The sequence below is a fragment of the Anoplopoma fimbria genome, chromosome 7 (genome assembly GCF_027596085.1).
Source record: "Anoplopoma fimbria isolate UVic2021 breed Golden Eagle Sablefish chromosome 7, Afim_UVic_2022, whole genome shotgun sequence".
Lineage (NCBI taxonomy): Eukaryota > Metazoa > Chordata > Actinopteri > Perciformes > Anoplopomatidae > Anoplopoma > Anoplopoma fimbria.
The window spans coordinates 6535562-6671980 of record NC_072455.1 but is presented as its reverse complement, the minus strand read 5'-3'; the positions used below and the strand labels follow the sequence as shown (position 1 = coordinate 6671980).

The following is a 136419-nucleotide window of genomic DNA, read 5'->3' as shown; positions in this document are numbered from 1 at the left end:
CTACTTATTTTTCCATCGGCCAGCCGCTTTCTAAATCCCCTCTGATGGGCATCTTTGTTACATTGTTTGAGAGAACTTTAACGTAAGGTAACTTAACTGGACACAACCAGTGGATGCTATAGTCTCCAAGAGTTGTAGCCAGAGCAGTCATCTACCCAGCTCCTCTTCTGTGAAACCTACTTCCAGTTTCAGTCAGATTAACCTACTGGTAAATTAGTTTAATTTAACTTGAACATTAAAGTTTATCTTAAATTCTCAAAGATTCAACCTTTGTTGTGATAAACACGGATTTTGGCTTAATAATAAAAAAATATTTGAGCTAGTTTAAGACAAAATCTGTCCACAGACAGACAGACAGATATATAAACACCAAAGCCTCTCTATGCTAGTTCCTGCTACAGTAGACCCTCATGAGGTCCACATTTTTCCACGATGACGCTCACACAGATTAACAAGGTGAAAACAACCCGGGCGCTGTCGCAGCTGGTAACATCAACATACAAAAGGTTAAATCTCCACGTCTTTAAAGAAGATAACACTGTGCTTGTGGTTTCTCAGCAGTGACACTAGAGGGCACTGTGGTTTACCTTTCATCGGCAAGGAAATGGGCATTTCAATGTAATACTCCCATTAGTATAATCACACAGGGGCTGAAGTACTACTGAACATGAAGCATTTATACTGACTCATTTCCCTTTGTAGGTTCAATTTAGTCCTTTTATTTTTTTCTAAGACAAAAAACTCAAGACCATCTAGTATGCACCAGAAGTTGACAATTTGCATGAAAAACTTGACTAATCTTTTGATTGGATAAACAGCATGTATGAATTATTATTTACATGTCACAATCTATTCAACATATCAAAATTCAATTCAATTCAATTCAGTTTATTTTGTATAGCCCAGAATCACAAATTACAAATTTGCCTCAGAGGGCTTTACAATCTGTGCACATGCGACATCCTCTGTCCTTCCCTCACTTCGGCACAGGAAAAACTCCCCTAAAAAACCCCTTTAACAGGGAGAAAAAAAGGAAGAAACCTATGGGAGAACGACAGAGGAGGGATCCTTCTCCCAGGATGGACAGAATGCAATAGATGTCATGTGTACAGAATGAGCAGCATAACAGTTCTTAGATACAACACATTCAATGTATATGACATAAATTATTCATATAATAAGACTACTTATAATAACAGCAGCAATTATTACAGTAGAATTATAGCCATGAAAATAGGGATAGTAATGTGACTAATAATAATAATCGAAGTAGCAGTGGGTGTCAGTCGGCTCACAGCAGGAGGCACGACTACGGTCCAGGTACCACAACGATTCATGGAAACCTGCAGAACGAGGAAGCAAAAGGGCTTCAAGGTGGAAGTAAAGCTAAAATGCTTAATGGTACAGGTAATAGTAATAGTAATGTGACTAGTAATAATAATAATGGTGGTAGCAGTCGGTGTCAGCAGGGCCGTAGCAGGATGCACATCCACGGTCCAGGTACAGCCACGATTTATAGAAGCCTGCGAAGCGAGAAAGCACAAAGACTCCAGGGTAGAAGCAAGTCAATAAGCGTAATAGTACAGGCAATAATAATAGTAATGTGACTAATAATGATAGTGGTAGTAGTAGTGGGTGTCAGCAGGGCCTCAGTAGGTGGCACGATGACAGTCCAAATATAACCCCGATTCCTGGGAACCTGCGAGGCGAGAAAGCACAAGAACTCCGGGGAAGAAGCAAAATCAGTAATGTGCATAAATAGGAGATTAATACATAAAGAAGGAGGGAGAGAAGAGGAGAGAGGAGCTCAGCGTATCCTAGGTAGTCCCCGGCTGTCTAGGCATATAGCAGCATATTTAGGGGCTGGACCAAGGCGAACCTGAACCAGCCCTAACTATAAGCGCTATCAAAAAGGAAGGTCTTAAGCCTGCTCTTGAAAGTGGTGAGTGTGTCTGCCCCCGGACTGAAACTGGAACCTGGTTCCACAGAAGAGGAGCCTGATAACTGAAGGCTCTGGCTCCCATCCTACTTTTATATACTCTAGGAACCACAAGTAACCCTGCATTGATTGAGCGCAGCTCTCTAGTTGGGTAATATGGAACTATAAGTTCCTTAAGATAAGACGGTGCCTGACCAGTTAGAGCTTTGTAGGTAAGTAAAAGAATTTTAAATTCTATTCTTGATTTAACAGGGAGCCAGTGCAGAGAAGCTAATACTGGAGTAATATGATCTCATTTCTTAGTTTTTGTTAGAACACGTGCTGCAGCATTCTGGATCAACTGTAAAGATCTAAGAGACCTATTAGAGCAGCCTGATAATAAGGAGTTACAGTAATCTAGTCTAGAGGTAACAAATGCATGAACTAGTTTTTCTGCATCGCTTTGAGACAGGATTTGCCTGATTTTCGCAATGTTACGTAAATGAAAAAAGGCTGTCCTTGAGATCTGTTTTATATAAGAGTTAAAAGACAGATCCTGGTCAAAGATAACTCCAAGGTTCTTAACGGTAGTGCTGGATGCTAGAGCAATGCCATCTAGAGAAACTATATCGTTAGATAATTGAATTCGAAGGTGATCTGGACCTAGTAGGATAACTTCTGTTTTTTCAGAGTTTAACATTAAAAAGTTACAGGTCATCCAGGTTTTTATGTCCGTAAGACATGCTTGAAGTCTAGAGAACTGGTTAGTTTCGTCTGGCTTAATTGATAGATACAACTGGGTATCATCTGCATAACAATGAAAGTTTACTGAGTGTTTTCTGATAATATTCCCCAAGGGAAGCATATATAAAGTAAATAAAATAGGTCCAAGAACAGACCCCTGTGGAACTCCGTGACTAACCCTGGTTTTCATCGAGCTTTCATTGTTTACATATACAAACTGAGATCGGTCTGATAAATACGTTCAGACCAACTGCTAAAGCAACCATCTTGTCCTCTGCTGAGGTGGTGAAGGGTCGGCTGCTTATTGTCAGGGCAGAAATAGAGAGCTCTATCTTCTGCTTTGTGAATATATATGCCCCAAACCAGGGAACAGGCAGAGTGGCTTTTTTCACCACGCTAGACAACGAGCTTAGGAATTACCAGCAAGATCAGCTAGTTCTTGGTGGTGATTTTAACTGCACTTTAGATTTTACCGTAGACAGGACCAGTCAGGAACCCCATCCGCAATCATCACAGAGCCTCAACAGGGTCATCACACACCTGGACCTGTTAGACGCATGGAGAATAAAACACCCACAATCCAGACAGTACACATGGGTGAGGGTCAGCAACAACAGGGTTAATGCAGCCAGACTAGACATGATCTACATTTCACACAGTCTCAGCTCCAGATTACTCCACAGCAGTATAACTCCAGTTGGCTTCACTGACCACCACCTCATCACTGTTGATCTGATCATTACACCAGGTCAAAGGGTCAAATCCTACTGGCTTTTCAACAACAAGCTGCTGCAAGACAGTGTTTTCTGCCAGAGTTTTGAGAACTTTTGGCAGCAGTGGAAAAACAGGAAAACTGACTTTAGTTCTCTGAAGCTGTGGTGGGAGGTTGGAAAAGCACAAGTTCGTGTTTTTTGCCAACAGTACACCTCCCACTCCACTTCCAAGATTAAGGCAGCAGTTCAAAAGCTTGAGGCCAACATCAGGGACATAGAGGAGGGACTACGCAGGGACTCAGATCCTGCTGCTGGTCAACTGCTGCAGGAGAAGAGGTTGGAGCTGAGCTCCTTCCTGCAGGAGAGGGTGAAGGGAGCACTTGTCAGGGCTCGCTTCCTCCAGCTGAAGGACATGGACGCCCCGAGCTCGTTCTTTTTCAACCTGGAGAGATCGGTGGCACAGAGGAAGCAGATGACCTGCCTAAGGCTTCCTGGAGGCAGGGTGACCACCAGTCCGGGCGAGATGAGGAACCATGCCATGGAGTTCTACGCTGATCTCTTTGGGGCGGAGCAGTGCAGCATGGAGTGTCGGCAGGAGCTCTTGGAAGGGCTTCCTCAGCTCAGCCCAGAGGAGAGAGCTGCTCTGGATTGTGAGCTGACTCTGGAGGATCTGACAGCTGCTGTCAACCAGATGGCATCGGGAAGGGCACCAGGGATTGATGGCCTATCCGCTGACTTCTTCAAACGTTTCTGGAGTACCCTTGGACCTGATTTGTATTGTGTTTTAACAGAGTGTTTCAGAGCAGGCTCTCTTCCTGTCTCCTGTCAGCGAGCAGTTCTTTCCCTGTTGCCAAAGAAAGGAGACTTGGCTTTACTTAAGAACTGGAGGCCAGTAGCCCTCCTCTGTACAGACTATAAGGTGCTTTCCAGAGCCTTATCAAATAGACTGAAGGACATCCTGGACTTGGTTGTAAATCCAGACCAGACTTATTGTGTACCCGGCAGGACAATTATGGACAACATTTTCCTCATGAGAGACACTTTGGACTTGTGTGTGAATGATAGTGTAAATTTTGGGATTGTGTCTCTGGATCAAGAGAAAGCTTTTGATAGGGTGGATCACTCTTATTTGTTTTCTGCACTTAGGGCTTTTGGTTTTGGTGATGGTTTTATGGCTTGGGTTGCCTTATTGTACAGTGGTGCTCAGTGTTTGGTGAAGACAGGGGCAGGGCTGAGTCGGCCAATCCCTGTACAGCGAGGGATAAGACAGGGTTGTCCTATTTCAGGTCAACTCTATAGCTTAGCCATTGAGCCCTTGCTGTGCAGGTTGAGAGGTCGGCTCAGTGGTCTCTCACTGCCGGGGTCCTCCAGTCATGACCGTCCTCCTACTGTATCTGCTTATGCAGACGATGTTTGTGTTTTTGTCTCCAGTCAGGAGGACATTCATTGTTTACAGGACACCTTGTCCTCTTACGAGAAGGCCTCATCAGCACGGGTGAACTGGGCTAAGAGTGAGGCTTTGTTGGTAGGACGGTGGAGGGAACAGGCAGTGCCCAGTCTGCCTGGAGGACTTGAGTGGGGAAAAGAGGGATTGAAAGTGCTGGGAGTGTTTTTAGGCACTGAGGGCTTCCAAGCTAAGAACTGGGAGGGAGTGAAGGAGAAAGTGTGCGCTCGGTTGTCTAAATGGAAATGGTTGCTACCCCAGTTGTCGTATAGGGGAAGGGTTCTGGTTGCCAATAACTTAGTCGCCTCGACTCTTTGGCACAGACTTATTGCTCTGATGCCACCAAGGGGCCTGATGGAAGACATACAAAGAGCCATCGTGGACTTTTTCTAGTCTGGCCGGCACTGGGTCCGAGCAGCAGCTCTGTACCTGCCGGTTGATGAAGGCGGCCAAGGGCTGATTGACATCCAGTCAAAAATTGCCTCTTTCAGACTCCGGACAGCTCAAAGAATCCTGTACAACTGTGGCCCAAGCTGGCTCGACACAGCTCGACTGCTGCTGAGGAGAGCCGGGCGGTTGGGCTACGACAAGCAGCTGTTCCTCCTGCAACTGGAGAACCTGGACCCCACTGGACTTACACCTTTTTACAGCTCCGTACTGCAGGCATGGCAGATATTCAAAACCAAACGCGCCACCATTGAGGTTCCTGGAATGTGGTTGTTTGAGGAGCCTTTGTTCTTTAACACCTTTCTAAAGGCCAGAACACTGCAATCTGCCAGCCTGCGAGCCGGTCTCAGAGAGGCTGGCTGCACCAAACTGGGCCATCTGTTAAAGATGACAGCGACATCGGTGGACAACCTGAGAGGAAGCAGCAACATCACCTCAGTCAGGCTGATCAACAGAGTGGTGGAGGAAGTCTGTGCCGCCCTGTCGGTAGCCCAGAGAGTGTTTGTCGTGAACCGGACTCTGTGTGATCAGTGGTATGACGGTTTTGAGTACTGTTTCCCCTCTCTGACAATCACCCCCTCTGTGGAGGAGTGGCAGGAAGGAGAAAATCAGTTGCTCACTTTCGCAACCCCACACCTGGACAAATTTCAGGACTTGGGAAAAAAAGCCGTCTACCAGACCTGCGTCAAGGTTCGGAACTTGCGCTCTTTGGCAGGGATGAAGGAGTCGAGGTGGACTGAGTTTTTTGGTCCAGATGTTTCCCCGAAAGACAGCTGGCGGTCTCTTTACAAGCTGCCCGTTGAGAAGCGGACAGCAGACCTCCAGTGGAGGGTTGTACACGGAGCGATAGCTACGAACAGATACAGAGCGCACCTTGATCCTGAGCTGGGGGAGGGGTGTTTGTTCTGCTCTCAGAGCGAAAATCTTGTACATTTATTTGTTCAGTGTCCTCGATTGTCAGCTATGTTTGAACTTTTAAAAAGGTGGTTCCAGGGTCTCGGGGAGATGTTTTCTGTTTGTTTGTTCATTTTTGGTCCGCAGTATTCTGTAAAGAGGAAACACACACATACTTTGGTGAACTTTTTATCTGGTGCCTCTAAGTTGGCCATCTGGCTGACACGGAGGAACCGGGCTCAGAGTGTTGGCAGTGTGGAGCTGGTTCCGGTTCTGAAGGGGCTGCTGAAGGCCCGACTCAGGGTGGAACATACGTACTACCACATGATGGACAATGTGACGGCCTTCTGCTGCATTTGGGCTGTTGGGGGGGTTTTATGCTCCGTGGGGGAGGAGGGAGAGCTGATCATTAATTTGTGATCAGTTTAACCTTTTTCTATTTCCTGTACTTTATGAGTTGTTTAATTTATTTTATTTTGTCCAATGCAGTGATATAGTGTTTCCCTGCAATAAAACAATAAAGGGACTTTAAAAACCAAAACCTCTCCTCTCCTCTCCTGTACTCTCCTCTTGTGTCCTCTCGTGTCCTCTCCTCTCCTGTCCTCTCCTGTCCTCTCGTGTCATCTTGTGTCCTCTCGTCTCGTCTTCTCTCCTCTCCTGTCCTCTCCTGTCCTCTCCTGTCTCAGGCTGCTGAATCCTAGTAGTCCTTGCAGCGATGACACAAAAGACATCCTCTAAGTTCTTATTACCAGTAGAGACTCCCCAGAGTGGTGTTGCTGTGAGATGTTAGCAGAATAAAGTGGTTTGAAGCATTAGCTTTGTCTCTGATATTGTTTTCTTTCATTAGATATACTGAACAGTCAGACATGTTTCTGAGTATCAACACAATGAATGGATGCTGAGTATTTATCATATTTCTTGATGTATTAACAGATTAGTAGCACTGGAGTGCTAATGAGCCAGTCAGAGTAGCAGATAATCAGTTTGGTAGAAGGAGAGTTAGTCCCTCTGTGTGGTCAGTTTGATTTGAGCATCTGTTAACAGAGATCAGGGCAGATCCAGCGGAATGCCTGCTGACATTTACATTCTGAGTTCAAATAGCAATCCTCTTCAATGTAACTCAGATACACGCAATACCTAATGCTAGCATGACAGCAGTGAATTATCCAGGATTAGACCAATAATCACAAAACTCTATAGAGCAATCAGAATGGCTGCATAGACTCATTTAAGATGAAGCATTTATTTAGCTCTGTCACGCCATCCTGTTTGTTTAGCACACAAGACGGAGGGATTCTTTACTCTTTTGTTTCTCTGTCTGTATCTTAAAGCCCTCATCATTATAGGAATTTAATTTGTCTTAGACCGAGGTTAAACGGTTGACGCATGACATGGAATACTCATCAGCATGTCGTTCCAACTTATATATATATATATATATATAAACATTAAACACAAAAAAGGCAATGAAATGGAGATAATAGTGCAATGACGCATAGTGCAAGGATGCTTGAATAAATATGGAAAGGTTATCGAAAGGTTCCGGGTGTGAGGGGTTTGCAGTGATGTTTCCTGGCTTGTGAGATGTACAAGTCCTGTGTGGAGGGCAGGCTGGCACCAATGAGTCTCTCTGCAGACCTGACAGCCTGTTGTAGTCTCTTCCTGTCCTGTTTGGTGGCCGATCCAAACCAGACAGTGATGGAAGTGCAGAGAACAGACGGATGATAGCGGAGTAGAACTCAATCAGCAGCTCCTGAGGCAGGTTGTGACTCCTGACAAGAACAGAACCCTTGTGTATTTCCGTGGGGAGTCAAGGTGTTGCAGCATGTGGTGCAGTGCCATGTTGACTGCATCATAGACCGGCCTGTTTGTCCAGTAGGCAAACTGCAGTGGGTCCTGCAGTGGGCCTGTGATGTCCTTCAGATGGGTCACCACCAGTCTCTCGTACGATTTCATGACCACAGACGTCAGGGCGAGGGCCTGTAGTCATTTAATCCTGTGATTTAGTACTCAAGGCTTCAATAATCACTAACCACTAAATGGATGAATAAATAAGCTAATAGCTTATAGCATACGTAAAAAAGCTTCTTTGCTTGTACAAACCTCCGTCCACCCCTCAGCCTAGCTGACCATTGTGTGGAAACATCCTCTAAAGTCAATGATCATGTCTTTGGTTTTAGACATGTTTAGTAGAAGACATGACTCCTCAGGTCGATGAGCTGGCCATGGCTGCTCTCATTGTCCTGGAGTCTACTAGCAATAACACACTCATCAGCTTACTTTATAAGTGAAAGCACACACCGTTGTGAGGAGCCAGTGGAGGAGCAGAATTTAATTTAACCCTACTTTTTCTATCCTATTAGTTAAATAGTCCAGCCCAGATGGTTACTTGAGTCAAATTGTTCTAAAAGCCTACTGATTCAAATATTTAGTTGAATTGTGTGTACACAGAGGAAACATCAACAAATTCAAGTCTAGCATGAAACCCGTCTCTGAGTGATAAAACAGGGACTGAGGCTCAGAACCATTTGTACCTAGAAGAAGAAGAAACTGTTGTGTCCTGATTACTGTGTCTAAGACTTTATATTCTTTAACAACCTATGGAAGAGTGTACAATTTACAGTCTGAGGAACGTCAGATTATAAAATAACTTATAATGTTTTTACAAATCAACATAGAGAAATTAATCAAGCACCTACACTAGTTGACCACACCTACAAAGAGCCTCTGATTAAATTAAATTATCATGTTGATTGTTGATGGACACCTGTGTATGTTTAATATCTACTTTGGGCTGTAGAGCTAATGCATATGTCCTGTCATATTTTGTACATCTGTAATCATCAGGTGACTCTTATTAAGACTATAACATGAATCCATTCAATTCAGACCACATATTTCTCACATCTCTATCATTCTCACTGTGCTTTAGTTCACCCAGTGGTCTGGTATCATCAGTAAAACTAAAACAGCAGCTAGGGGGCTCCCCCGGACAAGAGAAGAAGCAGGGAGCGTGACAGAGCCAAAAGGGTTCAGCTTGTTCTAAGGATTTCATCCCACGCCTGGAAAATGCTTTTCTTGTATCATTTGTTTCAGGGGGAAATTTGATTTGTGTTCTGTATATCTTTTGAAGGCAAAGTCTGACTCATTTTAACAAAGAATCTTTATGGTCCTACCTCTGAAAATGCACTGATGACACCAGACTTTATTGGAGTAATTTGGGATGAATACAGATCAGGGCTAGATTAGCTCACTAGGAAGCACCAGGGCCAAAATTTGCAAAGGACAAATCACTTTCCCAAAACACCCTTTATTGCCTGTTTTATACTGCCATTAAGGCTCAGACTTCGAGCTGACTACCTGCATACATCTCTCCTTTTTATTGAGTTTTAGTGAAGTGTGTTTTACGACGCCTTACAGCTCATTGGTGTCTAGACGGGTGATAGCCAGTTGTAGGTTGTATTCTTTCAATCACACAATACAGCAGTGGTCCTTGCAGACACAGCTGGAATAGAGTTGATATGGCTTACATGCTAGCAAACATTTTCTTACTATATTTACACATCCAGCAGACACAGAGCAACATTAGCATTTGTTTGTTGTGTGTTCGCCTGCTGAAGAGCTATTTAGCTGCTAAATGCTCCACCAAGTTCAGAAGCTGGGTGCTTTCTTTGTCAGTCTGCTGTTTGGTGCCAAGCAACTAGTGTACAGAGGGTTGTTCATATAGTGTTTGCTGAAAACAGCTGCCTGATGGTGAAACAAGAGTCATGAGAGCTGTGAGACTGAACCCCAACAGTAAAGTGAAGAGGCTGAAATGCTCTGTAGAGCTGAAGGGACCTCAAATAGTCTGTTAAAGTTATTATATAATGTCGGTCCATCACTACAAGCAGCACCTTTTATATTATACATACTCATTTGATACAATGTTAATATCAACATACTGATTAAAACAACTTACATTTTTTAAGTAAATAAAGTGTATACAATTCCATATGTAAACAATGAATTTACAAAAGACAATAATGTTCATCATACTTAGTATAATTAATGAAATAAGCATACATTTTTGTATTATTGATAAAATACTGCAGAGAGGGCAGTCTACTCCTTGGTGGACACACGTATCATCTTTCTCCACATCCAACTGAAGAAGACACGCACTCCACGCTTTCCCTCTTTGTCTTTCTTTTCATCTAGAATAAGCAAAAATACTAAAATATTCGCAGTATCATGTTAGCATATAAAAATTGAGTTTTGGAAAGTTTTATAAATATGGAACTTCCTCACAACTCACCAGTCACCACACAGTACACCTCCAGAGTCTGAAAAAAAGAAAGGATCTAGGATTACCATGGGGTCCTTCTCAGTAAAGAGCTGATGAAGAGCCCAGTTATATACAGCACACTGTACTCTGTGGTCCATGTCCTGGACGGCACAGACCATGCTCTTTCTAGCTGTGACCAAGCTTTCATCAAAGTCCATGAGGTGGAAGCTTTTGGAGCAGACAACAAATCTTTTGTAAACGTCCCGGGCTACTGATGTGCACATCCACAGGAGGCGAGCTCTAGTTAACGATGTATTCAGACAGAAGCAAGTGGCTGCTGTGTCAGCCAGCTGTTTTCCAGTCTGTTTGCTGGCAGCCTCAGCCCCATCTTTGGAGTCCCAGCTCACGGCGGCAGCCCAAGTCTGGGAACTCCTGACCTCAACAAGGGGCTCTGGATCATGCAGGAGGAACCTCAAAGCCGTTTCCACCACCTGTGGCACTCAAGGTGCAGATGTCCTCTGAAGCGCTGTAAGCAGTGCTAGTTTGGAGCGCTTGCTGGTGTGAAAGCCAGTGAAAGAGGTGAGCAGCTTGTTGGACAGGTGGCAGAAGAAGGTTAGAACATCCCGCTCTGCTTTTGAGCGGATGACTGAGAGAAACATCTGAGGTCCAGGCCTGCACACATCACTGTACAGTTAACCTGTTGCAAGGCCCCTGTTTTTAATATCAATTACTCCCAGCATGTTAAGATTTACTATTAACGCACAGTGGCGCTTGTTCAGGGGTTGGACCAGTTACAGAGTGGCTTTAAATGCACTTTAATATGCTCTATCTCTCCATCAGTATGTTGTATTTACCAGTTCAGCCATAAGGAGCTTTTTTGCCCCCTTTGCTACTTTCTGGAACCTTAAAGAAGAAGAAGATTTTTTCATCTGTGGCGTTGATGCTCTGTTGCTGAGAAAGAGGGCGGTCTCATGTGTAGAACTTGCTTGAGAATTAAGTCAGTGTCCATGTTGAACAGAGGTCAAACTCCTAAAAAAACAGGAAACACTGTTTAAGATATTCAAGTAAAAGAGGAAAAGTATGATGACTATTGACTATGTTACTGTTTTAAAGAGGGGCTTGTAGATAACAGGAGCTGCCTTGGCTCAGGGAGGATGTTGCCGTTAGCGCCAATGTGATGATATTGCATCATTTGAACAAACCTTTCTGAACTGCTCCTCAGAGTGTGGCAGGGCCAGTAATGTCAGTAAGATCTGGGTGTGGAGCACTCGACCAAATAGATTTTGGTCAAACTGAATAACATTTAGCAGAAAATAAAGTCACAGCCCATTTGTCAAATAACCCCATTTAAAGGAATTACCGGTTGTCTTTCCTGATGAAGAAAACCTAAAAATAATCAATAATGATAACGACTTTACATACCTGGTACAAAAAGAAAGTTGACACGGTTTGAGTGGGGAAGATGTGCTTTCAGATGGTTTGAAAGATGATTGCTTAGATTACAGAGAATTTAAGACCTCACTGTGTACAGTAGACCATCATCTGCATCACTCTGATGCTTCTTGTCAACAAAATGTCACCATTTCAAATGTCACTATTCAATTCAATTCAATTCAGTTTATTTTGTATAGCCCAGAATCACAAATTACAAATTTGCCTCAGAGGGCTTTACAATCATTGTGTTTTGTTTCCAGTGTAAGCCCTACACTCAAAACAAAACACAATGATAGTTATTATTATTCATCTTAGATTTTCTGTTATTTTAGTGTTCCACAAAAACTATTTCAAAGAAATTTGAGAGATCACTGAATCCAAATCATTCATGCAGACAAATTGTATTACTATGGCCCTATATGATACTATGAATTTAAATCCCTTAATATTCAAGAAGCTTGTTGAAGTATACGCCAGAGACTCAGGTTAAAATAAATAAATATTTTAGAAGAATTACATTGTAAAAACTTCATTCTTGACATTGGTAGAAAAAAAGACTTTGAGTTGTAGGTGAAAGCTCTAGGAAAAACATTAATTAATAATAATTTACCTTTAGCTCTCAAGTTGGCTAATCCTCCTGAGATCTACCTAATACCTTGATGTTTTTAGGAATGATAGATGTGATGAATCAAAATTCATTATCAAAACAAAATGTAATGTCTTTATGTATTTGTTACATGTAATTACATTACATTACATTACAGTCATTTAGCAGACGCTTTTATCCAAAGCGACTTACAGGAAGTGTATTCAACATAGGTATTCAAGAGAACTACTAGTCACCAGAAGTCATAAGTGCATCTCCTTTCTTAAACAAGCATCTTAAAGCATAAACCAGAGCAAAAGTATAGTGCAGAGGCAAATTACTACGAAAACAATAATTGCAACAGACTAATACGAATATAATAAGTGCTACAAACTACTACGAATAGGATAAGTGCAGTAAACGAATACGAATACAGTGAGTGCAACAACTAATACGAATACAATAAGTGCTACGAGGAAGGCTCAGGGTAGTACTTCTTGAAGAGGTGAGTTTTCAGCCTGCGCCGAAAGATGGGCAGCGACTCTGCTGTCCTGACGTCAGTGGGGAGTTCATTCCACCACTGAGGGGCCAGGACAGAAAAAAGCTGTGACCGGGTGGATCGGCCGCAGGGACCTCTGAGCGACGGGGCAACCAATCGTCCCGAGGCAGCAGAGCGAAGTGGTCGGGCGGGGGTGTAGGGCTTGACCAGGGCCTGGAGATAGGAAGGAGCTGTTCCTTTCACTGCCCTGTAGGCTAGCACCAGAGTCTTAAACTGGATGCGAGCTCTTACAGGGAGCCAGTGTAGAGAACGGAGAAGGGAAGTTGTGTGGGAGAACTTGGGGCGATTGAACACCAGACGTGCTGCAGCTTTCTGGACAAGCTCCAGAGGTCTGATGGCCGACGCCGGGGCTCCGGCAAGTAGTGAGTTGCAGTAGTCCAGGCAGGAGATGACCAGAGCCTGGATGAGCACCTGCACCGTCTCCTCAGTGAGGAAGGGGCGAATCCTCCTGATGTTGTAGAGGAGGAATCTGCAGGAGCGTGTGACCGATGCAATGTTTGCTGATAATTGTGGTTTTCATATTAATAAAACACAACAACATTATAAATGTATACAGTGTATACTCGTTTCTCTTTTTCTACACTCAAATAAGTGAGCTGGCATTTCTGCTAAGGGCCCTTCAGTGTTGGTAATGAGCAATGAGATTTTATCCTGTTGCTCCAGGGGATTCTACCAAAGACATTTTACTTTTCAGTCTTTGATTGTTGTATACATTTTTTGTAAAGAGACCTTACATTGACTTCATACATCAAGATCAGATTACTCATTATAAAATCAGGGAGGGTCAAGAAGGATTGTGGGAAATGTATATTTTTTAACTCTTGTGGGCCTCAAAGTCAGGTTATCTCTACAGCTGCTGCTTTGCTTTTCAACATTCTTTTTAACTACTACACTTTTGGCCACTGATGCCTCACTATATTGTTGACCTGTTCATGCTCTGTGCATGTGACTCCTGTTTGTAGTGCAATAATTTTCTGTTTGGTGTCTTGTGAAGAGTCTGTTTCCATGTCAAAAATAATGTTTCTCATCTGGGAGAAGAATTGGTCATTGAAAATAAATTGTGATGTGTCATAATACCAAGCAACAGGGCTAATGAGGAACTCTTTCGCCTTTGTGTGTTTTTGGCAAAATCCATGATGCAGTTCAAGTCAACTTTGGTTAAATGCTGGTCACTTGAAATATATGTTTGAATAAGATGACAAAATAAAATTCCATCAAAAAGTCTTCACTTGGAAAATAGCACGAAAACAAGGGCTTTAAAGAGAAAAGTGTGTGATTATTTCACTCTTACTTTATTCTGTCAAGTATTTTGTTTGACAAACTAGATTATATTATCATCATCATCATCATCATCATCATCATTTGTCTTATATCCCATATGCAGTAAAACAAGAAAGTCACAAAGGCCCTCATAAAGGATTAAAAAAATATATAAAAACAACACAAAATGAATAAATAAACCAAAGATTAAATAAACAGCATAATCACTTGTACTAATTTAATGAGGCCTAGAGACCAGTTATATAATGGACAGCTGTTTCGACATTAAATCACCACATCATCATCATCATCATCATCATCATCATCATTATATAAAAAATGAGTGTATGATAAAGTAAAGAAGAAGAACTTGAAGTTAGCTGCTGATTCCGACAGTTGCGATTTAAGTCCTCTATATTAACAGACAGAACTTCCGGTAGAATCTTACATACTAAAATTGGTAAAGCGCAGTTGCATAAAAAAGTGACGAGAAAAAATAAAGATAAATCATTAGTAATATTTCTCAAATAGGATATAGGATGGAAGCTGTCTGTTCTGCTTTATGATATTTATGATACTCTATATAAATTCATAGTTAGTATAAATGTATACAGCACAATTAACACACTGGTAGGCAGTTTGTAACTGTGTGACACACTCACAGTTATGAAAAATTAACAAACACATTGCTATGTGCTAAAATTACTGCCAATACTACATGCTCATCTTTATTGTTGCTTAGTAGGCTGCTACTAGAAGCATAGTAATATCTAGTAGTAGTAGTAATAGTAGTAGTAGGAGCTGGTAGTAGCCCACTGAAAAGACCTTTAAATGTTGACGTAAAAGTTCATTCATGTCACTGAAAAGTTAATTGGCTAAATGAAAAAAAGCTTATTATCTAAGGTTCGCTCACAATTTGTTTCAAGCTCTCAACCGCATCTCCTCAGCAGATGGAGTTTGCTCGTTTGTCATTGGGATAGCGTTTCCCAACTTCAAAACAGGTTGTGCTTTTATTTTGAAGTGAGGTTTATTAGACATCCGTCTGCCACCCCTCTCGCTACGCGCGGCTTGACGGTGCTCTTGTAGCGGACAGACGGAGCGTGCTGCTGGCAGACAGGCTGGAGGAGCAGAGCGCTGGGGAGGAGAACCTGTTCACCGGCTTCACACAAGTTTCACTCCGCTTCGCTGCTCTACGAGCTGAGCCAGCACCGGACACAAACCAGGACACAACGTTTCACGAAGCGGAGTGTGTCTTCATCACTGCGCGCGTGAGAGAGAGAAGTCGTGCTGGCGATGTCTGGATCGTACTGCAAAAGTTTGTACCCGTTCAGCGGGGAGCAGCACCAGCAGGGACTGAGCTTCGAGGCCGGGGACATTATTAAGGTGGTCCAGGCTCTGCCCGGGGGCTGGTGGGAGGGAGAGCTGGACGGAGCCAGAGGATGGTTCCCCTCGAGCTATGTCCAGGTCCTGGAGGTAAGAAAAGAAAATCCTCTTATTACTTGTTTGTAATACACGCAAGTCTTGATTTAACCTTAAGATTAAGTTTACTTGTTTTATATTTTATTAATTTGTTCTTTAAAAAAGTAAAAAATATATATTTTCTATTCTCTCTCACTCTTACACACACACACACACACACACACACACACACACACACACACACACACACTTGAAGATAAAGAGCGCATTGACAGATGCACTAATAAATGGTGTTCCCGTGCTGTGCTGATCAGATTAACCCGAACCTTCCCAGCAGTCAGCGCTTGGGCTGACTGAGCGGCCCAGTGGCTGCACACTTCCTCATTCCACACACATTCCAGTGAAATCCTCAGGCCCCCCCCCCAGCGAGCTAAGACTCTCTACTGTTGATACTCAGAAAAGGTTTCATCAAGCATCCACCCTGCTGAAGAGTTAGAAGTTGAACTTTCAGAGGACATCTGTACTGCAGCTGGAACTCTGACCTGTCTGCTAAAAGAGAACGGGTTCCAGTCTTCCTCAGTCAAATTAAAGAAATTGTATATACTGAATATAAAGCGTTTATGTATGATAAAATATATAATATTTTTAAGTCAAAACATCAATATTGGATGCTTGTTACTTACAAATATTAATATTATTATCACCATTAAAAACCCAGTACTGGTCAGCCTCTAATGGAAAGCTAAAAAGATTTGCAGTTTACTCACCGACAGAAAGAAGAACAACGACAATTTTGATAATCAACTTCCCAACAAAAATTTGAAACATGTGCTGCCTCCATCATGTCAATTGTGTAGATTTGCAGCTTTTCTCTGATTTATGAGCTGTGAATTAAATATCTGCTCGCCAAAAAGAGAAAATACCTCAAAATCATGTCAGCTTGAGCTCTGGTATATGCAATCAACATTCACACTGCATTCACAGACTACTGTTTCAAAGGTCCAACGGCACGCTCATATGAATAGTTAATAAAAACTGTGTCCGTTGCAGCCCTATTGGGGAGGACACGCATGAGATGACAGTTTAGATGAATAGAGGTCTGGTTTTGATCTCCATGTATGCATGGACACTTCTTTCTAAAACTGATGCTAAGCTAGATAAAGGCTCAGCCCTTAAGCTAGGCTGAACAAAGCAGCAGCAACATGCTTATCTGATGCTGGGTGACTTATCACACAGATTCTTCTCACTTTCACGGGAAACTGCAGACCGTGTCGGATGTTTGTGGTGCTGTGGGTTCAGGCCAAGGCTCTCACCACTAAGCAGCTATCCTGTCACTCTCAAAGGTTCTCTGCTCTAAAGTGGAACCACCTGAAAGTAAGCAGTACTGTTGAGAGACAGAGTGGTGGAGGAGGTGGGGAGAGGATTGTTGCAGCTCATTGGTATGTTTGGTTGGGACAGTTTTGCACCATCGCCTACCTGTTTCACCAGGCAGACAGCATGCATGGCAGCTGCATCTCTATTGGTATGTTAAAGTTCCACCTCATACTCATCAGAAATTGGTCTGAGGAGGTTACAGCTTAGATTGAAGTCCTGGACAGATTGTACTGTAGGCTAGCTGGTTCTCCTATATTTGGATTCGTACAGATTGAACAGTAATGGATCTGTACAGATAGAACATTAATGGATCCGTACAGATAGAACAGTGATGGATCTGTACAGATAGAACAGTGATGGGTCGGTACAGATAGAACAGTGATGGGTCGATACAGATAGAACAGTGTTGGATCCGTCCAGATAGAACAGTGATGGGTCGGTACAGATAGAACAGTAATGGATCTGTACAGATAGAACAGTGATGGGTTATTATTATGCTATCAGTAAATATTACAGTGGTTATTCTGGAACACTGAGATTCACCTCCTACTTCACTTAGGCTCAATCACACATAATGAAACCAGAGGTTTCCCCAGTTCTCCTTGAGTGTGTCATGGGTAAGTTGATGAGGCGTTGGGTGTAGGATGGCACAATGAAATGACTGATGGTGAAACAAAGAAACACTTCTCTATTTCCTCATTTTGTTACTTTGTTGAAGTCCAGAGGGGCGCTTTAAGGAAATCATAACCACTGCTTCACACTCCTAATCGTAAATGGTCATAAATGGAGGCTGATGCTTTAACCACTCAGACAGGGATTGTATAACTGGCCCAGTGAACAATGCAGCTCTGATCTGTTACTGTTGTCCTCCTCAGTACTGTGGCTATGTTCTACAAACAGCTCCATTCTTCAGAGCAGAATGAATCATTCACAACCTGTTGCTGCCTGGTGCATCACACTACACTTTGACACTTACTAACTTTATTTTGCATGAAGAACGATATTATACATAGTTCCTCTTCAATACCAAAAGGTGAATTCAAAGGTCTTACTTAATCTGTATGACTGTTATTTTGTGATGTGTAATGTTAGCAAACTTTATTAGTTAATTTTCCAACTTTAGAACTCTCTGTTACACTGTTGTAGCATTTACCATTATGTAATACTTTTCATGGTCATACAAGTTACATAAGCCAATGTTTTTTAAGCATGAATATCTTTTTATCACTTAAGGCAACATTTTACTCCCCAGAGTAATTAGCACTCAGACAGCTTGTTAACAAACTAACAGTCTTAAACTGTGTTGGTAATAATCCTTTATTGCACAGGAACTCTGTGTGTCCGTTAACAGACACACAGACTTCCTCACCTTCACTTTATCTCTGAAGTTTTGCTAACCTGTGGGTTTTAACCAGTCAAACTTAATTTCAACATCAACAATTAACTTAATGAGTACAAGCTCATCAATACATTTATGATGGCCAAAAGTACAAAAATAAATGAAGACCCAAATGGTAATGAGCCTTTATAAGAATAGTTCAATTTAATTTTGAGAGATATGTTTAGCCTATCTTAGCATACAGACTTGGAGTAGCAGGACTCACTGCACCTGTCTGTTGTTTGTCTAAAATAGTTGATGAAGGTCAAACCACAACTCGTCCTTTTTAAACTTCAGTTTGTGTTCACGTTAAGCAAACAAGGCACAAGGTGACATTAGTGAGCTTTGGCAGTGTTAATAGATGTATGTTTCAACCTACTTCCAGTCTTTACGCTAAGCTAGGCTAACCTCTTTCAGCCTCCAGGTCCGTATTGAGCGGAGAGACACGTGAGATCGATCTTCTCATCTAAATCTCGCAATGAAAGCTAAATGGAATATTTTTAAAAACACAATGAACTATTCATAAGTTTCAGGAAAGCTCAGTAGATGATGGTTTTTGCACAGTTGCTGGCAAATATGAACTGGTGATTGTTCATATATACGCAGAGGTGTGTAGCAACGAGTAACATTTACTCCGTTAAATGTTCTCAAGTAACTTTTTTTTGTAAATTGTATTTGTCAGTGTAGTTTTAATGCAGCATACTTTTTACTCTCACCAGTGTAGTTTATGTAAGAGAAAAATGAAAAATACCATTACTACTGCTTTCTGTTGTACTGTAAACATTCAAGCTAATGGTATAAATTTAACTAGTCATGCATTATGGAGCCTTAAGAGAGACAGAAAAGTAGAGAGGAAAAAAAAAGACCAACTGCTTTTATTACCTGTGGACATGGCTGAAGTCATGTTTCAACCACAGATGTTCTTCCTCAGGACAAAGTAAAGGAGTCAACAGATCTGTATTTGACAGGTAATCAATAATAAAACATTACAATATTATCTCCTTTTTGGCCTGAATGATTCATCTGATTTGAGAGATTTTCAGAAAGACAAGAGACAGATTAGTCCACTTCTCTAATCGTATTGTCTTCATGTGATTGGAGAGACCTGGATTTGATCTGTGTCTGTCTGTGATGGGAACCAGGATTTAGGACATCTATACTGGAATGATCCAAGTTTAAGGACACTGTAACATGTTGACACTCTTTATAATTACTTTCTGACACTCCAGAAGAACATTTTGTACATTTTAATCTCAGAGGGGAATATTGTACTTATACCTTCACTACATTTATTTGACAAAATTAGCTACTAGTTAGGCTACTTCAAAGATTTAGATTCTTAATACAAACTATAAATCAACTAATAAACTATGATGTATTATTAAGCAGTATACAGCCTAATTATTAAATATATAAAATAATCAAAATGAGCTTCACCTTTAATAGCTACAACATTAAAGTAGTCAACACAGTGCATTAATAATTATAATCTAATGATAGTAAAATATATTAAAATATAATTATATTATTTAAAATGGGCCATTCTGCATAATGAGTATACTTTACTGATACTTTAACAATGTTTTGATGCTAATACTTTTGTACTTTTACTTGAGTATCATTTTGAAAGCAGGACTACTTGTAACACTACTATTTCGAGGTGAGAAAGCAAAAGGGCTTCAGGGTAGAAGCAAAGCCAATAAGTGTAATGGTACAGGGAATAGTAATAGTAATGTGACTAATAATAATAAGGATAGTAGCAGTAGGTGTCATCAGGGCCACAGCAGGAGGCACGACCACAGTCCAGGTACAGCCACGATTTATGGAAACCTGCGAGGCGAGAAAGCACAAAGACTCCATGGTAGAAGCAAAGCCAATAAGCGTAATAGTATGCAGTCTAGGCCTATAGCAGCATATCTAGGGGCTGAACCAAGGCAAACCTGAGCCAGCCCTAACTATAAGCGCTATCAAAAAGGAAAGTCTTAAGCCTGCTCTTGAAAGTGGTGAGTGTGTCTGCCCCCCGGACTGAAACTGGAACCTGGTTCCACAGAAGAGGAGCCTGATAACTGAAGGCTCTGGCTCCCATCCTACTTTTATATACTCTAGGAAGCACAAGTAACCCTGCATTGAGGGAGCACAGCTCTCTAGTTGGGTAATATGGAACTATAAGTTCATTTAGATAAGATGGTGCCTGGCCAGTTTGTAGGTGAGTAGAATAATTTAAAATTATATTCTTGATTTAACAGGGAGCCAGTGCAGAGAAGCTAATACTGGAGTAATATGATCTCTTTTCTTAGTTTTTGTTAGAACACGTGCTGCAGCATTCTGGATCAACTGGAGAGATTTAAGAGACCTATTAGAGCAGCCTGATAATAACGAATGCAGTAATCTAGTCTAGAGGTAACAAATGCATGAACTCATTTTTCTGCATCGCTTTGAGACAGGATTTGCCTGATTTTTGAAATATTACGTAAATGAAAATAGGCTGTCCTTGAAATTTGTTTTATATAAGAGTTAAAAGACAGATCCTGATCAAAGATGACTCTGAGGTTCTTTACGGTAGTGCTGGATGCCAGAGCAATGCCACTTAGACAAACTATATCGTTAGATAATTGATTTCGAAGGTGATCTGGTAATAACTTCAGTTTTGTCAGAGTTTAACATCAAGAAGTTTCAGGTCATCCAGGTTTTTATGTCCTTAAGACATGCTTGAAGTTTAGAGAACTAGTTAGTTTTGTCTGGCTCAATCGATAGATATAATTGGGTACCATCTGCATAACAATGAAAGTTTATTGTGTTTTCTGATAATATTCCCTAAAGGAAGCATATATAAGGTGAATAAAATTGGTCCAAGAACAGACCCTTGTGGAACCCTGTGACTGAGTTTGGTTTTCATCGAGGTTTCATTGTTTACATATACAAACTGAGATCGGTCTGATAAATACGACTTAAACCAGCTAAGTGCGGTTCCTTTAATGCCTATTAGATGCTCCAGTCTCTCTAATAAGATTTGATGGTCAATGGTGTCGAACTCAGCACTAAGGTCTAACAATACACGTACAGAGACAAGTCCTTTGTCTGATGCAATTAGAAGGTCATTGGTCATTTTCAGCAATGCTGTCACTGTGCTATGATTCATTCTAAATCCTGACTGAAAATGTAGAAAGTCACACAGCTGCTTTTCTACTGCTTTCTCGAGGATCTTAGAGAGGAAGGGAAGGTTAGATATAGGTCTACAGTTAGCCAACGACTCTGGATCAAGAGTGGGTTTCTTAAGAAGAGGTTTAATTACAGCTAGTTTGAAGGCCTGTGGTACATGGCCTGTTAGTGGCAGGTCATGTCATCAGGAGATCATGACTTGTCAAGTCATCACAAATAAATACAAGTGAATGCATGTGATTACTTGTTTAACTTTATCTGAGGAAATGATTCCAGTCATATCCTCATCTAATTTAAGACTTGTTTTTCTTAAGCTAATCGCTACTCAAGTCATTTTATCTGAAAATACTTTTGTACTCTATCTCAAATAGTTTTTTGATGACTACTTTTACTTGTACTTGACTACTTGTTTTTTAAAAAGTAACAGCAATTGAGTACAGTTGATTAATCTCCCCACCTCTATGTATGTATGTATGAGAACATGGCTCTCATTGTTCCCTTCCAGGTAATGTGTTGTGACAACTTCTCTCAGTGGACATCATATATTAAATGAGAGTGAGGAGTGGGAACTGTACTGTATGAAAAGGTTCTCTCCTCCACTCCAGTAAGTATGACCACCATGCACCAGAGCATCATGATTCATAATGACAGTGAGTCATATCAGTGTTGGGCATACTGGTGCTCACTGTTCACCTAATGACGAGGAAATTAAAAGAAAGCACGAGAAACAAAAAGGGAGTCAACGCAGCAGCTGAGAGTCATCAGTGACTTTCTGCCTGGTTACTACTTCTAAAGAACATATTGTCCAAAACAGACACCAATGATTTAATGTCTGTGAGCTTTTATCAGCAAATGGATGGACTCATTCAGTCAATCAACCTGCTAGCAGTGTTTGGAGCTGTCTTCACTGTCTCCAGGCAGATGTTTCAATGCTTTTAAGCTCTTCGTGACCGAGTCTGGCTCGGTGTTATTGCTCTTGTTACTCCATCATTTCATGGAGTAATGTCTTATTACTGCGCTCCATCTTTTTTATGCATGGTATTCAGGCACACTTCAGCATGTCGAAGATGGGATTATTAAACCCCTCAAGCTTGTTTTTGGACACTTTTCAATATTGTCATATTGTCAATAAGACAAAAAAATAACACAAATGAATATCACGATTGCCTGTAATGTAAATGCAAGGCTCCATCGTAAGGCTAGTTTTTACAGAGCAGGCACAACAGACTGAGGAAAGTGAACATGTGAAAACATATTGTAGTATATATTAAATCACTCTCACCATATCATTTAGTTCAGTATGGTCTATATCTATACATAGACAATACAGGATTAAATCATACGGTCGGAGTGCACATATACGCAGCAACAAAAACTCTAACAGTAGTTATTGCTGTGACAGGAACTGAATGTACAGTGGAAGGCTGGCTGAACGCTGTGGGGAGAAGGACTCTTCTGTTTTTGTCTAAATCCTCTCATATTGTCATATTTAGGCGATGCTGAGGATTTCCTGACACGTACACCAAATGATTAATTTGAAGATGACTGCAGCCCTGGTTGCCATATAAACAGGGACTGTAGAGATTCTCATTAGACATTGAATCAGCTGCTGGTGCCATGTTTAATTCATTTGTGACACACACTGGGTTATAGCCTTTAACGACTGATCAGAGGGCAGTTACACTCTATTGTTCAATTCAATTCAATTCAGTTTATTTTGTATAGCCCAGAATCACAAATTACAAATTTGCCTCAGAGGGCTTTACAATCTGTGCACATGCGACATCCTCTGTCCTTCCCTCACATCGGCACAGGAAAAACTCCCCTAAAAAACCCCTTTAACAGGGAGAAAAAAGGAAGAAACCTATGGGAGAACGACAGAGGAGGGATCCTTCTCCCAGGATGGACAGAATGCAATAGATGTCATGTGTACAGAATGAACAGCATAACAGAAGAATGAACAGCATAACAGAGTATTGTTGATCTGAGGCTAAGGATGACATTCCCATAACAAATTAGAACTCTGCTACAAGTGTTGAAATAACAACCAGGGCAGTTAACGAGTAATAGAAGCCCTGCAGCTGGGGCCCATCTGCAGGGAGACCCCCTGACTCCTTCATGTGGATGAAATATATTAAGTGCAGGTTGCCACATACTGTACAGTCAAGTGGGACTTTCTTCTTCCACTTGAAAATGTCACTCATTTGAAGTCAATTCCCCTCATTTTAATGGTGGGTTCACATTATTACGATTCTTATAACATCATGTATTGTTTCTTAGGTGTGAATTGCCATGTTCCATTATGTCTCCCTGTAGCCAGGGTGACTACTGTAAGCATTACAGGACTATTGGCTGTAAATTACAGAGAACCACTATGTCTCCTGTATGCTTCTCCTGGTGGAGTGTCAGCTGTGTGTATTAAACTGTAGAGCTGAGAGCGAGTGTGTGTGTGCGTGTGTGCGTGTGTGTGTGTGTGTGTGTGCGTGTGCGTGTGTTGGGGGTGTGTGTGGTGGTGTGCGTGTGTTGGGGGCGCTGGGTGGGTGCTGTAGAGCCTCCAGCTCTCACCCAGGTGCTTCCCCTGCCCGCTGGAAAACGAACACCACCTCCTGTGCTGACGTCATACCAGAATACAGTCATTTCTTCTCATGGAACGTAAGCGTGCAGAGCTTTGAAATATCAGCTGAATGGCTGTGGAGCACTGTTAAACACAATCGGTTGTTTGATTAGACACTGATGAATAGTAGAGCTGTCATAGAGCGGCTTAGGAAAAACGGCTGTGTAGAAATAATGCCTCAGCACAGGGCAACGGGCAAAGGAAAGGAGAAATGCTTTAAAAACACTGTTGTTTTGTGGCAGCAAGACCTTAGGAACCTTTAAAGTCTGCATGGTTAATATAATAAGGTCGATTTGTCACCAAATTTAGGTTATGGTAGCAAAGAGAACTATTTCAAGCCTCAATCTCTTTGGTCCTGGTCTATAACAGTGTTGATATTTTGAGTTATAGCTTGAGAAACATTAGCTCACTTTAAGAGTAATTACTGTTATTTTCGACTTGGGCCTCATTTCTCCTTTCTTTTTCTTCATACAATTGGACTTTGGCCAAAGTCTAGTGAAATACTCCTCCGAAGGGCTCTGTGAATTTTATCTTACAGGGATCACTGGACTGAATATAGTGTGAATCACCCATATACACTGAAGACTGCCAGTGAATTTGGGAAAACAGCCACATGGTTGAGGTGATATTGAGGGTATTAAGTGTGTGTCTAACATTTTTGACGTGTGGTTTGATGTTTAGTTTAAAGGGCACTTTTACAAATCAGGTGATCATGTTAAAATAGTTAGTTGGGAACTTTATTTTTCACAATTTGGAAAATTGTCTTTAGATTCACCACAATCAGCATGAGTTCCAAAGAATACAGTATTAAGAATTAGTAAAAACATTGGGAGAACTTGGAGTTCAATCATTTGCAATCAAATACAGTTCAGTAGCCTTATTTCAAAAAGTACAATGAGCAAATTCAATGAGGGTGGTGTGAGGATGACCCTGTACCATTAATTGTGTATTTCATAACTTAACTGTGGTTGGGAAAATCATTTCTTGTAGACATTTTTGGTGGCTGTTGACATTCATAAGCACCTTCTAGAGGGAAGCAATTCACACTGTGGGTGTAATGGATGGGATGAGTCGCTTGTTATGCCAAGAGATTTTGTTTGGTATTCAGTGGTTTCTCTTTAGTTTTACTGGCCTTGTTAATCACCCATAACTTTACTTAAAGTCTCTGTACCAAGAAACCATGATAACATTTTAGTTCACCATTTCAGGAATATATTTTGATTCTTGAAATATATACTTTATATATCTATAAAACTAAAGTGTATATCATTAAAAGATAAAGATCAGTAAAAATACAATCTTTTATATCCTAATCATAAAATTTTAGTCTGACTTCAGAGTGGTTGAATCATTTTTTTGATGGTGCAAAAAAAATGGTCTGGAGTCTTGAAGACCAGCTGCTATAAGTAAACAAATCAACAAAAATCTATCTGTATCTGCCAATATGGATCTACAACGATCGGCGACAAGTATCGGAGGCAATACAGCGTGATCAGGATCTTTAAGTTATTTTTGCTCCCTTTTTTAATTTGTTCTGATCCTATCCGTGATCCGTGAACCTTGAGTTTTATGATCCCTTGCACCATCACTGGATATGACCATTCATTGGTTCTACTAGTGTTTATCTCAAGAGGACTCGACTTACACCAGTTCCTGAGGGATGTTATATAATTAAAATACAGACTTCCCCCTGCAGTGTTCCCCTCATGTAGGAGGCTGAAGAGAGTCATATCATCAGCGTATTTATAGAAGGTAAAATCTGAATCTTGGATTCTAAAATACTTGGTATACAGTGAAACTAATAAAGGGTGTTCTAATACAGGTGCTTGAGTGCTTGATCACTGGTGTTTAGGAGGCAGATTTAAGTAATGTTTTGCTAAAGATCAGCCCTTCCTAAAAGTTTAGATATTCCATCAGATGATAAACCAAGCCCTTGGATTTAGACATTGGGGCAGTCATAGAGGGTCTTTTGCAATTTGTGATTCAAACTGGTAAGATACACAGAAATCTTGCTGCCAAGCGCGTGTTACTAAAATGGTCCATTTGAAAACACGAAGGTCCTAATCTAGAGCCAGGGTTTGGTTTGTCCATTCTTGGCTAATGTAGAAACATGGTGGCCAGTACCTGCTTTATATGTAGATATAAATTGTGATATACACTAAAGAAAACATACTTATTTATTCCATTTGTGCCAATAGATCCCACTAAAGACTACACACTTAAATCCCATTTTGTTTCTTGTGTCAATGATTTTATTATTTCACTCATGACCACAGTTGAGGGTTTTAGTGTATAACAACTGAAACATGAAGTACTCTGCCTGCATGGTTAGCTCCCTCTTTCACCAGACCGTTTGGTGCCACTCCTACATTAATACGGACCTCATTGAAACCATCTGCCTTTTGACATGATGCTACATTTTACCCTAACTGGAACAACACTGAGATATTTATAGTCCTTCACTTTTGGCGACTACCCGGTCCCAAATCCACCATTTCCTGGCAGAGCGCCATGGTCTCAGACCGGGAGTTCTTACTCTCATTCTAGCTTCTTCACACTCAGCTGTGAACCACTCCAGTGCGTCTTGGAGGTGATCTGAATAATTATGTGTGAGATCTTAATGGACAGTAAACATAAACCAGAAGAATCCATACATTAAAAAATGTGATTCATAACTTACATTAAGACTGCGCTTACAGAAGAATAGGTTTCCACCAGGGACGTTTGGAGGGGAAATCCAGATCAGGTGGAACAAAAACAGATCAATGTAACCACATAAGTCTACCCAGTCTATATTTCCCAACAGTGTAAATACACTCAAGAATTAGACTGCATCTGTTTAAAAGAGGGGGGACATGTTTTGGGAGAGGACAGACATTTAGCTGACTCCGGGGTCCAACCAGGACAAATAGAGCAGCAAAACTTTGCTTTACCAACTGAGTGAAGCAGTCAGGATTTTTGTTGTCCTGCAGTGGCTATTGACTTAGCATTAATTACTTTTACGGATGCACCGATTTCAATAGCAGGCCGATAGTGACTCTATGTGTCTATATACTCTATACATTGTATACAGGAATTTAAATTTCTGTTAAGTTTTGACCAATTTGTTGCTTCATTAGAAAGATTTACACTTGAACTGTAATTCGCATTATTTTTGAAGATTTTTTACCAACGTGTTGGTGTACCATTCATTGTTTTAATACTAAATAACAATTCAAACTTATATCTTACAATATTTAAGTCAAGCCTGATGTTGCCTTACACACAAATGAGTATAACCAGTCTCTTCCACACAGTGAGGCATACAGATTATTAAACAGCGGTATCAGATAGGTACTGGGTCTTGGCTGATACCCAAAGCCAAGGTACCAGTATTGGGACTGACAAAGTCAGATAGGTGCATCCCTAGTTACTGCAGAGTGGAGTTTAGTACTGGAGTGGAAAATAAAACAGAGGACTGACATTCTGCCATATCTGATCCTGAAAACATAAGCAGGCCTGTAAAATAATCCTTTATTAGTCCCGCAGCGGGGAAATTTGCAGACTGTACAGATTATTTGTGCACACTGGAGAGCATGCTCCTTTATACCATTGCTCAGTGTGTGTCATAGTGGTCCTGTCTGAGTCACGTCATGTGCTCGGCTAGAGTAGAGGCTTAGAGGAGCGGCAGTGAGACGAACGAGGCTTGAGATATTCACATAAAGGAGGGGGCGGGGCGTGACAGAACAGGCTTTGTTAGCTGTGCTGGACACACACTCACACAAACACACATGAGCAGACATTACGTGTGTGAGCGTATGAACACATCACAGACACATTACGTGTGTGAGCGTATGAACAGAATATGTGTGTGACTGAGTGCATGCTTTAACATGCATGTGCATCCACCCTCCTCTCTGAGTGTCTGAAGTGTCTCTACATCAGAGTATGTGGCTTCGCTTCAGGCTCCCACATCTGCCCAAACCAAAACAATGTTTCCCAAATAAAGACACGGTCCACAGCCCCCATCGCTTTTTTTCCCCGTCTCACTGTCTCCCTCCAGGGACTGTTTCATTCTTTCTCTCCTCCTCCTCCATTCACTCAGTCTAGCCATATCATGACACATTCTTCTCTCTTGGTCTAGTGAGAAACTTCTCCCTGGCTGAATTTCTCACATGAGGCCTAAACGCCCCCAGAGTTGGGAACTCTGGCGACTCAGCCTCAGACCTCCAGGGAAAGAGGTTAGAGGTCTCCACTGGGGCCTATCGATAACTGTAGTGATGAAAGGTAGATATGCTGCTCTCAGAAGTTTCTAGTTTAGTAAGCATCTTTTTTTGAGTGGGTCATTGGAGTCTATTAACTATAGATGCCCATCAAAAAGCCCAAAGTGACTCTATTGAACGTCTCAGAAACCAACATATTCAGTTCACTATCAAATATGACAAAGAAAAGCAGCAATTTCTTGCAATTAAGTAGCTTTAATTTAAAACTGTTGAAAAGAGTGGCTTAAATATTATTATGTTATTAGAATAGTTTCTGCTCAACTGACTAATTAATCAACTTATTTTTTCAGCTCTTATGTTAATAGAGATGCACACTTTATCAGTATCTAAAGCTCTAGTAAAAGATTGGTCAAACTCCGGGCTTAAAGAGAGCCTATGTCACTATGCTGAATATAATATATAAGTAGCACAAGTAGTAAAGAGTCATAAAGGCAGTGAACTGACTCAGGTAAACATAAGAAATAATGTTAGCAAACATTCTTGTTCGTCTGTAGATTAGTACAGTCTCAAACTGCTCTACATGAAAGTACATCATGAGTTGACTTCTAAATTTGAATTTAATTGAATGAAATGAGCTAACAATAGCCTCTGTAAACTAGTGAGGCCTAGACTGGTACCATGTAAGACTGTAGCAGCAAAACCCCTGAGTTTGAGCCAGTATTCTTAGTTTTTATTTAAGTGGGTATTAGTATGCCATGCCATAAGGGGACAGAAAACCATGTGGGTTAAGGGCCCCGCATCACAATCATGTGACAAGTACCTGTACACACAGGTGGTAGTCTCAGTGTGTTTGGGCCGCTGAAGATGGAATGATTCTTACAGCAAAGACTAACACAATGAAACTGCAGAAAACAATAAGCTAGATTCTCAATATCACACAAGTACTAATACAGCAACCAAACTACAGTCTGCAATCTACAACTACAGCATCATAGAAGAAGAAAGCTGAGATTAACCAACGGTTTGTGGGTCAAGAACACATTGTAGTGCTCCATTCAACACCAAGGCTATCAGTATGGGCCAATTAGTGTACTGAATTGAAAAAGAATACGTATTATTTTTTATGAATTCAACTTTTCATTAATGATAAAATTGATATGCTATTTAATTTCTTCGAAATTATTCATAGTGTCACTTTAATAACGCTTTCCAGCTTGGAACTATATCCAAAGTGGAGTGTGGGAAACCTGGTCAAGGCCACCAATGGGGTTGCTGAACATATAGATATGATATGATCTTTCATATATTTCAAATAAAATGTATAGTTTTGAAATTTCATAACTATAAAAAAACATAATTTCAGGTAAACCACGTGGAGCTTTAAGCTTACCTGATAATTTGACAGCTCCATAATAGCTGAAGACTCAGCAGGCCTCAGATGTCTATCGGCTGTAATAAAGATGATTAAATGTATTAGACAGTGCTGATTGAGCAGCCGTGTCTCTTTTACCACAGGCAGCAGCATCAGCATGTGTGTGAACTTCCCAGTAACCAGCAGTGCAGATACAACGGTGGTGTCCCACAAAAGGAAGTTGGAGGTATTTAGGAGGGAATAATAGGAAACAGACACTTCCCCTGCCAGTCTGTCTGTCTGTCAGACCTCTGTTCCCCTGCTCCTCTGACATGACGAGGTAGAGGAGGCAGCAAGCGGGGAATAAAACATCAGAGTGCAGACATCCACTGTGTACCTCACTGCTATTCTAGGAGAAACTCCAGGCTGGAGGAGGCCCACGCTCCCTGTCCGCATCTCATCATCACAAAGACTGTGTGCTTGTTTGTGGCTGCTTACAGCTCTGCTGCAGTATATATACAGCTGGAGTTTGTTTACAAGACGTGCATGTCTACAGCATGGAATGTCTTAACAGTGAAGTAGACGAGCATACTGTATTTGTTCAGGAAGGGATAAATGCAATGAAGCGAAGACATGATTGGGTTTGCACTAAGAACATCTTGCAGTTATCACTGGGGCCTCATTTGAAAATGTGGTTGTTAATAAATGGAGCAACGGCAGTATTATTGGACCTATTATTAGGTAAAACTGCTGATAATAAAAAAGCAAAATATAATCTTACTGAAAGATCTCTTCAATCATTTCATGTCAACATAATACTGCCTCATGTTTTTGTCTTTGGAGATTTATGATTTATAAGAATACCGCTCAAACAGGATTATATTAGAAATCACCTGTTCAAATGAAAAGTTCTGACTTTATAAGCACCAAACCACCTGAAAAGTAATTTGTGGAGGCCTTTTGGATTCAAAGCCATATATGTTTAATGAAGTTTAGGCGGTTTACATCTTTGTGAGTTGTGTTCAAATTGATTTTAATAAATGACATGTAAGTCAGAATTTGTTCAAACTTGAGAAAGTGACAGCCCTAAGGGAATAAACAAGCAACCATCATACCCAGCACTCAAGACCAGCCATTATGTTGTTATATAGGGTAGTCTGGTTCCTCTCTCTCCATGTGATGGCAAAATAAACTTCATAGAAGATTCAAACCTCACAGCTGCTAAGGAAACAATTATGCCTCTTAAACCGAGGTCATACAAAGAGATGAATACTCGTAAAAATCTGTCTTTTGTTTATCAAAAACTAAGTGAATTTTGGGCGGAAAGGTAATGAAGGTAACAAAGTTTGCAGCTTGAAACATAGCTAGCTTTGTAAAGAAAAGACGCTGTAGTCTGCTTGTCCTCACAATCCCATAACAGTGGATACTAAGGGACAAAGTTTGTCAGAATACCAATACGAACTTCTCAAACCAACTCAACTTAATCCACTTTTTTGCTTTGAGGTGGTGACTCAGAAGAAATGTATTTAAAGTTTCTTCAGATGTTGATGGGAGGCGAGTATTTGATAGATTGTACCTTGATTACCTCTAGCTACAATAAATTGAAAGTTACATATGTAACTACGGTTCTATGAATCCTGGATGACTGCCAGATTCAGCTTAACACCGAATATCTTCTGTCTCGCACACACGCAGGTCTTTATATCAACAAACTCATGTGTGACCTCGGATGACCCGAACCGAGTATAAGTTCCGGTGTCATCCCTGAGATCAGTCCTACGGAATCTTCTTGCGAGTTCACGAAATTCCGAGTGACCAAGAACTCTGGCGGTCATCCAGAATTATAGAACCGTAGTTACATCTGTAACTTTCGTTCTATTCTATCCTTACTGCCAGAGGTAGTGCTTAACACTTGATGACTTATATCAACAGAGTCGTGAGGAATCCCAAGTACATACCTCATATAGCTGAGGCAGAGGAACTTGGCAGTAGAACCACACCCATTGGATGGGGTGTTGCGACGTTCACTCTGTAGTATCTGATAAATGTGCTGGGCGATGCCCATGAGGCCGCAGCACATATATCCTCCACGGGCACACCTTTCAGGGTCGCCCACGACGTGGAGACACTAGTAGAATGGCACTTCACTCCGGATGGCAGAGCACGGCCGTTCGCCCTGTATGCATGGGCATTGTTCTCCACTATCCAGTGAGACAGGCGCTGTTTCGAGAGAGCACACCCCCTCTTAGGACGCCACAGCAGACAAAGAGCTGCTCCGACTGCCGTATGCAGGAGGTGGCTTCCAAATAAGCTCTGAGGGCCCGCACCGGGCACAGCAGCCTTGACCTCTCCTTTCCTAACGGGGGGTCAAACTGCACAAGCTGGATAGGCTGATTGACATACGAGCGAGCAGCACCTTTGGGAGAAACGCTGTATTAGTCCACAAAGTGACACCCGAACCATCTGAGTTCCACCTCAGACATGGTTCAATCACCGACAGGGCATGTAGCTCACCCGCCTACAGACGTGAACCACTCTCCTCTGGAAAAAGCATGACGCATTTCTGCTGTGCTCAAAATGTGGAATAGCAACACCTTCAGGAACTTGTTGAGTCCCCTCAGATCCAGGACTGGGCGCAGTCCGCTGCCTCTCTTTTTTACAAGAAAGTAGGTTGAGTAGAACCCCCCGAGCTGATGTTATAGAGAACAATGCAAATTGATCTCACGGATTGATGTTCACAAATGAAGATTGTCAATATCACACTGGTGATGACCGGGGCTCAATGGTCCGAACGGCGAACACACCGTTACCTCCTAAGAGGGACAATTTGTCGCAGCCTTAGGAGGGCGAGAGATCCACAACTCCGACCAGTGGTCACAAGGCTACAAGCGACGAGCTCAAGAAATCTTAATTGAAGACAATCTTAGCTTAAACTGATGCTACCATGGTAGTTTGCCTGCGTAAGCGAGAAGATAAAAAAGAACTGATCTCAGGGATGACACCGGAATTTATACCCGGTTGGGGTCACCCGAGGTCACACGTGACTTTGTTGATGTAAAGATTCGACCTGGGTGTGCGCGAGACAGAAGATATTCAGTGTTAAGCACTGCCTCTGTCGGTCAAAGGATGAAATAGAACTATACTGTATGTTTGTACATGGACTCTGGTGCTGTAGTCTAGGGTCATTTCCACATCCTCAAGGTCATGTTCAGGAACATCTCTGCACAGCTGCTCTGACAGACCTTGACCCCCACGGTCCCTCCTCTTCCCAAATCCAGATGTTTCCGCGGGGGCCACAAGAGGTCAGCTTCAGCAGACACAGATGGCAAGATACAGTCCTACAAAAGCTATTTCATACACACTTGCAACTACACTAGGCATGTACACACAAAGACACACACCGACGGACTCTGTCACAAGACAGCGGGGGCTGAGTCACTCAGGCATGTGTGAGGACGGTTAGCAAACTCTGGACCACTGAGGCTGCAGGTTGGTCCTCCTCCACACAGACAGTGAGTGGGTGACCAGCATTTCAAAAAGCATGTGATCTCAGATAGCAACGGTTCATCTGGTGACTCACCTTTTCAACACAATCGATGTCTGTAACGCTGCTAACCTGCTGAAAACTCTGACTCAGTATTTAGTTGTTGCTCAATGCTGGAAACAGCTCAGAATCTTTAGGGCTAAAAGTCATTGTTTCTTGACGTCAGGGGAGGAGTAAACCTAATAAGGTTATTCTGTGTTACAGTGAGCCAAGGTTGTGGTTGATTCTATTATTCCATATTTTCAATAATATGCTAGTTACTCACAATTTATGTTTGTTTTTGGACTCATTTAACTCGTTTCAGGATCCAGTTATTGGCTTTAAAGAAAAGAAAAAATCCCTTTCCTGACCTTTAACTCCCATAAGTTTTTCAAAGTGAGCTTCTCTGCTCTGTCCCCTATTGTAAAGTAAATTACTTAAATCCAGAAGTTGGATGATGCCCTGGGTTTGAACTTCCTTTAAAGTCTGTAAAGGGGGAAATAGCAGAATCCTTCCTGCAGGTTTAAGCTGAGGCGGGTAAAATCCCTGTTATTCTCTTTTCTTGAGGGAATTTAACGAATGTTTCTCGGTTTCCTAAGCAGCGAGCATGTGTCACTGAAATAGAGAGAACATGAGGTATTTTGTTTTCCATGATAAGAGAGGCTGCCTGTGTTGAGGGTGTGTGGTAAATGTCTTTAATCTGAGAGAGAGATAATACCATCATACACATTTGACATATTGTTCAGTTCCTCTCCAGCTGCAACAACAAGGCCAGGCCAATGCTGACATAGAGTGACCAGCTGGGACTAATCTACACTATGAAATTTATATAAAAAATTAACTTTAATCAGTCACTGAGCAACTTCATCTTCCTCATCCCCCCTCTCAGCCTCTGCCCTTTTTAAATAAAACGTTTTCACACTTTTGCAGTTGGTGGAATTAGGCTCAGACTGGGGGTTGAAGTTAAACTTTAAACCAGATTGTCTTTTTCCACTTGGGGGCAGTGCAACAAGCCGTAAACACCACATTGACAGATTATTACCTTATAAAGGCTAAACCTAGTTAGAAAACAGTTGCTTATTTATACATCTTGCAGTGCAGAGTCAGACATTAGCCATACTTCTGACTCTTGTTTCTAGTCCCTTGATCTAAGTCCAGTTCAGTCTCCTTTTAGCGCTGCTAAACAACCTCCACTATGTCCACTATAAGTCGCTAACTTTGCTAGTTGCTAACTAGTTAACCCTGTCTGTCTGCTGTTTGGTGCTGGGAACGTCATGCACAGTGAGTTTATTGGAGTTTCCTTGTTTTCCAATTTACTTTTTTAAATACCGAATCAAATTGGAAATGTGCGCACGTTGATCAGTCTCATATTGAACTCTCTACACGCCCACATTTAACCATAACTGGTCAATGCAAAGCACCTCATGAATGATGATGTACAGAAACAAGCCTGCTGATCAACTTTTCTTCACGGTTAATTAATCAACCACTGAGAGGGGTGTCACCTCCGCGAAAGGTTTACAGCAATCACTCTGACTGCTTCCAAAAAGATTGTGTCAATCAGTGTGTGTCCGTCCTCCGATATCATTTGAAAATGGAAGTTTGATAGGTGAACACATTTTATTAATTTACAAGTTTTGTTATGGTGAACTATGGTGATGGTGTGAGGGTTGTCTCTGGCTTTGTTTCCAAACTTTACACAATCCTTCTGTGCAGGTGGTGAAAATGAGATGGTGAGGTGACTGGAGGCAGAGTGTGTGACAGTCACCGCCCTGTCTCCAGGGCTCTGATACTCGCATCAGATATCTGTGTGCAGCTTGTCAGGGTACAGTATTTTGTATCTGTCACTATTGAATAAAACATATATGAATCCATAAAGTCATGTTTACTCACAAAAACAAATCATACTTGGTGATTATTATTAAAAACTAACGACACTGTTCTGCTACTCTTTGTTATCATGGATATGTACAACCAGGCGGCATCTGGTTCTGCCGTGTGAAGTGTCGTATAACTTGCATTCTCTCTAATGTCCATCAGGGGCGACTCCTCTGGTTGTATAGAAGTCTATGAGAAAATGACTCTACTTCTCTCTTGATATATTCCCTAAATAAACATTGTAAACATGAGTTTATGGTCTCATTCTGTGGTTTCAAGTCTTCTTCAATACAGCATGATGTTCATTTTGTAAATGATGGTCCATTTAAGTCAAAGCAGGGTATGCTTTAGGGCAGGCTTACTGTGATTGACAGGTCGCTGCCGTATATGCTTTCTCTACGTCACTCCTCCGGATTCCAAATATGGTCACTTCTGTTCATTGGTTGCAAAAAACAACAACATGGCGACTGTCTTTATTCAAGATGGCGACTGCTGTCATAGCTTAAGGCTTCAAAATGACAGTCCACAAACTGATGGGTTACGTCACAATTACTACGTCAACTCCTAATACACAGTTTATGTGTCCAACCAATGATAGTGATTTTATCAACTGCACAGCAGAAATGTGGTTCAGCCTTCTCCCCTGAACACCTCTGACAGTGTAGATGAACTATTGAGCTGAATTTCATTTGAGGTTTGAATGGTTTGGTTTATATCTTTTATAAATCAAAGGTGCTTGTGAAATAGGTATGGTTCACTACCAAAAATAACACTGCTGGTAATGTGGATCTATAAATAGTTTATTTTTATGAAGTTAAATTAACTGTGGGAGAGGAGTCATTTTGTGTATAATGATGCCTCTCACATGTCATTTCTTCTGGCTTTTATTCACCACCTCACCTTCTGCATCTCCCTAACGTGCGTACGCATGGGTCAGAGTTTGCGCACACTCTCCCATCAGGCCCCGTTTTGTTGGTATATTATAAATGAAACTCCTGGGGCTGTAAAACAAACTGCAGAGGTCAGTGATAATTCTCTGTGGGTTTCTCACGCTCACATTTCACATAATCAGTTGCTTCCATGATTACAACTTTAACATTGTCAAGTGCAAAAAAGCTCTATTACTTGTTTCTTGTTCAGTATTGAACAAAATAATGATGAATCACTAAAGTCACACTCAGGACAGGCTTGGGGGGATTCTTCCTGTCTCCTCTTGTTTTCTCCAGGATGGTGTTGATGTGTCTGTCACTCTTAAGGTGATAACTATAAAACATAATTTATATCAACGGTATACACCAAATTCATCTCATCTCAGTTACATAGTTCCATAGCTCAGCATGTAAGCACAATAACATTCATTTTCAGTTTGGGATGCAGTTACAATGATAGGTGCTTCACTATTGCAAAGAGTAGTTTTGCACTGACAGTCCTGTTCAATTATGGTGAAAATGAAAAGAATACTAACTTAAAAAAAGGTTTGGTCAAACTGGACATAATCAAAGAAAAAACATATTGATCATATGTAGTATCTGATGGTGACACATTCCAACAGCTCACAATCTGCTGATTAAAACAGTCTTATCTTCATGGTCTCAGTGGACTGCTCTAATGACTAATACAGGTTCATCTCTCAGACTGTTGAGAGCACCGTAGAGCTCACATTCAGCAGCAGTGATGGTTGTGGCGTCTCTTCCTTCATCGACAAGTCCCTCTGTTCTCTGCCAGGGGCTTCTCTGGCGTGCTTTTAATGTGGAGCCAAAGGCAGTCTGGGGTTTAGAAGGTTAACCAGCTGGAATGGTGCATTATTTAATGTTGCATATGGCGAGAGCTGGCTCCGGGTTTTGTCATACTTCCCACCACCAAGGTGCTCCCATTCTCTCACTGATGTCTGTTCAGTTTTGTGTGTGTGTATTTTGTAAAGAAGCTAATTAAAGAGTGTATAGTCTAACTGATGGTAGAGGGGAACATGGAGCGTCCTAGTTTAGAGCTAAGGCAACTGACCAAGTGTTAGGAATGAGAATGTGTTGACATGTGACCAAACTACACCAATGCTTTCTTGGATTCATCAACAACAGTTGTTCCTCCAGCACATCATCATCATCTTATGATTCACAGTGTACACAGAGAGGAGGGACTGTTCATAGATGGGTCCGATGTACAATATATAGCTCTTAATACTGTAGTTGGCTGCCACAAATAAATTAGTACCTTAAATTGCCAGTTATTGTTTTGATGGATAAGCTTAGAACAGACAGTCAGGTTGTCAGGTTATTTTAATTATCAACAGTTTCTCAATTGATTTTGCAGCTAAATTTACTGGGGTTAAAGTAACAGAAATGGACAGAGGTGTCTTTATTTAAAAGCAGTGCAAACCATGTAAAACCCCTGGTGGCAATAAAATCTGTTACAAACTGAGTCAGAGAGCAATGAAACATTTTCGTAAAAGAAAGAACGTGCTATATATGAGATTAGGAGCATTTTAATTGCCTCTTAACGTCTCTCAACATGGTGACGCCCGAGCAGGCAGCTCATAGCTAACAGTGCTAACAGCTCTTAAAGTATAAATTACAGATGGAGTTGAAGCGGTTTTCTTAAGGAGAAACCGCCTCCTTGAGGAGACATCGGTCGGGGCGGCTCTATTGGCTGTAACCGCGGCATTAGAGCAGTGCAGAGCGGCGGCCGTGAGGTCTAACAAAAGCAAAACTATATGCACACATCCATTTACAATGCATAACACAACTCGTAGTATAATCCAGGTCGTAGGCTCACTAATTACCAAAATGAGGAAGTTAATTTTGCAGTTTTCATACAGCTATTCTAATGCTTCAAAATGTACAAGAAATCCGTTCATGGAGATATGGCTATTGTGTACTCTGTGCTTTTTTCACCCAGCTATACACTAAAACAGTGAAAATAAATGCGTAATAATGTTGTTGGACTTGACAAAATGTGTGCAACAACTGAAGGGCGCCTGGCCTCTGCATTCATACATGGCCTGTAACACTTAGCTATATCTGTGGTTTGGCATTCATATTGACGTTTTCCCTCTCCATTTCCTTTCCTTACATTAACATAAGATCCTGTGTCACTGACATGATTGGAAATAGCTCGTATTTCTTTAATGCCATGTTGGATTTTAGCAATTGTTAGATCCATTACTACTTTTCACTGACTGGCTATTCAAGCAAATTGGTTACCTCAAAGCACACGAACGACAAGTACATCAGTGACTACGAAACCATCAAAGGGATAACATGGCGGCAGTGCTGTCAGTGACCGTGTAATTACATGCAGTCATAAGTCACCCGGACTGACATGGATGCATACTCTCCAGTCCTGTGGGACCTGGGAGCTCTGGCTTCGTCGAGCTAGAGTGGACAATAACTTTCTTCTGAGGGGATGCAGCTGAACAGTTTGTGCCTAAATCATTCCTCATTGCTACTTGATTACCAGTACAAGGTGATGATATAGAATATACCAATGAAGAAAGGTTTGCTTAGAACTGATCTGTCCTCTCCCTGGTGTATGACAGTGTGTAGTGATGATGAATAGCATTTCTGTTTCCCATCACGCGCCCTGATCCAAAAACATCTCCCAAAGTGTGGCCTCCCAAAACCTCTCAGTCAGAGCAGAGACATTAGGAACATCTTGCACTCTGAACTTGCACTGGTTTATAACTTACTTCAGGTTCCAATGCATCAACACCTGACTGTTTGTTGAACCTTAGCTACTTTTGCTTCATCTGTCACACTTTCCGTTCTCGCATGGCGTAAGTCGAGTTTACCTGGGAGCCACTTCGCCACTTGTAATTTTTTAAACAATGGGTACTTCATTTTACTCAGAGGAAGAAGGAAGCAGGCATCTCATCTCGAGTTTTACGGCCGGAATGAAAACTGTCACCGGCAGATTGTATCAGCTATAGCTAACAAACTAATTAAGCTAAATTTCATAAACCCATGAATTATTATTTATTTTATTTATTTTTTTTATTTCAGTTTATTTGTATAGCCCAGAATCACAAATTACAAATTTGCCTCAGAGGGCTTTACAATCTGTGCACATGCGACATCCTCTGTCCTTCCCTCACATCGGCACAGGAAAAACTCCCCTAAAAAAAAACCTAAAAAAATTAGTTAATAACGCTATGCCAGACTGACTTTTAATTCTTCCAATAGATATTTTACTTCATTTTAGATATACAATTGATGGCTAAACACACATACCTTGCTAACAAACTGTAGCTAAAACTCATGGATGTATCATACAAAGTGAATACAGGGTTCCAAAATGAGGCCTAAGTTTTGACTTTGCAGTAGAGATGCACCGATATTGATACAGATATCAGATAAGGATTTTGGACCCAAAAAAGCATTGTCCCATAGACTTACATTGGGAAAAGAGGTCTGTAAATCAGCTCATAATTTTTTATGAGATGAATCAACGTCCCAGTATGAACACTTAGATATCCCTTTATTAAATTATTGGGTCCTTAAAGTTGTAAAACGCACTAATAGCTGAATCCAGAGTTATTTTTCTTCCTCGGTTCATGGTTATGAGAACCAGGCTGGACCGAGGGCTGGAAGGCGGAAAGGAAACGTTGCTGCGCTTGTTCAATGAGCCCATAGATGCATAACATTTCCGGAAGTCAAAAATGTTTTGGTTCATGCACAACTGAGCAACTTTCATAGGAATGAAGGGGATGCAGCCTCCAACACTGCATCCAGTTCTCTTTATACATCCATGGAGCTATCTCAGTCAGCCAGACATGATGTAACTCCAGCAGCAGCTTCAGCACTGGGACCTCATAGAAACTGAAATTAGAAGTTCTAAATTTTCTGTAAAGTGTGACTGTACAGAAGTTAGCTAAGTATGTGCACTACAAATAGAAACCAATGTACTGCCAACAATTATAAATCAAGCGAGTATGACATATGAATCAAAGCTATGTGTCATCATTTAAATGGTCTGGTCTGGTTGTTTTTATTTGGTCAAAAGGTCAGCAAAGACATTAGGAGAAAAATAACTATTAAGTGTATAGCTGTGTACCAGCAGGTGCATCCAACACAGTGATCTCTGGGGAAAAATATTTTTTAGGCCACAGGAGATTTGTTTTGCATGCGGAGTGGTGGTATGTATCCAGCTCTTTTAACACATCCATGCTAAAGGTACAGTACATGTCCCAGAAAAAAAGTTGGCATCCTCACCACTCAATGATCCAAGTTGAATAGACTTGTAAAAGAAAGGAGCTGCTTTGTTTTAGTATTGGTCAGGAAAAATGTAAGATAAGACTCTTATTTCCTCCTTCTGTTTGGCTGCTTAGTTCACGTAGATGGACAATCAAGACCCAAGTTACTTTTCTTTTTTTTATTGAGGACACAATTGCTTACAATAACCTACTCTTATATAAACCAGGACCAGCTTCCACAGTGTGGGGAAATACTACACTGCTAGTAGACAACTTGGCCTTTATTTATTGTAACCTGTAACCTCCGAAAAAGAATATATAGTATGAAATGCCTTTTGGAAGTAATGTTACTACTGCGAAACATGCTTAAGTTTGCAGTTCACATTAGAGCAGACAAACAAACAGTCCAATCCATTTCTTACACTTTTATTGCTTGTGTTTTTGGTTTGGGAAAAGTTTTTGGCAGGCCTTTCTAAGCTTAGTTATGGCTGTAAAGCTATGATTGGACAATGGCTGTTCAGAGATGGGGTTTAGCGAATGGTCATTTATGTCCATGATGGCTGCAAAGCCCCCTCTCTTCCCACTCTATTCTGTTAAATTCATATCCAGCCTGCAGAGACTGGACTGATTTGCAGTTACACTAACCTCTTCTAGATGCTTTAGTGACTTGGCATTGACCACGATAACCAAACTGTAGCTGATATGGAATTTCATTTGACTTTCCCAAGTCTCCAAACAGCGCCTCCACAATGTGTTGCAGTGGTCTCAGCTTGTTGTTTTCCTGCTAATCAGTAGCAGATGTGTGCCGTTTGCCTATTCGCTCTCCTGTGTTCTTCGGCTGCATGTTGTGTGCACATAGCGCAGACTCTGGAGCTCAGGGTCTCTGAGGCACTTTGTTGTTCTTTGTGTGGCAGCAGTGGTAGCGCAGCCTGCTCCTCTATGATGTCATTGGTTGCTGGTTGTGAAATACTTGAGGAAATGAGAACCTCATTGAACCCAAGCTGAGCACTGCACATTTTGTCTTCAACTTTTGTTTAGCCAATCTTCCTTGGTTTTCTTTCATCTTCTTTAATCTGTTTAGATATAGATAGATTGCAGTTACTCCAATGACAGAGCCTTGAGAAATAAATCTCTGTCTTCTGATCGAACATTCAATTCACCTCCAATGTGCTGATGAGCTTGTTTGTGGTTACTGACACAAACTTGCTTTGTCTGTTTTGACAGAGGACAGCCTCTCTGAGTCAGCTCCCTGTTGAGGACCTCAAAGACCCTCTGCCTCCTCAGTGGAGATGCTACATGTCTCCACAAGGGCGGCGATACTACGTCAACACCACAAGCAACGGTAAGAGCCAATTACATTACATTTACATTACATTACAGTCATTTAGCAGACGCTTTTATCCAAAGCGACTTACAATCAGTAGTATATTACATATCATTCACCCATTCACACACTGATGACAGGCTACCATGCAAGGTGCCACCATCAGACTCTAACTAACATTCATGCAACATCCAGTCCACACCGATGGCAAGCCTTCGGGAGCAACTTGGGGTTAAGTGTCTTGCCCAAGGACACATCGACTGCCGAAGCTGGGTATCGAACCACCGATCCTCTGATTGGAGAACTACCTTGCTCTCCACGCCGCCCCAATGAAATGTAACACTCCAGGATACTTTCTCCCTAAAACCACAGTCTTCAGTTTTTACATTCTGCTAATGTATGGGTTAGGTAGACAAGATACATGTGGATTACTTGCTAACTGATGCTTCCAGCCTTTATGCTAAGCCAGGCTAATCAATCCCTGTCTCCAGCTCTGTACTTAAAGCTCAATGGTCAAAGGTTAATCTTTTCATCTTGCTCTCAGAAAGAAGGCCAATGAGTGCATTTCCAGTAATGTTGAGCTGCTCCTTTTAATGTGTGTTATAATTTCACTGTGTATAATATCAGGCCAAAACATAACAACACTGTACACAACACATATTGTAGTGACCCTGTTGCCTATCAAAAAAGGCCACCACGGTTGCTGATTGATTTGTTTAGACGCATGCCAAAAACTGACGAAATGTTCAGCTTGCAACATAAATCCAATTTATTATTTACAAACACAAACACACTTCTCCCATTAAGCAGTACCTGCATCAGGTAACCCTCACTGATTATATTGACATCTTGCCTAATTGAAAGCGGCACTACACCCCTAAGTGGTGGGAGGTTTTACAAAACAAAACAATGACAAAATGGCTCTTACTCATATCAACATTTGATTTTGGACCAGTCAGAATTCCAAACCAACATATCCATAATGTATTTGTGACTAGTAGCAATTCCTATTAAATATATCTACTATTCATTTCTCAGTAGTCAAAATGTTAATAATAACATAATCAACAACTAGTGGAAAAGTTCATTGTAGATATCTCAAACTTAATGGACCATTGACTTCTATTCAAACTCAATAACAGATAAGTATTAATCAGTTATGATGTGTTAAAATTCCATGTTGATAATTCTGAAGATATTTACACCTACATTCTCACTAGTCAAAATGTTAATTATTAATATCAACAATTCAGTTCTCACTAGTGGCATTGTATGTCAAGCTGTTTTAACATTTATCTGGAATTAACAAGCAAGAGGGGCCCGGGTTCAATTCCCGGGCTGGACAACCTTCTGTGTGGAGTTTGCATGTTCTCCCTGTGTCAGCGTGGGTTCTCTCCGGGTTCTCCGGCTTCCTCCCACAGTCCAAAGACATGCAGCTTAGGTGCATTGAAGACTCTAAATTGCCCGTAGGTGTGAATGTGAGTGTGAATGGTTGTTTGTCTCTATATGTCAGCCCTGCGACAGACTGGCAACCTGTCCAGGGTGTACCCTGCCTTCGCCCATTGACAGCTGAGATCGGCTCCAGCACCCCTGCGACCCTTAACTGGATAAGCAGGTTACGGAAGATTGATAATTTTGACTAGTTGTATTTACATTATGGCTTGTCCGAATTTTTATTCAAGATATCTAGGGCTTCAGATATTACAGATATAACTGAGTTACGTTTTAGTGGTCATTTGGCATTTTTGTACTTCACTTCAGTGCTGTGATCTGGTAGGACGGCTCTGTGATTCATTCTTATCAAAGTGACTGAGGGGCATCAAGCAGGAGAATAAGTGAAAACATGTTTCTGTGAGGTGACTCATTACCATTCATTTTACCTCTTTTAGTCTGTCACTTTACCTAAGAACATTTCTTGCCTTGCTCCCCTACTACATTTTAGATTGAAAATAAAGCAATATCTTTCATGAAGAATTTTACACCAAGGAGCTTGTACTCATCATAAGAATGATATGTGAGCGATTTCATCCGTCAGTAATGGAGGTAACATACAGCAGGATGGTACCAGTAAGAGACAGAGGGCCTAGAAGAACTGATACTGCTGATAAGGCCTTGTTTCTGCCAACACAATCACCGCTTAGTGTCTCCCTGAACACACACATTCAAACACACACACAGTGGCACAGAGACCGCTTAATACCCTCCTCTGTTCCGCGGACACAGCAACATAGCCTGCTTTTACTATCCCTGAGTGAACTCACTGCAGACCTGACTGATGATACTAATATCTTGTCCTGCCTTTGACAGTGTACATTGCTTGGAGTGGTCGGAAGACTAGAAGAGCGCTTTATAAATTCAAGTCCAATTTACCATGAGCCGCAGTGTTTACCAGTCACACAGAGTGACAAGAGGCTCCATGTAGGAACATTTTGGTATCCCTAAGGCTAGGTCACACCACAACGTGGCACATCAAAACATTTGATGGTAGAAGTCTGGAGACATAGTGTCCTCCTGCAGCGCTAGGTGATCAGCTAACTGCCAACAGGCTAGCCAGAAGGGACACAATGGCTCCCCATGCTTCTTTCGGTTTTCCCTGTATTGTGCCGTTTACTTCTACCTTGCATTTTGTTCTCAGGTTTCTACATAATTTATTCAATAAAGCTTTTATTGAAGAGCTAGATTGCTCACCAAGTTTTTTCAAAAGATGTATAGTCTCAAAACTGTCTGCTAACTATCCTCCATTGTGGGAGATAGATTGTTGACTAAATTTAATTTTTAGACTAGTTTAGAATTAAACTGGAAAGTGGATAATGCAACACAGCTAATAAGCTACAAGAGCTTCCTCAATTTTGGACCCTTCATCTCTCTGTTCCCGAAAGGTCAGTATTGTCTAGGTGGGTTGTTTTTGGCAAAATGTTTTGACCCTGCTAGCTAATACCTAGCCATACTTGTTTGAGTGATACGAGTGGAATATAATAGACAGTGTAAAAATAACAGAAAGCACATGGAATTTGACAGAACAGGATTGTGGCTAACTAGGAGTGTAACCAGCTTCACGTCAGTGATGTACATCTCTGATTGTGGTTGCGTTGGTCAAACTGTGGCCATGAGAGGAAAACTAGAATGAGCCGAGGGCTCCACCCAGTCACGAGACCAGGGGAGTCGCTGTTCCTCTTCCTCCCCTTTTTCTCAAGAGATGCTCAATGTGCTAATGTCAAAAAACACTCTTTGGGCTCTTTTGACCATCTTGAATGATACTCAGAGCGTCTGACTTCTGTGATTCATTCATCTGTATCTTGGCTCATAAAGATGTTCTTTATGTTGTGGTGAAACTGGTCTCTGAAGGCACACAAAACCTTCCATGTTAGTCCTGTGGGGATTCAATAGATCTGTTTTGTCTTCATGTGACAGGGTTTGGAGCCTTATGTAACAGTAAAACGGATCATATGCCAGAGGGACAGAATCAGAAATGACAGGAGTAGCATGCTGGAACAAAGGAGTCTACGTATTCACTGAGAGAGAAAATTATTAATTTAACTTTCTGCGTGTTAAAAAAACACATCTGTATCTTGGCTCATAAAGATGTTCTTTATGTTGTGGTGAAACTGGTCTCTGAAGGCACACAAAACCTCTCGGACTTCTTTTTAATGTTTTCGCTGCAACATGATTAAATGAAAACTAATTAAGAATGCTCAGCTAACACACTCACTGTATTCCTGTGGTCCTGTCCATTCAGCTCCCCAGCAACTGTCTCCAAACAAACCCATCTGACAATAGTTTTGCTCAAACTATTGGTATTTATAGCATCTTTGCTATTTTTGCTGAAGCCTTTTGTTGTTGTAAAGTTCAGCCAGATTAGATACGGTCCTTCGTGTGTGTTTGTGATTCTGCATTGCTATAGTAACAGAGCAGTGTGCGTGGGTGAGGGCTGCAAGTCCTTGCGTCAGGGCGTGTTTTTTTCTAGGTTCTGTGTTGCTTGGTGCAGCGGTACAGGCTGCTGTGGTCTGTATACCAGACTCTCCACTTATCCCAGCTGACCAGTGGGCTGCTTTATAAACACACTAGTCCAAATACTCAACAGTCCCAGCACACATATTGTAGACGTACAGCACACAGACCATCCCTTCAGTTTCCATTATTCTTAAATAAATGCTCATACTAAACTATAAAAAAAATTCCTCGTTTGATTTGTAAATTAAATCAAATCTATCTTCTGTTAAATGGCATGATGTTCTCATACAGGTATGTCCTGTAAATAACTTTTTTGGACACAAAATCAGTACTTTTAGAGGAGACATTTATATTGAAGTTCTCTGGTTTAATTAGTTATTTTACATCGAGCAAATCAAATCATTTAATTTGAACCTATAGTTGCATAAACAATACAGTCACCCTCCTATCAAAGCTGAAGAGCAGCCTGTCCCTCAAACCAAAGAGAGCCAGGCTTTAGCTGATATGTGTTTGTAGCTAGAAAGCGATGTCTTTTGCTCAGTTTGGTCACATGTCTTCTTCTCTACAGTATTTAGTAAAAGACATGTCCCAAACACGACTGGGCCAAATGTACAGGAGGCTACTAGCGTAAGCTAAATACGTTAGCTAATCAGCACGATTTGCCGCTATTCCACGAGTTTCTGTTCCTGTAAATGTTTTTCTACATGTTGTTGAGGTTTACTTTCCAAATTTTGTTGGAACACAATGAAACAATCATTAATTTGTAAGCATTAAAAAAAAACAGCGTGGCAGTGCGCATACTGATGTCTGTCACACTTCTGACCTTTAACCCATGCTGCTCTGCATTCTGATTCAGATTTTTAGTCATTTGCAGCACCGATTTAAATTAACAAATGTGGTTCTTTTTTTAACGTCGTTCGGTGTTTCACTATGGAAATCGCCTTAAAGAAAAAAAAGGAGATGGAGGTGGGACAGAACCCCAGAGTTCATGTTTCAGAGTCCCTGGTGATTTCCAGTTCCACGTTCAAGGGGAGGAGTGTCAGGAGCAGCAGGTAATAGAGTGTCACCAAGCACTTCTACCCAGTTCAGAGAATGGAGAAATAAATTGAGCATTTCCCGACCCAGGCCAAGGGCCAAGGGCAAAATGCTCCCCACAAAACAAAATAAAAATAAAACAATGATATGCCCCCATAACCCCCGCAGGGGGAGCTCATGCTCCTCCGAGGGAAGGCAGCTCCTTCCAGGTAAGGGAAATGACGTCACTGCAGTACGTCACTTTCTGCCCCGGCAGACCAGTGGCACGCATGCGCAGTGCACCCATGGGCTTTGTCCACTATTTCTCAGGGGTACAGACTACAGTTCGCTATGAATCCACCCAAATTCGTTTGTTAGTTTCAGTGGCCAAGGGGGATTCAGCAAAAGTCCCTCTGTACAGAAAGTGGACTCTCTACCTGCAGGTGGTGGAGCAAGTTTGGCAGAAATACGGCCAGGCAGACATAGATCTCTTCGCCTCGCAATAAAACTCACTGTTCGCTGTTTTTGGCCCTGTCGGACGTAAATGCCCCCCTGGGGGTGAATGCGCTGGCGCACTCCTGGCCAAAAGTGCTGCTCAATGTATTCTCACCTCTTAGCCTGATCTCCCCGACTCTAGCCAGGGAGAGAGAACAGGGCTTGTCCCTAGTCCTGATAGCGCCGCGGTGGCCGTCCAAGCATTGGGTAGCAGAAATAATAAAGCTTTTAGCGGGCGAACCGTGGCCTCTCACTATACGCAGGGACCTTCTTTCCCAGGCGTGCGGGGAGATCTACCACCCTCACCCAGACTGGATAGCGCTATGAGGTGGAACCTGAAGTGAAGTATATTTCACTTAAAACTGTGTTGCTCTTAGTAAAGCGTGTGAGTGACTTACAGGCCTTATCCATTCGCCCTTCCTGCTTGCAGTTTGCGCCCAACCTGGCCTTTGTGCGTCATGGAGTCAGCCTACAGATGTCCCACAGTGGAGATTCCAGCTTTCCACCTGCCTCCATTCTCCTCCTCAGAGGAGCAAAGGCTTAACACATTATGCCCGGTGCAAGCACTGCATGTGTATGTGAGTAGATCGGCAGGTTTCAGGAAAGGGGATCAGCTGTTTGTGTCCTGGGCCACTCCACCCAAAGGCAAACCATTATCCCGCCAGAGGCTGTCCCACTGGATTGTAAAGGCCAAATCTCTGGCCTATAGATGTTGCAGCCCCCCCAGGGTTTGAGGACTCAGTCAACAAGGAGTATGGACACTTCATGGGCCTTTTTCAAGGGTGTTTCAGTGCAGGATATTTGTGCTGCAGCAGGCTGGGCTACGCCTCACACTTTTGTAAGGTTTTACAGGCTCGATGTCTCGGGGTCATCCTTGGTACATGCTGTGCTAGAGGCAAACGTCCCTCTGATAATCTCTGCCGGGCTTAACAATATTTGGCTTCGGGAGATTTCATGCAATACGGAGGTGGTCTATATCTCCCATAGTGAAACACCAAACGACATTAGAAAAATAACTTTGGGTTACTTAACGTTATCCCTTGTCTTTGATAACAGAGTGAGACCATCAAATCCCTCCTTGCACAGGAATAAATCGGTCTAAAATGATTTGTGAGGGGACGGTCGACTGTGGTAATATGAGGGGGCGTGGCCCTAGCACAGTTTGACCTGTCTGTCAGTGACATCCATGGTGTTATTGGAGCTTCCATTGTTGGTCACGCCGAGGCGATTACCATAGTGAAACACCTCACTCTGTTATCAAAGAACCTGGGATTACGTTAAGTAACCCAAAGTTTTCTTTCTTGCCGTCTGTCTTTGAATGGTAAGCCAGTGACCAGCAGAAGTTTGTTGACAGTGACTACGTTGAGGCGCACCAACTATTCCGGCTTTTCCCTTATTCCAAAAAAGAAAATATTCCTAATAAGCTGTTTACATGTCTAATGTAAATGAATATTTCAGTAATGTTCCTGTTTACATGCAGCAGTGCATATTACGATTAATGTAAAACGCCCCTGTGCTGCATCCTCATCACCGGCCAGTGAATCGCACTTCTACTCCATTCTCTTCTGTGTTTGATGGGTCGATGCCCTAACATGTTATTTCACACATCAAAATATGGAATAGTGGAACGGCAGGAGCAGCTTGTGTCATTTGTATCTTTGCGTCAAATGTGTTTTTTTCAAAGGTTCCACTGGTTGAGGACTTTTTTTTTTTTTGACTCTGCAAACACATCTTCCCTCTTTCATTCATTTCTTTAATCACCTTCTACCATTTCCATTCGGAATAAGGCCTAATTCAGAATATCCAAACGGAATATGATGTTTACTAGAACCTTATCAATTTCAGAATATAATAGTGGAATCTGAGTGCGCATGTAAACTTAGTCTTGTGTCTCAATGCCACTGTCTGCTCCGCTGTCACTGAAATGCGTACACCAGCCTGTCTTCCTCTTTGGGATGATACAGAGTTGGAATGAGTCATAATCAGAGACAGGAGGTAGCTAATGCATCAAGGCCAAGTGTCATATGGTTATGAATAAAATATAGCTGTGTCAAAGCTATAACTAGGCCACTCTCTGCATCTCCCCGTTCAGAATCGGGGATGTCTAGCATCACTTGTGGCGTGGCTGGCGGGCAGTAAGCTGATGCCAGGGTTTAGTTTTTAGACCTGTTATTGACTGTTTTCATTCATACATTCAGTCATACACATCTGCTACAACGCAGCTACTGTCTTCAGTTGTCAGCCGCTGAGGCGCCGCTACTCTCTGCCGACTGAACCAGAGATGCATGTGAATGAAATGTGACTGACTTTGGAGAATGAGAGAAGCATGAACTGATGTGTTTTTAAGTTCCATAAAAGACTTGAATTGATATCATGATTTAATATCCATGTCAGGTCTGAAAAGGGCAGATGAGCTTTTCCACAAAGGGGCAAAGTGACTTTATTGAGCTGAGTAATTGGCAACTTTTAAGACTTCAGCTCGTCTGTGACGAGGCGGCTGATGAGAATCACTCCTGCTGCTGCTGCATATGTATCACTGTATCTGGAGCTATGACTCTGGCAGGTGCCAAGTCGGATCTATCACATGTATGAATGCCTGTTTGACAGACATGATCAACAATCTGCATTTCAGGAGCCAGTTGCCTAGAAACTCAACCTGTTCTACTCAGGTATCTGACATGGTGGTAAACATGTGGGATTTCACACCTCACACCTACAGTTACATGAACGAAACCTATAAAAGGATATTTCATTTGTGTGATAAATATTAAAAGGGCATGTTAAATTAGATTTGATATCAATAAGGTCAACTGAGTGTCTTAGCTTTCAATCTGGCAAACGTGGTATCATCCACGTGTTAAATGTAACATAAATCTTATTAAATGAGAGTTTCCCTGCTATCCATTTTGCAATGCAGACAGTCATATTAGACAATTTCACTGAGCTAAGTAGATTATGCTGTATTTTCTGCATTTACATACCATATTTCTTCCAGTATCGATTTGTTTATGACAAGCTAACAGAGAGAAATTGAGGCATTTTGGGGCAGTGAGTAAAGGCTGAGGCTGGTGTTTTACATCAAACGTGAAGGCAGAGTGGATCTCCATAAGCCTGCTGCCAGTTATCCCCTCCATGCGTGTCATTTGAGCTGATGGGCTTGGCTCAGTTGTCTCCCCTGCTAAGCAGCGCCAAATAGAGCAGGGCCGGTCAGACAGACCCAAATGAAATAGAAGCTCTTTACATGTCCGTACCTCTTCTTTCTATGCCGGCAGTAAAAGGCTCATTAAGCTCAGCGCTGTGGTGAGAATGGACACAGGGGAGTATAAATTAAAGAGAGCCCCCATATATAAGGGTCTTTGTCAGTCATGCTTCTTGTGTCCCCATTCTGCAGAATCTTCACCTGCAGAAGTCAAACGGGGACAGATGATGGAGAGCCACTATGGAGCGCAGTTAAACTTTACAAAACTACAAAATGAACATCTTTCCCTTTATTTGTTAAAAAGTTTGTACCTGTTGTGTTCAGTTGGTGTTACACTAAAAGATAGCAGCTGATTGATAAAGAAACCTGATTTTATCCAGAGTCACTTTACTGAGTTGACGGGGGCATGTGGCTGCTGAACGAGGCTCTTTAAGTAAGTTCAACACAGGGTTGTTGTTGATTCTGGTCATAATGTGATAAAAGTATTCTTGGTAGATACTGTAGCAGAAAATACATATATGAGCACATTGGACATGCGACAACCCCCACATTGGGACTGCCATGGGCTGAGACACCTGTCAATCAAGTTAACATATCCCAAAATACATTTCTATTAAAGAAACAGTGCAATGAGTACAGTTTCCAAATTCTAATCCTTTATCCTTCTGTTAATTAGACCTTGCTACATGCTAAATATGTGTCATAAATATAGAAATTCTCTTCTCTTCTTGTAAAATTTTAAAATATTTTGGATGACTCATCTTGAAAAAACCCTCATAAAATTGGGACTTGGAAACAGTCAGAGACTATTTTAACCAGCTTTTAGTCATGATGGTTGCCAGCTGTTTTCACATTGTAATGCAAGTGGGATTGTTGAGCTATAATTCATTCTTTTTTAGGAATCTAATAACAGAAATATAATTACTTTATACTTAGCTGTGTTTATATATTAATTTGTTCATTTGTAAGGTACAAGAACAGAGAAACATTGACAGTTGCTGGAGAAGTGTCTGATGTACTGAACACCTGTATATAAACTCATTCCCTTGATAGTTCAGTAATCATTAATTACATGGTACAGTTTCAAATCTTAAAATCAGTGCAAATAATAATGATAAAGATAAACAGCCATCCATGACAACACACAAACAAACTTTCAAACAGACAAATGAAACATACAAAATGTTTATAGCAAAAAATAGTTGGTGTCATGATTACAGTTTAAACCAGAACTTGACTGTTGTAGAAATGTTGAATGTTAGCCAGATAGTGTGAGCCTGTTTAAGAAAAGTTGAGGAATTACGGAGCCAGAGATTGATAACAAGGCACACATGTAATCTTGCCTGGTTCCAGATCTCTCTCAGATTTGTTCTTGTACTGTCCTCTTGGCGGCTCTATTCATGGGTTGAAACAGCTTTTAAGACTGGATTAAAAATCTTCTTCCTCCAAAGCTAGCTACATATCTAGCTTCACCGGAAAAATAACCACAAAAGAAAAAAGGTAACAAGCATTGATGAGAGTAACCCAGCTGCACAGGTTGATGTTAGTTGACTTGAAGAAATAGCAACTCTATTACTGACATATTTTTCTGATTCTTGTGGCAAAAGTTAAATAAACTGCTCCTAGAAAATGCTGCCTCTTCTGTGTCGACAGAAACTTAAGGCTGTGGACTCGCAGCTGAGTAGTTAATGTGTACAGCAACAAAACCAAACGTGAGAGCAATGTCTTAAAGGAATAAAGAAACAAAATTTCAGTCTAATTGCAATGCAACTCATCACAACAACTAGACTGTAAGACCTGTGACCTTTTTTCTAGATTAACTATGACTGAATCAAGGGCCATGTTTCCACCCACTGATGGGATCACTTCTTATTGTTGCCCAAAGGGAACAATAGTTCCAAAATTGGTGAGAAAATGACAAAAATACGAGAACCGGTTCTGCTCTCCTAATGTCTCCTCCTTTCTCCTTAACACTCCATCAGAGACGACATGGGAGAGACCGTCCAGTGCACCTGGGACCCCTAGGACCTCCCTCCGACGTAAGAACTACCTGCCGACAGGTACTCCTATTCTATCTCTCTACATCTCAACTCTCTGTCACTTTACCTTCCTCAAGATTGAGTAACCTTGGGTTGTGATTTCCCCTGTGTTTTCCTATAAAGCAAACACTCATGCACACAAAACACACTTCCTGTGGCTAATTTTATCTGGAACCTCAAATGCAGCACTAAAGCCTGTCTGTCTTTCTTTTTCGGACCCAGTTCTAGAGGCAAATAAAAAGACAGAGACAGTAAGGATGTCTTAGGTTTCCCACTAGAGGAAGTGCTCAAGGCTGGTAGCAGTCCTCATTCATTTGTATCACTTCCAAACCAAACAGCACAGTGTCCCATACACACTGAGATAATCTGAATTTGAACATCAAACCAGTTCTTATGGAGAGATTGGTTGTCAATAATACTTCTAGTTGCTGAGTAAAAGAGGTAGCTTATATGGAAGGGTTGAAATATCTGACTTGACACACGTTAAATGGCATTTAATAATGATGCCATATGGGAAGATTTTAAATGCTTGTGATGCTACTGCAACGTCCTGTTTGCGTAGTATAGTCTTTAGTAGCTGAGAAATAAATTAGTTAATGGTGAAACACAATTTTGTAAGTTTGAAAATAGCTAGCATTTAACTTAGGAAGGATAAACTGATGATTTATGTATAGCTAGCCTAAACAGTTGAGCACTGGCTTGTTTTAATATAGATAAGTACATAAAGATACAGCGGGTAAAATAAGTATTGAACACGTCACCATTTTTCTCAGTAAATATATTTCTAAAGGTGCTATTGACATGACATTTTCACCAGATGTCGGTAACAACCCAAGCAATCCATACATACAAAGAAAACCAAACAAATAAATTCAGAAATTAAGTTTTGTGTAATAAAATGGAATGACACAGGGAAAAAGTATTGAACACATGAAGAAAGGGAGGTGCAAAAAGGCATTTGAAAGCCAAGACACCAGCTGAAATCTATCAGTAATTAGAAAGCAATCCTGCCCCTTGTCAGTGCAAATTAATATCAGCTGGTTCAGTCCCAACTGATGGCCTATAAAAAGGTGTCTCATTACCAAGGTGTCACACAAGAAACATCTCATGATGGGTAAAAGCAAAGAGCTCTCTCAAGACCTTCGCAACTTTATTGTTGCAAAACATACTGATGGCATTGGTTACAGAAGGATTTCTAAACTTCTGAATGTTCCAGTGAGCACTGTTGGGGCCATAATCCGGAAGTGGAAAGAACATCATTTCACCATAAACCGGCCACGACCAGGTGCTCCTCGCAAGATTTCTGACAGAGGAGTGAAAAGAATTATCAGAAGAGTTGTCCAAGAGCCAAGGACCACTTGTGATCAGAAAGACCTGGAATTAGCAAATACAATTGTTTCAAAGAAAACAATAAGTAATGCACTCAACCGCTGTGGCCTGTATGCACGCTCACCACGCAAGACTCCATTGCTGAAGAAAAAGCATGTTGAAGCTCGTTTAAAGTTTGCTGCACAACATTTAGACAAGCCTGTGAAATACTGGGAGAATATAGTCTGGTCAGATGAGACCGAAATTGAACTCTTTGGATGCCATAATACACACCATGTTTGGAGGTCAAATGGCACTGCACATCACCCCAAAAACACCATACCAACAGTGAAGTTTGGAGGTGGGAACATCATGGTGTGGGGCTGTTTTTCAGCATACGGCAATGGCAAACTTCATATAATTGAAGGAAGGATGAATGGAAAAATGTACCGAGACATTCTTGATAAAAATCTGCTGCCATCTACCAGGATGATGAAGATGAAACAAGGGTGGACATTTCAGCAAGACAATGATCCCAAACACACAGCCAAGGAAACCCTCAATTGGTTTCAGAGAAAGAAAATAAAGCTGCTAGAATGGCCCAGCCAATCACCTGACTTGAATCCAATAGAAAATCTATTGAAAGAACTAAAGATCAGAGTTCATAGAAGAGGCCCACGGAACCTTCAAGATTTGAAGACTGTTTGTGTGGAAGAATGGGCCAAAATCACACCTGAGCAATGCATGCGATTAGTTTCTCCATACAGGAGGCGTCTTGAGGCTGTCATTACCAACAAAGGCTTTTGTACGAAGTATTAAATACATTTCAGTAAGCGTGTTCAATACTTTTTCCCTGTGTCATTCCATTTTATTACACATAACTTAATTTCTGAATTTATTTGTTTTGTTTTCTTTGTATGTATGGATTACTTGGGTTGTTACCGACATCTGGTGAACATTTCATGTCAATAGCACCTTTAGAAATATATTTACTGAGAAAAATGGTGACTTTACCCGCTGTAAGTACAGCGGGTACTTACAGCTGTAAGTACCCGCTGTAAGTGTATTCTCCCCCGGATCAGCACACGTTTACAGCCCATCTGCAGACACCAAAGAATTAATGAAATATATCTCTCTCTCTGTCCTGATCTCTTCCTTTTTCTCCTATTTCCCTCCAGTGAATGGATTTCACTCAGGTGGTAGTCCCTTGCATCATGTGGAACATTCACACAACAGTCTGGTTAGGAAGAGCAGCACAGAGCCACAGGTAAAGCTGTCTGTCTATTGTTATTCCTATTCCTTTCCAGCATGTTATACATCCACCGCAGTCTAAACATTTGTGGAGTAAGCATAAACTTTGGCCATGTCAGCGACATTCTACTTCCGTTTTTTAAACCAACCCCATTTTTCATGCACAGAGTACGTCATTTGCATATGAACAAACGGAGATAAGAGAGAGAGAGAGAGAGAGAGAGAGAGAGAGAGAGAGAGAGAGAGAGAGAGAGAGAGAGAGAGCTGAGAAGAGCTTGATTGACTGAAGGAAATCTAATCAGGCAAATTAAAACACCTGTGAGGGTGGACCGTGTCAGGTTTGCAGTCTGTTTTGGTACGTTATATATTTAGTGATTTTTTTCTGAACCATAAAGTTTTAAAGCTGCTTTATTCTGTTTTTGGGCTTCATTTAATAAGTTAGCTGGAAATGACATAATCCACACATTGGGAACTTCTAAAGTTTAATGTGGTTTATATGTGAGCAAATAGTTTACTCTCTCACACACACACACACACACACACACACACACACACACACACACACACACACACACACACACACACACACACACACACACAGCAAGTCATTTCCAGTTGTGTTTCTGGCCACCTGGTCAAATAGTCATTCTTCTCTTAGCTCAGTTTTGGTTTCCCCCAACTCTCTCAAATAATCTGTCCCTTGAGCTGCTAATGCTAAATCTAAGTCTAACAGTCATGCAAAATCAATTTAACCTTTTTTCTCTTAACATACTGCATTCTGCTCCAAGACAGATGTGATTGTAGCCGTGTGCGTAAATCATTGGTTTATGTAGAACAGTAAAGGACCAGTTTCTTTTCGGCCTAGAACTTCAATGTCCTGTTTGTGTCAGTCAAATCAGTGGCTATGCATTCGGTTCTAAGTACGATTTTATTAAATTTTTGTTAAATTCATAAATTATTTTACCGTAATGTGTCTTTGATGAACACGGGGGGCAAACTAAGCTAACAATAGTGTTATTATACCAACTCCCTACCAACAAAGCTAGCTAGCTTGCTATCTAAACAAACCTATCTAGCTAACAGCAAACAATTCAATATTCAATGATGCTAAGACTATTTGATCATTCTCATACTATATGAATAAAGCTCATCTTGGTTTGTTTCTTCAGATATAGTATGTAGGGTACATGGATATACTGATAAAGATACTGTTCATCAGACCACAAATGAGACAAGAATAAGCATTAGCAAGCTAGCACACCTCAGCCTAACTCCCCACCACTTGCAGACCAGCTTCTGTCTGCTCTCCTCCTGGCAAAGTAGTGCCAGCGGTGAAATAACTGGCTGTGCATTGAAAAAGTAGAGAAGAAGTGAAAGTGGGCGTTCTAGTATTCTATGAGCCAATCAAACTGGGTGCTCCTGGAAACAAAGTTGATGAGAGCTTTAAACGTGAATCTAAACAATAAAGTCTTTAAAGCGGGCCATAAAATCAAAAAAACGGGCTACGAGATGACAGGGGAACGAACAATTCCCCTTTCATATAACATATAGTCATTTAATCCATTGTAAATATGAAGATGTTGATTAGTTCAGCTTTGGCATAGCATCTTTATAGAGTCATAAAAATGTGTCTGTATTTGATACCAAAGAGTTAGGATGTAGTCTTTCCACATTTCAGATCTCTCTATTCATTAATGAAGAGGCTGATGGCGGTTAGAGCAGATTAATCCCTCCTACAGTATCTGCTCCATGGATCTTAATTAACCAGGCAGTCAGGGTCCAGTTATCCAGGACCCACCCACCACTTGTTCACTCTGCGTCCTAACTTCTCTCCTTGGCTGGCTCTCACACTCGTGCACACACTCCATCTTTCAAAAATATAAACAAGCTTCTTTACTGCAGATTCTTTTCTCTATTTTAATTTTTTTTGTAGGAGAGGAGGTATTCCCAATACTTCTCATCTTACTTCATATTAATTTGTTCTCTCATCATTTTTGTCCTGGAAATTACTCTAATCTAAGCTTCAAATCACACACACACAAACACACACACACACACACACACATCCAAACTCCCACACAAAGAGAGAGAAAGCCAACCATGCTTTGCTTTGCTCTGTAGAACTATCCTCTCTACTCTGCACAGCAACGCACACATACACAAACACACAAACATACGCACCAGCAGCAGCTGCAGTATAAAGCATCAGACAGATGCTAACAGCACTCGCCAGGAAAACAACTGTGTTAGTGTGCGTGCCATTGAGCTTGTGTGTATGTTGAGGCGTCATGTCGGACACGGAGGACGGAGGTTTTAACGGAGCGTCCTTCTTCTCTCCGCAGAGCCCAGGATCAATGTCTCCCACCAGGAAACAGGACAAAGAGACCATGGTCACGGTGAGTGGGACATCTAACAGGGACTGTTAACTTACCATGAACTCACCCTGGCTCTATATAGTAGTCCTGAAGGGCCACATTTGAGACTAGCAGAGGAGAGCTTGAGTATTTTTGCACCCTAGTTTAATTTCCAGGAATGTAGATTACCCAGGCGGGATTGATTTTACCAGACACATGTTTGCTGCATCAGATGTTGGCATAAAATACATTAATACACACTATATAAACTAAAGTATATCTTGACCATAGGACAGCAGAATATATATATATCTGTAAACAAGCACCAACCACTTCTCACAGGAGTATATATATACTCCTGTGCTTGTTTACAGATACACAGTGACATCATCCTATTTAGCATCCTATTAAAATGGTTTCTGCTCTGTTACATTTACATTTACATTACAGTCATTTAGCTTTTATCCAAAGCGACTTACAATCAGTAGTATATTACATATCATTCACCCATTCACACACTGATGACAGGCTACCATGCAAGGTGCCACCATCAGACTCTAACTAACATTCATACAACATCCAGTCCACACCGATGGCAAGCCTTCGGGAGCAACTTGGGGTTAAGTATCTTGCCCAAGGACACATCGAACCACCGATCCTCTGATTGGAGAACTACCTTGCTCTCCACTACGCCACAGCCGCCCCTTGACAGGTCATCACATCCTGTTGGGCCTTGTGCTTGGTACTGTAGATATGCTGCCTGACTTTTATTTTGGCAAGATTACCTTTCTCACTGTACATTTAAAACCACAAGCTTGAGATAAAGGGATGGGGGGGCTTGGCTTCCATAGCAACCAGGGTGATGCTTTTGATAAGCAGATGGATATAAGAGGATACACAGAGAGAGGTGAGGAGAGCGACTCTCTCAGTCCTCAATGTGTTTTGGGTGCATTTGCTTTCATGTGGTCAAGCCCCATCTGACTGTAATCCTATCACCCAAGGGTATCAGAGAAACTGTCTCCGGCTGACTTTTAAAAAGGAGCACCCGTGAGAGGGTCTTAAAAATCTTAGATGTAGCTACGTACATGCTATAAGGCTATAAGACTGATGCTAAAGTTACAGCACATGTCCCAAGCAAAAAGTCATGAGGAAGCATTCTTGTAGTGCAGGTTAGCTAGTTAGCAGCACTTGGGCAACCAAAGCTTGGCAGGCCTGCTGTGCCTCGTTACGAGTGTTAAGCTTAGATTGGAGGAGGGCTTTGGTGGTTTGGTCAGTTCATCGAGGTGACTGAAGGTCAGGTAAAAAGTGCCGGATGCAGTGTGTGCCTGAATGCTTTCATTAGGGACTGATGGAAGTAGCCTTGCCTCATCTTCACCAAAGGAAGCAAGGTTACTTTAAAGCCCCTCTAGCTGTCGACCTCTGGACCTCAGCAGTGAATAAATAAGAAGCCACTCCCTCCAACAAATTATGAGCTTCAATAGAAACAGTGCATCCACGCTGAAGGCTCTCTCCTCCTGAGGTTAATTAGAATGAATGTGAGAGAAGAGAAAGCTGATTTTGTTTGCCCTGAGTCTTTGCTAAACCTGGTCTCCGTCTGTATCTTTATTGTGAAGAAATGGCTTTTGATTTGTTCTCTTTATAAGATGTGTGGTTCCTTTCCTTTTGTTTCTTTCTCTCCTTTGTTCTTTCCTTGTTATGACAAATTGAATTGGCCGTTGAAGAATCTGCACAGCAACTTTTGCATTTTAATGGCAAACCAGAGTTTTTGCTTTGCTAAGCCTGGAAGTGATGACCTGTCAAACCCAAGCCTTGTGTGTATAACTTTGATTTCAGAGTATTTAATTATTTTGTGTGAATGCATTTCATAAAGCTGTGATGTCTTCTAGCTTCCCTAAAATCCTAGAGGTTTTAAAGAGAAGAAAAGTATAAAAGTGCTGCACCAAGCTCCCGAGCACAGGGGGAGTGACATGCATTGCGTTCAGTCCTATTGAGTGTAACCCCAGAGCAAAACCCAGCAGCTCACAGCAGGGAGCCCTGCAGCCAACATATTCAACATCACAGCTGCCGGTATTTAAATGCACCGAGATAATTAAAGGCAATCTATTGTGCTGATTGCTGTGGGCCAGAGCAGGAATTCAGATTGTTATGGTAGAGAGCTGATTGATGAATCCCAAAAAGCTGAGAACCACAAAGGCTCTGCATTGACAAGTGTCCCTTAAGGAAGAGGCAGATAGAAATGTGAATCAACAATACTGGGTCCATTGGTATGTATTCTTTACTTTGGTGTGTTCTCGGAGCTGAGATGAGAGTGTTGCCAAAACATCCGTGTGCAGACTACTTTGAATACCATAGTGTAAGTCTGTCAACAGTGCTGCTGTACAGTACAGTGGCATCAAACTTCTCATGATACTATAATGTGCCCCCCCCCTCCCTCTCTCTCTCAGATTAACTGTGTGACGTTCCCGTCCCTTGCATGCATGCCGGAGCAACAGCTGCTGAAACCAAACGAATGGAGCTACTGTGACTTCTTCTGGGTAAATTCACCTTAGCATTTAAGAGGCTAATGGCTGTAGTATTTCTGAGGGGTTGGATCAGGACCAGAATTCTAACAGTCGTGGCCTTACAAATGCTGCTGGAATCACTGCAACTTTCCAGTTATATCAGTTTTTTTCATGATATTCATCTAGAAACCATGTAACTTTTCCGACTTTTTTATATCTTTAAGAAATAATGCATGTGATCTTTGTCTGTGCATCCATGTCACAGTGCAATGACGGACCTACGGTTTCAGATGTGAAAGTTAAAATATGAGCTAAAACACAGTATACATACACTACGACCTCCAGGTTGTATCTCCATCTACTACATAGTGCACTATATTTACTGTTCGTCATTAAATGAATGCACTATAAAGTGCTTAAAAACATTCCTATAGTGGGGCAAGAAACAGTCATGTCCATGTCAGAACAACTTTCTGCTAACAGTCTTACAATGCATTTATATAGATGCAACAGTTACAGTCATTTGAGTAAACTAATGTATTATGTATGGGGAGGGGTGAATGAATGATTTGAGACACAGCCACTGACTCCATGGCAACATGACAGTTTACGTCCTGTTTACATCATTGAAAGCATGACAGGAACCATAAAGGAAGTGCTACACATGTATTTGCAAATGCGTACAAAATAACAGAATACAAGGTTATTCATTTTGTTTTCTAAATATGTGTTCTACAAATGGGTCAATTATAACTTTATGCTTAAATAAAAGTTTACTTTCACAAGGACTAAAGACTCAGAACATAGTGATCACCAATGGAAATACAAAGTGACCATATCCAGCCATTATTTAATATTGTTGACTCTATATTGGTGTAGAATGCCCCATGGAAATGTTTTTACATCCTTTGAACACCAACATTAGCCCCTCTCCCTTCAGATATACGAACAGGTGATATTATCCAGTTATTCACAGAAAAAGGCTTGTAGACTCTTACACACACATAAATGGCATTTCTGAGTAGCTTCATTTTCTCGAATTTAACAATATATGGCATGCCTAAAAAAACAATATAGTACACGCCAAGTGGCATTGCTAAAAGCCAGTAAGTAAGGGAGTAAGAACTGAGCAAAACAGCATTGGGTTTTAAAGTAAAATATTACAGTACATAAACATTACAGTACAGACTCCAGATTCTGGATGTACAAAAAGTCCTGATTTGGTTTTTGGAACAAGAAATCCCCAAACTGTGAAGATGACGAAACAGAGGAAAGTGATGAAAGAAAAGATCTAGATGAGGACGCTTTTTAAGAGAATTCTTGAATTAGAATAACTATCAACCAACTAAATAAAAGCTATCCTTTCAAAAGGTAAAGGGTGATTTACCTCTGCTGACATTGCTGCTCTGCCCAATAAATCACTTAATGATTCATATAGACATATGGCTGAAAACAATCTTTATCAGTTTTCATCATGACTCTGTATTGGTCTCACATTGCCTTTGCTGCATGCTTAGAGTAAGCATAGCCTTTTTAATAAGATCCAGTAAGGTAATACATTACATGTAACTGTCTGGAGAGCAGAAAGCCAGCTGGCCTCTGCTGCTCTGTTGGAAATCTTCCACCCCTGCAGTGTAATCTCTACCAGGTGTGGTGGAGAAATCACACAGAGGCAACAACACAGTGGAAAGAAAGAGTGAGTTGGGAAAGTGGACACCAGAGCCAGGGAGTGGGAGCTCAGTCGCTCTCAGACCTGTTACTCTGGCCTCTGTTCTCAGGTCTTTGACTTACAATCAGTTTGGTTACATGCTCTAAAGTAACCACTTCACTGTGCCTTTCTGCATTCATCAGATGTTTTTTCTTTAAATCATGTAAACAAGAAACACATTATTGGGGTTAGTGAAATTTGGTTGGCATAGCCAGAATTTTGAGGATAATTTAAGTAGAAAGCTGATGTTCTGGTTTTCTACATGAATGGTGTTTAACCAACAGGACATGGGCATGGATGATTTCAGACAGAAAAAGTGCTTACTAGTCTTTTTATTCACAATGATTTAATTAAATTCTAACTTAAACTGGTACTGACACAAAGTTGTTTCTAGGAATCTAGGAAAGTTGTTTTTCACAGGTTAACAGTAAAATTTAGATAGTTTCTTATTTTCTTTTTCTATTTCTGTCTACTTGGGGGCAAACTGAAAACACAACAATGACTTATTATTATCTAATAAGCAAAAATGTATTTGCAAAGAGTTTCCAGACACTGAACATTTGCATTCATTTGTAACGCATGTCTGTCCATGTAAAAAACAATATTAATGTAAATTTAGCTCGGTTTTGGTCTCAGCCATTTCCCTCAGGAGATGGTGATCTCTTTAGCTGCTCAATGCTCCACTATGTTTACCAGCTGGTCTGTTACAGGGCTTGGTACTGGGCAGATAGTGTTCAGTGGGAGTATAGGAGTGGCCTTCTCCTGAATTTCATATGGACTTTAAAATGTTTTCAGCAGTATAAATACCTTATTAAGTCATAACTACATCACATCCATCATATCAGAGATGGACTTGCTTTTTCGTGCATTAATGCAGCCTCTCTCCCAGCATGCAGCGGGCAGTTTATTTATTCAAAGTGTTTTGTGTTCATGTTTGTTTGTTCAATGCGTTTCTTGTGTGCTTGCTGTGTTTTATCTCGTAGACTGATAAGAAGGATCCCCAGGGCAACGGCTGCATCACAGGATTTGAGGTTTTACTGCAAAAACAGCTAAAGGGGAAACAAATGCAGAAAGAGATGGCAGAGTTCATTCGAGAAAGGTATCATCCTCAGATTACCATGAACACCATACTGTCACCACAACAAACCATTTCCCCTTTTTTGTGCTCATTCATGGGCATTCACTGTTTTGCACAACACAGGAAACGCACATGGAGACAGTCAGATTGCGTAAAAGCTGTGTGGTAATGAAACTCTCTACTTCCCTTTTAGGATAAAGATAGAAGAGGAGTACGCCAAGAATCTCTCCAAGCTCTCCCAGATCCCTCTAGCGAGCCAGGAAGACGGGTGAGTTAAGGAGCCCATCTCATCACAGAGTAGCTTGTCACACACATGGCCAGTTAGGACGATGTGAATCAACAATTAAAAGATAGAAAACTACACGTTTACTCTTGGAAAAAGAAATACAGCGGGTAAAATAAGTATTGAACACGTCACCATTTTTCTCAGTAAATATATTTCTAAAGGTGCTATTGACATGAAAGTTTCACCAGATGTCGGTAACAACCCAAGTAATCCATACATACAAAAAATAAATAATAACAAGTTCAGAAATTAAGTTTTGTGTAATAAAATGGAATGACAGGGAAAAAGTATTGAACACATGAAGAAAGGGAGGTGCAAAAAGGCATGGAAGGCCAAGACACCAGCTGAAATCTATCAGTAATTAGAAAGCTGGTTCAGTCCCAACTGATGGCCTATAAAAAGGTGTCTCATTACCAAGGTGTCACACAAGAAACATCTCATGATGGGTAAAAGCAAAGAGCTCTCTCAAGACCTTTGCAACCTTATTGTTGCAAAACATACTGATGGCATTGGTTACAGAAGGATTTCTAAACTTCTGAATGTTCCGGTGAGCACCTCGCCGTGGCCTGTATACACGCTCACCACGCAAGACTCCATTGCTGAAGAAAAAGCATGTTGAAGCTCGTTTAAAGTTTGCTTCACAACATTTAGACAAGCCTGTGAAATACTGGGAGAATATAGTCTGGTCAGATGAGACCAAAATTGAACTCTTTGGATGCCATAATGCACACCATGTTTGGAGGTCAAATGGCACTGGACAACATCCCAAAAACACCATACCAACAGTGAAGTTTGGAGGTGGGAACATCATGGTGTGGGGCTGTTTTTCAGCACACGGCACTGGCAAACTTCATATAATTGAAGGAAGGATGAATGGAAAAATGTACCGAGACATTCTTGATAAACATTTGCTGCCATCTACCAGGATGATGAAGATGAAACGAGGGTGGACATTTCAGCAAGACAATGATCCCAAACACACAGCCAAGGAAACTCTCAATTGGAGAAAGCAAATAAAGCTGCTAGAATGGCCCAGCCAATCACCTGACTTGAATCCAATAGAAAATCTATTGAAAGAACTAAAGATCAGAGTTCATAGAAGAGGCCCACGGAACCTTCAAGATTTGAAGACTGTTTGTGTGGAAGAATGGGCCAAAATCACACCTGAGCAATGTATGCGACTAGTTTCTCCATACAGGAGGCATCTTGAAGCTGTCATTACCAACAAAGGCTTTTGTACAAAGTATTAAATAAATTTCAGTAAGCGTGACCTGAGAACCTGTCAATAGCACCTTTAGAAATATATTTACTGAGAAAAATGGTGACGGGTTCAATACTTATTTTACCCGCTGTATTTCCACAGTGCAGAAGCTTTTCAAATGTTCATTGCAAATTGTTTGCATCTGTATTATGATCAAATATACTCTTTTGAGACATTTTCCTCTTATTTTTGGAAATAAGATTATAATTTTTTATCAACTAAACAATTTATCTGGAAATATTGTTGAAAGATTGATTTATCATAGTAACTATTTCCAAAGTTAGTTGCCACCCAAGGGCAAATAAAAAGCATTATTTCCAATAAAGTGACATTGCAGCTTTTCTGAACAATGACCACTGTACCAGTGAACATTATTATGAAGCCCACTGCTTTTCTTGCAAAGATCCGACCTGTGTAGCATGCAACCGAAAGGATTTGCCAGGGTCCATGCTGACCCAAGGCAACAAAAGAGGGTTGATTTTGACAGCTTTGTTGCAGCAGTATCACCCCTACAGTCTACAGGTCAGCATAACAATAATACCCTTCATTATCCAACGGAATTAATCTTGAAAGCTGACTTTGATGTACGTTATTGTCACGTTATACAGAGTAATCAATACATCTTTGTAGTAGAATCTTCATTGGTTCTTTGTTGCCTTGATTGGATTAGTTTTCAAACATGGTTGCTTCGCACGAACATGGACGCCTGGCCAATCCTAGCTCTTGTATGCTGGTCTGCCCTGTGACCTGCCCAGTGGGATTTATAATAATGGGACAATTACAGGATAATGATGAATTCTAAAACATAGTGTATTCGAAGCAAAACTAGATATAAGTAATAAAGTCAGCCAACTGGCTAAATAGTGTTAGTGTCAAAAGATACATACATGTTCATAAATGTATTTAAAAGAGAAGAATACAAGTATTTAGAAAAAGGTCTAGGGGTCAGATGTGCCTTCACTAGGTGAGTAGCTTCCTAGTGTTCTAATTGCTGCTTTAAAAAACAGCCAGACTCTGGTTGTTCATCTAGACCAGAGTTTACATGACTGCTGTCGGCTAGCTGTAGCTGTAGGTGGTGCTTTTTTTAATGCTACATCAATAAGCTCTTGCTGCAAAGAGCTCCCAGTTAGTATTTAGCCCTGGTTGGGCAGAATTTGAAACGTCATTGTGTCACTGTCTGGCTCTTTTTGTACCAGTTCTCCTTGTGTTTCCCTGTTGGAGACAGACAAAAAGTATAATGTTACTAACGTAATACCACTGTAGACCTTTAGCCATAAACAAGGCAAGAGTGGAAACAGAAAAGCTAGCTTGCTTCATGTAGCCCAGTGCCCCTCGGTATTGTATTCTACTTGGGGCTTTCATGAATCGCGCATCTGATTTAGAAAAGGCTGCTAAGTTTGCTAAAATTAGCATTAACTACTGGTCGTACACGTCCAAATCAGGCTGAAGCAGTGTGTTGAAGTAAGCAAGTGTGTGCAGTGCTCATAAACGTCGACATAAACACCAATGTCAAATAAGTCGGTCAATTAGCCGATCATGCGGCTCCTAGGCGAGCTTGCCAGTCAGCTAGCCGACCAGGCGAGACATCCCGAGTGTGGGTCGGGAGGCCCTGTCAGTGATGCTGTGAAACAGTATGGCCTTCCTGTACATCACTAAATGCTTTGATCTCTGTCCTGCAGCATACTTCAGCTATTAAGAGAGAGCAGAGGAACAGAGGGGGTAGGAGAGGCGATACAGAATAAAGGAGGAGCATAAGAGGGAAGATGAGGCGGCCGACATTTAGTTGTGTGTGTTAGGGGGTGCAGGGGAAAGGGGAAAGGGAATGTAGGGAAACCCTGCAGGGAGAAAGAGCTTGCTACCTCTCCTCTTGTCTGCAGTCTGACAGCAGAGGGATATCACGCTGAGGGCCAGTGTTTGTCTGATTCTCAGAGGGGACGCAGGAACATGGAAAGTAAGCTAACAGGGAGCTGAGCAGGGCACGGACGGCTAAAGAGACCGACAAGAGAAGATGCTGTGATTTGTACGGACGCCGTTATTAAACCTTAATTAAGAGATTCCATCACGACACAGTGAGAGTGCATAGCAACGGGACAAAATGTCACTGCAGTATCACAACATAAGACTTTAGCTCTCCTCACACTTGGGCTACTGTGGTGCTCCATTCTGAATTCAGCAAAAGGTACATAGGCTCACTTTAACTTCAGTCAAAAGATTAGTTTGTTCACTTAACATTTATATCAAACCAAGTAAAGTGGGCTAACTCTGTGGTGGAAATGAGACAATGTGCAAACAAGCTTTAGCAAGGCTTACTCTCCCCTGCACTGTTTACATGCATATAAAACACCCCCTGTCCATATTAGCATGGAAATAGAGGACTAGAGTGGGATGGAATTGTCCCATGTAGAATCCAGATTATGCCATCCAGCTCAGTTTGCCCACATCCAGAAAAGTGCAACACAATACTTTCATTATTCTCTCTCTCAGGCCACCTCTGTGGTCAGACGGGACAATTGCTGTTTTGTTGGTCGGTTCCTACCATCGGACCAGCGGCAGCCCAGAACCAGCCGTCTATTTATTCCTCAAGTAACCATTTGTTTGGTACCACTGTAACAGTTCTGTTGAATCCAGGGAGAACACAGATTAGTTTTCCCTGAGTAGTATTTTCAAAACGGTATTCTATTGGCAAGTGACCGTGTCACTGGGGATGGTGAGAAAGGAACAACATGTTTTTAAGGTAGAGAACATATTGTACTGTTCCTGTATATGCTGGCTGAGTTAAATACATTATAGATTCCATGAAATAACCACTTCACAAGTTTAAAATGTTAAATTTAAGAAAAAGTAAGGTGTTTGTAAGACCTGAAGGATACACACAGTCTGCTATGGTGGGTAACAGAAGTCCACTTTAGGTGGTGCTCTTTTCTTTCTTCAGCCCTGGTGGTTGTTTCTAGTTATACATACAACTCTCTTCATTCCATCCACTATGTCTGACATTAATCATGTCAGTACAAACCACAAATGCATATGTTAGTCTCTCATCTGGCTGTCCTTATTGTGATGTGTAAGCATTGTATGGAAGGTCAAAAGGGTCTTGAAGATTAACACATTCAGACCTGAATGTATAAAAATGCTAACAAAAACAATCAAGTTTGTGAATGTGTTAAGAATATTTGTAGATATATATATTTGCAGATATGTCAAAAAACAAGAATATGAAAAAAGATGTATTTTGCACAAATTATTTCAACAGTGTGGTCTCTTTGCCTGAGTAAAGAAAGCAGGAAACTGTATTTGAAAATGCACTGAACACTGCATTGAAGTTACAAGCACCAATTGGGACCCTGTCAGTCCCTGTTGTTACAGATAAATCTAACTAGTCAATGAGAACACAGTTCTACTTTTTGTGAGGGGTCCCGGGACAGAGGATGTTGTATTTGTACAGATTGTAAAGCCCTCTGATGGCAAATTTGTGATTTTCAGCTTTACAAAATAAATTGAATTGAATTGAACTGAATAGATCAATATCTTAATCGGCCCGGACACTTGAAGTCTAACTGGATTGTAAAATGTTCTGTTACAACATTTTCCCCAAAGTTTTACAAAAACTCATCCACCGTAGGATGTGAAAATATTTCACAATTTGATTGTAAAAACAAACAATCTTTTAGAGCCATTTCTGGTTTGTGCTAGACTTTATACTGTATTAGGAATGGTTTGGGTGTCAGTCTGAGGGAATTCCACACATGTCCTCCATTCAGAGCGATGCTTTGAAGTGACCCGCTTACCCATAAACATCGTCAGTCCTGGACCTAAAGCCTGGTGGGTGTGACTGTGTGACTGCTGGATGATCGTTTTACAGGCTTCCCGTATGGGCTAATTATCAATCATTCACTTCCTTCATATCCAAACAGACGTGTTGCCTATTGAAACAAGATATGTATAATTATTAAGCAATGTGCATCGGCTAACTTAATGTTAATGCTTATCTACAAAACAATACAAGCCCTCTCAGCGTTATTGCCCCTAGCTGTGTTGAAAAGCTGAGAGCTGTATCTCATGTCCCATACAGCCGTATCATCTGTTGAACTGGCTGTGGGCCTCAAGCTCTGCTCTCTAGATTTACTGGTTATTTGTGCATCCGTGAACTTTTGCACCGACACTGTTGCTGAACCCCGTGTGCGTGTGTGTGTGTGTGTGTGTGTGTGTGTGTGTGTGTGTGTGTGTGTGTGTGTGTGTGTGTGTGTGTGTGTGTGTGTGTGTGTGTGTGTGTGTGTGTGTGTGTGTGTGTGTGTGTGTGTGTGTGTGTGTGTGTGTGTGTGTGTGAAAAGTGTGTTAATGTAAAGTGTGTGTGGTCCTTTTCTTGTGTAAGATTTTAAACAGCCTCCCTCTTATCTGGTCTCAGGACTCTGGGGGAGGCTTGGGCCCAGCTGAAGAGGAGCCTTGCAGATGAAGCTGAGGTTCACCTAAAGTTCTCCTCCAAGGTAATACATCACGCTTTTCTCCACCTCTGACCAGCTTCCACCTGCTTGATGCCTACACCTGAATTCTGTTTATGCATTTCTGTAGATTGAACGTGAAGCCAATGTCTCCACTGTATGTTAGATGCTGCAACTAGCTCATTTACTGTATGTGCACTGCTCAGAGTTGATCTATTGGTGTCCACTCACATCTTTGCATTGACTTTATATGCAACCATGCATCTTTAAATCTGGCTTTGTGTTCTGTTTCTAAGGGCAACTTAACTTCAATGCAATAAGACAAAATTAGGAGCTATAAGGGTCATGTAAAGTTTATTAACTTAAATGTATAACAACATTAGTAAAACACACATAATGGCACAAATGTGCAAAAGAAGCAAAAAGGGAAAAAAAGGTTTTTATATAGAAAATGTTTTTTGACATAATAGGAATTCTCCCTAGTACAGATTCTGATCCTCTAGTAAGGCTCTGCTGATACTGAGAATCCATTCATTGTGTTTTAATCATTGGAATCATGTTCATATATTTCAGATTGATTCGGATCCAGTGAAACATACATCCCTAATACTTAAACAAGCATCTGCAGTATCTTTCATAAACTGTAGAATTTACATACAGGCTTTAACTATATCGGCAGCTGTTTCCCCTTATGGAGACATTTATACGCTCACTGTTGGACATACATATAGACTGTGCGACAAATTAAATTATTGTTTAGAATTACAGAAAAATCTCAATCTCACGCTTTTTCAATAGTGAACAATACATCATATTTGAAACGGATCCAGTGATGTTATCCTCCAGAGATGCACAGATGTGTGGCACAGTTCCAGGTTCTTAAAGAAGGAAGGATTGGAAATTAACTTTAAATGATTGTATCCAATGTGACTGCAGGAGGGAGTTATAGATCTCATTCAGCACTGGCCGGGACAGAATGCCACATTGCTTATTTGGATCATATAACTATTGACAGGCTTGCTACCCACAAGTTTCTCATTTCTAAAATAATATAATCTTGTCACATTCCCAGAACTGTACGATTTAATGCTGGGTGTCATTTACATTTCCTTACTTTTAAAAATCAGGGGAAATCTGAATGGAAGTCAAGCAATGTTGATATATAATGTTCTGGTTGTTTCTCTTCTGAACTAGCTAAAGGTGAGAGGTTGATGGCATAAAGTTGAAAGCGACTACAGGAAATGAAACTAATTATGCTTTTTGGATAATTAAATCAGAAAATTTGAGAGGGGGATTTCAGTAATTTCCCTCTTGATCGATAACTTCATCATTACTGAAATGAAATAGAATAATTATTTTCATGACTTGCTGCTGGGAAAAGAAGTTAATTCACTTCAACACCACGTTTTATGCATGAAGACTTACTGTATCTGCGTCTGGATTTCAGATGCAGCTGTCATTTAAACACGGCACAAACCACACGCCATACTTTGCACCCAGATTATTCTGCATTTAGCAAAAGTAAAGTTGGACACGCCGGATACACCATAACCATAAAGCTGTCTGAAAGATTTATTCTCTTTAGTTATCAGGAATCTGAAAGATATCAATAATTGTGCATGCTTTTGAGCAGTGAACACAATACCACACCACTGAGTGACACTAAATTGAGATTCAGCTGTGTGCTTTACCTAAACGTTCTCTTTTTCTCCCACCATAGCCTGATTTGGTTTAATACAATAGAATTTAGTGGAAATGTTTTTTCCAAGAAGTTCTTTTCTATATTTGTCCTGTTGCAAACTGGCTTCCCTCACATGACACTGTTCAACTGCATGTTAAAGGCTGAGGAGCCAAATACAGTCCTGGCCTACTTTATTTCAGCATCAGTGTGAGTCTATCAGACAAACAAGCTCATACTGACAATGTTTTTCCTCAGAAAAGGCAAAGCTTTTAGACTTCACTCTTGGGGACACTAGGCAGAGGAAGAGTGGATGGTCTCCAGTCTCCAGAGGGAAGCATGGATGTATTTAGAGAACTGGATAATGTGCCCAATTTATTCCAATGAAAGTTGCTAACTCAGTGATAGTTTCTCTCCTCTCCTCTTCTATGTGTTTCATCGAGGGCAGGGCTTTGCACACACTATGTGAAACACTTGGGAGTCTGCTAACTTATTGCTTTCCTACCAAAATTAAGATAAAATTCTATTCCAGTGATCTTCCGCATCCATGGGCCCATAGATCACGTGGATTAGTGTTTCCTTTACCCCGCCTTCCAGCCCACGGTCCAGCCTCGTTCTCATTCACATGATAGGTAGAAGGAAAATACCGGTAACCCTGGATTTGGCTATTAGTGCATAGTAGACCCTAACCGTCTAATCAAGTAAAAATCGCCTCTCTCCCAATATACAGTACCAGTCAAAAGTTTGGACACACCTTCTCATTTAACTACTTAGAAGAATCTAAAATATAAAACATATTCTGGTTTGTTGAGCATTTGTTTGTTTACCGCATAATTCCATATGTGTTCCTTCATAGTTTGGATGTCTTCAATATTAATCTACAATGTAGAAAAAAATAAAAATAAAGAAAAAGCATTGAATGAGAAGGTGTGTCCAAACTTTTGACTGGTACTGTAAGTTTATGGGAAAAAGTATATTTGGGCCCAATGGCATCACATGTTGCACATGGAAATTGTAATTCCACTGTTTGGCGACTATGTAAACTTTGCTACAAAGCCTGGTGCTCTCCTTGGGCCTTCTGCAACAACAACCCTTCCTGAGGTCCTTAGGAGGAGGTCTCCATTTGACCTAAATGATTTTCTTCTGGTCAACATTGAATTATTGATGTTTTTTGTTTTGTGCAGCTCCAGAGTGAAGTGGAGAAGCCTTTTTTGGCCTTCAGGGAGAACTTTAAGAAGGACATGAAGAGGTTTGACCATCACATCGCCGACCTACGGAAGCAACTGGTTGGTCGCTATGCAGCGGTGGAGAAGGTACACACCAACACATACAGATATGAGAACAAGCAAAGCAACTCTAGTGTAACACAGCTCTGTCCTTGTGCTCGGCAGCAGGATTTTTCAGGAATCATCTTGCTGGTGATTAAAATTCCACATCTTCTCCATAAGCAGACGGCTGTTTCCCTTCCTTGGAATGTTTCCTGCTTTTTGTATACATACAATGAAAAGCAATTGGCTGAAGCCTGGAGCTGAAATCTGCCTCACATCATCTGTCAAATGTGGGACAAAACAGTTGCTCTCTGATAAACTCGCCTGATGGACAATTGAGCATTTAAAGCAGGACAGGAAATCAGATACTGGCTATGGATGAATACCGAGACAGTGCATAGCAGATGGCATTATCACTGTATCACATGAATTGCAGCAGACTGTAACATTATAACAGATGCAAAATGTATCACTATAATTAGAATGATGTTTATGTTTGAAGAAGAAAAAGTCTGCTGCCTGAAACTCAGCTAGAAATTTAAAAGCAGGCCATCAACTGAACGTAGGAAAGCAGGACGCTTTAGGATAAAATATTTCATATGTGCAGCTGTGAGATCTGAGCGTGTCTGTGACTCCTGTCCCTTACTTTACCTTTGGCAGGCCCGTAAAGCTCTGGCTGACAGACAGAAAGAGCTGGAGGTGAAGACTCAGCAACTGGAGATCAAACTCAGCAACAAGATTGAAGAAGACATCAAGAAGGCCCGCAGGAAATCCACACAAGCAGGTCAGAGCCAGGGGTCAAAGGTCACACTTGGGGTTACTGTGGGGACACAGTCTCACTCAGGTGTTTGTTGTTTAAGGAAGTAGAGAGCAATTCAATTCAATTTATTTCATATAACCACAAATTACTAATTTTCCTCTGAGCACTTTACAATCTGTACACATGCGCCATCCTCTGTCCGCGAACCCTCACATCAGCACAGGAAAAACTCCCCTAAAAAAAACCTTTAACAGGGAGAAAAAAGGAAGAAACCTGGGGGAGAGCGACAGAGGAGGGATCCTTCTCCCAGGATGGACAGAATGCAATAGATGTCATGTGTACAGAATGAACAACATAACATAGTTACAACACATTCAGTGTATATGACATAAATGATTTATATAATGAGAGTAGTAAGCAGAGTAACAAAGGAAAGAATTACTTATTTACTTTGGTATCAAAAGTCAGATGGACAGACGGAGTACTTTCTTTGGGGAAAGTTTTTTGTGTCTTCACAGAAAGCAACAATCAGATTTTCTGTTTGTAGATATTTCAGATCTAATAAATATTGACTCAATTCATATTGCAGTGTACGTATTGATAACAACTGATATGGAAGAATGTGATTGAAGTTTTTTGCTCAGCCCTACATGAGCTTTTTACATAGTTACATACTGGTTTTAGTTCGAATGTTTTTTCTCTAACCTGATTCCAGACCTCAGAATCGATGCCCACATTAGATTAACATAGTTAACTTTAATTGCCGCTAACAACCACTACCACAACTTGGGTTGACTGACCTCGATAGGACTGATTCAACATTCACCACTGATTGGTTTAGAGCTTGATAACCCCACCAAAAGAAAATTGCTGACATGAACAAGCTGTGACAATCCAGTCTCATCAGGCCACATTCACACACATATGCATGTTAGGGTGTGAGGGGAAAAAAGAGGCGGGTTGGAGAAGTAGCCTTAGCAGCAGCCGGGTTGGTTTGTAAAAGTTTTAATAGGTGTGCGACCTGTGGAAAGTGGCTGGCTAAGAGTAAGCAGATGTAGACTCTCCGCCCAAGTGTGATGTCATGACTCAACCAGGCACGACCACATGCTGTCACACACAAGTACCAATCTGACTCTCCTCACACACACACACACACACACACACACACACACACACACACACACACACACACACACACACACACACAGAGTCATCCCTCCTCAATGATGCTTACGCAACCAGGGAGAAAAACAGCAGCAGTTGTTGACGGTGCTCATGGCGTCTGGCTGCTAGTGGTGATGACTACAGTGTGAGGGAAGCAGAGAGGAGACTGATGCCAAAACAACTAAAGCCTGGCATCTGTCTGCTCATAACAAAGACTCATTATCGCTTAGTGCTCTCGCTGACATGGACTGCACACAGCATGTCTTCATGTACGTCTCCTTATAGCATGGATTTCCTTATGCCGTTAAATCAACCACCTACGGCCATAATCACCCTTTGTGGAGCTCATTACTTTTGGCTTTTACTTAAAAAAAGGGAATTTATAGGTTACGTTTATAAGGGTTGTACTTCTGTGATGAACCCTTTTTGCAGTATAAACAGCTGCTCTCTTGCATTTTCTTCCCATTTAACTTCACTTTCCATTTATAGAAACACATTCTGAGCTGACCTGAAGACCCTGTTTACTGTAAACTGTGCTGCAGCAGCAGCAAACACTAAAACTTTTTGATGTGCCAGAGCACACAGTCCGCATAAAATTCAATTTATGTTCCTTTGCACCTCTTAAATCCCACAGAGCCGCCAGTAGGTCTGTCACTGTAAATTCATGCTGATGGACAAACTTTGTTCAAACACACAAAACTGTTTTATTTTAGTTATCTTGAGGGAAATTCAAAATTTACAACAATACCAAATATATTATAAGCTATAAAAGGTGAAAGATCATCATATTGAAGTAATAAGAGTACAATCTAGTTTGTCTACAGGTGACTTCTTTAACACTATGTATATAAATAGAACAGTGTGGAACAGTCTTCTGACCACTCAAAGCGCTGTAAACTAAACGTGATCATTCATACACTGACCACAGAGGCTGCAGCACCATGGGCCACCTGCTCATCAGATTCTAATTGAAACATTCACACACTCACACACCATTTCAACATGCGGGCTGGAGGAGCTGGGAATGAACCCCCCACTAATCAGAAGACCCACTCTACCTCCTGAGCCACAGCTGCAGCGGTAGCGAGTGACATTTCCATCCAACATCCTTTTTAGTCGACATTGAAACTGTATTAGCAATAAGCTAACTGAAATATTCTGATTACGGTTTTTTTTAAGTCGACCTACAACGTCCTGTACAGTTGTGTCTTTCTCACCCACCCCTGTCACCATATTTGTGGCCATGCGCTGGATGTAGCTAGGTACATCAATCGCTAGCGACGTAAATAGATGACATTTCCCATCTTATCCAATACCTGACCTATTTAAAGCTACTTCAATAAACTTCTATTTTGTGTTAATTTTGTCGGTCCCTGTGGTCAAAAGTGTGACCACAAAGTGTGGTTTTGTGCACAGAGGCAAGCATTAAGAAAAACTCTATAGAAAAAGACTTATGTGGGTCATAAAGAGGCATCAGAATTAGACTGAGACGGGCCACTCTTTGGTCCCCAGACTCCACTTTGAAAAACACTGTCCTACACTGGCTGTGAGCTATTTATCATTCACACTTAAATAGTACAGTATTAATGTGAATAAAAAGTAGCTGATATATCAGCAGAAGTTGACTGCAGAAGATTGAGAGTCATCTGCAGAATGATCAGCATCATTTCCTCCCTGATTCAATCTCAGATGATTAGTGTTTGTTTTGCTGTCAGCAGGATACAGGCAGTGCGGATAAGACCTTTCCTTTTATCATTGCATATGTTATCAAAATGGAATCTATTATCAGTCCAGACTGTCTGCACTGTTTGGTGATAATCGCATCAACTGAGTGAGGTGGAACAAGTACTGTACATGAGTGTTGTGGTAACGCATCAACAGTGTGTGAGTTAGTTTGGAAGTATCACCACCTAGTGGAGAAAAGGTGAATTTTACTGCGCGGTACACCCAGAGGAGCGTTGTCACGTCTTATTGTATTCTATTTATTCTCTCTAACAGGAGACGATCTGATGCGCTGTGTCGACCTGTACAACCAGTCTCAGTCCAAATGGTTTGAGGAGATGGTCACCACAAGTCTGGTAAGAAATAATGTGTTTTAATGTGTGTGGTTTGGTGTGTGAGAAGAAGCTGTGCTGCGTTTTTTTTAAATAAAAAAAACATCTTATTGTAGTTTGCAATTGCAATTGCAATGTGTAAAACACATATTGTAATGTCCTGAACCATTACTTAGTTTGATACAGTTCTTTTCATTGTGTGTGTAGTGTAAGGTTATGAGTGCATACTTGGTGTAGTATCTGATGGTGGTAAGATATAAGATGTATATATATATATATATATATATATATATATATATATATATATATATATATATATATATATGTATATATATATTTCATATTTTCACTTTTAGTCCGCACTAAGGCTCCCATTATGATTTCTCAAGTTAAATACAGAAAGGATTCCATATATTTATTTTTCAGTTTTATGGAAAGAGCTTTAGATTTTTGTTTCCACTTGGACAATTGATGGACCTCTATAATCATCCACATTCTCAAAATGCCCCTACACACACTGTAAAACAATATTTATAGAGAAATGGTAAACTCCTGTGTAATGCCCAATGTGTTTTGATATGTTAACACTACTAGCGAAAAAGGCATCAACACGGCCACCGTGGCCAGCTACACTGTTGGTTTGTCGCCGTTAAAGTGTTGCTCAAGCGCACGTTGCCGCGTATAAGTTGTTAAATACCTGTAGCACTGAAATCTGGCTAACAGCATATTTCTAGATGGCATAGAACGTCTTTCCCAAAAGCAAGGCATCAGGGCTCCCTCTGATTCTTTACATTCATTCCAGAGACTTCACCTTTAACAGCTTTCATGGAATGTGTGAATATTTTACAGTTTGCCAAACAGGGAATTTGCAAATGATTCTTGTTAGGTAAGTCTTTTGGCATTGCAGACTGTCTTGTCTTCTCTGTGTCGACAGATGGAAGAGTAGAGATTTCTCTATGACTCAGTCATTATTAACTGTTCTTCCTCCTCAGGAGCTCGAGCGGCTGGAGGTGGAGCGGGTAGAGGTGATCAGACAGCATCTGTGTCAGTACACCACCCTTCGACATGAGACAGACATGTTCAACCAAAGTGTAAGTGCTCAACTCAGTATTACAACTACTAATAAAAACGAAAGTTACAGATGTAACTACGGTTCTAGGAATCCTGGATGACCGCCAGAGGCAGTGCTCAACACTGTATATCTTCCGTCTCGCGCACACGTAGGTCAAGTCTTTATATCAACAAAGTCACGTGTGACTTCGGATGACCCCAGGCGGGTATAAGTTCCGGTCATCAGTCCTACGGAATCTTCTTGCAAGTTCACGAAATTCGAGTGACCAAGAACTCTGGTGGTCATCCAGGATTCATAGAACCGTAGTTACATCTGCAACTTTTGTTCTATTTCATCCTTACTGACCGCTAGAGGCAGTGCTTAACACTAGATGACTTATATCAACAGATATACAGATGTTTGCCATATTCACTCTGTAGTATCTGATGAATGTGCTGGGCGATGCCCATGAGGCCGCAGCACATATGTCCTCCACGGGCACACCTTTCAGGGTCGCCCACGACGTGGAGACATTAGTAGAATGGCACTTCACTCCGGATGGCAGAGCACGGCCGTTCGCCCCTGTATGCATGGGAAATGGTCTCTTACTGTTTCGAAAGAGCACGGCCCTTCTTAGGGCCGCCACAGCAGACAAAGAGCTGCTCTGACTGCCGTATGCAGGCGGTGGCTTCCACATAACCTCTGAGGGCCCGCATCGGGCACAGCAGCCTTGACCTCTCCTCTCCTAACGGGGGGTCAAACTGCGCAAGCTGGATAGGCTGATTGACATACAAGCGTGCCAGCACCTTTGGAAGATACGCTGTATTAGCCCACAAAGTGACACCCGAATCATCTGAGTTCCACTTCAGACATGGTTCACTCACCGACAGGGCATGTAGCTCACCCACACACTTTGCCGAAGGAGCAAAGCTGTCTTGGCCGACAGCCACCAGCCTGTGGCTCCCTACTGTGCTATTGTTGAGCATGCTGCCATGAAATAACAACCATGTACACCTTCAGGGTGAAGGGAAACCGGCCCCTATCTAAGAGGGACTGCAGGAACTCGAGAATGGCAGGCACGGGGCACTGTACTGGGTCCTTGTTCTGAACCGCACACCAGAAAACAACCTCCACCTGTTCTCGTACTGGAGACGGGTAGATGGCGCTCTGGCATTAAGAATAGTCTTTCTGACTGGTTCTATGCAGCCAATCAGCAGGGTGTCGGGCCCTCCAGCGGCCATACCCACAGTTGAAGGCGGCTGGGATCGGGATGCCAGAGCCGACCCCCTAGCTGAGACAGGAGGTCTCTCCTGTTGGGGAAGCGCCAGGGTGTCCTGCAACAGAGTCTGTGCAGCAGGGAGAACCAAGTTCTGGCTGGCCATAAGGGGGCCACCAGCAGAAATCTGTGGCCCTGTTGAAGCACTCTGAGAAGCGTTGGTAAGATCAGAGGAAACGGTGGAAAGGCAGGGCATCCTGACCCAGAGGATTGGTCCTCTCCATCAAGGAGAACCAGAGTGGGCAGTGGGTCGACATCTCTGAGGAGAAGAGATCCACCTCTGCCCTGCTGAGGAGACCCCAGATGCTGTGTACCACCTCTGGATGAAGCTGCCACTCCCCTGGTGGAGGCTTGTGACAGGAGAGGAAATCCGCGACCTGGTTACATTCCCCTTGTAGATACATTGCCCGTTGGCTGGTCAGGCAAGGGGCCGCCCAAGTCAGAAGAGCACGGGACACCCGTAGCAACTTGGTGCTCCCCTGATGGTTTATGTGTGTTTGAGCTCTAGGTGCACGGCCCGTAGCTCTAGAACATGGACATGCTCCATGCTGTCCTGAGCAGTCCACTGCCCCTGTTCTGCCACACTGCACCACACCCTGAGAGGCAGGCATCTGTTGTGACAACCTCCAGGCGGAATGGAACAGAGCCCATGGGGACACCCTTTGACAGATATGCCCTCTCCCTCCACGGGGATAAAGCAAGAAGGCAATGCTCCTGTGCCTGTGCCACTTTGCATCCAAGTGAAGGCTATTCAGCCATCTCTGCAGGGGGAGCAGTGACAGCAAGCCCAAGGGTACTACAGCTGAGGCAGTTGTCAATTTGCCCGAGAGGCGAAGAAAGAGGATGTAGGGCAACTGCCTGCCCCCTCGGAAGAGGGGAAGGCTGTGGAGGTATGTCGTCCACACGCTTGAGCGATTGACAGGCCCTCATAGTGACTGCATCCAGGGCCAAACCAATGAAGGTTATGCGCTGGGAGAGGCTCAAAGAGCTCTTCTCCATGTTCACCCTGAGGCCCAGCCGGGCCATGTGAGAGAGAAGGTGAGCCGTGTCCTGTGCCGCCTGAAGCCGGATGGTGCACAAATTAGCCAATTGTCCAGATACGGCAGTATCTTCATGCCCTGTGATTGCAGGGGGGAGAGCGCAGCCGCAACGCACCTTGTGAACACTCATGGGGAGAGGGAGAGGCCAAATGGAAGCACCCTGAACTGAAAGTGAAGGCCTTGAAGGGCAAAACGGAGAAACTGTCTGTGGTGAGGCACAATGGGAATATGGAAATAGGCATCCTTCAAGTCGACAGACGTGAACCACTCTGGAAACAGCATTTCTGCTGTGCTCAACATGTGGAATGGCAAGACCTTCAGGAACTTGTTGAGTCCCCTCAGATCCAGGACTGGGTGGCCAGTCTGCCGCCTCTCTTTTTTACGAGAAAGTAAGTCGAGTAGAATCCCCCGGACTGTGACGGGGTCTACCATCTCGATTGCACCCTTGGCCAGGAGCGCGGCTAGCTCCTGGCATAGGGCTTGGGCTTTTGCCGGGTCTGGGATGATGGTCATTTTGACCCGGCTGAAGGCTGGGGGCCAGCGTCGGAATTGAAGCTTTTACCCCTGGGTTAGGGTGGAAACCACCCAGTGGTCTAAAGCTTGAGCTCGCCAGTAGCTTATATGGTGGTGGGAGAAATAACCAACAGCCGGCCCGGAAACATCAGTTCCTGGCCCCTAGGCCTCTGAAGGTTTTGGGGGGGTGACTGTTAGTCTCCATGTTGGGAGGTTGCCTTGAGGGCAAGCGGATAGGGTTGCGTTGGTAGCGGTAGCTGGTAGGGGAGCATCGAAAGTAGCCTGCTGCAGAGGGCAAGCATGAGATGAGAGAGGGAGTTGCCGATACTGCCCATGCGTGCCGCTATGTCATAAGTCCTGGAAAGCAGGTCATCTGTGACCTGACATTGGGGGCGAGGGCACCTGGTATCAGAGTCTCCTCAGGGGAAACTATGAGGGAAGCAATAGTCAGCTGGCATACGGTCAAGGCCAGATTTTGCCGCATGGCTGCCAGGGTTCGGCCATCCGATGTAAGATAGGAGAGAACCTTGGTGTCCCTCCAGCATGCATGCAACTCCCTCAGATATTCTTCAGAGGGAGGAACACTAAAGGTGGTGGGTGCGGGAACACGCCTAAAGATGGTAAATGGACTGTACTAGCAGGTGGAGGTTCCGGCTGCTGTATATCCAGCTGCAGGCGTGCTAGTGCCATACGAATGACAGACCCCAACGAGCTGTCTTGTACACCATCTGAAGAACTCTGAGCTGAAGAATGGGAACCAGGCCCAGAAGCATGTGTGGGCCGCTCACAGTACTTCACTGTACTCACTTGACTGACGCTGCCAGTTAGATAATGTCCTCCTCTGGAGCCAGCTCAGCCACAAGCGGATTTGATGCCTCAGCCTTCCCTGCACCAGAGCTCAGCGGTCAGCAGATCCACTCTAGAAGACAGCATGCCGGACTTAGCCCTCTTGGAGGGAGCCCTTGCAGCCTCCGAGGGCCGACGTTTAAACTGGGTAGGTTGGGCTGGATTTAACTGCCCTGACAGGGGAAGGCCAACATTACCCATCAGGTGTTCCACCTCGGCCAGCCTAGCAGCCCTTACTGCACGAGGCATAATGCTGCAGTTCATACACGGGTCCTCTGAGAGGCCCTCCCTCAGATGCTCGAGGCCAAGACAAGAGGTCATCTGTCTTCAGGCTGAAGAGGAGCCATACAGGAATTACAGCTGGAAGAGTTAAACATAGCCACGACTCTAGTTGATGCGGGCTGCTAAAGTCAGTCTGAGCAAGAGCACTCTGCTGACTGTGAAGAAAACAGGCAGGGAACAGTTTATACAGTGAGAGGGGAGCGAGAACACTCTTTTCACTAGCACAGTCGCTGCAAATATTGGTGTCCCACCAGTTAGCCCAAGCGAGAGCACTCTGCTACTGTGGAAACAGGCCAGAGAACAGTCCGTCAGTGAAAGGGGAGCGAGGACACTCTACTCACTATTGTGGGAGCTGTTAAATTAGCGCTCCCTCCAGTTATCCTGAGCAAGAGCACTAATTGTGAGAGCAGTAATGTTACAAAGTCAATGTACACAATATCAATAACGTATTAGGACTAGCGTCCCACAAGGTTAAATGAGGACACTCTGTTAACTGTGAAAGCCGGATGCGACAGTGTATAACTCTACAGTGAGAGGGGAGCGGGAACACTCTCTTCACTAACACGGTAAGATGTCAATCTAGCAAACGCTGAGCGAACAAGCTCTCGTTAGCACGCCACTCAATTAGCTTGAGCGAGAGTTCGAGAAATCTTAATTGAAGACAATCTTATCTTAAGCTGATGCTACCATGGCAGTTTGCCTGCGTAAGCGAGAAGGTCTCAGGGATGACACCGGAACTTATTCCCGGCTGGGGTCATCCGAGGTCACACGTGACTTTGTTGATATAAAGACTTGACCTGCGTGTGCGCGAGACAGAAGATGTTCAGTGTTAAGCACTGCCTCTGGCAGTCAGTAAGGATGAACTAGTCCACAGTTCTGGTTGGGTGACAGAGGTTTGGGCTGTCACTTTAACGTGTATATGGTTAGAATCAATGCAATAACTTTGATTCCTATGTTTACAAGTAGAAGTCAAGTCAAATTTCACTTACAAGTATAGGTCTTGTCCTAACTAAAATGTTTAGGGGACATTAATATAAACAAGACTTCAACAGGAAATTCATATCACAGCACTACAGAAACAGGCCACGAGGTAAGCAAAGAGTAGATATTTAAAGCTATGTGCAACATATACATTGGATGCAAAATGTCAAATTAGACAGCAGTGTCTTCTGCCTGCCTGGAGAAAACCTTTATTTTTTTGCACCTTTGGCTGACTTTTTCTATTGCTCACTATGGTGCCCTTCATTATGGTTGTTACTTTTAATGTATATTGTACTTTAGCGTATATTGTACATTAAAAGCAACCAAATTTCCTCATGGGAGAATAACATTTGAGGTGAATCAATCCCACCTAAACAACTTACCGAAGTAAACATTAGATATGACCTGAGACGATGCATCAACTCTTCTTTCTTTGTCCAGACGATGGAGCCGGTGGACCAGCTGCTGCAGTGTGTGGACCCAGCCAAAGACAGAGAGCTGTGGGTGCGGGAGAATAAGACTGGAGAAATCAGGCCAGTGGACATAGAGATCTGACCCCAGTGCTGTCTTACAGCTCTGCACATGCACTCAGAAACTCTGTTCTAGAGGCTACATGCCTGAGGACTGACCTGGAGATGAAATCTGTGCTGGCATCTTCACCCAGCCCTCCACTGATCCACTTGTGACTCCTAACAGACTGAGGGATGATCAGTCAGTGCTCACTGGCTCTAGCAACCTGCTGAAGACGGAGACAGTATTTGGGGAGTATTGTGAGGACCCTAAGCGATGAATGACGATGTCAGATGATGACAGGTGGTGATGCCCAGCTGAGATGGCACAGCCAAATGGACACTATGAGTGTGAATCGTGAGGCGAATGACCAAGAAGCACCTACAATGAACATTTAACACCTGTAAATGTAGATTAGCTTTATGTCATGCAGCAGTGTATGTTGCAGCTTGTTTGTACTTTTGCTCTGTGAGATAATTCTCTGATTCACTTTTGTGTCGACACACGTGACTTCTGCAAGTTTAAAAAATATATTTAACAGATGCTGCTAAGCCAAATGCATTCAGACCTAATAGTGTAATTACCATGTTCAAGAATGAGACTAAAGTATTTAAATACTAATATCCACTTGCTAAGCCCCGCCCACCCTTGCTTCTGTTTGCTAAGCCTGTAACCCATTGCACATATTAAGTTTACAAAAACCCAATTATATCTTTTTGAAACAATATGTCAGCAGAAATAAACATTTTCATAGGACTCATCTGTTTAACTTATATTTAGAGTTTAATGTCAGGCATAATTAGGGCGTGGCTGCTCCCAGATCGCTAGCTGCTAGCTGTCTCCTCTGCAGTGTCACCTGGACCCTCCTCAGCTCCACCAACGATCAACCCCATGTTTGGATTAGTTATGCAGTCTTCACTGCTAAGACGGTTACTGCCAGAGCCACCCACTTTGAGCTTTACAGCTAGTAATATCCCCTAGTATTATAATTAAAATGTAATTGAAATGGTGTTATAATATGAGTTTGGTTTCAATGCTGCTCATTATACAAAATAAATCAACATTATAATTCACCTTCATGAGAGAAAAGGCTGTACAAATGAGAGACAACTTGTGAGTTTGACAAACGTAACACTGTGACTCCGCTGGATTTTTTTGTAAATTACCATTGGAAATGACGCAAGATACTACTGAAGGTAGCAAATGTTAGGTAGCAACATGCTAACTTTTACATGCAGCCTACGTTAGGTTAGACACATCCCTTACATTTAGTTTTTTGGGGTTTTAAGAAAAAACACCAACCATTATCAGACATAATATTGCTATTATAAGTTTATGCATGTTGAGAAATCCAAAGCCTGACAGGCTGGCTTTGCCTAGATACGGTTGCTAAGCTATGATTGTAAGTAACTGCTTGGTCGGGGTTTAGTAAACGTCAAATCACAAATCTGGCCACACTTATTAACATCTTGGAAACAATTCTCAAATCTTACATTTTGTTTCCACCAGTGGTTTACTTTATTCCCAATAAGACTTAAGAATCAGCCAATTGCCCTTTATACCCATGTTTTATAAAATATTTTGTCAATTGCTGTTCATGGGAAAGTATTCTAAAGAGAACTTACTTGTTACACGTTTTATTACTAATGGAATTGGACATGTTTTGTTATTTACACAGGGAGCCTGGTGTAGGTATATGGATGTGTGATCTGCAATGGAGATGTAAAAAGAAATACATTATATACCGAAATTTGGTACTGATAATATATGGAATACACAAAGTGGTTTTTATGCAACATATACATATAAGTAACAATCCTCTAAAATATTCTAGTTTTTGAAATGTAATTCAGTTTCTTCAGTTAGATTCAGTGTCAGTGAAGAGAATATGTTGTTCAAAATGCTCTTTTACAGCCAGGTCTTCTCCAGTATTACTGCTTAGTATTACTTGACTTTTGAAGGAAGAGGAGTGAGATGCTTTTGTACATTAACAGCTAAAGGTTGGCCTTTTTCATTAATAAAATGAAAATATGTATGTTAAAACATTTTTTTTGCTTCTGTGTAAAGATTTTGTATGAACACAAAATGAAAAAAAGGCATATATACATGAAAAAGTATTTTATTAAAAAAAAAATCATTTTCACATTCAACGATACAATGGATTGATCAAGCCATGTTACAGGTTAAGGCAGCGATAACAAAGATGGGTTTAGGTTCAGACAGAGATACACTTTAGATACGACTTTATCAGATAGTTTAGGTGAAATACATTGACACTGCATTCTTATTATTGAGCTAAAATAACCAATGTATGAAGGCACTTTGTTGCATATCTTACTTGGTAACACTTTATAATAATACTTGGTAATAAGTCATTTATGAGCCATTTGTTAATGACTAAGCATCATTTTATGAATAATAATTTACAAATCATTTATATATATATATATATATATATATTATATATATATATATATATATATATATATAAAAAATGATAATCTGCTAGCTTCACTAGCTTGAACAAGTTTGACTGATCACATAATAGCTGCTATCGTAGCTGATTTAATTCATCAAGAGGTGTTAACATATTTTCCTGGCGGGTAGGAAATATTGGCTACATACAGTATTTAGCATGTAGATTATAGTTTGAAATGTTAAACCTTGTAGTTTTTGTAATATCAGTGTTAGGAATCAGCAAACGATGACTTGCTAAATTAACATTAGATTTCAGGGTTAACCTGCTAGCCCAGCCTTGTCTAAAATCCTACAGATTTACTAGCCTCAATGTTCTTCTGTACTTGCTTGGAAAACATGCCTTAAAAATACCTAGTTAGCTATTTAAAGTTGCAGAATATGGTGCTCACTACGTACGTTGCATCTACATTCCAGTTCGTAGCCATTGGGAGACATTTAACTAGCTTTTAAATGAGTTTAGCTAGCATTTAGTGCAGTTTTAGCTTCTCTTTGTTGTTCATCCATAGAATGTGAGGCATTTCTCAATTAATTGTTACGAATTCCTTTTTGGTGCATAGAGACAACAATGTTTAAATAGTTTACCACAGTATACCATGTATAAATGATGAAGTTTAAAGGCTACCTCAGATTAACAGCTATTCATTATTTTGGTGCCATTTCGAAATGGAAACAATTATATTTGTTATTGATGTTCATAATAAACTGGCTTACAAATGATTTATAACTGGATGTAATAAAATAAAAGCTACCTTTTGGGGAATACAGAACACAATTACAATTTTCCATATTCAATCTGTCTTTACATACAAATATTACAATATGCAGGAGATATTAAAGTGTGTTAAAGTTTGTTATTAAAGTGGTGATCTTGCACACTGCAGTCATGACAGAGAGGAAGGAAAGAGAACATTTTAGAAAAGTCCAATGGAAATGTACAGTATGCACGAACAGGTGACACACACTGAATGGTTTGTTAATGACCTGAATAGCTTCTCTGATCTTTCAAACTTCATACTATGCCATGTTTCGCTTCTTCAAAAGTAGTCAGAGCTGGAGAGATGTAGCACCTGGGGAGTTGGATCAGTACTCTGAAATGTTAACCGTTATTAAGACACAGCTTGACTTCTAATCAACCATGAGCTTTTTGAGAGAGTTGAGATACGCTGGGATGAGGGAGCTGACAGACTCGTTGTCGTCGTTGAGGATCTTCTCCCCTCTGCCCTCTGAGCCCACAGAACTGGGTGACCTGACCAGGCCGGGGTACGGAGTGCTGTAACCCTGATGGAGCACAGACATACCTCAGAGTCATTATTTTAGGGATTATTTTAAGCAAAAATCAAGAATTACATTGTAATTTTATTTGATTGTTGATGTAAAACTGCAAGTCAATCAAACAATTTTCCTAAGTGACAATAAACAAATGCAAAAATACTATAAGTGTACTACCTACCAACATTTAAACAATCATATATAATCACTTTCTGACAAAAAAATGCAGACAATGAATTTGATTCTCATCATAAAGTACATCTTCAACTGTACATTGAAATCAGTTGATTTAAAGGATGGTTTCACACGTTTTCAAATCTCAGTTTATTGTCGGGGATGGGTCTTTAACTCTTCTGGTCATACCTCAACATGCTTCAGTTCTGGGAGGAGATGTTTCCATGTTACGGTGTAACATTTGGGAAGCAAGTCCCCCTTTTCTGTAATTCTGCTATACTGGGCTGAATACTGCGTCCAACTACCATATGTGATTCAACTGGATCTCATGTTTAGCATGTGGGTTATCTTGAGGGAATGGAAATCTTTTTTTTCTCCTTGTTAAAAAAATGGCTAAATAATATGATTTCCTGTTTATACTTGGAAGATACGGTCAATATGTTTTTGAAAATTTCGGGACCCTTTGTGGATTCCATTGGGGGAAGGGTGTCTAACGAGTGTATTTATGCAGGTCTAAGTCCTGTGAAACAATGAGTTACCCGCACTTGCTCCGACTATAATGGACTCTATGTGTGTGTGTGTGTGTGTGTGTGTGTGTGTGTGTGTGTGTGTGTGTGTGTGTGTGTGTGTGTGTGTGTGTGTGGCTTAGGTCTTTTGTTTGGCTGTTCCTTTCCTTCTTTTTTTACTTGTATGTGTATTTTGAATATTGGAAAATTCTAAATAAAATATTCAACAAAAAAAAGTGCTCTGCCCAAAATGACAATGCTAACATGCAGATTATTAGCATGTATAATTAACAAATGTTTGCAAGCTAATATAGCTGTCACCATAAAGTCCAGCGGAGGCTAATGGGAATGTCATTAGATTTGCAGGTATTTGGTAATAAGTAAATATAAGTTTTGATGTTGGCGCTTGAGGAAAAGTTAAAGCATCACCTAAGTCACTACAATTCGTCCTTACATGTACCTGTGTCAAATTTAAACCCATACAATAATCACCAAAGTAATTCTCATTGACTGGGGTTTCATTCTACTTATCTAGGAAACATTTTCAACTCTACATCTATATATACATAAGCACCAAATGAAATCACTTAATTTGAATATGTTTTGTGGTTCTAAAACTACATCTGAGGTTTGTTTGACTTTCCTATAAGCTGTAAATATAAACTTTTAACAGATCACAGTAAATGGGATGCAACTACAGTGCTATACTTTTTCCACCTGTAGGAGTTTAAAGGCGATGAGCGTGGTTTGTTAATCTAATAGGGAACAATATAAAGAATATTACATTACATTACATTACAGTCATTTAGCAGACGCTTTTATCCAAAGCGACTTACAATAAGTGTATTCAACATAGGTATTCAAGAGAACTACTAGTCACCAGAAGTCATAAGTGCATCTCCTTTCTATAAAGGATAATTTCCTACAATTATAGGATGATCATCACTTGATATAACAACATTTAGAAAAATGTTCTAACTACTAACTCCTGGATGGTTAGAATCAAATTATAACTCTGAATAACAACAAAAAACCACTATATACCATATTGGTCACAACAGAATCAAACAACATTCATCAGATGGCTTGTTAGCCATCAGCTAATGATCTGTTTGGTGGTACTTACAGAGGAGTATCCCTTTCCAAAACTGCCTCTGTTCTTGGTCCTGATCTTGGTGAGTGCGGACTCAGCAATGTCAGCTCGCTCCTCAGCGTCATCCAGCTCATTGACAGTCTTCCTGTACTTCGCCATGTTCATGTTAGCTTGCTCCTCCTGCAATGACCCACAGACAAGAATATCATCAAGTGACATGCACTTTATGCCAAGTAGGTTGTGAGTAGGAGGAGGAGGTGACGTACAGCCTCCTCCACTTGTCTCTTGTAGGCCTTCATCTTGTTCTGCAGCCTTTCCACCAGCTCCTGCATCCTCTGCTGGTTCTTCTGGTCCTCCTCTGACTGGAACAGCAGCTCCTTCAGACGACGCTCGTTCTTCCGCAGCGTCTTCACCGTCTCAGCGTGCCGCTTCTGCTCAGAGTCCAACTCCAGCTCTATCTCCTTCACCTGCACACAAACACACAACACCAACTATAACTGTTATTGCTCAGCAAGTGTTACTTGTTGTTCACATTCATGAGGATTTGCATGATCATCTGGGTTATTTTGTAAAATTTTATAAAAGCTCCTCCAGAGTCACAGAAAACATTATACCCCTGTTTTATCATGCTGAGTGGTCCTCCTCATGACAAGTAAACTGATCTATGTGTGTAAAAGCATGTGACATGCCCCTTTCAAGAATCCTGTGAATTAAGTATTTATCTTTAGTGTGGGACAGAGCCAGTAAGATCATGACAATCTTGCTATTCAGAGTGTTACCAATAGTTTGGTTTGTCCTTAACATGACACTAAAGGTCATTTGGCCATTAAGGTTGCAATTTGTTTGTTGGAATTTCATTAATTGCACATTTTTTTGGTAATACACTAAAGAACAATAGGAGCCTTAAGGGGGCTCCTGCATTACCATGTGTCATCTTGTGTGGCCCTAGGTCAAAATATACAATTAACTGATTAACAGTTGATATTACGCTGCTAGATTTTCTTGAATTAATCTGGGTTCATCCAAACCGCAATAAACTAACAGACACAACTCACACCAGGCAAGTAGGTAGTGTTCCAGCTGACCTAGCTGGCAACGGTCATTAGAGGTGATGACGCGTGACCCCGTACCTTTCCCTCCAACTTCTGGATGATCTTCTTGCCTCCTTTCAGCGCCATCTGCTCGGCCTCTTCCAGCCTGCTGCTCATGTCTTTGATCTGAGCCTCGAGACCTTTCTTCACTCTCTCCAGGTGGAGTGCGTGGTCCTGCTCCAGACGCAGCTCCTCCCCCACTCGCGCTAACTGAAAGAGTTACACCAGCCATTTGAAATGAAAATACAAACATCTCTACTGGTATAAAATCTCAATAACAAGGTGTGTTTTACCTCAGAGTTGGCCTTCTTGGACCTGTCTGTGGATCCTCTTAGCGCACCTTGCAGCTCATCATGCTCCTGCTGCAAAGTCTGGAGATCCACCTCAACCTTTCTCCTCCCACTCAGAGCCAACTGGAACTGAACACACAAGAGAAAACCTTGAGAAAGTCAGCAATGTACGGCAATACTGCCAACACCGGATCGATTCTTAGCTGATGCCACCGCTGGACCCGCAAGTACAGAGACACGATGCATCACCTGGTTGTTGAGGTCACTGTGTTTCTCCCTGGCCTCCTGCAGCTCCATCTCAAGGGCCTTGCGAGTCCTCTCTGTGCTCTCCAGGGCTGCACGAGTTTCCACCCCCTCGCTGACCAATAGAGAGCAGCGTCGTTCTAAGGCTGCCTGCTCCTCCCTGCACTCCTCATGGCTCTGTACCTCCTCCTCCAACTGGGCCTGCAGCTCCTGGGACAGGGACAGTGTTTCAGTCAGTAAGCCTCTAGGAGTATTAATAAAAACATACGGTACGTCATTGTCAGACCTTAATCTGCTGCTGCATCTTCTTGCTGCTCTTGTTGAGCTCTACATTGTTCTTGGTGAGCAGGTCCACTTGCAGCTCCAGCTCGTTGACGTCAGCCTCCATTTTCTTCTTCAACTTCATCCCTTCTGCTTTGCCTTTCACCTCAACATCCAGACTGGCCTGCAGGGACTCCAGCGCCCTCTGGTGACTTTTTCTGACAGAGGAGGAGAAGGATGGATTGAAAGACAGTAAAAGAGCAGTTTAATGAGACTGGCCTTACCTCTGAAGATAATGTACTATGACTTTGTTGAAGGAATAACGGTAGATAAAGGACAGGACCAAAGCAATAAGAGTTAGAGAATTACAGAGCATTATTGCCATAGGTATCTTCACTTTTTAAGCAGGACAAAAAATGATTTCCAGAAGTAGGAAAACAAGACAATGACAGAGCATAAGCAATAGTAAAATAAGTACAAAGTCATATTTAAACAGAAGTTAAACATTTAGGGAAATACACTTATTTACTTTTTGGCTAAGAATTAGATGAGTGGATCAGTACCTCTCTTATATACTGTCCATTAATATAAAGTTACAGCCAGCAGCTGGTTAGCTTAGCTTAGCATAGAGACTGGAAACAGAGGGAAACAGCTAGCCTGGCTTTGTTTTAAAGCAACAATATGCTTAGCTAAGCGAATTGTCTGCTGGCTGTGGATTTACATTGAACAGAAAAGTATTAGAGTGCTATCAATCTTCTCATCTAACTTCTGACAGAAAAACAAATAAACTTTTCAATTAAGACAAGATTTCAGAGCAGAGACACCAAAACCAATACTGTAAGTTTTTTTTAACTTGGATTCCTTAACAGTTAATAGACTCCAGGTTGTTGGGCGAATAAGCAGTTAGAAGTTTATATTTAGAAGTTATATATTCAGGCGCCAGACCATACAAGGCCTTGGATGTGATTAACAATCATTTCAATCGAAGTCTAAAAGGGAACGGCAGACAGTGTGGCGGAAAATGAAAGATTGAGGGGAAGCTGAGGTACCTAGCGGCTTCCATCTCTTCCTCCTTCTCCTGAAGTCTGCGCTCCAGGTCTCCTTTAGCCTGAGACAACTCCAGCTGCAGCCTCAGCACTTTGGTCTCCTCGACCTGGGAGGAGGCAAGGAAGGAAGGAATGAAGGTCGGAGGAGGAGGAGGAGGAGGAGGAGGAGGAGGAGGAGGAAAAAGAAAAAAACAGATAGATTTTATCCAAACTATATGAAATGAAAGGAAGCAGGGCAAAACATGAATTAAGAGTAAGCATACTTCACAAAACAATAGGCTCCAATTAGCAGAGCTAAAAGGCAGAGTAGTTAGAACAATGTACCTCCAACGCTGCCTCAGACTCTTCCAGTGAGGCCTGTAGCTCTTCTTTCTCCATCTCAATCTTCTTCTTTGCTTTTTGGAGCTCATGGACACTTTTACCTCCATCTGAGAGCTGGTCTGTAAGGTCAGCCACCTCCTCTGTCATCAAAGAAAAGCCACACACAAGTCTAATTAACCTATGGTACTATTCAGCTATTCCCTTAAACGTCACATGTGCACTATCTTACCCTGGTAGACCTTGTTCTCCCTGCGTAGGGCCTCAAGCTGCTCTAGAGACTCTTCGTGGGTCGTCTTGAGTTTGAAGAGCTCGCTGGTGTGTTGCCGGCTCTCCTTCTGGCAGCCTTCAACCTCAGCCACCAGCTCCTCACACTTGTGCTTCCAGTCTACGTGCTGCTTCTCCAGGACCCGCTGCTTCTTATCCAGAGCCTGACCGCAGCTGCTGGCCTGGGATGGAACATATGCTCAAAGACAACAAGAAAGGCATTCATGGCACTGCAACACTCATACGACATGCCTCCTCTCCTACCTTCTCCAGGTCCATGCAGAGCTCCTCCACCTCTCCCTGCAGCCTCTGTTTGGTTTTCTCCAGAGAGGAACATTTGGCGTGAGTGGCTTCCACAGCCTCCTCGGCCTCCTGAAGCCTGGTTGCCAGCTTTTTCCTGTGACACAAACATTGTTTGGACCACTGAGACGCATTCAAAGGTCAGATGTGACGGATGACCACCAGTATCAACACAACGTACCTGGCCTCCTCCAGCTCGTCAGCGTGCTGGATTGTTTCAGACTCTTGTTTTGTCCTCCAGTGCGTCACCTCGCTGTTGAGTTTGGAGACGAGACGCTGCAGCTCCTGCTTGCTCTCCTGCTCCTCCTCAAGCTGCTCCTTCAGCACCTCACACTCCTGCCGCTCGGAGCTCAGACTGTTGCAGACCGCCTGCTTACACTGGCAGCCACACCAGTGAACCATGTGAATACAGAAGTGGGAGAGCAAGGGATCTGTTAAATGTATTCGCATACTGGATATTTAATTTTTCAGACTTCCATTCAGAGTTCAAAACACACACACACACACTGACCTTGACCTCCTCGTCCAGATGTTTCTTCAGTTCTTCCAGTTGGGATTGGAGCAGAGCCTTGGAGCGGCTCAGCTGGCTGGCTCTGGTCTCTGCCTCCTCCATTTGTCGACTAACGTCTGCATTATCAGCTGACAGGACACACAAGGAAAAAGATTATCACACTGTAGCATAGAGGGGTGTTAAGATAAGATAAGATAAAATAATCCTTTATTAGTCCCGCAGCGGGGAAATTATGCAGCATACATATACCAGCTCTGTAGCAATACACAAGAAAACTAGCATACGATGTGATTTTTCTTGTACTCTAATTGCTATCATTTCTGTTTGGTTACAACAGCAGATGTGGATCACATTTGCATACGTAATCCACAAAAGAAGAAACAGAACTAAAGAAAGAAACAGCTTAAAGTAGCTAAATGAAGCACTCCACTGAGTTTATGAGACAAGTCAATTAACTGGTCATTAGCAGTACAATTCAGCCACTGATTACAGTTGTATAACCCCTTCTGTGTTCTGGAAGAGCTCTTTCAACTCTCAGAAAATAAGTGTGAAAGTATTCTTGGCTTAAAGATATGGGCAACATAAAGACACTGATTTGTTGCATAATGGGTTGTGTAGAGAATAAAAGTAAATAAATGGTAAATGGGCTGTTGTTGTATAGCACTTTTCAAGTCCTCTGACCACTCAAAGCACTTTAACACAATGTGTCACCATTCCCCAATTCACACCCATTCATACACTGATGGCAGCAAAGTTCCACCTGCCCATCAGGACTATCTGACTATTCATACCCATTCATACAACACTGGAACAGCTTGCAGGATCAATTCAGGGTTAAATGTTTTGCCCAAAGAGGTGAACAGTACCTGTGAGTCTGTTCCTTATATAACAGGTTAACAGTACCTGGGAGTCTGTTCCTGATGTAGCAGGTGAACGGTACATGTAAGTCTCTTCCTGATTTAAAAGGTTAACAGTACCTGTGAGTCTGTTTCTGGTGTAGCAGGTGAACAGTACCTGTCAGTCTGTTCCTGATATAACAGGTGAACAGTACCTGTAAGTCTGTTCCTAATTTAACAGGTGAACAGTACCTGTAAGTCTGTTCCTGATATAACAGGTGAACAGTACCTGTGAGTCTGTTCCTGGCCACACTTAGCTCGGTCTGGGCCCTCTGCAGGTCGTCTCCTCTCCTGTTGGCTTCTGACAGCTGCTCCTCCAGCTTCCTCATCTGGCTTTCTGAAGACATCTGCAGCACAACACAAACACAAACACACCAGCACACATGATACACAAGTTAAAAATGTTAAAAAGAACATTGTGACAGTGAAAATGGCTCATTCTCAACCTCAATACATGTGATTTCCTGACCTTTGCTTTCTGCAGACTCTCCAGGGAACCGGCCAGCTCGTCCACCTCCATCCTCAGGTTCTGCTTCTCCTTCTCTAGTTTAGCTCTGGTCCGCTGCAGAGCCTCACACTGTTCGCTCAGCTCTGCCATGGCATCACTGTGCCGTTTCCTCAAAGACGCAGCCAGCGCTTCTGACTGGACAGAGGTCTCTTCCAGGTCTCGCCTCAGACGCTGCAGCTCAGCCTCTCGCTTCTTGTTTACCTCCATCTGTAAATCACACACAGGATAGTTGTCAAATTACGTTTTAAGGCTGCGCAAATAATGTCCTAAGACACCCACAGGACCGTATCTATTTTTTGTATCATGTAATGCCTATGTCCTAATGTGAGTTTTTGAAGACATGTGCCGAACATCAGAATGCCAAAATATTCTCAATTACTTACTTTTGGTCAAACCCCTCTGTGTCTGATACCGACCCACACAGCATAAAGGAGTACACAGAGAGATAAAAAGTGTACCAAAGGGATCCCAACCAAGCGCCCGTATGTGGAGCATTGGGAAGGAGAACGGGTTGATTAAGTTTACCTGTGAGGCGGTGACCCCCCCTGCTTCCTCCAGTCGGTCAGTGAGATCATCCAGTTCTCTTGTTAGATCTGCTCTCTGCTTCTCCACCTGCCAAAAAACAAAGAAGTTCAAGAATGGTCATTAACTTTCAATTAAGGAGCTTAATGGAACATTAAAGGCGAAAACTTGATACTAAATGAAGATCATATGATTACACATGGTATGATCCAATATTACATCAGGCTAAACCATTATGTTTTCTGTCATGGTACAGTGTACAGTTTGTATGATCACAATGTATCCATGAGTGGACTGATCCTCTATCTGGAGTCACAATAATGAATATTCCTCTCCACTAGAGAGCAACTCATAGTATCATAATAAGCCCTTAGTGAAACACTGCATCTAAATATTCATTAACATTCCTTGGTCAAATTAATGGGATGAATTGTATCGAAGTTCAGGCAGAAGACTTCTGGCCCTGAAACAGTCCTACCTACTCAGACAGGAAATCTACCCACCAGGGGATCAGAATGATTGACAGCCCACAAAGGGGAAGTGATCTTTCCTGAGGTCAGAGGCCAAATATTAACTGTGAACTCCTGTTTCACTATGGAAGTTATCCAGTGCTCTGTTCACTGAAAAACATCTTCCAGCTTAACAAGCTGTAAACACCACATTTCCATAAGCACCATATTAAGTTGTTTAATTTCCTGTGCCTATTAATACATGCAGCAGACACAGAACAATATTGCATTGAAGTGAAGGGCATGTTCTGCAGAAGGCAAGAACAATATTCACTTTCCTTTTAGCATTGGCTTTGTCTCCACCAACTCCTTAGAAAAATATCTGTCTCTTGAGCTGTTAAATGTGCCGCTGTGTTCACCAGATAGTTGCTAACTACAGTGGGTTTATCAGCACATGCTGATAGGTTAGAATGCACCAAACAGCATAGTTAAGGGCCATAGCAAAAAGACATAGGCTAAAAGATGCTGAAATAATCAGGTACAACTGAGGGGAACTACAAAGTGGGGTAATAATTATCTGTAGGGTTGATCACTACATTTAACATCTTTCACATTACATATAGTCAATTGATCCATTGTCGATATAAAGATATTGATTAGTGCAGCTTTAACTTAAAAAGGGGGCGGGAAAAACATGTTAAATATATGCTTTATTTTGACACTAACCTCAAACCTTTAAGTGACTCAAATACAACATTGTAATCAAAGTCCTAAAATCTTATTAATGCAATACTGTTTCTTAAGAAATAAAAGACAAAATGAAAAAAAATATATATTCATATTCATCTGGATCACCCTTAAAATCCGCACTGTCTAACCTAGTATAATAAAGTTTGACACGCAGTATAAAAAACGTCACACCTTAGATAAGAATAAATACAAACTACAAGTGTTGCATTTAAATGCAATCAAATAAAATACATACGTAAAGCTTCAGAAATGTATGAATGATAAACTCCTCAGCAAAGTCATCAGAGAGACCCTTCTCACGCATAAACAGGGTACAGCACACATGCAGAGAGTTTATAATGCTGGGCCATTTCACGCACAAACAGCCAGCGCTCTGTAATTAATAGCACTTGTTGTTTTTACGCCGATCTTTTACGGCTGTTCCCAAGGCGGCTGTAGATGTGGAGACTGTCCGTGAATGCTAGAGTCTCAGGCCTCCCTGATAGCAGCAATGAGCCACAGCCATCAACATGCCTCAGGCAGAACAAAGGAAAACAGATGATATTCACTGGGGGCTCCTTTTTCACCCCCAACCTGTGGCCCACCAGCTCCCAGCCCCACCCTGTCCTCTGTGTCTACAACCTGGCTCTGTGTAGAGGGTTGACACGCAGCGCCCCGCTCACTCATCGCACTACTGACTGAGTCAACAGCTCCTCAGGGTCAGCACCACCCAACACCATTCACGCACATTCACAGGCTAATAGAAAATCAGCGCTCCAAAAGTCTCCTGCTGCAGGAGGGAGATTCATCTTGGTTTGCACAAGAGCATGAAGGAGCAGGAACGTGCCTCTGTTCAGTCTGTGCATACATGCCAATTTATGTTTGCACATGTGCTCTGTAGGACCCATCCATGTCCTCTGCCTCCTGTGGGATGGAGCTTATTTCATGGCCACAGCTACATGTCAACACACAGTTTATTAACATTAGTTAAGTCGGGTATCCTACCCTGTGGAAATGGGAAAGACCAGCAATTGTATAGACATTACAGTTGTCTATTGAGCTTCCAACACTTACTGTAAGTATAGTACCGTAGACCAAAGATTACCCTTGAACCAGTTTCTCCTCATTTCACATATGTACAGAAAGCACATATACAGTATATTGTGACTATGTCTTTGTTTATGGTGACAAACCAGTTTCCCCTTTGGGGATTAATAAATCCAATCCATCCCTGATGCTAACTCTGTCTGCTGTCTGGTACTGGGCTAATAACATACAGTTAAAGAGATGCTTCTTTGCTTAAAACAGCTGCATTATGTGGCTGAAAGCAATACTGATGAGACTTGATCAAAAGAGTACAATTTTAGGAGGAAAATCCAAACCAATGAGTGGAGCTGAGGGGAGCTGCAGACTGGGGTATTATTATCTGATGATATTTCACTACATGTGACTCCTGTCACATTACTCTTTAAACTTCAACCTTTCTTTGCTGTGGGTCTAAGTGGAGACTTTTGTGTCAACTTATTTAACAACTTGTTTACATCCTGACAAGGAGAAGAGTTGAAAGATATTGATGGTATATCTGTACATGTCTTAAATATTACATACTGGTTGTGTGTTTGTTTCTGAGAACACTCAACTGTGAAGTATATGTGTGTAACAAACATTCCAGCTGGGAGAAGATCCCATGGAAAATAGTGCTGTCTGTCAGCCTGTATCTCCTGATGATATCTCCCCTGTGCGCCATGAGGAGCAGAGTCAAACAATAGCGGGCCTGTCTGCAGCAGAGGTATGTTGTGTTTGAGCTCCTCTGAAGACGCAGGCTGCGTAACAGATAAAGACCTGCATGTCTCTGCCTGCCTCTTTCATCGCTCTGTGGCTTTGGAGACTTGTGGGGTGGTGGGGGGGGGACCCAGCTAGCACCATTAGGAATGCCACCCAGAGTGGGGAGATGTGTGCAAAACTCACCCTCGGGCCCACTGTCACTCTATTCAACACTTGGAGTGAAATATGTACCTCTGCATTTCTGCTTTTACCTACTGTAACATGGAAACTGCAGGCAGGTCTTAAGAGGGGCAACCAGGCTGTGTGGCTTAAATACACACACACTTTAAGAGCGTCTGGTTTGAAACAACAGGCACTTAAAGCGCCCACCTTGGTAGATTAGCTTTATATGAACCAGGCGTGCTGTTTCCTAACTCCTTTACATTACAAAGGAGATGTCTTGGAAACTTTGATGTGCCGAAAAGGAAGGTGAAAAAAAACATCTGTTTCTTCATGTTTTGCTTCTAAGAGCAAGGCGAGATTGCAAGAAACAGAAAGTGCACTGTGTGTGTGTGTGTGTGTGTGTGTGTGTGTGTGTGTGTGTGTGTGTGTGTGTGTGTGTGTGTGTGTGTGTGTGTGTGTGTGTGTGTGTGTGATAGAGAAAGATTGGGTCAAATAAGAAATAAGAATGAGGAAAAAGGATGTTGAGGTCCCTCTTGGCCTCTGGGGTTCCATGTATGTTAACTACAAACACAAGGTCCTTCCCCACTGAGTTTATTATCACAGGTGCAGATAGTTTGGGGTGACCAGAGGCGCAGCACCAACACACGTACCCCACTGGCTGCCAGCAGATCAGCAATCTTTTTTCTTACTTTTTTCTGGTCTCTTGCAGTGTTCCCACCAATCGACCAAAAGCTCTCAACACCAAAGGTCTAAACGTTGAGCAGAGCCAAGCTCATCCCAGAGCTGCTTGGCATCCTCTTATCTGCCCTGTATCCTGAAGGCTCATCTGCTCTTTGTTTCATGGAGGGTTGTACTGTTCCTCATAGTTGTGTACCATACCTTGGCTCTGATGCCCCGCTCTGCTTCCAGCTCCTCCTCCAGCTCCTCAATGCGAGCCTGAAAAGAGAAAAAAAGTCGACATGGATTTCAGTGGAAAAATAAGTTAAAAGAATAACAGTCTGCTTTCGCTAAAGTATGAAATATGACATTTGAAGTTGAGCTGTTATCCTCTGGTTTCACAGTGCCTATATCATTCTGACAGAGAACAAATGTGGCGTCATCTCCGCAGATTGTTTGCTATTTCAGGGCAGCACTTGTGTGCTTGTGAGGCCGTTTCATACTCTCTGCTTTCTCTAGGGATTTGGAATGCCCCTGTTTTTTTCCTCAGGTAGCAATTTAGAGCAAGAATGTCCGAGGCACCATCATTATCTGTATTCTGACCCAGGGCTGGGTCTGCTTCAGAGACCAAAACTCATTGGTGGCATTTTCATGACATTCGAGGAATTTGTGTTGTGTTTTTGCTTTCTCTTGGTTTTAAAGTCCTGTCTGGAGTTCAGTGATGCTTTTCCCAAGCAGCATCAAGGAGTGAATATACACAGTAGTTGTTAAAATGAGGACGTAATTTTATCTAATTAAATTCACACTACAAGATACATGTATATATATATATATATTTACAATACAAATTTCAAAAATGTGATAACACAAAAGAAAAGATTTATAAAGACAGTTTATATTTTTTAAAGTACTGGATACTTATATTGTATAATAACAAACATGGTGTACCATGTACATCAGCAATATTATGAACTATTAAAGTGTTTCTAGATTCTAGATGTAACATAGTGATAGTTTTTGAAAAGTACATTTTTATCCACTTGATAAATGTCCAAATTAGCTTTTATTTATAGCTTTATAGCATGTTAGAAAGCATTCATTTACTGTCAATACACTGATTTAATATGACAAATAGTTGGGTTATAATAAAGTGTTTTCCTAGATTTTTGTAAACCAAATGAGAAAATATCCTTTTTTCTGCCTTGCAAATCAAAAATATACTGGTGGTGGTTACCATACTCAAAGTACTGGTTGCAATCAGTTGTGAATGTAAGTAAGTACATTTCCACATGTGCTACTATTTACTTGATAGTAACAATAATAGCATAGCCTTTTACGTGTTAAATGCTCCTAATATTAATCTGATTCTGCTCCAACCATCAAAACAATCAGAAAGATCTAACATTAATAAATCACCCACAGTACATTTCCATTCCACTCATCTCCTGCCAAAGCCGCGTTCTGTCCTGCTAATAAAATGTTACCGCTAGTTTTCCGACATGGCAGCATCCTTACAAGTTGTGTCATGTTCTGCGCTATCTCCAGCTTCTATCTATGTCAGGAAGTGTGTTTGACATGGCATGTAGCCCAGGGCCTTTCACAGCAGCAACACCTACACTCACTGATGTAGTGAAGCTACTCACCGGCTACATGGCTCCCAAAGCTCCCCAAACATTACAGAATCACATATTAAGGAAATAAATAATTACACACAGACAGGGAATCATCCTGCAGTTGTACCGGCTTTGATTCATTATTAAGGGAGTTTGTCAAAATGTTTCAGAATGTCACGACAGTGGGACATTTTTTTTAGTATTACATAGCCTGATACTAAAAATAACACATAACTTCATACTTTTCTCCACAGTACTTTTAAATGTTAAGCACAAACAGAGAGACATAAAAAGTGAAATGAAAACTCACATGCCAGCGTAGGACCTCTGCAGAGAGAACAGCCATGGTGAGACAGCAGCAGCCCAACTGACTGACTGACTGACTGTCCCATACACACACACTCTTAGACACACTCTCACACACACGGCTTCACTGTTGATCCCCTGCAGCATTTTACTGTCCACACCCCCTTGTGCATGCATAGCCTTTTTTCTCTCAGTTCCCCACTCACATATCTGTTTCTTGTTAAATTCCTACTTTCCACCGCCTAAAAATAAATATTGTGGCTCTTATACAATTGTAGAAAACATAGTGTGCTTAACTGTGTTAAGATGTCTGAGCTAGACTGCATGGATTAACACAATTTGGACTCTATGGCAAAAAGAGTTTATACATTGATTGATGCATTTTCCTAAGTTAAATGATCCAAACTAGCTTTCTATTGAGGAGTAACAAAATAAGCCCATCATGGCTGAGAATGGTTGCAGGGTTTGAGCTCCATAACTGTAAGTGCCTAAAGTTTGAGCTTTCTTTTTTTTCTCTGCACTCTGAAAATATAATAATCGTCCATGAATTGCAATCAGATGTGGCCTCATAGCTAATGTGTCTTTGCTTGTGTCTGAGGAGATATTTAGCAGCGTGGGCAGTTATATCCTGTTAGACCCCCCCACACACACACACACACACACCATTTCAGTTGGAGGAGAAAACAAGAGCCAAACTATTTCAAGTCCTGCCTCTGTAGCAGACACAGCCTCACAGACCCCCTGCTGATGTCGGTCCACCATACTGTCCACACATGCTCACATTCTTTCAGGTCCCTACGACTGGGCTGGAATCTGCTGCTTTGTTCTTCTTAAATGCCTTCAGATGGCAGAGTACAGCTTCCAACAGTAAAAGTCATGATTGTTTGATTGGCCGGGTGATGACAGGTCCTGTTGACCCGGTCAAAGCCTTGAGCTGTGGGTGATGATGACGCAGGTCAAATCAGCGCTATTAAAAATGATGTGATGCCCGATGGTTGTATGAGAGATAAAGACGTTTGAATGAGATACACATGACCTGGCAGCATGATGGACTATATAACAGGAATTCAAGTTTTAAATTGTCTTCAACAGTATTCAAAAATCAACTGCAGGAAATACATCATTACTATACACTCCCTGATTTGTTTCAGTTCCCAGTGCTCCTCCCAGGTCACTGTAGCACATTGCACACAGATGAGTTTAAAAACAGCAACAGAGAGCCCAGAGGACATTTGGTCATTCAGGGACAGTATTGAGAGTTAGAACAAAACTAGCAATGTGTGATCCGTTATGCGGCCTGAGTAGATAGCTGGATTGATAAAAATAGAAGCATATCTGTGTGTGAGGTGGACGACTGCAAAATACATCTGAAACAACTCCAGAGTAGACACGCTGTTAGATGAGAAGATTGATATCACTTCTGTGCATTAAGTACGGCACTGTACCGTGGCAATTAACTTAGCTTAGCACAAAGACTGGAAGCAGGGGAAACAGCTATCATGGCTCTGTCTGGTAAATGTTTATCCGCCAAGATTTCAGCAGGCAGCTACCTCTGAAACAAAACTAATAGCAGTTTTTCCTGTGCACCAAGCGTGTGCCAAGGAGAACTAGGGTGGCCGAAAACACAAATCAGATAGGCTCTCTCTAGAGCCAGTGTTTGGTTTGTCTGTTCAGGGCTTCTGTAGAAACATAGCGACCAGCTCTGTGAAGAGGAGCCCCTCCATATGTAGATATAAACCGCTCATTCTAAGGTTACAAAGACACTAGGATTCTTACTTTCCGGTGTTTATACACTTATGAAACATACTTATTCATATCATATACCATTTCTGCCAAAGATCGTCCTAAATGATACACAGTACCTTTAACTGAACAAATTCCGAGTATAAGCTCATTCACCCCTACACATCTTTATTGTATCGTGGTGATTAAGTACGGGGGAACAATGTCAAATGTGCTGTTCACTGAATAACATTTTGTCCTGTGTACAAATGAACACTTTTGTAGAGATATTGTCTGCTTTAATATATGTTAAGGTAAGTGTTGTGAGTGGAGCTTGTTGAGCTAAGCTCAAATAGAAAAAAAAGAATGAATCCAGTTTTAACGAGTCAATTCATCCTAATTATAAAAACAATGTTGATAGCATCAATCATCTGCTGCTTGATTTATTGCTGTGAGTACCACCAACAAAATTCCATTCACCTCCATCATTTTGGGGAGAAAGCAGAAGTCTTCCAACACCTCCAGGACAACATCTGGTATAAACCAAACAGACCGCAGGGAAAGACTGAGCTTTATCCTCTCAGATAGTGATGACCCTTCACAGCACTTTGGCTGAGTTTAAATGCTTTACAACCATGTAATAAAACCACTCAGATATCAGGACCGCAGGCTTGCGACACCCAATTGCTCACTCCAAGCCAACTGCTTTAAATTACAGAACACTGGGGAGGGAGGGCGGCTTCATCATTAGAGATGGACAAAGCTATCTCTTTGATTCCACTCAAATTTGTGGACGTATTCATCTGACCTTTACGTCACAACCAGAGGTGAGTGGGTGACAGAAGAGCCAGCTGGGCTGCCTGTCCACCTGCAGAAAAGTCCAGAACATGCAGGCACACAGAGAGACACGTATAATGGCCTCATTGTGAGATAGGGAGAATGCCAAAGCTACAGTAAATGTGACAACATTCACGTCAAACACACAGATTCCTTTTCACCCCTCCAATCAGAGACAAAGACGCTCTTTATTTTTTCCTCTTCCAAACCTCAGGAGGAAATCTCAGGCTCCCTGAGGCAACAACAGAGAAGCACCACCTGACTTTGAAACCACTATCCATGTCCGGCTCACTCTCACTCTCAGCAGCCTCTCATCTCAGACACAACACATTATCTGCAACATGCTCCAGTGACACATAAAAGCTCTCAGACTGGTTTGAGTCAATCTGGACGACACAGGGAAAACCTCAGTATAAACTTCACAGTCTGTTCAGAGCTCTGTACAAAGGCAGACTACACACTAGAGTAAATGGTAAACTGACACCAACACAATCCAAACAAGTAATGCTGTCCTCCTAATCGTGAAGATGGAGTTTAAAATGGCAGCATCTTTGGTGGCAGGCGGCCATTGCTGTGATTTTCCATGGCACACACCAAAATTACTTGTTTATAATCTGTGGCCACTACTGCAGTGGGTGGTGTGGAAAACTCTACATGAAGTTCATTCCACTCCTCATGAGAACAGCCAGTGCAAACAGTTAAACAATGTCTTCTGTGGCTCTGGAGGAGCTTTACCAACTATGATGTCCCGGAGGGATAATTTAACCTTCGAACTAAGATATTTGTCTTTACCCTTTGCCTTACCTCTTGTTATTGTCATGTCACTTGTTGCCAGGAGACAACGTTTGCAACTTCAGTTGTCATTGTCCATTGTGTTGGGGAAAAAGAAAGTCTAGCTCAGTGTTCCCAAAAACATTTTCAATATCATGGCTGAATATTTAGCCAATTTCAACAATGTGGGTTTCTCAGAGAAGACACACAATAACAAACCAATGGGATCAAGTGAAAGCTAAGAAAAAGGGTTTTTATTTCTATGTATGTTGCAGTGTTTTAGGAAATCGACCCATACTAGGGTCTAAAAGTCAGTATAGCCTCTGCTGCTTCAATTTAAACTATTTTCTTTGTCTATTGTAAGCTCACTGACTTCATGGATCTGCAAAATTGCTTCAGTACCCAATTAGCAAGCAGCAGCCCTCTCCATCACTAAACTCACAGTGGAATTAATAGTGAAACACCCTGAACATGTCACGTGTTCCATGTTTTTGTTTCAGTCGTATAATGCTGACACCGACATCAACTCATCTTAAAGTGAGTCTTAAAACTGTAAAAAAAAAAAAAAAGGGGGGGAAGCAGGAGATGCTTATCGGTTTGGGTGTAGCAGGTATGTTTGACCCATCTCCTGACAGCCATCGGGCTGTGAAGTGACTGCTCCAATCACGAGAAGGGCCCAGCAGCTCTGTTGAAAGGAAGGAATGCATCTCTCTCTACTGAAGCTACAGCTGACATCCCTGTGTGTTTTTTACGGAAACCAAGCTTGGTTGTCATTCCAGCCAAATGCCATATTTACTGATTTGTTATTACTTTCTGTTTAAGTGTTTTAAAAGGATAAACACCTTTAAAACTCTTGTAATGTCACTATATATGTTACTTTTGTGGTTTCTCCATGAAGCTGTTGTGTCAAATATATCCTCCAGACATTTCTAACAATGCTCCTGTGCTCCTGATGGATGCACTGATTAATCTTGAAAGCCAGCTGCAGGTTGAGCATGATTATATCAAAGTATCGGTATTGGATGTGACGTTTGTTAATGAACAGCTCAATTAAAATGTTCATATTTTTCAAATTACGGGCTGCAGATGGAAGACACAAGTCCTAGTAGATGACTATCAACCAAAAAGGGAAGGACTTTGTGCTTTATATAAACAGTTTCTAATAACAATGATTCCTTATAAGTAATGTGTGTGTATCCAAAGCCTGATATATCTTCTCTGTTCCATAGAGCCCCAACAAATGCACTTTGTTCTTCTGTTTGTGTAACATTTGTTGCCCAGCTGTTGTAGGAAATTACTGGGCCTTTTAAAAACCTCAACTATGCATATTTGAAATACATCTTTATGAAAATTAACATCGTAGGAATCAATAGACTTTGGGTTTCAGAGACAGGAGAAGTGAAGACAGATTCAAGGTCCTGACACAACGCAATTTGTGTTGTACTAGATACTTGGTGTTGTGCACAGCTGACTAGATGTTCTGGGAAGTAACAGAAGACAGAGCAAAGTAGGTTTTCTAGCCAGTCTCTGTCATTTTGTTGTTACCAGCAATGAGGAAGCATCTGTCCTGTGCTAAGAAAAATGCGCTAGCTCTAGCCCTGCTAGCACACATGGCACATACTTAGTTGGAAACGTGTTTTTTAAGACATGGCTTTCCTCCTGACGTCCTGATAACCGAGAAAACTTGTGTTCTACAGTTTCAGGGAACAAGATTACTATTAGCATTCTTTGCCTGGCTGGCAGCCTCATTTGTTCTGGCCACACTCAAAGTACTTTGGGGGCCAGCTTGCTGGCAAGTTGTGTCTGAAAGGGCCTTTTTTCTTCTTTGGTCCTAACTTAAATTAAATTGACAAAATATATATGTTTGGAGCAGGTGTAAACTGGTCTAAAGTTAGCATGTGTAATACACACACTAGATACTATGTTTACTGAACTTTATTGTACATGTACGCAGACTAAAGGGTCTGACCTGCTGCTCCTTGCTCTTTCTCTGCATTGCAATGTTGAGGGCCTCCTCTGCTTCCAGCTTGGAGCTGGTACTGCTGAGCTCCAGGTCCTTCCTTCAGAGAGAAACAGAGAATCCTACATTAATTTAACCAATGGAATAAACAATCAAGCCCAAAATGTAATCTCAAAAACCAACTCCGTTTGGATGAGTACAGAGTAAAGATGGATTCATACTAGAAGATGGTAAATACTTGACCGTGATAGAAAGCAGAGAGCACAGGAAACTGAAGGTTTGCAGTTTAATGTCATTGCTGGATATGTGATCCTGAAAGGAGAGCCTCTCCTCAACATGCCTGATGTCGCCTTCTCTATCAACAATCTCCCAAATCATAAACTTGTAGGAGAAAACACAAGCAGCCCAAGCTGACCTATCATAGCTCTTGTTTTCTCCAGGTGGTACACTGTTGTTACAGCCATAAACCCTTAAGGCAGAACTGTTTATTCAGCTTTATTCATCACCACTTGGTTACTGAAGTGGCTTGCCATAGAGAACAGTGGTTAGACATAGGAAAATATAAGAGTTGGAGATAGAACTCTATTTGCTTTAAGAATGCCTAAAATATTAAAATTATTGGAGATTAAACTCTCTGGAGCTGTGTCAAACTGAGTGACAGGCTTCATATTCAGTTTGGAAAACACAGCGCCTTAGCAACAAGGTGAGTCTCTCACATTATTAATGCTCACTGAGAAATGCAAATATTAATGCCAAAGAGAACAAGTTTTAACTTCATATTGGAGATAGAATTGTTCATGGGTCAGTGTACTTAATGTGTGTGTGTGTGTGTGTGTGTGTGTGTGTGTGTGTGTGTGTGTGTGTGTGTGTGTGTGTGTGTGTGTGTGTGTGTGTGTGTGTGTGTGTGTGTGTGTGTGTGTGTGTGTTGGTTCTTGTCTTCAGTTGATTGTTGCTGCAAGGTAAAGCACACTGAATGATTCCATTTGCTCTCATATTACTGAGGGCGGATAGCAACATGTTGGGATGTTATTGAATGCCTGGGGGTTGGTATATTCAAAGTGGAGATAACTGGACTCTGGAGTATATTACATATTACAGTCCAGCCCTTCTCCCCCAGGACAGGAGCATCATATCACAATGTCTATCACTTTGTCTCTCTCCTAAGGTTGATACATATGATCACAGCAGCTCAGATTTCGAGGGGTTGTGGAAAAGACATGTTGTCACATGCATGAGAGTCTAGTACTAGAGTAAATCTCATGAAAAACATTTCAATGTGGTTTTTTTTGTAGGCTGATATAAATGTTTATGGGGTAACTTTAAAGCCTAGATTATAGTTGGCAAAAATGTCTACCTAAAAATGTTATCATTTTATAGTAAAGAATATCAAAGTGAAAAGGGAGTCTGATAGTCTACAGCCATGCTAGCAGCACTGTGTGTTCACTTAGACATAGCAGTGCAGTTTCAGCTTATATCAGCAGTATAACAGTACAATGACAACACTAACATGCTAATGTAAAGCAGGTCACCATGGTCATTAGGCACGTTAGCATGTTAGGCTGATGGGAAGGTCAATAGTTTTGTTGGTATTTGGAACCCATGATGACGTATGATGAAAAGTTTTGTAAATCACCAATGTTGTTACAAGTTATCCTGAGGAGAACATAAATGTCTGATCCAAATGTTGTGGAAATCCATCAAGTAGTTGTTGAGATATATCACTGAAACCAAAAAATGCTGGTGAACTACAAAAAGTCAGAGAATCCATTTTTTGGGAACCATTGATGTCTGTGTAAACCTGTAAAGTCAGCAAATTCATCAGCAATTATCCTCCAGGACATACAGTACCAGTCAAAAGTTTGGACACACCTTCTCATTCAACTACTTTGAAGAATCTAAAATCTAAAACATATTCTGGTTTGTTGAGCATTTGTTTGTTTGCCACATAATTCCATATGTGTTTCTTCATAGTTTGGATGTCTTCAATATTGATCTACAATGTAGAATTTTTTTTTTTTTTTTAAATAAAGAAAAACCATTGATTAAGAAGGTGTGTCCAAACTTTTGACTGGTACTGTAGATGAGTGTACAAAAGCTAATTGAAATCCATCCAATAGTTACAATATGTTAGTCTGGACTAAAACGATGGACCCGATGGACACTGCAATCAAAAGCTAACAATAGATTTCTCATTGGCCAATCAGCTTCAGAGCTTGATTTTGCTGTGTCGGCCCTAATAGTAATTAAGCTGGCTGCCATTTTTGTTTGCAACCTAATAACAACAAACAAGTCTATGATGTGAGGCGGCGGGTCTTTGACCTTTTGATGAGGTCTTCCAGTCCACTCCTATTCTTCTCCATCTCTCCTAGACTCTCCTGTGTAGATCTGGTGTCGCCCTCCAGCTTCCTCCTGTTATTCTCCAAATCACCACGCCGACGGCGCTCCTGCTCCAGCTGGTACTCCAACTGACCATGAACAAGGTAATGTGAAGGACAAGATGCAAAAAACAATCATAATGCAACACACCTGCAAAAGGCTCAGATGGAAGTAGGGTTCAACTGTAGAATAGTGGATTTTATCCACTGATATTTTGTGCCAGTAATCGATATATTTTTATTGATCATTTATAACAATTTAGAAGTATTTTAATTGTTTGTGAATAAACTGAACTGACCTTAATGCATTTAATAACATGTATTCAATGTTTCCACAGATTTGCCAAGGCCTCTTAGCTGACTGGGTTACAATTAAGTCAAATAATCTTAAATTTATATTCCTCCATATTATTGTCAAATAGTTGGTTCATGACCTTAATAATACTACAGTCTTTAATGTGAGCAGCATGTATTCTTCTGGTCTTATGCTGGCCTTTAATTAAAAAAACTAATATTAAGACTGTTTGTCTTTGGATAAGTTAGTCTTTCGATTTAAATTTCTACGCCATCTGTTGGTCTCAAAACAGGAAAGCATGACCCCTGGTTTAGTCTGTTCAGTTTATTCAGTTCATGTTAAATTTGTATAGCCTGAGTGAAGTTCTGTTTAGTGGACCTCTGTTATGGGCCCTGACCTTTGTTTCAGATTTTGTCAATAGTTTTCTTCATTTTTGTGAAAATGAAACCCTGCTTGTGAAAGTCCTCATGCCTGCTAGCTTGGCCCCTCATAGGGGGTCACTAGGGTATATATAAATATAATGTAAATAGTATGAGCAGTGTAGTAACTAAATATGAGCTTACATCTTCAGCTTGCATCAGTAGCTTGGTTTTTTCTTTGGTCAACAGGTTCACCTTCTCTTCTTCACTCTGCAGGTCCTCAATGGCCCGCTTTAGGGGTGAAACGAGATGTTTGAGCCTGGGCTGCACATGTGTCCCTTAATCGCTGATGCTATGGTGCATCAGTGATTAAGGTAAATCCATCTTTCTTACACATTGGAGCTCGGAATGATAGTTGTTTGGTTGCAAAGAAGCTGGACTACAAACTTCGCTTTGTAGTCCAGAATAAATCCATAATCTAATCTAAATCCATAATCTAGCACATGTTCAACAAATAGTAGCCTGATGCTAAATTGCTCCCATAGATTTACGTAATGATACAGACTGCCACTGTTGGTCAAAGCATCTGGGAGCAATCATCTCTGCCATAGAGTATGATGAGTTCGTTGAGGGTTAAGATTTCTTTAGATTTCAAAGCATCTGCTTTACTTTTCAACATGGAGAGCGCTGTGTGTCTGATGGGGAGCACATTTATCATTTGTGCCACTTTTGGCAGGTCCACAGGCCATATGGTTCAATTTTCCTACCCTGATGTTTCATTCTCAGTCAAGCAGAACGTGAGGCATCTCTCAATTCTCTGATAAATGGGACATGGCTATCGATAACATTAATAAACATCACAAATAAAGCATAATGTCTAAGTACTGGTGGGGTTTACATAGAATTCACTGAGCGTAACACAAGTCTTCCTTATACCTATCTTTATGGTATATTGTAGTAGAAGAAGTACAATTATTTTCTAGACTAAAAAAATTATCTTAACACCGGATCTACTTAATAGCTGTTTCCAGAACTTTTAACCGCATGAGACTAGCGAATGGAGTTTGTACTTTTGACTCTGTTGCTAGACAGCTGGACGTTGAAAGGATGGGACGTAGGATAAGGGATGCCTCCCTCTCCAGCTGCTGTGAGCGTGGACCAAGGACCAAGGCTCCTGATGGGATGGAGTGGAGCTGGAATCCTTAGGGACTGTGACCGGAGGAGGAGTGTCAGCAGCAGGACAGGGAGAGTTGGCATCATCCACACGGGCGCTGGTTGTGTAGGTTTGTGCTGGACCAAAGATGATGGTGTCCATGAGCTTCTCGGCATCCTGGATCTTGTAGAGTGTGATTTTATCTGTGATTTTATCGACCAGGCGGGCGCAGCTGAAATAGTCTAATGGGGAAGTGAGTGGAGCCATTTTAGGTGTGTCGGATGCAGGGGCTCCAACCCGGAGCCTACAGCGTTGTTCAGGTTTTATCAGAGGTGACAGAGGGTCCTGTTTTCAGTCTGCCAATTGTAGAAACAATATTGACCTACACTAGAGACTAGAAGTCATTCATTTTTTATCTGTTTCTCCTAAGTCCTCCATGTGCAATACTGAATTGCTCCAAAACTATATCACTGCATGTCTAAACACTAATATCCTACCCAGAAACTTAGCAACACTCACTGTACTCTCACCTGGCTGAGCTCCACCAGATGGTCTTTCTCCTGCTGGAGCTTCTGCACAGCCTCGTCCTTCTGAAAAAGCTCTTCCAACAGCCTCCCAACCTCACTGTCTGATGACTGAAAAGAAAGCGAATGGTCATAAATCCACTTAACATATATAATTAAAATATATAATTTCTGTGACTTCATAAATTGTGATATTCTGAATCATCAAACCAATCAGAAAAAGGTAACAAGCTAAGTGTAACATTTCTCTTAAAAAAAGAAATCCCTTCTTTCAGTGGTTATTAATTAATTAATGTTTTTCTATTGGGAAAGCAGCCATGATGGCTTGTGAATACAGCGGTTTCAATCTGCAGGCTCTGACTTTACTTTGTCTCCTTACATGACTGAAATAGACATCATTGTTTTTGCCTCTTTCTAACGGTCATCAAAGCTTTATTCGCATGTGAAAACGTGGCTACTGGACTGCAAATGTGACCCAGAAGCCTGGAGAATAGATATATTATGGTGTCAGTTTCTTTTACAATACATTTCAGAACTGATGCTTATGACAGCATACCACAAATATTAGACATGGTCACGTCATTTCAAAGCCCTATGTCGACTCATCACACAGGTTTGGTCTTGTTGCCTCCACTGTGAAGGGGTCCCTTCACACTTCACCACGTGGGAGACCAATTAGCAAAGAAAACTTTAATGAAGCCGGAGGATCATGTTCTTAAAGGTGCTAGATATGGAAATTTAGACAGCTGAGCCTACGGCTAGCGGTGCTAATAGCATAAACAGTGTTAACAGCAACAGTGCTGACAGTGCTAACAGTGTTTCCCTCTAGGGGAACCAGGCTCTTCCTGCTTCTGCATGGAAGCGATGGGTCAGGATGACATTATCTATGGTAATTGCCGTATGAGCACAGTTCAGGGCAGTGGCCAGTGGGACACAACAGAGCAGATACATCCATCCATCCATCCATCCATCCATTTCCTTCCGCTTATCCGGGGCCGGGTCGCGGGGGCAGCAAGCTAAGGAGGGTCCTCCAGACGTCCTTCTCCCCAGCAACACTTTCCAGCTCCTCCTGGGGAACCCAGAGGCGTTCCCAGGCCAGACGAGATATATAATCTCTCCAGCGTGTTCTGGGTCTACCCCGGGGCCTCTTACCAGTTGGACGTGCCTGGAAAACCTCTAAAGGGAGGCGTCCAGGAGGCATCCTGATCAGATGCCCGAACCACCTCAGCTGGCCCCTTTCAACGGGAAGGAGCAGCGGCTCTACTCCGAGCTCCCTCCGGATGTCTGAGCTCCTCACCCTATCTCTAAGGCTGAGCCCAGCCACCCTACGAAGGAAGCTCATTTCGGCCGCTTGTATTCGCGATCTCATTCTTTCAGTCACTACCCAAAGCTCATGACCATAGGTGAGGGTTGGAACGTAGATGGACTGGTAAATCGAGAGCTTTGCCTTACGGCTCAGCTCCTTCTTCACCAAAACGGTCCGGTACAATGCCCGCATCACTGCTGACGCTGCACCGAACCGCCTGTCCATCTCCCGCTCCATTTTACCCTCACGCGTGAATAAGATCCCGAGATACTTGAACTGGGGCAGTGACTCACTCCCAACCCAGAGGGTGCAATCCACTGTTTTCCGGAAGAGAACCATGGTCTCAGACTTGGAGGTACTGACTCTCATCCCGACCGCTTCACACTCGGCTGTGAATCGCCCCAGTGCGTGCTGAAGGTCCCGTTCTGAAGAAGCCAACAGAACCACATCATCTGCAAAAAGCAGGGATGTGATTCTGAGGTCCCCAAACCGGAAACTGTCCTCCCCCCAGCTGCGCCTTGAAATCCTGTCCATGAAAATCACAAACAGGATTGGTGACAATGGGCAGCCCTGGCGGAGGCCAACACGCACTGGGAACAAGCTCGACTTTGTGCCGAGTATCCGGACACAGCTCTCACTTTGGTCATACAAGGACCGAATGGCTCATAGTAACGAGCCAGGTACCCCATATTCCCGCAGTACCCCCCACAGGACTCCCCGAGGGACACGGTCGAAGGCCTTCTCCAAGTCCACAAAACACATGGAGACTGGATGAGCAAACTCCCATGCACCCTCCAACAGAGAGCTGGTCCACTGTTCCACGGCCAGGACGGAATCCGCATTGCTCCTCCTGAATCTGAGGTTCGACAATCGGACGGAGCCTCCTTTCCAGCACCCTGGAGTAAACTTTCCCGGGGAGGCTGAGCAGTGTGATGCCCCTATAATTGGAGCACACTCTCCGGTCCCCCTTTTTGGAAATGGGAACCACCACCCCGGTCTGCCACTCCATAGGCACTGTACCCGACTTCCATGCGACAGTGAAGAGACGTGTCAACCAAGACAGCCCAACAATGTCCAGAGCCTTTAGCATCTCCGGTCGAATCTCATCCACTCCTGGCGCTTTGCCGCTGAAGAGCTTTTTAACTACCTCAAGTCTTCAGACTCTGCCTCTTCCACAGAGCACGTGTTGGTTGGGTTCAGGAGTTCCTCAAAGTGTTCTTTCCACCCCTCGACAATATCCCCAGTCCAGGTCTGCAGTTCTCCCCCCCTGCTGAGCACAGCCTGAGAAAAGCCCTGTTTCCCCTTTCTGAGTCGTCTCACGGTTTGCCAGAACTTCCTTGAGGCGATTCGAAAGTCCTTCTCCATGGCCTCGCCAAACTCCTCCCACACCCGGGTTTTTGCCTCAGCAACTGCCGCAGCTGCAGCCCTTCTGGCCAACCGGTACCTGCCTGCTGATTCAGGAGACCCCTGGGCCAACCAAGCCCGAAAGGCCTCCTTCTTCAGCTTGACGGCCTCCTTCACCGCTGGTGGACACCAGCGGGTTCTCGGATTGCCGCCACGACAGGCACCGATCCGGGTCTGGCTCCAGGAGGGTGCCCCGGTTTCCCTATTCCGGGCGAGGTGCCACAACCTTGCATCGTCCGATTCATTGGGGTTTTGTGAATCGCTCTTAGTCTGACCCCTCCCCCGAGACCACTTTGCCTTGGGAGACCCTACCAGGAGCTATTGCCCCTGACAACACAGCTCTCAGGATCACTGGGGCACACAAACCCCTCCACCATGATAAGGTGGAGCAGATACAAAGAAAACCAAACAAATAAATTCAGAAATTAAGTTTAAATTATGTGGAATAAAATGAAATGACACAGGGAAAAAGTATTGAACACATGAAGAAAGGGAGGTGCACAAAGGCATGGAAAGCCAAGACACCAGCTGAAATCTATCAGTAATTAGAAAGCAATCCTGCCCCTTGTTAGTACAAATTAATATCAGCTGGTTCAGTCCCAACTGATGGCCTATAAAAGGGTGTCTCATTACCAAGGTGTCACACAAGAAACATCTCATGATGGGTAAAAGCAAAGAGCTCTCTCAAGAACTTCGCAACCTTATTGTTGCAAAACATACTGATGGCATTGGTTACAGAAGGATTTCTAAACTTCTGAATGTTCCAGTGAGCACTATTGGGGCCATAATCCGGAAGTGGAAAGAACATAATTTCACCATAAACCGGCCACGACCAGGTGCTCCTCGCAAGATTTCTGGCAGAGGAGTGAAAATAATTATCAGAAGAGTTGTCCAAGAGCCAAGGACCACTTGTGCAGAGCTTCAGAAAGACCTGGAATTAACAGGTACAATTGTTTCAAAGAAAACAATAAGTAATGCACTCAACCGCCGTGGCCTATATGCACGCTCACCACGCAAGACTCCATTGCTGAAGAAAAAGCATGTTGAAGCTCGTTTAAAGTTTGCTGCACAACATTTAGACAAGCCTGTGAAATACTGGGAGAATATAGTCTGGTCAGATGAGACCAAAATTGAACTCTTTGGATGCCATAATACACATCATGTTTGGAGGTCAAATGGCACTGCACATCAACCCAAAAACACCATACCAACAGTGAAGTTTGGAGGTGGGAACATCATGGTGTGGGGCTGTTTTTCAGCATACGGCACTGGCAAACTTCATATAATTGAAGGAAGGAGGAATGGAAAAATGTACCGAGACATTCTTGATAAAAATCTGCTGCCATTTACCAGGATGATGAAGATGAAATGAGAGTGGACATTTCAGCAAGACAATGATCCCAAACACACAGCCAAGGAAACTCTCAATTGGTTTCAGAGAAAGCAAATAAAGCTGCTAGAATGGCCCAGCCAATCACCTGACTTGAATCCAATAGAAAATCTATGGAAAGAACTAAAGATCAGAGTTCATAGAAGAGGTCCACGGAACCTTCAAGATTTGAAGACTGTTTGTGTGGAAGAGTGGGCCAAAATCACACCTGAGCAATGCATGCGACTAGTTTCTCCATACAGGAGGCGTCTTGAAGCTGTCATTACAAACAAAGGCTTTGTACGAAGTATTAAATAAATTTCAGTAAGCGTGTTCAATACCTTTTCCCTGTGTCATTCCATTTTATTACACATAACTTAATTTCTGAACTTATTTGTTTGGTTTTCTTTGTATGTATGGATTACTTGGGTTGTTACCAGCATCTGGTGAAAATTTCATGTCAATAGCACCTTTAGAAATATATTTACTGAGAGAAATGGTGACGTGTTCAATACTTATTTTACCCACTGTATATATATATATATATGATGCTATATTACTTGTCTGTATCCTGGAGGTAGAACCTTTACCTTCATGACCAAAATCAAATTAGTCAGTGTGATTTTTCAGAGGTTAAATCAACACTTCTCTTTATCACAATCTGCAGTGTTGTGAGTACTCTACATTCTTGTGGCATTCCTGAACAAAGATAGCATCTTAATCCTTTAAGACACCTCAATTAAACAGATAAAAGGGGTTTGGTGCGGTGGGGTAACAGAGATGTCAGACCAGCCTGTGCTTTTAGTGTCTACTCAGAAGAGACAGAGCTCACAGCAGGAGCTTTGACATGGAAAAGTTATTTTTTAAGAGTTCCCACTGGAATCATCAAACAAGAAGGCATTTAACTGTGACCTGAGATTTGAAACACAGATATAGGTCAAACTGAGACTGGTTCCCTGCTCTTTGAAAGGTACTTTTTGCAGTTAGTAGGGCTGTAATGGTCAATGTCCAGGGGTACAGCAGGCTAATTTTCGTTAGATAGCTATGTAGAATAATGTTAGCCTTGGGTTCAGTGTTCCTGTTATGGAATACACCTTTTCAACTAGCTAGCACACAAGCTAGCTAACACTGTCTGCAATCAACTCCTTGATCACAACAAAATATGGTAACTTTCACTGCTGCTCATTTTAGAAAGATGCAAGAAAATAAGGGGGCCCCCTGGCCTGCATGCGGATATGAACGAAAGATGGTCCAACAGCGCAGGCTAACTTTACTGTCAGGGGAGATATAGCTGAGCTAGCTAGCAACACAGTTAATGACGTGACGTTGTATGAACCATAGACTGTATATAAATATCTTTATACAAACCAAATCTTTATACTGATCTTTTTGTTAGAAACAGACAATCATGGTTAAGGAAAGTTGAAGTGATCTCTCCATGTTCCTACTCCGCATCAACTACATTACTCAGAACAGCTGTCAATCATAAAGCCACACACCCTTTTTAAAGCTTCAAATAACACTTTAACATACATCAGAGTGATAAGAACTACCTAAATGAAGGAAACAATCTTTTGAAAATATTTATTTGACATGTACTCAGATTGTCAGGTTTGGCCCATGTCTCATCTGCTAACATGAAGGGGTTGGACTTTATTCCATAAATTGAAGCCAGCCAGCAGTTGTCCATATATGGTCTATGGTTCAAAGCAAATGGATGGAGTTAAACTATTTATACATGAAAGTACATACATTGAATTTGACCGCTGCATTTAACCCATCCTAAGCAAAGGATTAGTGGGTTGCTGTGAAGCAGCCAGGGGAGCAAGTTCGGGCTCAGTGACTCGTTTAAAGACATTTTGACATGTGGACAGCCGGAGTCGGAAAACAAACCAACATCCTTGAGGTTAAAGGACAACCCACTCTACCCACAGAGAAACAACCACCTGCCGAGGGGCTATGGAGCATGAGTTGTTTTTATACTTCCTCCCCTAAAAAATTGTCAAGTAAAACTGAATTCAAAACTGATTGACCACTGGTTCAGGAGCCGTATTGCTGAAATGATTATTTGATTGACAGAGGATTGTGAGCCTCTGACTGGCCAAATTAAAGCGCAATTGAAACGCCACAGCTGGAAAAACTTCTGCCTTCAATTTTAAAGCCTATTGTGACCTGTTACCTTTTAGGAAAGTGTTTGTACAGAGCAATACACACGTGTGAAATGTTCCTTATTTTCATAATAAAAACAATTTACCAAAGTTGCCAGAGTGCAAAATGTTAATTAGTCCGCAGCAAGAGGATGTTGTCCTTCTTTGACACTTTCACTACTGTGTCTGTTTTTTAAGAAGTGAGGGGTTCATCACTAGTGGATATTATTCAATTGGTGACAGAATGCTGGGTGATATGACATGGGGAAGTCGAGGAAGGTTCAACCACACACATTTTGAGTTCCGCATGAAACTGAAGCACATAGTGGTTTTCTGATCCTCTTAACTATATAAAAGTACTTCAAACTCATAGAGTGAAAAACTGATTGTTTCAGTTCATGTTTTCCTAATTTGCTAGAATATGACATGAAGGAAGAGTTTGAGAATTTGGGATATTTGATTATTGACTTTCTTGCCTAGACTTAGATGAGAAGATACCACTTTTGAATGTCTCTATGCTAAATATGAAGCTACCGCCAGTAGCTTAACACAAAGTCTGGATACAGGGGAAGCAGCTAGCTTGGCTCTGTCCAAAGGTAAAGAAAACATCCTACAACATGTCAGAGTGGAATAAGCAAAACTTTACTGGAATAAATTAACTCACATCCCAAAAAAATAAACTACTTCATTATGCACCAATATCTCGACAACATGAATAAAGGCTGCTCAACTGGAGCTTAGTGTGTAAATGATGTGCAAACATGCCTGCAAGCTTCAGGTTTGTGAAAGAAAAGACCACCTGCTTCTTTGTATCTATACAAATGCACCAAAGAAACAAAAGTTAAGGACTTAAATTAAATTCAAATTTTTGTCATCTGATTGTTCAGGTGACATGCTGCAAAGCCCGTTTGGGGTGGCGGCTGGACTTCCACTCAGGAGACCACTGTACGTGTCCTGCGTAAAACCAAAAGTCCATGTTGCATTTTTTTTACCTTACTTTTGTTACATAACTTACATTCTTATCACATTTATTTCCTAAACCTAAACAAGTAGTTTTGTTTTAATTCAAAATTAATTTGTGTTTTTTAATTTACATTGACATAACACTTTCAGTGCCTTCTAAGTCGCAACCATTGGCCAGGAGCCTAACCTGTGGTGATGATCAAATAATGTTCTACCTGTTTATTGCACTCAGCTACAGTCAGGGTGCTCTCCAGATCATCCAAGTCTCTCCTGAGGCTGCTGCACTCTTCCTCCAGTCTGTCCCTGTGGAGGGCCAGCTGGGCTGAGCAGACCTCCTCTTCCTCCAGACGTTGCGACAGGCCTGACAGCTGCCGCTCCAGCTCGCACCGGGCCTTCTCCAGCTGGACGCAGCGCTGCTCGGAGGCCTGGGCACTCTCCTGCTCCTTGAGGTAAAAAATCACAAAGAGAGTTAGATCTACAGCAATTAATGTCAGTGTTGTTTTACAAACAGTACTCAGTCAGATTTCTGTTTGTTAGGAATTAATTTCATACAAAGAGGATCTTACCGCCACAAGATGAAACTTATTCTCCCTCAAGTCAGAAGAAAAACTAAAATTTGTTAATTTGCAGTTGCCTTAATATAACAAAGCTGAAGAGGCAATACAGTGACGTATAGTATAGACTGTGTGCTGAAGTGCTACGGAGCCATGATTCATGTTATAACGTAAATACACCTGTGCTTTTCCTGTTATGACCAGTAAGAATGCAATAAATTGCTCATGTTAGCATTGCCTGAACGTTGGTTACCAGCAAAGGTATGCTTATGAATGCACAGGGTGAATACAGTGGAAGAACAGGCCAATGGCAATTGGAATGGTTTTTTTTGTGCAGTATACAAACAACTGCTTTACAACAAACACTGCCTCGTTTTTTTATAGTCTGTTTTCTTTCCTTGGTGTATGCTTGAGTTAAAAAACAAAGTGATTATGCAGGTATGATGTAGCAGCCAATTGATTTATGAAGGATATTTTGTGGAGAACAGAATGGAAAGAGAAACAATAAAGCACAGGGAACAAATTAGTCTTGCTATTATGAAATATTTTTGACTAGTCTAATTAAATTACAGTTACATATGTTTATTAGCTACCTCATGATCTTTAGATAGCATATTACATTGTATTTAATTGGTTTAAAAAGTCCTTACTAATGACCTACCTATTTTGACCTGGGATTCACTATTTAACTTGGCAAACATTCATTCTCAAACGTTGGCCCTTTGGCTCCAGCTATAGGCCTTTTTCATAGAAGGCAGATTGACATGTCACAGTAGACAAAGCAAGTCTAAACTAGAAAGGTGCCCTCAGTACAGAGCACATCTCCACCAGTTGTGTCTGAATGACCACTGCTGTTTTGTGTGGCTGAATGAATACAACCTACAACTGGCTAACCTCCCATCTAGACAAAACAAAATCAAAGTTATCAAGCTTTTGTAGTAGCGGCTGAGTTGGGGCAAGGTACAACACCATGTGCACTGGTAGTTCAGTTAGCTGTTAGCGGTTAGTCAAACACACCATCCAAAACAGTAAAAGTGATATGCAGAGCAGTGGCCGAGAGGTACACAGCAGTGTGTGTACTGTAGGTTCCGTTAGCGGTTAGCCAAACACATTGCAAACTGTTATCCCTCCACTGTGGGCGCAGAGTAGAAGATGGGGATTGGTGGAGCTGATTGAGCTGTGTTATTGCTAGCGGCCCCTAGGAGTCAGCACGCAAACAATGGCAGTATAAAACAGGCAATAAAGGGTGTTTTGAGAAAGTGTGAGTCACCACAACCACGACAGGTTCGTAACTGGGCACCATTAATATTGCGCAGTTTGCTACAGCAGGATGCGAGACTAGCTGTGGACAGACACAGAGGTGCACACACACACACACACACACACACACACACACACACACACACACACACACACACACACACACACACACACACACATAATCAATCTCACTATATTTCCAGCAGAGAATATAAAAAAATTAATGATGGCTGTATTCCATTTAGCTGCTTGGATCACACTATCATGGCTTACGGGGACACTAGAACAGAACCATTGTATATTATTAACACCTCTGCTTTTCCTAACTCAAAACATCTGCTGTAAAAGACCAAATGGGCTTTAGCTCTACCAGTACAATTAGTTTTGCTTCTGAGAAATATACAGTATGTAGATACTAGTATATACAAGCCAGCAAGAGTTACCCACAGCTGCTAATCTGTGCTCCAGTGTGGTGCTATAGCTATCCCAATCAAGATCTTCAGGTTCCAGTTCTGCTTCAGGATCTGCCTGGTTTCCATTGGCCTCCTCAGAGTCATCAGAGAGGGAGTGGCAACGCTGATGGCGCCTAGAAGACGTCATTCCTCCAGTTTATTCACTTTGTGGCTTTGCAGACTTCACCTGTTTGGCAATGTAGCAACTTGCCCGCCCGTTCTTACTGTGTTTCCGCACCACTGCAAAGATGCTTATTCCCTTCTCTGTCTTTCTTTGCTTGGCACACAGCTGTTTCCGTTGTTCCAGGTGGTTTTCAGCAGGAGGAAAAGTTTGAACTCATTGATGGTGCTCCAGTCTGTACTCTCCCAGCAGATTTTCTGTCTTGCAACAAATAAGCAGCTTTGATCGTCTTTTTTTTCCTTTTTCTTTTTTGATCTTCTTTCTTTTTCTCTTTCTCTCCTTTTCATCTACATTTCATTTTTGGGTGTGCTACTGAAATCCAGACATTCATCCGTACGTACCTCCCAGCCTGCTCAGAGCTTCCTACTGCTACTAGTAACCCTATGCAGGTAGCCTGCTCTGTCCACTCTTCACTGAGTTTAACCACAACCTCTCCAGCCTTCTTCATTCACTGTAGTCTCCGCCCCCCAGAAACAAGTGCTCTCCCCACTCTCAGGGGATCCAAAGGTGTCCCACAGGGATGGGGGTTGGTGTAGGATGTCGGATCAGGAGAAAAGACTATACCGTTGTTCCACAGAAACACAGCTCTCAGCTGTACAATCGAAGCCACACCACAGAAGGACAAGAAAAAAAGGGCAGTACTCCAGAATCAAAAATGCCTTTTCTTCTCTCAGTCTACGTTATAATTGACATAAATGTCTTGTGCGCCCACGTCCACACAGTCCCCCACAATGCCACGGCATTCATCTCAGAAAGAACAACGAGGCATATTGTGCTTTAGATTCAATAGTGGATGTTTTTCTTGAATGAAGAACCAAAAAGACCAGACTAAGCATTTGCATATCTAGAGTTAACATCAAGCAGGGTCACAAGATGGCATGTTTATTAAGGTATGGATCTTACTAATCTCATTGGAAATCTAGTCATTAGAATAGAAATTAGTAAAGAAAAACTGAGTTTTCAACCACATCTCATGACCTTCATCTTGACTGTACAAGATGGATGTGAGTCACCTCCATGACAACAGAATAATCCATCTGCTGATGAGGACCAAGAGACACGAATTTAAAGCTCCAGAAAAATCTAGTGAGTGGACCTTGAGTTAAATTTTGTCCAGCTGAATAATAATTGTTTTAGAGTTATAGCACTACTAAGTAAAGTGGGGCTGTGGCACATGAGGTAGAACGCTTGTCCCGTAACCACAAGGTTGGTGGTTCAAACCCCTCTACTGGCAACATGCCGAGGTGTCCTTGAGCAAGACACCTAACCCCAAGTTGCTCCCCGGGCGCTTCATTGCAGCCCACTGCTCCTCCGGGATGGGTTAAATGCAGAGAAATAATTTCCCCATTGTGGGACTAATAAAGGCTTAATTATTATTATTATTATTATTATTAAATGCAATATAATATATAACCATAAAGAGTAAGTGTATAGGAAGAAAACCTATATAGCTAATGGGTATGCAAAAATGTACTTTTGTTCGGATTATTTAGTCTATAGTAAGCCATACATTTGTACTTTAAAGGGTGTCTAAACAGAACATGTGGTTTACTACTTTATCAGAACTGCGGACAGAGAGGCCATTTGTGGCAAAAAGGGTTACCAAAACGCAAATGCAAGTTTTGAATAAAAGCCACCCAAACTACGTCCAGTACATTCATTGTACAGCATTTGAATACAATAGCGATTCCCAGTTTAAATCAAAGGCTGTGGAAAGCAAAATGACCTTTCCAAATTGCATTAAGCTAAAATAACACTGATGCTAAAACTGCCCAAAAGTGGACACATTTATATGAGCAAGGATAAGCACTCCGCCAGTGCCACTGAGCCGTGGAAGACATCCAGCCACCCCCCAAAAAAATAAGATGAAAACATAGGATTTCTGAGAATTAATATTTTGACAATGTCGTCTGGGTTCTTGTGTTGAGAGGCAGCACAGAGAACTCTGTTCATGTAACTCCCACTGGAGCTGGAGAATCCAGAGACACAGAGCTGCCTCTCTAGTCACCACTTATGTCCAACACTCATATTTGGAAAGAAGGCTGCCGGGATTTAAATATGCACAAAGTTGCGTACAGATTTTCATCATACCAACTCTAAGGCTTGGAACCATGGAACACTATGAATGCCAGTTTCCTGTTTATAATGCTGTTTTTAAGTCGTATTTGTAAATCTGAACTGCAGTTGATACTGATTACAGAGTTTAAAGTAATGTAAGGACATGGTTACTATAAATGAAAGCATTGCCTAAAAGCCCTGCGGTTACAAAGATGGTATTTGATGATGTTTGGCTGCTCCATGCCAAATGCGACCTTCAGTGAGTCGGAGTACCTCTATCAGGTAGAAAACTTCCAAACATGCCATTTAATTGTTGGCTGCCTTTAACATCCTAAAGGCAAGATGAGTGATAACACCGGGGTAGGAGGAGGTTGCGGGTTCAGCTGCCGGATGTTTTTAACTGATAAAATGATAGCTACCATGGAATCTTGTAAAAGAATGAGACTAAGAGTCTGCTGTCATGCTAGCAGCTCTGTGAAGCTGTACTTAGTCCCACAGTGCTTTAAGCTAAATGCCAATACTAGTGAGGCAACATGCTCACAATGGTTATGGTAACATTCTGATGTTTAGCATGTTCACTGTCATTGTTTGCTAGCACTAAACACAGGGTCAACAAGGGTTGAGGAGAATTTGTCACTTCTCTGTTATCCAAATATGGTCACTTCCGTTCATCAGTTGCAAAAAGCCAAGATGCTGATGGCCATTATCAAAGATGCCAACAGCCGAAACACACAAATCAAGGCTTCAAAACATCAGTCCACAAACCAATTCATTATGAGTGCTTCCATTTCCTATAAACAGTGTTTGGTTGAGCTGAGATACATACGTGTCTCTTCCTGGGTGCTTGTTTTGTAGTTCCAAACCACCTTAGCAGCAAGTACATGCAGCTAGGGTAAGCACGAGTGAAAATATATGTCAACCAGTCACCACCTGCATTGAATAAAGCAAGAGTTTGCTACTTGAGTGATTTTGTAACACTGACTAGGTTAACATGAATCAAATATTCAGTTTTTTATGCCCTCATTTGGAAAAAGCCAAAATCCATAATAAGTTTAAATGGCTAATGAAATTAAATATTCCACAAATTTTCCTGTTTACATGCAGCCGTGCATATTACGACTAACATCAAACCCCCCGTGTCGCAAACCCCATCACCGGAGCCAGTGAATCACACCTTGACTCCATTCTCTTCTGTTTCTGACGGGTCGATGTCCCAATATGTTATTTATCATGTGGAACTATGTAAACGTGAAATGGCAGGAGCCGCATGTGCCATTTTGTTTGTTTGCGTCAAAATATGTTATTTTTTAAGTTTTCCGTTGGTGGTGGACTTGCTCGACTGTGCAAACTCATATGAATATATAGGATAAGTCCTTTGTACTGCTTAAAATGAGGATTGTTTCTACTCACCACCAAAAAGGTGGGCTTTTCTTTTGGTCATGCATCTCTACTTCAGCTTTGCAAACTACTGGCTAGTTGGTTTGTGTAAAACTCACAGTTGCTAACGCGGTGTATACATATCCAAAGAATGCTCCTTAAACCCAAATAATATCGACATATCCCACATGACTTAATCGGAAAATACTCCTTTTGGAATAAGGCCTTATTCAGAATATCCAAACGGAATATAATGTTTGTTTGCATGTGCCATATCAAATTCGGAATTTAGTCATATTTGGAATAATAGTGGAATATGAGTGTCGATGTAAACCTGCCATTTTATATGCTGGAAGTTAGTTTGACAGAGTGTTAGGCTGGAGCTTTAGTGCAAACCAGGTGCCTCACATAACCATAAACATCTGTACAACATTTCACTGCAATCTTTCTACTAGCTGTTGAGATATTTCAGTCTAGATTAAATAGTTTTATTTTTATTTTTATTTTCTTTAAGTGTTGAGATTAAATGTCATGTTGCTAGCATGGCAAAAAACATGAAAAACAAGATACTCAACGTACCAATGAGCAAGAAAGCTTCTATTCTAATGACAGAGAAAACCCCACTAAAGCTCAAAGCAGGGCCCAGGATAGAATATAAAAGTTTGGCTATTTGAACCACATAGCAATCAGTAGCTTCCTATTAACCGTGCAGTCAATCTGACAGACTTTCACCAGACGCTCACCTCAAAGTTTATCTCTCATGACCAATTTTTTCATACATTAATTTGCTTCCTTCGCCTTGCTCTTGAACATCAGCTCAGTCCTCCATTCCCTAGCCTCTTTTCCCCTCTCCATCCTCATTCATCTCTCTCTGCCAGTCTTTGTCCCAGTTTGCCTTGGGCCCCAGAACCTCCAGAGCCGGTCCACACTGAAAGGTTTTCCACATGCAGAACATCGGGCATCTGGTTAGCTCTGCAGGAAGGCTTTACATTTATTTCCCATTAGCAGTAATTGATAGGCAAATGGTGGAATTTTCTGTTTATTTCCTTTTGAATCAAAGACAGTTGAAGCAATAGTATAATAGCTCTTTCGGTGATCCTCTAATTCCTCTTGTTTTATTTTCATTGTCTGTGTTTTTTCACTGCACTTGTGAGTAGTTATTCACAAAGAGTGGGTGGTACTGTCACGTCTTTTACCTCTGTTTTTGGGGGGGATTTCCCTTGTCGGCAATTTTGAGCCATGCTAGCATCATAGTTGGGATTGCAATGGTGGTCAGTCAGTGTGTATTTTGATGACTTTTGGCATCTGTATGTTGTTATTGTGTTTCAACAACTATTGGATGGAACATGGTGAACAGCAAATTTTTCATCTAGCGCCAACAGCAGGTCAAAATTGCAATTATTCCATTAACTTCAGTGCTAATTAACAAATGTTAGCATGCCAAAACAACAAACACATATAAGATTATGAACCTGCTGAACATAACACCTGCTTGTCATCATGGTCACTGCAAGAATGTTGTTTCACTTGCTTTAGCATTTAGCTCAAAGCAGTGCTGGAGCTAAGTAACCGGCAGCTTCACACTAGCATTGCTGTATAGCTTATATTGTTATGCTAACTACCCACCTCTTCATCTGGAATTACAAAACTGGAAAAATAAGATGCTTTAGGTAAAACTGAGAGTGACATACCTTCTACTACTACTAAATATATCCTAAAGACCGATGCATGAAGAGAACAGGAAACAATTTTCTTTTTCATCTTCTAACTCTTTCTTGAAAGTATGACTAACTTTTCGCACATTTAATAAAAATAAATAAACATGTTGGTCTTTTATGACAGTGTTGATCTAACAGGCCAGCAGTGCTTTAAGGTTGATTAAGTGGTAGGAATTCATCCTACCCCTGATGAAAGATGTGTGAGGTATACTTTTAGACTCAGACCATGAAGGGATAATGAGGAATGGGACAATTGTTTCCCCTAGAAAACTGGAAGGCTTCCTGCAGGCAGCACTAAATAGCTTTGACAAGGGGTCACATTACTCACTGGAATAAAATCAGAAGGGCTGCAAGGTATCAATTATGCTGACTGATTTGTCTCCTCCACAAATTAACTTCATGTTTTATGGTTGGCTTATCCAAGCAGTGAAGAAAAGAAACAGTTGGAGTCAGAGCACACCTTTTTTAAGGGTGATAAAAAAGGAATGAGGAGTATTGTTATCAATTTACCTCTATTGAAATGAAAGACTGTACGCATAAAAGAAGTTTCTGGATGAGTGTGGGTTGTTGAAGAAAAAACGATTTGCAAAAATCAATTACATTTTGACTGACTTTTTATGATGTCAGTAAGAAAGAAGCATGGACGAGTTATTGGTGCTGACTTGCCATCAGAGGGAATACCGGGAGTGTAGCATCATGGTGTTTACAGAGACATGGCTAACTTCACTAACTCCGGACACGAATGCTGCACTAGACGGTTTCCGTATCATTAGGGCAGACAGCACAAAACAGAGGGGTAAGATGAAGGGAGGTGGTCTGGCAGTGTTGTTTGGTTTATGATCTTCAGCTACAGCTACAGAATCCCATCAATCTGAGTCCATCAGGGTGGATGACACTGTCATCTACCTGCTACACAGATGCCTTTCTCACTTGGAAAAGGCTGTAAGCACTGTGAGAGTCATGTTTTTCGATATCTCCAGTGCCTTCAACACCATCCCTGAGCAGACAGGGGTGGACCTCCACCTCACTGCATGGATCTTGGACTACCTCACCAACCGTCCACAGTATGTGCGGATACGGGAGTGTGAGTCAGACCTGGTGTCCTGCATCATGGGGGACCCACAAGGAACCATTCTGGCCCTGGGTGTTCACCTGGGTGTTCACCTGAACAATAAACTGGACTGGACAGACAACACAAACGCACTCTAAAGAAAGGGTCAGAGCAGACTGAGGTCCTTTGGAGTGCGAAGGCACTCCTGAGGACCTTTATGACTCTGTGGTGGCATCAGCCATCTTCTATGGAGTGATCTGCTGGAGCAGCAGCATCTCGACAACCGACAGGAAGAGACTGAACTTGTCAGGAAGGCCAGCTGTGTCCTGGGATGTCCACTGGATACAGTGGAAGTGGTGGGAGACAGGAGAACGATGGCTAAGCCATCATCCCTGATGGACAACACCTCCCATCCCATGCAGGACACTCTGGCAGCACTGTACAGCTCATTCAGCGTGTGTGAAAGAGAGGTACCGCGGGTCCTTCCTGCTGCTGTCAGGCTGCACAACCAACTCTGCTCCCAGTAGACCACACATACCAAAAAAACTGACAATATAAAAAAATTAATCTGTGCAATACTAAAATGATTCTGTCTGTTTAGATAATATTTTAGTTATTGTGGATTTTTAAAGTTTTTTTTTTTTTTACTTATTTATTATTCTTTACTGTGTTATTACTTATTTACTTATTTTTAATACTTGTTTTGATCTTGTTTTTACTTATGTCTCTTGTTTGCACTATCCTCTCTGCTGCTGTAATCCTGCAAATGTCCCCGCTGTGGGACTAATAAAGGATTATTTTATTTTATCTTATCTTAAGTTCTTTCCTCAAAGTTAGTTATTAATATGTGTTGCATGTCATATCCATGTATGGTTTCATGTTTATGGCGCTTAATACGAGATTGGAAGCATTTCTATTGCCTGCCAACGGTTCTCAACATTTGGACTGCAGAGCAGGTGGCTCACAGCTAACAGTGCAAACAGCGCTTACAATACAAATTGTCACCTGAGGGGGTACCAGAGGCTCCGCAAAAGTAAGGCTTATGTTATTCTATATTTTTCTCTGAGCATTGAAGTTCATTCTTGTTCTTTGGTCAAGAAATCAATTTCTAGCTTGCAGAGCTTAGATTGCCCCTTATCTCTAAGGCTGAGTCCAGCCACCATACGAAGGAAGCTCATTCAGGCCGCTTGTATCCGCTTGTGTTTTTTCAGTCAACACCCAAAGTTCATGACAATAGCTGAGGGTGAACTTTCTGGTACAATGCCTGCATCACTACTGATGCTGCACCGACACACCTGTCCATTTTACGCACACTCATGAACAAGACACCGAGATACTCGAGCTCCCATGTTTCGGGCAGTAACATTCCCAATTTGGACACTTATCCTGACCACACCGGTTCATGCTGACGGGCACAGTCTGATGAAACCAACAAAACCACATCATCTGGCATGGGTGACTGTGGAATAGCAGGGTCGTCCTTCAATCAGATAATCGGCAGTTCAATCCCCTGATCTGCTAGTCCATGTCAATGTGTCCTTGGGAAATACACTTAACCCCAAATTATTACTGCAGGCTGTGCCAGCAGTGTATGAATGGGTATGAATTGTTCAATAGATCCTGATGGGCAGATGAATGATGACGTATGGTGAAAAAGAGAGAATGGTCGGAAGACTAGAAAGTCTATATATCATCTGCAAAGAGCAGAGACACAATTTTGAGGTCCAGAACCCGTCAATCTCCTCCCCCATCTGCCCCTTGAGATCCTGTCCGTGAAAACCTCAAACTTAACGTATGAAAATGGACAACCCTGGCCAACACCCACTGGAAAGGTATTTGACTTCGTGCCAAGTGTACGGACACAGCCTTCACTTTTGTTATACAAGGACCAAGGACCTACAAGAAATATTGTCTAACCTAGCTTGCAGAGCAAGGAAATTTGATCATGAAGTAGTGCCCTACTTCCCACACTGAGGTCATGTGATGAGACCCGAGCCATTCCTATGCACTATATGAAACCGTTACATGCGGTTTAAAGCTTCAAATGTAAATTAGATTTTTTGGTTACATATATTTCACTTTCAGTCAGAAATCCAAAATTCACACACAACTTTAAGCTTTCACTTTGGAGCTCCCCAACGACAACCCCTTATTTCTTATAAAGACGCAAGCAGAAAGCCTTCCTTATGCATCGCAGACACATTGGATCTATCAAAAGAGAGGGCAAGACACAAGTTGAGGGGAAAACTGGGAGAGGGGGTGCCTGTAAAAATAGGAACTTTATTGTGTGTGTTGTAATTGCAACAAAAACCCTAGTTTTTACAGCTCAGGTGTTGGTTGTTTGCAATAATAATCACAGCACATAACACAGTAACTGATCTACATAGGGGAAATAGTAAAAATGTGTACAAGCACATTTGCCAACGACTACATCAACAAGAGTACATCCGTGTCACCCTAACTCACATGTTTTCTTGACTAAACATAGTTTGGAGATCTCATCAAGGATTCCTCCCAGTGAAAGAGTACTGTGTGGCCTCCCGTCGCGGGTCAGTTATGTAGTGTGAAAAACACAACAACTTTGTGCACTGTGAAGAGTACAACAATCTGACGATGTTGAATGTCTTGTAGTGTGAACTTGGCTTAACACAGCGAAACCAACAATGGTCATTTTAACATTTTAAGTCTCTTAATACCGTCTGACATTGGTAACCTGTCTGTGGTACTCAACACCAAGGCCATCTGTTCTAGTGAAGACTCCAATAATTTACAAAAACAGCTGAACACCATAATTAAAAAGATATACATTCAAAAGTACTCTAAAGCTGCATTTATGTATTCTATTTGGTTACTTTTGGGCAGTGGAAAAAACATTGACATATTATCACTTTATAAAGCAAATGTGTGAGTAAACGGTTTAATATTAACACATATGGAACAACATTAACATCCATTTGGAATTGTGTATCCGGAATCCAGATAAATGTAAGTCCAATGATCTGTCTCCCTTTAGCTCTGCTTTGGTCTCTATCAACTGCTGAGGAATATTCCTGGCCCTTAAATTATTAAATGCTACACAGGCTAGTCTCTAAACTTGTCTGACTGCCATTTAGTGGCGGTAAATTAGTGCCCAGTGGATGTATCAGGACATTTTTTCACAGAAAAAAACTGCCTGCCTAGGTTAGCAAAATGGTTGACAAGAGCAAAAAGACTGAATCAAAACAATAAAGTTTGTGGACTGAAGAAAAAAAGAATAAGCTCAAAGATGCTAAACGCTCAATAGTGCTGAGAGGGTCTGCAGAGTTTGGTGATGATTCTATAGGTTCATTCAACATGAGCCTCTTCTGTTGGACTGACTCATTCTTAACAAAGATGTGGGTTTGTACTTATCTTGTGGACTTGTGGTAACACCTCCTCCCGATCAAACAGGATGTGCCACTCATAGTCCTCTAGAAGTAAACCAATCAGTCACATAGTGCACCTCAGGCCAGGAAACAGCACGGTGCCGCACAGAACTATGACAGCAGTCTCTGGAAAAAACACACTCTATACTTGCTCTCTCAATAAAACCGTCAGCTGGAAAATAGTCAACACAGCAGTAAAAACCATAAGAGAGAAATGCAGCATAAAACAAGCTTGAACACAGCAACTGCCGCGGTGGCTGCTTCGCTCTCTCTCCCTCTGCTAGGGTATCATTATCCACTTAATTTCATCCACCCGGGGTTTGTATAATGACCAAGTACAAAATCCCTTACCAAGCAGAAATTCCGACTGAATCAAAAATCCTGTGACTACTAAAGTATCAAGTTAGTGAATCAAAAGCGGAATTACTTTTGTAAAGGGAAAAATTATAAAAGAGAAGCAAAGAGGGAGAACAGCAGACTTACAGCTTGGTATTTAGTGGCCACCTCATTCTTTTCCTTGTTAAGCTGTGTGTTCTGCTCCTCTATCTCACGGACCTTGGAGAGGAGTCGGTCACTCTGCTCTATGGCTCTCCTCAGCTCCTCTCTCTCCCTCATGCCTGCCTGCTGTGTATGAATGTGCTACTGCAATGGCAGAGACCAAACCTTGGATAACACTAGCACATACAGAAAGCCAGATATTTCAGTTCGGCTTGCTGGCTCTCTGACTGAGTCTCTCACTTTTATTCCCTTCTGTGTGGAGTCTGCACGCCAACCCCCCCCCCTCCCCTCAATCCACTTCTGACACACACACACAGGCACACACACCAACACTCTGCCAAAGAGCTTTGCCCTCTGACAGACATCCCTGTGCATGTACAAATACACACACTGTATTGCACAGTGCCCACATATCCTCCCTTCGGCCTCAGGCTGGCCTAAAACAATAACAACTTTCAACAACTTTTTTTATTTATTTTTTATTGTATAATATGTTTTATTTATTATCTGTTTCTCTGTAGTTGAGCTGCTGCAACACCCGAATTTCCCCCATGGGGATCAATAAAGGAATATATCTAAGATCCAGTTTTTTGTTTGGCTGTGTGAACTGGTCAAGTTGAACTTATCTGCATGCAAAAAACAACAATAACAAAGATGCAGCACGCTGTTGTGCAGGTACGGTTTCATTTATCAGTTGATGTGCAGTGGAAGCTAGCAAACTCGTAAGCAGATGAAGGATCACTACCCCTCCACTGACTACCTCCATTGCAGGTTCTATGTTTGTTGGATCCATCCACATAAGTTGTCTTTTTTGGATATTTTTAAAACTGTTGCTTAGTCTAATGGATGCATTTAATTTGTGTATCCACCACAAAAAAAGAGTCCTTATTGTCATCCATTGGCATTATTTTTGTCCTGAGCATCAGTAAAGAAACAGACAATTCTTGTCCCTGTACACAAAACCAATAGATTTATTTTCATGACTATTTCATGATTTGCCATGATACTGGGTCTGTGTATTACCCTCAGGGCATAATTGTGACAAATGTTGATTCAGAGGGACCTAAAAGTCGCATAAATTCCCATGTGACTGCAAAGTAGCTGACCTGTATCTGATTTACAAGCATATATGGAAGTAATCATAATTTAAAAGATTTGATTCCATGTAATTTGTGCTGTTGACAATGTTTTGCAAAAATCGGGATCTGCCACAAAATAATGCACAAATGAATCAGATTTGGCCACTTCTGCCTGCCATTTGTATTTGAAAAATTGTTTATGTACAGTTTGTGGTTCACCGTGAAGCGTCTTGGCTATGATCCAATCCCAACTGCACGTATGCCTACCCTTTGGCAGGTTTGAGCTTAAGATCTTTCTGATCTAACTATTCCAGGTGAATTTAAAATAAGCATTATCAATGTGTAAACAGAACCAACACTAACTGTTTTATTATGTATTTTGCTACAAATGGCTGCAAAGAAAATCCCTTAACAAACCTCCTATCTCTTACATTGCTCTATTGCAGCAACACAGGCAGAGGTACTGTGATATCAGATCTGAGTTAGATTCTTTTAAAAGCGTTCGTGGTTCATTTTAGCCCAAACCTTGGTGGTTTGCCAAATAGGACGAGAAACATAATGCAGAGACATTTAAACAACCAGGCCTGGCAGTTTGAAAGTTTCAGTTTTGATGCAATTATCTTAAATCACAGCCACTTAAAGCATTTCCTTGTACAGTTTATACTCTGGCACCTAGAGCAAGTTGAAACAAACGCTATGAACTGTGAGTACTCCTTTACCAAGAACTGATCACTACGTGGTACAGCGGCCGAAGTTCAAAGGTTAAGGTCAGTCAGCAGTGTTTAGTTGAACAGAGGCAGACAATATGTAAAGATGCTGTTGGTATGTGGTTCCTTCTCCCCATCAGCAGCACCTCACCAGTCCACCTCATTGAACCAGACTCAAAAGCTAAACATATGTCTGTCAACCCCCTGTAAACACAATAATGTTATGTACACACTGGGATTGAACAACATCTGGACTTTAACAGTGGAATTCACCTTGCAAAGAGGAAAAGTCTGCTCTGCCCCCTCTCATTATATCCAAAACAGCTGATATGGGCATATAAAATGAGGAACTATGAAACACTTACCAAATGCTCATTGTCATCAAAACAGCCAGCATACAGGAAAATGCCCCAGCAACCAACATCAAGTAACAAATATTATTACCAATATCACTTACAAGACTTATAAAAAGAAAAGACTGAATCTTGATCAGGCTGTTTGCAGTTCACTGATTTAAAAGGAACCTGAAACAGGTGATGATCAATGATGGTGTTAAAATTGACATTTCTTTCCCTTTATAAAAACGGCATGGTTGAAATTGGCTGAAAATGCCATGTACTGTTTTAAATCAGCCCTCATCTTCAAGGCCAACTCTGAGATAGATTCAACCGTTTTGGAATAAACTACGTCATAAAAAGGACGTTAACGCCCCCTAATCAGACCCCACCCCTCACCTCTACTGTCAATCATTTTTTTACTTTTTCCCTAACCCCTGTGTAGCATTATAATCACAGCTCATTTAGCGGCTTGCTAGTTGGTTAGCTGGGGTTAGCTTGCTAATCCCACAATGTTATCATGCTAACGTCACACTGGTTGCAAAAAATGAGCACAACAGTGTGTTTGGGGCAGGCGGGGTCCCTACCGGACCTGCTCTCTTCCAAGCAGACAAAACAATCAGTTAATACAGGTTTAATTCTGTACAAACAGCCTTGTTTGAACTTTTTCGTTTTTGGAGTGGTTAAATGCTGTCTATGAAGCCAAACTGTGATGTATTTGTACTGCAACATTATGTGAATAGCATGCACTTGGTCGTATAATACAGGTGAAGGGATTTCTGGAAAGCTTCAAAGGCAAACTGAAGATGAGTATCTTGTGTTTGGTAACGTCATCACATTACATACACACATTAAAGCTTTATTCCACCCGCTGGAGGTCCCACTGCAGGGCAAAGGCTGCAGTGAAGCCAGATCTGGGTCTGTCCATGGCAGACTCGTGTCTGCCGGAGGCCACGATGGAGTCCAAGCTGAATGAGTTTCTGGTGAAACTGCATTATTTTATCTAATATCACACATAATGGGCTAGGTAGCACCATTCTTATTCTTAATTTCTCTCAACACCTAACTCACTTTAACTTCCTTACTAAGCAAAAACATAAAGAAAAAGTAGTTTCATTAGTTGCTGAATTTTTAGAGTGAGCTGTAAAGAAGAGGAGGTTTAAAAGGGAAAGACAGACAGAACACACACACACACACAAACACAGAACAACTTGTTGCTGCTTGAGCGCCGGTATCAGTACCATAGGAAAAAGAGCTGTCATTAGCTCAGCTCTCTGAATCCTGACAGTGAGTTTACCTCTCAAACTTTGTCAGCAGTGAAATCAGACAGGGAAATGTGGTGTCATCTTTCAAGTGTGCAGAGGTAATTGCCATGTTGTCCAAATATGATCTAGGACATGTGTGTTTTAACCGCTGTGAGGATCTACCTACTGACACAACTGAACTTCCTTCGCATGAAGTCAGTTTAAACACACAATATATTTAGCTGTCAGTGCAGTATTTATTGACTGACTCCAAAAAAGCACCAGAAGATAAATGTGACACATCAATGGTTCAACTTTAGCATGATCACAGGGCTCACTCTTAAGCCAGCGCTGTTGTTGAGAATTCACAAATGAAATGCTCTCTTTGTGTCAGCACAATCCCTCTTTGCATGATGAATGCGAGTTACAACATTCACAAAGTTTTCGTGTTTTGACTTGAAGCTCAGAGATGTTTGCCCTATCAAACACAGGAGCAAAACAGACACACACTGCACTTCTCAACCCAGTAAAACAAACTTTCCAACTGTCTGTCTGATGCACAGTTCTGTTCTGTTTCTAGTGAGTATAAAATAGGATGTTTTTTCAAATTATTCCTGGACAATACAGCATGTCCCTAGAAACACCTTCTTCTGATTCCATTATCTAGTCTGAATGGAGGTTACTGGGATATTAATCCCATGATCTCCTCTCCTTTCTTTTATTTGAACAGCTGTTTATCGTTTCAACTCCTATATTCCCACCTGCTACTGGCTACAGACTCCTCGAGCGTTGTACCATTGTACATGATCTCCCTCAGTGTCCAGTCTCAAGTAACATGTAGCTGTGACAGCCTTTTGCAAGTCTGTATCCTGGTTCAAAACTTTGCTAAATGTTCTGGTAGAGTTGGATTTGAGGCTGAAACTGTCTTGATGCTCACAAACTCACAAACAAAACCCAGAAATTGTATTTCCAACGTTTGATCACTATGTAAAATTTGCTTCAAAGACAGGCGCTTTGCCTGGGGGTTTACAGATTATCACAGTTTTTTCTTTTTCTCCATAGTCACCAAGGTAAATATTGAACCCATGTTTCACAAGCCACATATGTTCTGAACATGCTGACTATGAGGGCAAAATCAATGTCAGTATTCACGAGCACAAAGGAAATCAACACGCGTGTAGAGGTCTCATGCATGCAACTCAAACATCACATCACGCAGAGTATCTCTAATCACATGAGCAAAATTGTAGCCTGCAAAGAGAAAACCAGCCTTTAAGCGCAACTTCTATCACTGCTCCTCTGCTCGCTAAACTTTCGATTGCTCGCTGGCAACTGGATCTTCTTTTTGACAGTAAGTGGGCGTTCCCAGTCACCCGACACAGTAGCTAGCTGGTGGTATGAAGGTGGTTTGAAATCCGCCACTAAACATTGCTCAAATACACCTCAGAGGTCAATATTGTACTTTTTAATCTACTATATCTCAAAGGTAATTATTGTACTTTTTACTCCTCTACATCTCAGAGCTAAATATTGTACTTTTTACTCCACTCTACCCCTCAGAGGTAAATATTGTACTTTTTATTCCACTACATCTCAGTGGTAAATATTGTACTTTTTACTCCACTACATCTCAGTGGTATATGTTGTACATGTTACTTCAATACATCTTGGATGTAAATACTGTATTTTTTACCCGACTTCATCTCAGATATAAAAGCTGTACTTTTTACTCCACTACATTCATCTGACAGCTTGAGTTACCTTAATGTTTTAAGGTAACTCAAGCTGTCAGATGTCCTGACCACACCCAGTTATGAGACAGGAAGTGTATGCAATTTCAAACCATTAGCAGGGCTAGTTATGCAGCATATTTGCGAGTTTATGCTGCATATTTAGAGTATCGATTGGTTAATCATGCAGATGTAGACATAGTTATATTGCCATCTACAGTCAAAGAAAGTAGCCAAACAGTTGCTGCCATTTCAACATATGACACCTGCAGGCATGGAGTGTTCTGGCTAAATGTCTATCTGCTGATTACTTTCATTGTGGTTGTACATTGAACAAAAAAGAAAGTGAAAGAGGGGTGGTGTTAGAAGCTTGGTGTAACAGTTACCTTTCACAGGGATAGTTAGTGAACCCCTGTAGCTGACAAGCTAAAATGAAGCAAACCGGTAACATGGTGGTAGGAGTCAGTAGCTCTAAGCTAGTTGGCTTGCAAACTGTCATTTTGTTAGCTAGCAAGATCCTTAAAAGAAGTCATATAAAAGTAATTGGTATCTGAACAGCTGTTACTTTTCATGCCTGCAGGTGGGCACAAGTTAGAGGTTCAGAATTTGGTTGTGAAATGGGCATTGCATCATCACATAGTGTGTTCCTGTTTCTGTTCAGTTGCCGTTTTGCATTTCTGCAGAGGATTGTTTCTACTGTACAGTGTTCAAACTGTAGCGTTCATAGTGCTCCAGGCAAACGGGTTGCAGGGTGAAGCCTGGCCTCTGGCTGAACTCTGGATCCAGGTCATAGTGGAAGGCAACGCCAGCCGTTGATCACTGAAGCTCCTCACAGTTCACTTACACTCATGTGGTCGACTGGCTGCAGGTCAGGTACCATAAACCAGCTTCTAAATCATATCAGTGACATGGTTGTTGTCAGGTAATGACACTGGAGATAACTGTTGACAGTAGTGAAGGGTTTCTGTTCTCTTCAGTGCAAGTCAATTACAGACACAGAGGTTATGTTAGATTAAACAGACCCAACATAGTATTATCAGCAAATTCCTTTCAATAAGCACCTTCTAATGTATTAAAAGATAAAACGCAAACATAGGTTCAAAGGATTTTCTCTGATCCCTGGAAACACTCAAGTATAATGATGACCCGCACGCAGCATCATCAAAGGAGAAAATGTGTGTGTTGGCTGCATGTGTGTAAGTGTGTGAAAATACATAGGGCGACAAGCAAGAGATCAGCCCAGAATCCATCTGAAAGACCATCATGGTCTGCAGTGGAGAAAAGGTGGTCAACTTCACACGGTCATATATCATAGACAGCAGATAGCAAACAGGCAGGCCATCTACAGCAGGGAGTCAGACACACAGTGTTTTTTTTACTGGATATTGTACTTAGATGAAATAATGCAGCATATTTTACAAATCTGTTTACAATGAAATAAAAAACAATTGGAAAAGAAATGGAATACAAAATGTTAATTATTCATCTTTAAAGGTGCGGGTAGAGTCAGGCTAGCTGTTTCCTCCTGTTTCCAGTCATTATGCTAAGCTAAGCTAACTGGCTGTAGCCTTAAACGTTTTTCCTTCTCACATTTCTTTTGAATAATTTTAAAGGTCTGAAGAAGTGAAATTAACCAGCATGTAACAAAACAAAAAGATTAAAGATAGCTAAAAAAGAAAAAGCTATAAAGTATATTACATTTGGTGAGAAGAATTTTATTTTATCTTGTCGCCAATCCTGTAATGTTCTCGGGACACGTCAGATTCACACAAATGTTAAGCTGTAGTGGAGTAAAAAGTACAATATTTACCTTTGAGGGGTAGTTGAGTAAAAAGTACAAAATTTAGCTCTGAGATGTAGAGGAGTAAAAAGTGTGTGAAAGAGAAATAAGCTAAAAACTGTAGGATATATTCTTCTCCAGAATATGGAAAAGTGAAATTTGAAGCCAATTTAACCTCACCATCACATCCAGCAGCCACATCAGTACAAATGCATGGTCCTACACCCTCTGACGCCCCCTGTTGAATAAGCAGCTCCTCTTTGTAAGAGGTGAGGGCCTGCAGTGAGGAGGAGCCCTGCTACATACAGGACAACAGTGACAGACAGAAAACAGAGACCTGAAGGACAGTGAATTATAC

At 41.7% G+C, this 136419-nt stretch overlaps 2 protein-coding genes across 3 annotated transcripts; one reads left to right on the top strand and one right to left on the bottom strand.

Annotated features, from left to right (window-relative positions):
* Positions 1 to 15435: 15435 nt before the first annotated feature.
* Positions 15436 to 83975, top strand: gas7b (growth arrest-specific 7b). Of its 2 annotated transcripts, none has more exons than XM_054601326.1 (14): positions 15436 to 15736; positions 41571 to 41688; positions 52312 to 52368; positions 54855 to 54943; positions 57270 to 57323; positions 59726 to 59815; positions 62474 to 62589; positions 62762 to 62836; positions 68518 to 68596; positions 71414 to 71542; positions 72158 to 72281; positions 75420 to 75499; positions 76468 to 76566; positions 81906 to 83975. In XM_054601326.1, exons 1-14 carry the CDS (start codon positions 15557 to 15559, stop codon positions 82017 to 82019), a joined length of 1404 nt encoding a protein of 467 aa, XP_054457301.1. In that variant the 5' UTR covers positions 15436 to 15556; the 3' UTR covers positions 82020 to 83975. The 2 variants fall into 2 exon arrangements, with proteins under 2 accessions (XP_054457301.1, XP_054457300.1); XM_054601325.1 differs by having other exon boundaries at positions 52312 to 52389.
* An 816-nt stretch (positions 83976 to 84791) lies between these two features.
* LOC129093877 (myosin-16) lies at positions 84792 to 119047 on the bottom strand. The gene is made up of 23 exons (XM_054602000.1): positions 118895 to 119047; positions 116849 to 117076; positions 109451 to 109555; positions 107972 to 108058; positions 107058 to 107203; positions 104748 to 104838; positions 97752 to 97808; positions 93751 to 93837; positions 93187 to 93432; positions 92947 to 93064; positions 91822 to 91949; positions 91492 to 91688; positions 91275 to 91407; positions 90976 to 91192; positions 90750 to 90886; positions 90429 to 90532; positions 89405 to 89597; positions 89125 to 89328; positions 88879 to 89004; positions 88625 to 88795; positions 87761 to 87961; positions 87528 to 87674; positions 84792 to 85730 (listed from the first exon to the last, which is right to left on the bottom strand). The coding sequence occupies exons 1-23, from the start codon at positions 119045 to 119047 to the stop codon at positions 85578 to 85580; spliced, it is 3429 nt and encodes a 1142-aa protein (XP_054457975.1). The 3' UTR covers positions 84792 to 85577.
* Positions 119048 to 136419: the final 17372 nt, after the last annotated feature.

Coding starts and splice junctions, on each gene's coding strand:
- LOC129093877 (XM_054602000.1), bottom strand. CDS start 119,047: ATGACGTCTTCTAGGCGCCATCAGCGTTGCCACTCCCTCTCTGATGAC. Junction 109,556..116,848: donor TAGCTGAGTGCAATAAACAG/GTAGAACATTAT, acceptor CTTTCTTTTCAG/TCATCAGACAGTGAGGTTGG. Junction 87,675..87,760: donor AGAGACAAGTGGAGGAGGCT/GTACGTCACCTC, acceptor GGGTCATTGCAG/GAGGAGCAAGCTAACATGAA.
- gas7b (XM_054601325.1), top strand. CDS start 15,557: ATGTCTGGATCGTACTGCAAAAGTTTGTACCCGTTCAGCGGGGAGCAG. Junction 41,689..52,311: donor CGTCAACACCACAAGCAACG/GTAAGAGCCAAT, acceptor ACACTCCATCAG/AGACGACATGGGAGAGACCG. Junction 59,816..62,473: donor GCTACTGTGACTTCTTCTGG/GTAAATTCACCT, acceptor TTTATCTCGTAG/ACTGATAAGAAGGATCCCCA.